Raw genomic sequence first — 144,179 nt, forward strand, 5'->3', positions numbered from 1 at the left:
AGGAGAAGATAAAGCATAATCATCAGTCTTTTTCCTAGCGGGTAGAGGATCCTCATGTTACCCTACGACATCGTTATAGAATGGATGACTAGTCCATTTGGCGGTTGAGAGCCTAAGCGTCCGCAAGCATGTCTGCACATTAGTCCTATCAATATTCCATAGTAGAGTGGCAAGCTCTACTTGGTGTTTGGGAGACCTCGTCTCCGCAAACTTGATCTAAGCATGCATACTACTTCACATTTGTGCACAATAAAGAAAAAGAGAGTCTTATAAGACAAAAACTTTGTTCATTTTTAACATTTGTACATTTGCTTACTCTTGGGAAGCATTGTAAGCATTGACAAGGTTTAGGTTATCCTTTACTTGTATGCCTTGCATCCATCTACCATCTGGGTGAAAGCATGAATAGGTGGAAAGCTATATATGTGATATAATTAAATAGCATAGCATGACATTGGGGGTGTGGTCACTGGTGCCATATTTCAGACGTCCAAATTTATATTCTAAAAAATGTTTTACTAAAAAATTCAGCCTTCACACACCCACTTTGTTTCATGAGTAGTTGGCAGTTTCAAACACCGTGCCCCCCGACCCCCTGCCTCTCTCTCTCTCTCTCTCGCGCGCGCGTGCTCAAGGTCTACTATGCTTAGAGATTCTACTGTGCAAGCTTGGCTGCTTCAAGGATGATTGCAGTAACCACCCTATTCTCTTCGAGGTATGTCTCTCCCATTGAACATGTACACTCTCTACTGCTTGAGCACGCGCGCCCCACGTGGGATCATTTAGCTACATGAAGCTGCATTTGGAGCTGCATGAATGCCACACCTTGCTCATTTACAACAAGAGGCGAGCTCCGGAGGTAATTTGCTAGTCCACAAGCTGCATGCAATCTTGGGGCAAATCCCATAGCACATCACCTTGAATGCCCTGCTTACAAGAGCAGGCCCATGAAGTTCTTGTTTCTTTTTAGCAGGGATGATAAGCGAGGGCACACCACGTCTCATGAGCTCATTGGATGATGTGCAGGTATATCACTTGAGACTGCATCATGGCACCTTCCTCAAAGCATCCGATTCAAGCAAGCAGCAGTCTAGTTAGGAACATTGAACCACCTCTACATACGAAGTTTTGTCGTCTTGCCGAGGAATTTCATATGGAGCGTGGATTGCCATTGGAGGGATTTGATCCGCGTAGCTTGACAGGAAACAATGACATCTCTGAGGAGGACTGGGAAGCTGTCTTTATATGCCCAAAGCCTGTTCCGGGTAGCCAGAAGAAAGTGAAGGCATACCATGCTCAGTCGGAGTTCTTACAAAAGCTTGTGTGGAGACATTGGGATGTCTACCAGGAGGGTCCCTTCATGTATGAAGTAGGGACTCAATTTTCAAAGGCCTTTGCATTGGAAAACTGCAGTGAATCTGGCAAACATCAAATTTCTTGGGCTATCTTTGCAGAGAGGGCAATGAGAGCCTCAAAAGAAAGACACAACTTGCAAAACAAGATCAAGAGGTGGGAAGAGCAGATGAGTGATAGAAGGAGAGGTTCCAAAACCACTGCTGCCTCTACCATATCATCATTGAAAACAGAAGGTACGTCTGTACCATTGTCAAGCGTGCCTACAAGAGGATGCCTGGTACAATTGGCAGAGGAGGATAGCAGGGCACTGGCAGAAATGAAGAATATTGCAGAGGGCAGATTGCAAGACTATAAGTCAAGACTTGAGGGTGAAAAGAAGCAGGTAGAGGATCAAGTCAGAGAATTGCATAGGGCTGAGGGTGCTCAAAGCTCAAACACTTTGTCCATAAAGTTGCAAACGGAGATTGATTGCGTGCAAGACCCTGTAGCTCGACAACGCCTGATTGATTTGATTGGACAGTTCTCGAGTACTACTAGAGAGAACGTTGCTGAATTAGAAGCCAATGTGACTAAAGCAAAGGTGCATACCCTCCTACATGTGCTTCACTTTGTTTTGGAGTATGTGGTTCACTTCCATGTGGTTATGTGGTTAGAGTGTTATGGATTGTATGGTTATGTATTGTATGAGCATATTCTATTTCTGCTATGTGCTATATAGCACAAAATATGTGCTATATGGCCACAACATAGCCATCATCTTCATGGAGTGGGTGGTTATATGCTATGTGCTATGTGATATATGGTCACAACATAGCCATCATCTTCATGGAGTGGGTGGTTATATGATATGTGTGGTTATGTGCTATGTGCTTTATAGTTCAATCTAGGTGCATCATGTTCACAATAGTACCCTCATCTATTTGGAATGTGTGTGATTCTATGCTATGTGCTTTGTGTGGTTATGTGCTATGTGATACATAGCACAATGGACATGTGTAATATGTGCTATATAGTATACCTGTATGCTATATGCTCACAGTATAGCCCTAAAGTGTGTGTTAAATATTGATATGTGCTACATAGCACAATCTTTTTATGTGCTATGTGCTAAATAGCACATTTTGTGTGTTATATGTTCACAATATAGCCCTGGAGTGTGTGGAATAGTGAATTGTGCTATATAGCACAATCTCTATTTTTGCTATGTGCTACATAGCACATCACTAATTGTGATATGTGCTACATAGAACAATATTTGTGCTATATGCTATGTGCTATGTCTCATATATCCCACTGCATATCATATACCCAACAAGCTTGTGCTATATAGCATATATAGAGAAAATGTTTGGGCTATATCTGGTATTTTAAAAAGTCTCTCTGCTATGATCTACAATGCATACTCTATGTAGCACTTATAGCACATTATACTTGGATTGTGCTATGTGCTATATAGCACAATACATATCATATACCACATCAAGCTTGTGTTTATAGCATATAGAGTAAGTGCTTGTCTTATATGTGGTATTGCAAATAAGGGATAAGATTCACGCTGCATATTCTTTTCAGCAATCTGCTGTTGTTGGGTTATTGAGACTTAAATTAGATGTGTTGTCTTCTTTGTTTCACAGGCACTACTTGCATAAGTAGAGACCAACATAGCACATGAATCAGAGCACTTTAAATTTTGTGTTACCATGGAGAGGACTTCACATAACGTGGGAGCCAGTTTGATGAAGCCTTTTCCTCCTGTGGATTTTAAGTAGAGCATTAGCGAGGTGGCACTTAATGGGTTCTACCATTGTGTAGGATGTGGATTCCCGTTCGATTCCAGAAGCTTGGATGTATTCTCCCTGCCTTGCACCCATGTGTACCATATGCTATGCTTCGAGCATGTATGTAGGGACTATGGCTATTGTGTTGCACTAGATTGCAACATGTCTGTTCCCCCTAGAGCTAAGCATATGATTGGTCTGAAGGTGAAGAGTGAGATGAAAGAATCAAGTGCAGGTAGTCACTGTGTCACTACTATTGCAGGCCCACTTTCCATTGGTAGTTTAAACTCTTGCATTTAATGAAATCATTTGCAGGTACAGACATTGCAGCAGAGACTTGTATACAAGAATCATTGAGGACAAAAACAGAGAGAGTCTCTACGCAAGCCACTGGTAGGTACCAAAATCAGTATTTATGTGTGTATTTTGGGATACTCCAAGTGAGACTTTGTAAATAGCTTGCTTTGTAGAACAATCATCGCATGCTTGCTCCAACAAGATGATGCATTCCACAAGGAAGAATGGCTTGATTACCCCAGGGATGCAGCCAGGCCTTGAAGCGGAGTCTACCCGCGGGATGCAGTCAGCCCTTGAAGCGGAGTCTGTCGTAGGGGATGCAGTACGTGGAGGAGTTGAAGACATCTTGATGGCAAAGTATTCTGCAGTCAAATCACCTAGGCAACAACTAACTCCAAGAAGGCTGTTGTGTTCCCCATTGAGTGCCAAAGCATCACCAAGTGTGGACACTAGAGATGATGCATCAGATGAGGCAGTTGCAGATGCGGTGAAAGCAACACCCCCTCCAGCGGGGAAGAAGCCAACACCAAAGCGCAAGAAATCGACTCCCAAGAACTTAGGTGGAAGTCTCACAATGGATATACCTCTTGATTCATTTAGGAAGAGAAAGAAACCAAATGCAAAGCAATGAGTGTGTTTTTTTTGTAACTTCATGCAATTAGAAGATGTCTTTAGAAGGCATGTGCAATCCATTGTGCCCCTATTGTATCCATGCTCATTGATGAATCAAGTGTTGGAATTTGTTAGTGACATGTCTCTTAATTCTTTGCATCGAGTAGTTGCAAACTATTTTATTTATTTTTTGTACATGTTTAGTAATATTTTTCTACTTTCTCTTGTCGTAGATAATCAAGAAGCTGAAAAAAGAGGAACTTGCAAGAGACGCACTCGCTCTTCAGGGTTTCTAGATGAGGGTTTTGTAGGTTCACTGACTCAATCTTATCCTGTGAAGAATCCAAGAAAGGGGTGCTATAGCTTCCAGGGGTGTTACAGGCAAAAAAAAGTGTCTTTTGATACAGTTGAGGGATCTGTAGTTTCACTGGCTCAGTCTTATCCTGTAAAGAATCCAAGAGGGGGTGCTACAGCTTCCAGGGGGTTACAAACAAAAAAAAAGAGTCTTTTGATACAGTTGATCCCTGCACACCTACTAGTACTACTGAATTTGTTCCAAATGTTCCTAATGCAGTTGATGTGCAGGTTGTGCATGATGTGCATACAGATGTTGACCGTGCTAAACTTGAAAAGGGTACATTACCCACCCCCACCACAGTTGAATCTGGCATAGATGCCATTGATGATTCTATGGTAGTTGATGCCTGCACAGATGCCATTGTTGATGCTACGTAGTTGATGCCTGCACAAATGACATTGTGGATGCTATGGAAGTTGATGCTCGCACAGATGCTATTGTTGATGGAAATGTTAATGATGGTGGAACAGAAAGTATTGTTCATGATGTCATAGATGCCCTTCTTGATGCAGTTGTGGCTATGGGTACAGATGCCACTGTTGAATCTGTCACAGATGCCATTGATGATGCTACCACAGTTGATGCCTACACATATGCCATTGCTGATGCTACGGTAGTTGATGCCTGCACAAATGACATTGTGGATGCTATGGAAGTTTATGCTAGCACAGATGCTGCTGCTAATGGCAATGTTAATGATGGTGGAACAGAAAGTATTGTTCATGCTGTCATGGATGCCCTTCTTGATGCAGTTGTGTCTACGGGTACAGATGCCACTGTTGAGGATACCAGAGGCATGGGTGAGGCTTCTACCAACACAGTTGAGGCATACGACAGAGCAGTTCAATCGGGAGAGGCAATGGCAGAACTTCTCGTGGCTGCTACGGACATGAAAGAGGCAAATACACATAATACAATTGAGGCATGTATAGAGAAAAACAATGAGGCAGGGAAAGGCGTAGAGGTGCCCACTGATAGAGAAGCTCAATCGGGAGAGGCAATGGGAGAACATTTCATGGTTGCTGTGGACACGAAAGAGGCAGTTGCACATGATACAACTGAGTCTTGTACAGATCCCACTGTTGGGAATACCAAAGGTAAAAGTCCAGAGGTCCCTATGGGTCGAGCGGCTGCTACAGATACAGATGAGGCAGGTACAAAGAATGCTGATAAAGAGGCCAAAAATGGACATGAATTTGAGAGGCAAGAGAGGCCGTGTCTTGTGGTAATGCCAGTACAGATTGTTGCACTGCCTCCTGCGTCTTTTGAGGACAAGAAGAGAAGGGACAAATTATGCATCATACTGGATGTGAATGGGCTTCTCATAAGGAGGTATAAGGTCTCCTTCTACAAAGGAATAGCGAGAAGCAGTATTCCTGATTGGGCAAGATCAAGGTATCAGGTAGTCACTGCGCCAAATGCTATAGGAAAGATGCAATTTGAATATGTGTTCAGGCCCAATGCATCAATCTTTTTGCATGCACTGCTGCAAAGAGCACAAGTTGTACTATGGAGCTGCATGACCCAGGACAATCTAGCACTTGCTTTGAGTGTATGCTTTCCTAGGCTGAAAAAACAACATTTCCTCGATATTATCGGTCAAGAGGGGTGTAGAGAGGCGAGCTTCAATCTAAATGAAGTTCCTGGGATCCCTCCATGTAGAGATAATGCAAGCCCATATTTTCAAGTGTTTGAAAGACTTTTGGAAGCACCATCCTAAGTTCAACTCTGATAATACACTGGTGGTGGATGACACACTCTACAAGTGTCTGCTCAACCCTCCCGGGACTTGTGTCTGTCCTACTTCATTTGAACCAGCAGATATTTGTCAGTCCCCAATTTACCTAGTTAGCACATTGTTCCCTTGGTTAGTCAAGTGGACAGTCTCACCCAGCCCTAATGCTTATGCAATGATGAACCAGTTTGAAAATCCTTCGGACAGTGTGTCTGCTCATGTCATCAGCCACTATAGAAGTCAACGAGAAGTATGTAAGGAAGGTTGATTGTGGTTATGGAATCATGTATACAGCATTTTGCACACTGAATGTACTTGCGATTACTATACAAAAAATTGACCTGTTCAAAGTTCTCTAAACTTAATGATTGAATGATGTAATTTTATTTTGGTGATATGATGTAATTTTATTTTGCTGATATGATGTTGTCATACTCTGATAGAGTCCTCCTACATGGCACACATAATAGCATAGACAGGACCATCGGGCTATTATTACACATAGTTATGCTATATAGCACTCATACTGCAAGAAATACTATGACATAATAGCATAGATAGGGAGATTGGCCTCTTATTACACACACTTACGCTATATGGCACACATAGTGCTCTCAATATGTAATATAGCTCTTTCACATACCACACATCATATCATAGACAGGAACATTGTGCTATGTGATACACACACTTTTACTGTATAGCACACATGTTGCTATCTTACTACAATAGAGTCCTTTTACAGCATAGACATGGACATTGGGCTATTATTACACACACTTGTACAATATAGCACACATAATAGCGTAGGTAGAGACAATGGAGTATCTTGACACATTACTTGGCTACATATCACATATAGTAGCATGTACACAACTCCATAACACCCAATGGGTAGCTATTCATAAGAGTGAGATAATTGTAAGAATGAGACATGTTTACCTGAAATTCATCAAGAAAGTGAATGGGATGCTCTTGATAATGTTTTCTTCCCAATCGTTCCCGACAAATATCTTCGCTAAATTTTTTCAAGGTGCAACATGTTCACAATAGTAACCTCATTATCTAAAATGTGTGTGATTCTATGCTATGTGCTCTGTGTCGTTGTGTGCTATGCGATACATAGAACAATGGACATGTGTAAGGAGGTACTGAATGGTGAAGGCTATATAGAATATAATATAAGCCTGTTAAATAGGTATCATGCTGCTTCATAGGGCATGGCATTGTAAATGGTTTCATGTAGTTCCGGAGATAAATAATATGTCTTTGAGGTAGCATCTACCAAAGGCATGTCAAACTTGATTGCCCGAACAAGGTGAGAGTACAGGTTAGTAACTCCCCTATCATCAAGTAGAGTGTAGTGATTTGGGTCCCCCTCTTGCTGTTGATAATAACACCCTGTGACAACATAAGTTTTTTTATCACATTTGTTTTTCCACTTATCTCTTAAGATGCAATCTGTCATCCACTTTCTCTTTGTACATCTCAAAAGAAAGAACTCTACACCTTCTGCATTGCCAGCGTCTGCATTGACTGCAAAGTTATCACCTTCAATGAGATACTCACTCAGCATATCCTGGGATCCCTCAAGCATTGCAGCTTCATCTTCTGGTACCTCAGTCTCTTCTGCTACCTCAGAGAGTGGTTTCAATGCCTTATGTGTCCACTTGCCTGCATATGATTTTCTGGAACAAGTCCTCCAATGGCCCTTCATGCAAGCATAAAAAAAACAAGAAATCCGCCTGGTCCTTAATTGAGTAGGATAATGACGACAAAAGCCTGAAATTCAATGGATTGATCGAGATCCTGGTACTCTCTCACAACCCCATAGATTAGACCTGTCCACTTCTGTCTCTTTTACTAGCCAAAATTTCCTGTTTATAGTAGGACCTGCTTTAGTGGATTGTGCATAAGAGCTACATGCAGCATTGGACATTGTTCTCGTCAAAAATGCAACCACGTCTGCATCTTGCCTAAGAAAAACTCCATTACTCTTGAGTTGTTCATGTGTAAGGGCTCTCTTTATCACAGCGCCAGCGCCATCATGCTCCCCCTTGCCATGGCCAGAGCCAAAAAAATTCCATGTCATCTTTGTACCTGTTAGTTGGTAATATCTAGCAACAAAGTAAAATGGCCTTGCAGCCTTGAATTGCGAGGCTGCACCATCTGACCACACCCAGTGCTTCTTGAAATTCAGCCTCTGGTCTTTAAGCCACTGATCACAAAGAAGAAAACAATGCTGGACAAATAGCGTATCATGTTGCCTATCATCAGAGATGTAGAAATGCATATGCTTGATAATACTGTCATCTTCGTTGCCATGCATGTACGTTATGTGAACAAGGATGGTGCATTGATTTGTATGCCAATGCATGGATTGTACTTCATTTTGCTCTTTGAACGAGTAATTTTCAGCAAAGTCTACTACATATATAATGGTATCTGAAGGAAACACCTTCAAACATTCTCTGTATTGATGTGCCTGCCATCTGTAAGTGAAATTGTTCTTGATGAAGATTCTAATGTCTTATTTTATCCTCCCTGTCAGCTCACTTGAAGCCACCTGTTTGAGTGACAACATCTTTCTCTTACTTAGACCATGCTTAGTTTGAACTTTAATGTCCTCGAAGACTTGCAATGGAACTGTCTTTGTCATCTCTGCAAGTTCTCGTGGACAAAGGCTAAGCTTTTCCACACCACAGTTTTTGCATTGGCCCATCAAGCAGGTGTGTTTATGGAACATATCCCCCTCATCCTTTGTACATACGCATGATTCCCGCAACTTCGTGAACCCTGAAAACGAGTGCTCAACGGCAAGACATTCTACATTCACCCCATCTGATTTGCAAACATTGCATTTACATGTACATGACCTCCCATGAAAACCAAAAGCAGATGAGCGCATAACATTAAATGCATCTTTGAGATACATCAGTTTGATATGATAAACACAACAGCAAGTATTTCGATCTTTCAACTTTCGCACGAACCAAGGCTTCAGCTTCTCAAAGGACCTTTGCCCAATTGTCACATGTGGGTGGCTATCTTTAAACTTCAAGAAATACTCTGTCTGCTTGAAAAAAAAATGCATTAGAATTACATTTTGCTATATATCACACATAATAGCATAGCTACAGATGCATTGGTATAAATACACATAGCTATGCTACATAGCATAGATAATAGCAAAGATAGATAACTCAACTTTCATTACATGCTCAATTTTGTTATATAACACATAATAGCATAGATAGGGATTTTTAGCTGTTATAACACACACATCACACACGTCTGCTATATAGCACACATAGTGCTCTCATATTATAACACAATTCTTCTACATAACACACAAAAGAGCATAGACAAGGATATTGTGCTATTATTACACATATCACACTCTGCATAACACACATAATAGCATAGACATGGATATCGTGCTACTATTACACTAACATCTGCTATGTAGCACACATAGTGCTCTCATAATATTATAAAATCTGATAGCACACATAATACCATAGATAGGTATATTGTGCTATTGTTATATAGCAGACATGATGTTTTCATACTCTGATAGAGTCCTGCTACATGGCACACATAATAGCATAGACAGGACCATCGAGCTATTATTACACAGAGCTATGCTATATAGCACTCATACTGTAAGAAATACTATGACATAATAGCATAGATAGGGGCATTGGCCTCTTATTACACACACTAACGCTATATGGCACACATAGTGCTCTCAATATTTAATATAGCTCTTTCACATACCACACATCATATCATAGACAAGAACATTGCACTGCTATTCTTACACACACTTTTACTGTATAGCACACATGTTGCTATCTTACTACAATAGAGTCTTTTTACATGGCACACTTATAGCATAGACAGGGACATTGGGCTACACTTGTGCAATATAGCACACATAATAGCGTAGGTAGAGACAATGGACTATCTTGACACATTACTTGGCTACATATCACATATAGTAGGATGTACACAACTCCATAACACGCAATGGGTAGCTATTCATAAGAGTGAGATGTTTCACTTGAGAGTTATTCATTGTAAGAATGAGACATGTTTACCTGAGATTCATCAAGTAAGTGTATGGGATGCTCTTGATAATGTTTTCTACCCAATCGTTTCCGACAAATATCTTTCTTATTTGGAGACACCCTAATGTGCTCTATCCAAAATGTAATAATTGTCTGCTTCAATTCCTCCGATAAGGACCCAGCATTTCCAGACTTCCTTTTGCATAAGTCAAACCTCAGTGTACTTGACATAGGATCAGTGTCAAGTCTACCCAAAGCTGAATATAAATTCCTTGGATGAACATTTAATAGCTTTGCCACTTTATGTAGAGTAACACCTCTACCTTGGATCCCATTGTCATGCAGTAATCCATTCACCAGCATGCTGAATGTGCTTCGTTTTAAAAACATCTCGTCAACTGATTTTGGAATCTTTAATTCCTGTAAGGAGGCCTTGAGTGCAGAAATAAGGCCATTTGCACGAAGATACAAATCTTCACAGAATGGCAAGATTCTATCATCATTGAAAACACCTTGAAGAATTGCATTCTTATCTTCTTTCCCATAACTATGCAACTGTCTCACAATGTGCTGAACAATATTCTGAATAGTATGTTGCTTTTTGTCTTCCTTTGTGTGTACATCGACGTCCTCCCTATGAAAATCTTCCCTATGACAATCTTCTGCTCCAATGTTGACTCTTGGCTGTACTTGCTTTCTTGCACGACATCGCTTTCTGTACTCACGTTTAGCCTATGATTCATACTTCCTCATTGCAATAATTTCATTCTCATTTAGACAAGCCTTTCTCTTGGAGTGCACCTGCGTATGAATGGTGTCTATTCCATGTGCCTCATCATAAAATCCGTCGTCCACCATCCTGGAACAGTCTGTAGTAGTTTTAAATGAATGAAGTCGTACAAAACTTTCTGATTGTAATAGTGAACTGAAATCCAGTTGTGCTTCATTGTTGAGTTCAAGAAGCTCCATTGCTGCTTGTGAGGAGGTATGAGCTGGAACCAAAGAAAGAGGAAGGGAGTCTCCATCATCCATATTCTGAACAGGAGAGTAAGAGAGAGAGAGAGAGAGAGAGAGATGGAGATGGGCATTGGAGGCCATATGAGAGAGAGAGGGAGAGTTCCACGCGTGCTAACCGCTCCATGTCTTTCAATCTGAGTAGTGGGGTCGTGAAGTCAATTATCTTACCTATATTATTTTAAAAATTATTGACTTAAAAGCCCAGCTATGGTGCCATACACAGCATCATACTTGGTGTCCATGGACACCAAGTATTTAGACACCATTCTAGGCTTTCACCCATCTTCAAAATGATAATTCTTAAACTTAATAAGATATCGTTGGATAGTCTTACCGCCTCTTAGTACCTTGTTTTCATGTCATGCGATGTGCATGAGAGAGACCCTCATTGTCCATGCTCCACACTGGTTAAACCGAACTCCTTGAGTTCCTAGACCATGTTGTATCCCATGTGACAACATGTGCCAAATCAAACCCTACAAGTGGGTCCATAACTGCATACTGTAGAAACTTATTTTGGACACTACAGCCCAAATTTCTTGGCTCTTGCATGCCCTGGTCATTTCTCTTAAGAGCAAAAATGGATGCAAACATAGTGTATGCATCTTACGTGGAAAAACAGACAAAACCAAATCATATACGTACCTGGAGGTTGAATTCAGTTGTCCGTAGTGAAAGGCACCTGCCCAAATTTCCCGCCTACGAAGGCATAGGAACACTAATTGAAAATCAATGAAATTCAAGTAGTACTACACATATAACCCTGGGTGTTTCCTTTGCAATCAAACCCCTTGGTTAATATCTCCAGTGTCAAACCCATTGGTTAGACTTTGCAGAAAAATTTCTCAACTAGTAGCCGGTCCTTGGCCTGTGTTCATGACCCACTTTGGGTTTGCCCTTATGACTTCAGAAGTTGAAAATGATCCATTACCCCTTGGCAGTTGGTTGACTTCGTTCCTTGAAAGCACAAGTGTGAAGGTTCCAAGAATTGACCATAACATTTAATAAGTGATTTAGTACTTACGAGCTGGGTCTTACCCAAAAACTGTACTCATATAGACACTCTTAGTGCTATAGGAGATTCATGAAAATTGGAACCGTATGCACAACTAGATCTTTTTTGGACCCAAAAATCCATAATCTTGGATTTTTGTGAACAGCCATGCTGTCAAAAATGCTCACTTCATCTATACACCTTGGTAGAGATAAGCCCTTACGAGTTTAAGACGTGCAAAAACTCAATTTGATTTTTACACTCAATGTGTAGTGTTAAAATAACACCCAAAAAATTAGTAATGTCAAGACTCTTGCTTGTCCATTAAAATCGATGGGTACTCAACTAGATAGAATTGTTCGTTCTTGAAAGCAAAATCACGGATGGATTACAAACAGATGGCTCTTAGCCATGCCAAATTAGGTACCAATAGATGGATCTTAGCCCTTCCTGTTACCCTATTGACATAGAAATATCTCAATAAAACCATGCCTAGTTTCACCTAGAAGTTGGAAAGAGAGAGAGAGAGAGAGAGAGAGAGAGAGAGAGAGAGAGAGAGAGAGAGAGAGGGAGGGAGGGAGGGAGGAGAGAGAGAGAGAGAGAGAGAGAGAGAGAGAGAGAGAGAGAGAGAGGAGAGGGGGAGGGGGGGAGAGAGAGAGAGAGAGAGAGAGAGAGAGAGAGAGAGAGAGAGAGAGAGAGAGAGAATGATGGGATGATGAAAACCACTTATTCAAATTTGTTGTATTCCCCTTGCATATGATCCCGTGCAGACCATGTCTGTGTCTTAGCTTATCCTATAAGAGTACAACTACATGCCCTCGTAGAGAGAGTCTTAGCTTATCCTATAAGCATACAGCTATGTACTTGTACCATGACCTCGTAGAGAGAGGTATCGTAAGTCACATCTTGACCCACTTACCTTGTATGCAATTGTGACTATATGAGGATGCAGATGTATGGCACGTTTCCTCTGAATAAACATAAAAACAAAATGTTTGAAAACATCAACAATTGAGATCGTCCTTGACAGAGTAGCTAGTGCTATAGCGGAATCATATGCAGTGATGGGTGTCATATGCCCAACATACTAGTATGCCATGCATACATTGCAAAAAATAAAATATTAAGCCATTGGCTTCAATGATAGTCTCAACCATGTGAGCCTTTGGTATATGTGCCTTGCACGATTACACTTGCATGGATACATCATAGTGTACCGTTGCGTAAAATGTGAGCTTATATCTACGTAGTGCTAAATATGTGTGCCATTATCGTTGATTTAAAGTTACATAAGAGAAGACTTGCTTCGCATGAAATCTGGCAAAGAACTTTTCTTTGTACATTGACTTTGTATGGAGTCTGCCCAAGCACTTTGCTTTGCAAAGCAGAGAGATCTTTTGCAAAGGTAAAAGTAAAAAATGGACGAAAGACAATAAGCTTAAGACACACAAAAAAGGGTGTATTACTTACTGTGCAATGGAAAGATAAGATAGCCCTATAGTGATGGGTGTTTATACAATGCACGGGGAAAATAACCTCCTAGTGAGGAAAAAAATGCCCCGGCGATTCTAAGTGTGTTTACACACATCATTACCACATATCTATGGTAACAAATCCCCCCTGAGAGTGATGCGGTGAATGAGAGCTGGCACATAGAGTACAGGAAAGTTCCATGCCCTAATGACATGATCAATCCTCAAAGGGAAGTAAGCCCAAATCTTCAAACTTCTCACAAGACAATGCCTTTGTGAAAAGATCAACAAGGTTGTCTTGTGTTGGCACATAAGCCAAGCTGATCTCTCTTGATAAGATCCTCTCCCTGACATAGTGGTAATTCACCTCAATGTGAATCATGAGAGCATGAAAAATTGGGTTCCTTGCAATTTCCAATGCACCCTGATTGTTAGTGTAGATAGTGTTTGCAGTATCTTGTCCAACACCCAAATCATCCATAAGGCGTATGAGCCATACACACTTAACCGTAGCTGTGAAGATTGTCCTCTACTTAGCCTCACAACTGAAAGTGGCCACAATAGGTTTCTTCTTGCTCAACCATGATATGCATGAAATGTTGAGCATGCAAGAAAAAACCACGTGGACACTCGCGTATCAAAACAACCAGCCCAACTTGAGTATGAAAAAGCATGTAAACCTGGCGGCAATCATCTCCCCTTGGGATAAAACAAGATAAGATGTAAAGTGCCACTCAAGTTTTAAAAAATTACTCTTGACAGCCTACCAATGCTTAGACCTTGGTCTATGCATAAATCTGTTGACATGTGGGATTGCAAACTGAATATCCGGCCTCATGTTGCATACATAATAAGGCAGCCAACAACAATTTTCAAAGAGTGACATTGGCTGGATCACAAGCATCTTGAAGACTTATTTCAAACTTGTTTCCATAGGAGTGGCAATAGGTTTGCAATCCTCAAGTCCAGACTAACATAGCAATGTCTCTATGTAACTTGTTTGACACAAGGCAATACCACCATCACACTACTTAAACTGATATCCAAGGAATGATGCAACAATCCCAAATTTTTCATCTTGAAAGTAGCATTCAAGTCAGCCTTAAATTCAATAATATGTATCTCATTTGCTCTAGTGATCAAAAAATCATCCACATAGAGAACCACAATGAGAAGTACATCACCCTCACACTTTACATACAATGTGCTTTTTATTGGATTGTTACAAAAGCCTCATTTGACCAAATGAGTGCTATCCTTCTCATACCAAGCATAAGGAGATTGCTTTAACCTATACAAAGCTTTCTTACATTTGCACACTTTATCGTCCTGTCCTTTAATGACAAAACCGTGAGGCTGTGTTACGTAAACTTCCTCAATATGTCACCATTCAAGAAAGCAGTAACAATGTCTAGCCATGTACATCCCAACCAAAATTATATGCCAATGCACATAAAAAACACACAGTAGTCATACAAAAATTGGGAGAAAAAGTTTCTTCATCATCTATGCCTTTTTGATGTGCATAACCCTTTGCAACAAGTCGAGCCTTATAGCAATCAATCTCACCATCCGGCTTGCATTTCAACTCGTAAACCCACTTTGTACCAATGGCCTTTTTGCCAAGAGGCAAATCACATAAAGTCCATGTGTCATTTACTGTAAGTGCATCATATACAGATTGCATGACAGTCATCCAATTTTTCAATAGGCAGAGGTTCCTCAACATCACATAAGCTAGGCGATGGGTAGAACTTTTACAAGAGTATGACTTTGAGTTTATATTTGGTGGATAGAGCGGACTGTCACCTAAAAGCCGGAAATCTGATGCATAAGCTGCATGGCGAGAACTTGAACAAGTACAACTAGACAAATCTGCATTCACTTTACTACACAAAGTATGCACCAGCTATTTTGGCATAGCTCCAGCCTGCTTATTCTCAGCCCTTTCCTCATTAGATACATCGTCTACATATGCATCATTAATAGGCTGATCTGTAACATTTTTAGAAAACCCATAGGCTTTACATCTCCCTCATTGGAATTTACATTTGAACTTCCACTAGTGAAAAGAGGCAACATAAATGTCTTGTGAGCTTACATTACTATCTCTTGTACATGACAACAAGGGCTGAATAGAATCTTCCACAAACCCAACATCTTGTAAGACCAAGATACGCTTTGCTCGTGGATGATACAACCTATAACCTCTTCTTTCAACACTATAACCAACAAAATTACATTTGACAATGTCCTTATCATCCAATTTTTTGCGTTGTGTTTGTGGCACCAAAGCATATGCCAAACAACCAAAAACATGCATGTGCTCAATAGAAGGCTTTCTGTCATGCCATGCTTTATATGGAGTCATTAATTGTAAATATTTTGTAGGACACCTGTTTAGTACATAAGTGGCACACATAATGGTCTCAAGAGAAAAAAAAATGCAAAAAATCTTGACTTTTGACCATACATCGTGCCATTTTCATAAGTGACCTATTTTTCCTCTCAGAAACACCATCCTTTAGAACTTCAAATGTTGTATATTACCCAAAATACAACTTCACAAACATGTTTGTTGACAACATCTCTTCAAAACACAACAAATTGGCAAAATCCAGATGCCCAAAACGTGCATGCCAAAGTTTTGCATCTGAAATAGCTTTTGAATCTACAATAGCATTTGCAAAATTTTGGCCACACTTGTCATACAAAGTGAGCTTCTATAACCCACAAGATAAAATTCAAGATGCAACTATTTCATTACCAAAATTGAGATCATGTATTGTACATGTGTCATTCACAAATTTGACTACAAGACAAAGTCTAGCAAGCGCAGATACAGACAAAATATTCTTCTTGATTGCAAGTACATACAATGCATTGACAAGTGTGACAGAACTACCATTTGCAGCAGTAATCACAATCTTTCCAACTCCCTGAACCGGATAAGAGGCATTGTTGGCACAAGTGACTGAGTTCCCATGAGGGACAGGCTCAAGAGAGGTAAACAAATCACGATGTGAGGTGACGTTCTTTGCACCAACAATGTCAAAATACCACACATGTGAATCTGCACCAACTGACATGCATGCATCATGGACAATATGATCGTAAGTATACTCTGCACTAAAAGTCCACTTTGCGTCTACATCAACATCACAATCTCATTTCATAGAAGACTCCACAATAGATGCACTTGTTTTGGACCCTGTGTTTTGATCCAGCCTCTTTCTTCTTAGTCTCTTTTGCCTTCAATTTTGGACATTGCTTGATGAAGTGGTCATTAGATTTACAATAATGGCAACACATTTTATTTTTTCCCTTTTCACTAGAATTCCCAAAGAAATTGATGCCAGCAGAAGCATTAGGAACAAGTGATTTACCACTCACAAAAGAACCATGAGAAGTGGTTACATTGTTGTTACCACCTTTTCTTTAAGAAGCAATAAAGACCTGTTCCATTGCACGTTGTCTAGTCCAGTTTTCTTTTGGAAAGTGACACTTGCAGCAGCAATGTGCATAATGTGTCAAACTTGAAAACTTCAAGATTTCCTTGGTTCATAAGTCTCCAAGTACTAGCAAAAGTCTGGTAAGAATTTGGCAAAGCATCAAGAACAGTCTGCACAAGGGAGCTGTCAGAAATCTTCACCCGTAGAAATTAGTTGCTCATTTATATCCTTGACACCAATAAGGAAAGTGTCCATTTCATCTTCCTCATGCATAATCTTCGACTCCACCTCTTTACACAACAATGGAATTTTGACCTCATTTCTGTGGCTTGCATAAAGACCAACTAGAATATCCCAAGCTTGTTTTAAAAATTTTGTTAAACGAATGTGAGGAATAATAGTGCACTTCACACACAATGCGATCAATGCATGAGACTGTGCATATTTTACATCCCAACAAGTCTACTCAGCCATAGGCAAAACATCTCTCAGAGCAGCAATCTTTCCATCAAAACGTGCAACATCCTCAACATTGTCTACATCCTCAAAATTAGGAAGTACATCAATGCCTTGCACAATATCTAGACACCCTTTGACACAAGGACATGTTGCATCATGTAAGCCCACATAGGGTAATTGTCCCAATCCAATCTATCGTCTAAAGAAAACATCTTGAACACATTTGTGTTGTTGTTAGCCATGGCAAATGCTGCACCTGATGTGAAAAATTCCTGAAAAGAGAAGAAATGTAGTGGGAACAACACGTGCTATATAGCACAAATCGTAAAAGATTGTAAGGGACTTGCTATTCCAAAAATGACATTGACAAAAATTTTGCACAAAATGATGAAACAGCCTGCACAATACTGCCTGTAGTGGAAATGGAAGCTGAAATGAGTGGATGCTTGCCAAAGCTCACAGAAATTGAAGAAAGTGATCAGGCGTGTGTTGGAGCTACTGGCAACTAAGCTCGAGTGGATGCAACCTGATCTGATACCAATTGTTGGAATTAGGGTTGTAGAAAAACACACACAGCTTGGAGAAGATGAAGGAAGCTCAAGGCATACAAGAGAGGGTGTATCACATAGTGTGAAATGGAAAGATAAGATAGCTCTAGAGTGATGGGCGTATATACAAAGCATCGCGGAAAAAACCTCATAGTGAGGGAAAAAATGCCACTCAATTCTAAGTGTGTTCACACACATCACTACCCCATGTAAATGGTGATAGATTCTCTATTGTATACCCTGAAAATATTCTTCAAAGTAGAACTTAACCTCTTCGTAATCAAACCATTCTTGAGAACTTTGTTAAATGGTCAACATATCCTGATGAAGATGCTACTTGGGAATGCGATGAAGTAATGAGACAAAATTATCCAAATTTCATGTTGAGGTGAGGACACCTCATATTTTTCAAGTGTGGGAGGATGTAAAATCGAGGTAAGATCCCTGATTTTTAGGTCTCTTTAAAATAAAAAAATAGATTCTAATATGTGCGTTCAAGAAATTTTGGTAAGAATGCTTGTTTGGCAGCATTGAAAGGTTCTAAAGTGAAAAGCAAGTGGGTTAGACGGATGTTTGATTCAACTTTGAAAAAATATGCTTTTTAAAATTTTCCATGCTTTTTGTGCTTTTCGAATCTTTTTTGCAAAAAGCAAGATTTGGATCCTTAATCTACGAGTCCCTCGAAAACTTTGATTCAATTTGATAAAAATCTGGTTTTCAGACGCTTTTTGCGCTATTTTAAGTTTTTCATGATTTTTAGTGCTTTTTAGTGAAAAACGAGCCCGTTTTCTTATTTCGATGGACAAGGGAAATTGTGGTTCAATTTTAGATTTTGTTTTAGCTTTTTACGCTATTTTTATCTTTTCATGCTTTTTGACGTTTTTGAAAAGCAACGTGCTTTTTAGGTTGACCTAAACATAAAAATATTATTTTGAGTCACCGTAAGGTTTAAAAACGATCATCAGGTGAAGAAATGGGATTAAACAAGATTTTAACGAGAATTATTTTTATAAAAGGCAGCATCGTAAATACATCGGGGAAGTACCGGAAAGTCTAATTATGTTGGGACATCACGATGCAGTATAGTCTAGTCAAATTCACATTAATTATCAGGATATTGTCCAATTAGTCAATATTATTGTAAAAATTAAATGGTAAGTGGGATAGTTGATTGCCAAAAGCTTTGCGATGTTTATAGAAAAGTTCCCAAAAGCATGCAACTATTCCAGGCAGAAGAGGGGGAACTAACTATTGATTGGGGCACACTCATGCTTCACCCTGCAGTTATAAATTGGCATAGAGTGCTTAGTTTTTAGTCCCGACAATTGTGTCAACTACCTCATGACGATACCTGCCTATTATACGAAGTGTTGCAAGCTCCCCATCACCATTTTCATAATATCTTCTCCCTCATTCGTGGGAGGAGGAAGAAGAAGAACATTCTCTCTGTACTTGCTTACTATCTTCTCTTCTCTTTTTACGGTGTGCGCGTTTTTCAACGAATTTGTGGTGAAAACCTGTACATAGATCTAATCATTTCTCTCTTGTGGCAAAGCAAGAAACCTTTTGACAACCCATAATCACTCCTAAAGTATGGTAAGAAGCTCTAAACTCCATAGCCATCATCTCTTTCTCTCCCTACGTCGTTTTCGGAGTAACTATCCTCCTTGTGGTTGCTTTTTCATATACAAGGGCATGTATAGACCTTCAGGGGATGCTCCATGATTTTTTCGTCATGTTTAGCATGCTGATTTATGCACACGGTGTGTTTAAGGTCAGATGTGTACATAAAAAGTACTTTTCGTTTCAAGTTACGTAGGCGATAGGAACAATGTTCTAGTTATATCTCTCAAATCACTATGGATCACGTCGAACCCTTTTCACCAAAATTCAACACATCATTTAGTACATTTTCTTGCTTGGGTGTCATATGAAAACTGTGAAGGAGCAAAGAGTTATGGTAATAATACAGCTTGCTGGCTAACTACATTGTCAAAATTTTGGACCCCAGGCTCCTTGGAGAACCACTATATAGACTCATTGGATGAAGAAACCTACTTAGCTAAATCAAAATCTTAATAAATTTTTTTGATAAATATATTTAAGTCTTTAAGATCACTTCGTGGGTGCGAGTTATTAGCCGTTCCATGTACAGGGTTACATACACGTGTATGGGTGCTACCAAGGGGAAGTACCATATGACGTCATGATTTGAATGAGATGTTCCTATATGTTTCATGGCTTTTTTTTGTGAGTTAATTTCAAGTGTTTGATGTCATTAGGGTATATGGTTATCCAACCCTAACAGTGAGGGAAAATATGAATTAGGGGGCCTTCTTTTTGTGCTACCGTTTGCTACACAAGTCTCATATGGGCAAAGTGATGTGATACGGTGTTAGTATATATTACGGGGTTGAGCTAGATGCATTGGTTTGAGATCAAATACTTTCATTTGCATGTTATGAATGCACTCAAAAATGGTCAGAAGTTGTTTTTCGCATATATATGATGTTATGGTTTGTGGTTGATAAAAGTGATGGGGGTTTTGCATCATGATTATGTTGATGGAATGATGTTGTGTAATGTATGGAACCTCATGGATGGCTTTGGACACCTGATGCACATCTGTATGTTTCTTTCCACCCTTCTAGGCCAAAACTAGCTCTATGTGCTAAGGGGGTGAGGTGCGGTCATAGTGCATCACTTATGTATGGTTAGACATTTTCAAGATTATATTTTGAAGTCATGTTTAGTCGCTGGTTGGGGTTCTTTTATGCACAGAAAGTTCATGTCTTAAGGGCCATGTGTGTGGGCTTAGTTTGGCTGCAGCGGATATGTCAAACTCCAAGTGTGGGAGTCGGTTCAATATGGAATATGTTTTATGGTCAAGGGTTGCGATCCGTCATGGATTATGGTTGTGATTTTAATTTTGGAAGCCAATATGACTCGGTGGATATTTTTTTGGATATGGTTGTGCTACATAAGTTTTTGCAGCCATGTTATGTGCTAAAGTGGTTTTGCAGGAATGGATGTGCATCACCCTAAGTTGGGTGCAGTGCTCACCCATGCGATGTGATTAGATTATAGTTTATAGCTTTGGATTGGATCATGAAGTGTTTTTAATGGTTTAGGGTGGACGTGTAAGTGTAAACACCCTATACAGTTTGATTGCTTGAAAAAGATTGTTTGTGCATATGGAAGATGTTATTGTGGACTCATGTATTATGTTTCTCATGGCGATGTTGCTACAATGCTAGGATCACCTACATATTTTATCCTTAGACAAAAGGGTCGATGATCAGGGGATTTGTTGGATTGGGGGTGTTGCCTAGCTCTTCTATTTTTCTAGGCTCATCTACATGGTTAGTGCGTTCGGGTTGAATGGCGTACACCACTAACACATCGAGGATCTTTCCTTGGCTTTGCCTAAACACCTAATTGTGGGCATCTAAGATGTGTGGCACCTAAATCGATAAGGTTGGTGTCTCTTTTGTGTCTATGCACTCTATTTCACCCTCCACTATTTTCTCTCTCTCTCTCTCTCTCTCTCTCTCTCTCTCTCTCTCTCTCTCTCTCTCTCTCTCTCTCTCTCTCTCTCTCTCTCTATTCCTGCAATGCAGTGTACACATATATTCACCCTCCACAATGTACTTTCATTCATATCACCCATTTAGAGGTAGCACTAGTTGCTAGGTGCCTCTGGATGAATACGTCTCATGCCCTAAACTCCATGCTCACTGAGAACTCCTCTCTTATGGAAACGCTTCCGCAACTCTGATGTATATTGAATTGTATACTTTTTGCATAGACTCCTAGGGAGGGGTATCTGTGAGTAGTAATGCCACCAACCAGGAGGGCCTACCACCCCCACCCTTGGCTGCTTGCATCACACTAGCAGAAGGCACTTGCTTCTAGATTAATCCAACTATCGCAACAAGGGCACCATTGACCACCAGAGGAACAAATTCAAGACAAGAAGAGTACCATAGTTGGCTATTATAGGCGAGCAAAGCGCCAACAAAAAAATCAAGACTCCTGACAATAAAATCCACAAAGGAAGAGCCCAACCACAACACGCTTCCTTGCCGAACGCCACACAATCATAGCAAACCACCAATATATTTGACCACCAGTTGCCCCCAAGCAAGGGGATGGGAGAGCGACCTCCATTGGATCCTGAAAGAAGGGGGAGGGCATGGAAGAGACTAGAGCCTTTTGGACAGAGATGCAAGGCCCTCATCCCTAAGGGATACTCATCCCCACAAGGGCGTGGACACCAAGAGGAGAAGTACCTTCAACAAATCTTAAGGAGCGTCCACCTTTCCGTAGGCCCACCAAAGCCTCCCTACTTGCTTGCATGCAGGCTACAAATGCTCGCTAGGGAGCACTCTCTATAGTATGTTTTAATATGCCAATTAATTAGCCTACTTAAAAACAAGCTTAGAGGAAAATTTCTTTAGGGTAGTTTTGTCCTACCCATCCAAGTGGTTAGCCAAGATCATATAAGAAACAAAGTTAATTCTATGAGCACTATGCAAAGAACACAAGCACAATACAGGGACCACAAAAGTTTTTCCAAGAGTGAATGTGGAGTTGTGCGGTCTGTGCTGTATGATGGCACACTATTTCCTTACCAATCTTTCTCTATCTCACCTAAACAAATTGATATGATACGCCCAAGATTCTAAGGGAGTGTTTACAATAGTTCCTACTTGTGGTGTGTGATTGTGTATGTTTACTACTTGTGATGTAGCCTTCCTCCATGTGCTTGTTTCTTGTGGTGCTTTGTGTTTCTCTTGACTCCTTGACATTGACTCCTTCTTCACATGATACTTTTGGGAATTAAGCAAGTGGAAACACTAGAAGCCCTGTTAGTGGTGGCTTTGAATTGCATACACAAAATCCAAGGGCCAAGAAGGGTTGTCGATGAACCCTCAAATTGCAATTGTGTAACGCTCCTAGTTGACCACACTTTAGAAAGTGACTAGAGGATTTGTGGAGTTGGTACATTATGCTTGAAAGTCCAAACATATCTATCGTCAAATTGTTGTATCTGATGGCCTTGCCTTCACAACTAAAGAAATGCTACTATTAACTATCGTTGCAACAAACTTGTATATCTTTGCTATAAGCCTACTGAGGCATTACCTAAGTTGCATGGTATGTTATACAGAGTACATATAATATGATTTAATTGGTCATATTAGTACAACCTCCCAATTAAATAGACGTATTATGCAGTGCCACATCAACCAAATCACCATTTTGTACGATTTCTTTTCAATTTGATCAAAATATAGTTCAATCAAAACAAAATGTTCTATATAGAGTCATCCTCCATGAGCCTTTTACCATTGTGGGAATCTTTAGTGAAAAGTTTTCCTTGAGTTTAGCCTTGAGTTTACCTCAAAAGTGAACTCTAAAACCCCAAAACAAAAAAATTACTTATCTTTTTGTTGATTGAGATATTAATTGGAATTAAATTTCATTTTAGCAATAGATAAAAATTCAAACTTAAATAAGTAGTTACTTCTTTGTGTAGAGCCATGCTCACACTTAGATTGTGGTTGCCTACCAAGTGTAGAGCAATGCTCACACTAGAGGTGATTTAAGTAGGTAAAATAGTAATTGCTTGCCTTGTGGAGAGTTTGCCTCACATTTGGAAGTGATTTATCTAGAAATGACATGTCACGTGTAAAGCTTTTTGGAAATGATTTATGTAGGATAAATTAAAAATTTACCTTATGCAAAATATACTTTAAACAGATAAACATGTATACTATGGATATACACATTTAATTGCCTTTTATACGTATAAAATTGGTTATATGGGCATATAAATGCAACTTAGGGCATTGCTATCCTCTCTTTTTCCTCTTGAGCGGCCAAATATTTTGAGTGCATCATCTTTGTGATTATTGAGTTTCTTGAATCATCTTTCAATTTACCTTGGACTCCAACTCATCAAAATCAAGATCTTCTAATGGTAGTAGCTCTTTGACTATGTCCACAAAGATTGGTGTAGAATAAGCCACATGAGAAAACTCTCCTTGATAGAAACAGGGTAATCCTAGATGCATTGAAACTAGTAAGACCATTGTTCTGCATTAAAAAAAAACTCTCCATTTATTTTTAAGCTTAGCAATCAAAAGTGGATACATTATGCCTACATCTCCTTTAGCTGTATAGATGTTGTTGCATACTTTGAAGAGAGAAAAGGCTCGTCCTTTAAAAAAACTTTACATATAAACCTGCATACTTTGTATTCTGAGCCTATCCTATCTTAGGGGCCAAGATAGCCCCTATCCTACCTTAAGGATAGTTGTATCTTTTCTCTCTCTTTTTTCTCAATCAATTTAAAATTTTTACTTTTAAAAAAGAGTTGAAAAGGAAGTCATGAGGATCTTCAATGAGGGGTCACATCTTGTTCTTTTAAATAAAAAAAGTTCAAAAGGAAGTCATGTACTTACAAAATTTGTACATCCACATGTTTTCACATTCCAACAAGGTGAGACTCACGCTTGCATTTCAAAACAAAAAGATCATTTACAAAGTAAATTGAATATTTAAGAAACAAAAAGTAAAAATAAGTAATGAAGCTCTTCATTGAAGGGACCCATTTACCAACAAAAAGTTGAATATTCAAGAAACAAAAAGTAAAAATAAGTAATGAATATTTAAGAAACAAAAAGTAAAAATAAGTAATGAAGCTCTTCATTGAAGGGACCCATTTACCAACAAAAAGTTGAAAGGAAGTCATCATGCTATTCAAGTTCAATGAAGAGAATCATTTACGAAGTAAAACATTGAATAAAAATTTTCAATGTCTTTCTTCTACTTTTGTAAGGCATGTTTTACTATGCCAAAAAGTTGAAAAGATATTGTTGACAATCTTAAACCGGGGCTAGTTAGGGGAGATTGTGTCTAAAAGTAGGATTTTCAAGCATCTAGGGGCCCCTTAGGAGTGGACTTCACTCACAAGAAAAGGTTCCAGTGGGTCCTTGAGAAGATTCAGGGAAAAATGATAAGGTGGGAGTATGTGTTGCTCTCCATTCCAGAGTCGGGTCAGAGTAATCAATTCATTTATGCTCCCATATGTTGCCTTCACGAGTCCGCTCCTTGAAATAGCCAAATGTAACTAGTAGGAGTATTTGAAACTAGTTAAAATATTCTTATGGAGGAATAACACTAAAGCTTTGTTGTCATGGCAATGGGCAAAGTGGAAAGGTGTTGCTATAAGATCCCCAATTTTTGGATCTCTTTTAAAAATAAGAAAAATAGGTTTCAATATTTATTTCATCAAATTCCGGTTTAGAATGCTTGCTTGACAGTATTGTAAGGTTCTAAAGTGAAAAGCAAGGTCGTTTCCATGTTCCAGTAGTTCAGACGGACGTTTGGTTAAATTTTAGGAAACTCCGCTATTTTTAGTTTTTTTATGCTTTTAGGTGTTTTTTTACAAAAAGCAAGGTCGGATCCTTAATTTGTGTGTTTCGGCGAAGCTATGGTTCAATTTTGTTAAAAACTGCTTTTCAAGTGCTTTTTACGCTATTTTTAGCTTTTCATGATTTTTAGTGCTTTTTAGTGAAAAGCAAGTTCGTTTTCTTATTCCAATGGACAAGGAGAACCCGTGGTTTAAGTTTAGAAAATTTTACTTTTTTTTCTTTTTGCGCTATTTTCAGCTTTTTGGTGTTTTTGAAAAGCAATGTGCTTTTTAGGATGACCTAACCATAAAAATATTAATTTTAGTCTCCGTCAGATTTAAAAATGACCACCCGGAGCAAATTGGGGATAAAACATGATTTTTACGAGATTATTTTTATAAAAAGCAGTACCATACATACAATGGGGCAGTATGAGAAAGTCATGATTATGTTGGGGCATCACGATGCGGCATAGTCTAGTCATGGTTTCATTGGTTGTTGTAGGGATACTAGCCGGTTAGTCAATTTTTACTGTAAAAATTGAATGGTAAGTGGGAGAGTTAACTGCTAAAAGTTGTGCCATGTTTTTAGAAAAGACTTGAGTCTTTTTCCAAAAGTTTGCAACTAATCCAGGCTGAGTAGTAGTGCTAGTAGTTGGCTTGGACATCACTCTCGCCTGCTATAGTCACTATAAATTGGCAAGGAGTACTTAGTTTTCAGTGTTGTCTGTTGCATCTACTACCGCAAGGCTATACATATGTATTATATGGAGTGGTGCAAGCTGTTCATCATCTTCTCTCTCGTATACGGGAAGAAGAAGAAGAAGAAGGATATTCTCTCTCTACTTACTTACTATCTCCTCTCTTGTTTCACCGTGTACACGCTCTCCGGAAGCTCTCATGGTGAAAACCTCTACATAACTCTCATCACTGCTCGCTTGTGGCAAAGCAAGAAGCCTTTTGACAGTCCCTTCTAAAGTATGGTGAGAAGCTCTACACTCCATAGCCATCATCATCTCTTCTCTATGTCGTTTTCTGAGTAGTCACCCTCTTATACGAGTGCATGTATGGATTTACCGGTACGTATGAAGTTGCACCATGATTATTTCATCATGTTTAACACGTTGATTTATGCACACGTTGTGTTTATGATCATACATATGCATAAAAGCGCTTTTCGTTTCATGTCATAGAAGCGGTAGGAACACTATTTTGGTCATAACTCACAAGCCGTTATGAATCAAGCCAAAACCCCTAAAACCAAAGATAAAAAACATCATTTATAACATTTTCTCCTTTAGTTTTCATATGGAAATCATGCACGAACTAAGAGATATGGTAAAAAAACAGCTTGGTGCCCATTGCACTTCATCAAACTTTTAGACCCCAGGCTCCTTGAAGAATCATGATATAGATTCACCGGATGGGCAAACCCACTTAATCAATTGAAAATCTTGATGAAACATGATGATAAATGTATTTAGGTCTCCGTTATCACCTCGGGTATGCAAATTATTAATCATTCCATAATCAGTTTTACCTACGTGTGTAGGGGTGCTACCAAGGGGGAGCACCATATGATGTCGTGAGTTAACCAAGCTGCTTATGTATGATTTATGGTTTGTTTTGGTGATTTGATTTCAATTATTAGATGCCTATAAACTTATGTGAGGGTATATGGTTAGACAACCCAAACCGCATGGGCAGATATGATTAAAGTGGCTTTCTTTTTGGGTTACCGTTTGTTGTGTAAATATCATATGGGGAAAGTGATGTCATAGAGTCCTAATATATATTATGGATGTGGTATGGCTCTTGGTTTTTTTTTCTGGATATGGTTATGCTGTCGAAATGCTGCTGAAATTTTTGCAGCCATGTTATACTCTAAAGTGGTTATGCAGGATTGGTTGTGCCTCACCCGAGTTGGGTGGAGTGCTCACCCGTGTGATGTGATTGGATCATGGTTTATGGTTTTTGGATTAGATCATGAAGTGATCTAGATATTTTATGGTTGACATGTAAGGGTAGAGACCCTGTACAGTCTAACTGCTTGGAAAAGATTGTTTGTGCATATGGAAAGTGCTATTGTGATTGGACTTACGTGTTATGTTTCTCATGACAGCATTGCAACAAGACTAGAATCACCTAAATCGCTTAGACATAGATAAAAGGGTCGTTGACCTAGGGCTTTGCTAGATCGGGGGTGTTACCTAGGTCTTCTTCTTTTTGTTAGGTTAATTTACACTATTAGTGTGTCGGGGGTTGAATGACCTACATGGCTAATGCGTCGGAGATTTTGTCTTGGATTTTTCTGAACATCCGATGCTGGGCACTGAAGAAGCGTGGCACCTAAACTGGTATGGTTGGTGTTGATACCCTACCACCTACTAGTACTTGGGATCCTTTTAGAGCTTGAGTTCATGGAGGGAGGCGACGTGGCCTCAGCTTATGTCTGGCTCAGGTAGGTTGGAGGTGTTCTGTCTTGCTCTTAGCGAAGTGAAATTCTCTCTCTTGGTAGTAGATCGGAAGTGGATGGATGGACCGATTGATCCCCACACAAGGTGTGATGATTTGCTAGTTATTTTGTCATAAACTCGTTTTTGGATGTTATGGAATACCTAGACTTTGTCATTGCATTAATATATGGTTGCATGTTTCATTAGATGGGACATTTAAAGACTCTCTGTTGTCATTCTCTCACATCTTTGTTCACTCTATTTCATCCTCCATTGTACTCTCTCTCTCTCTCTCTCTCTCTCTCTCTCTCTCTCTCTCTCTCTCTCTCTCTCTCTCTCTCTCTCTCTCTCTCTCTCTCTCTCTTCGCAATGCAGTGTACTCATACATTCACCCTCCACAATGTTATATTTTTCTTGAGTACGCTTTCATTCATGAACCCATTCATGGGTAGCAATAGTCGCTAGGTACCTCTGGATGCAGTGCAGCTCATGGCTTAAACTCCATGCTTGGTCGGTCACTAAGAGCTCCTCCCCTATGCAAATGCTTCCATAACTCTGATGTATATTGATAATTGTATAAAGGTGTAAATTGTATATTTGTGCATAGGCACCCGGGGAGGGGTATCTCTGACCTGGTATCAAAGCCTATACTTAAGGTTATGAAGATAGCTTTAAGCCTCGTGACTAGTCGGGTTAGTTATGCATCATACACGCATTCATGTATGTTGTTTGGGAAAGGATATTGTATTCATGATGCATTTATGAGTGAATTGAATGGTGGTACTTACTTGACTTGTCTTATTATATAGGGTTATGTGGTCTTGAGTTATGATGAAGTGATTGAAGTGTTCAACAAGTGTATCAAGAAATTTTTTGAATGTTTGTTTTAGTAATGACTCTTGAGGTGAATTCTAACATCTCGTAACTAGATCTTGTCTTTCAATTGGGTGTAAATGACTACCCATTCCTTATAAAATTATGGTTAAAAATTTTCACTCCCACCCACCCTTGACTTATAGTGGGATAAGATTAATGTAATATATTGTTGATAAGGTTTTGGATTTGACATGATGCAGTAATAGATCATGCCTCCTTGAGGAAATGGAGCACCTGCTAACATTAATGTCCCAATTGCACCTCAATCGACTATCATTGATCGTGACATCGATGCTATGCTTTGAAAGTCACAACCTGGGAACTTAAGCGGAGATGACAAAGATGTAGGCAAGGTTCTTGAGGATTGGATTGAGTGCATGGATGATTAATTTGAATTAGGTCATTCATCCGCAGAGAACAAGGCTATCATTGCTAAGTTTAAACTTGAAAAGATGACCAAGCATTGGTGGAGAGACCATTGTACTGAGAATAATGTAAACCCTAATGCAACAACTTAGGATTATCTCACGACTCAATTAAAGAAAAATTATTAGAACAAAGTATATCATTCATACCGTAAGAATGAGTTGCTTAATTGTACTAAGGGAATCAGAGAACTCGAATCATACTATCAACATTTATTGACCCTTGTCAAATATTCTCATGTTGGGATAACTAGGAATTCAAAGTGGCACAATTCGTGTCAAGCCTCCATAATCCTTTGAAGATTAGAATTCAGAGCTTACGCCTTACAAATTTTGCATATGTTCTTGATGCGCTTAAACCGATTGAGCTCGAAATATCGAATGGTAATAAAAGACCTTGAGCAGAGGATGAGTCTAGATCTTCATATTCTCAAACTCCAGAAGCCATATTACATTGGAGGGCAATAAGAGATCACCTTTGCTTCAATTTTTTTAAGCCTGACCATGTGTCTTGAGATTTTCCATTTGAATTGCAAGGCAAATTGATGCTCGAAGTACGGATACTAAGAGGCAATATTTACAAGAAATGGATAATCCAATAGACCAGCTCGTTCAGGAGGAAATCAACAGCCTCATGGAGAATTTTAAGCTAATAAAAATCAGAATGCTCGAGGTGGAGGAAGTCCATCAAATGCTCGTGTCCATGCAGCTATTGTAGATGAAGGAGAATATGAGGAACTTTCGCTTCCTTTTGGACTTGCTAATGCTCCAACATTATTGAATACTGTGGCAACCAAAATCTCTTCAGGACAGGATCATAATTGAGAAATAAAATAGGTAATTTAGCCTATAACTATAGAAGGTTTTAGACTTACTCATATGTTATTCATGTCGAGGTGAGGACACTGCGAATTTTTCAAGTGTGGGAGGATGTAAGATCCCCAATTTTTGGGTCTCTTTTAAAAATATGTAAATTAGCTTTTAATATCTTTTTTGTCAATTTCCGATTTAGAATGCTTGCTTGACAGTATGGTAAGGTTCTAAAGTGAAAAGCAAGGTCATTTCCATGTTCCAGTATCTCAGACAGACATTTGGTTCAGTTTTGAAAAAATCCGTTATTTTTAGCTTTTTCATGCCTTTTATGCTTTCAGGTGCTTAAAAGCAAGGTCGGATCCTTAATCTACGCGTTCCAGGGAAGCTATGATTCAATTTTGTAAAAATGTGCTTTTCGAGTGCTTTTCATGCTATTTTTAGCTTTTCAAGATTTTTAGTGCTTTTTAGTGAAAAGCGAGTTCACTTTCTCATTTCAGTGGGGACAAGAGGAATCTGTGGTTCAATTTTAGAAAATTTCACTTTTTTTTAAACTTTTTACTCTATCTATAGCTTTTCGCGCTTTCCGAAGTTTTTGAAAAGCAATGTACTTTTTAGGATGACCTAAACATAAAAATATTAATTTTAGTCTGCGTCGGATTTAAAAATGATCACCCATAGCAAAAACGGAACCAAACATGATTTTTAAGGGAATTATTTTTATAAAATAGCCATCATCATCTCTTCTCTATGTCGTTTTTCTGAGTAGTCGCCCTCTCGATGATTTTTTCCCGTATACGAGTGCATGTATGGATTTATAGAGTACGTATGAAGGTGCCCCATAATTATTTCATCATGTTTAATACGTTGATTATGTACATGATGTGTTTATGATCACTCGTGTGGATAACAAGCGCTTTTTGTTTCACGTCATAGAAGCGGTAGTAAAACTGTTTTGTTCGTAACTCACAAAACATTATGAATCAGTCCGAACCCTTTATAGAAGAGATAAAACACATCATTTATAACATTTTCTCTCTTATGTGTCATGTGAAAATCACGCATGAACTAAGAGATAAGGTAAAAAAAAAGCAGTTAGTCAATTTTTTTTGCCCCTAGCTGCTTGGAGAATCATTATATAGATTTTCCAAATGGACAAATCCACTTAACCCATTTAAAATCTTGATGAAACTTGATGATAAATGTATTTAGGTCTCTATTATCACCTCGGGTATGCAAGTTATTAATCATTGCATAACCGGTTTTACCTACGTGTGTAGGGGTGCTACCAAGGGGGACTACCATATGACGTCGTGAGTTAACTGAACCGCTTATGTATGATATATAGTTCACTTTGATGAGTTGATTTTATTTATTACATGCCCATAAACTTATGTGAGGGTATATGGTTAGACAATCCGAACCGCATGGGTAGATATGATTAAAGTGGCTTTCTTTTTGGGTTACCATTTGTTGTGTGATTATCATATGGGAAAGTGATGTGATAGAGTGCTAGTCTATATTATGGAGTTGAGCTTGATGCATTGGTTTGAGGTCAAATACTTTCATTGCATGTTATGCATGCTCCCAAAAATGCCAAAAAAGTTGTTTTTTTGCATATGTGTGAAGTTATGGTTTATTGTTGACCTAAAGTTCGGCGCTATTTTGCATCATGTTTATGGTGATGGAATGTTATCATATGATGTATGGATCATTATGGGTTGATGTGGATGCCTCATGTGCATGGGTATGATTGCTTTCCACCTTTCTAGGTGAAAACTAGCTCTATGTGCTAGAGGGGTGAAGTGCAAATATGATGCATCAACTTTGCATGGTTAGATGTTGTCAAAATTGGATTTTTATATCATGTTTAGTTGCTAGTCGGACTTCATTTATGCATGAAAAGCTCATGTTTTAGGAGTCATACGTGTGTGGACTCTGATTGACTACAGGGGATATGTCGAACTCCAATTGAGGTTCATTGTGAATATGATTTGTGGTTAAGGAGTGAGATCCCTCATGGATTATGGTTGTGACTTTATGGTTGAATCCGGTATGTCTATTTGCTCCGTAGCTCTAAAGATTTAATTCTGTGAAATAGTCTCTCCTTTTGTTCACGCACGACTTGTAGCGTATGGTTATGCTACCGAAACCAAAATTTCGACAGCCATGTTATGTTCTAAAGTGATTATGCAGGATTGGCTGTGTCTCACCCGAGTTGGGTGGAGTGCTCACCTGTGTGATGTGATTGGATCATGGTTTATGGTTTTTGGATTAGATCATGAAGTGATCTAGATGATTTATGGTTGACATGTAAGGGTAGAGACCCTATACAGTCTAACTTCTTGGAAAAGATTGTTTGTGCATATGGAAAGTGCTATTGTGATTAGACTCACGTGTTATGTTTCTCATGACAGCGTCGCTACAAGACTAGGATCACCTACATCGCTTAGCCTTAGATAAAAGGGTCATTGACCTGGGGCTTTGCTGGATCGGGGGTGTTGCCTAGGTCTTCGTCTTTTTGTTAGGCTCATCTACATGGTTAGTGCGTTGGGGGTTGAATGACCTACATGGCTAATGCGTCGGATATTTTGCCTTGGCTTTTCCTAAACACCTGGTGTTGGGCATCCAAGAGGCATGGCGCCTAAACTGGTATCTTTACTGTTGATATCCTACCACAGACTGGTAGTTGGGATCCTTTCAAAGCTCGGGTTCATGGAGGGAGGCGAAGCGGCCTCAGCTTATGTCTGGCTTAGGTAGGTTGGAGGTGTTCTGGCTCGATCTCGGCGAAGTGAAACTCTCTCTGTCCGTAGTAGAGCGCAAGTGGATGGGTGGACCGATCAATCCCTACACAGGATCCAGTACTCTGCTAGTTATTTTTTCATTAACTCTTTTTTTGATATTATGGTATACCCAAATTTTATCATTGCATTAATATATGGTTGCTTGTTTCATTTAGATGGGGCATTTAAAGACTCTTTGTTGTCATTCTCTCACGTCTTTGTGCACTCTATTTCATCATCCACTACTCTCTCTCTCTCTCTCTCTCTCTCTCTCTCTCTCTCTCTCTCTCTCTCTCTCTCTCTTGGCAATGTGGTGTGCACATATATTCACCCTCCACAATGTTATATTTTTCTTGAGTACGCTTTCATTCATAATACCCATTCAAGGGTAGCACTAGACGCTAGGTACCTCTAGCTCTAGTCCTTCATGGCCTAAACTCCATGCTCGGACGCTGAGAGCTCCTCCCCTATGCAAACGCTTCCACAACTCTGATGTATATTGAAAATTGTATAAAGGTGTAAATTGTATATTTGTGCATAGACCCCGGGGAGGGGTATCTCTGACTTGGTATCAGAGCCTATTAAAGGTTATGGGGATAGCCTAAAGCCTGATACTAGTCGGGTTAGTTATGCATCATGTACCCATTCATGCATGTTGTTTGGTAAAGGATATTGTATTCATGATTCATCTATGAGTGACATTGATTGGTGGTACCTACTTGACTTATCTTCTTATATGGGATTATGTTGTCTCGAGTTATGGTGAAGTGATTGAAGTTTTTAATGAGTGTATCAATAATTTCTTTGAATTTTTGTTTTATTAATAACTCTTGAGGTGACTTCTAACGTCTCGTAACTAGATCTTGTCTTTCAATTGGGTGTAAATGACTACCCATTCCTTAGAAAATTATGGTTAAAATTTTTTCCTCCGTCCCACCCTTGACTTATAGTGCGAAAGATTAATGTAATATATTGTTGATAAGGTTTTTTATTTGACACGATGCAGTAATAGATCTTTCCTCCTAGAGGAAATGGAGTGCCTGCTAATGCCAATGTCCCAATTGTACCTCAATCGACTACCATTGATCATGACATCGATTCTATGATTCGAAAGTCACAACCTGGGAACTTTATCGGAGAAGGAAAACATGTAGGCAAGGTTCTTGAGGATTGGATTGAGTGCATGTATGAGTACTTTGATTTAGGTCATTCATCCGTAGAGAACAAGGCTATCATTGCTAAGTTTAAACTTGAAAAGATGACCAAGCATTGGTGGAGAGACCATTGTACTGAGAATAATGTAAACCCTAATGCAGCAACTTGGGATTATTTCAAGACTCAATTAAAGAAGAATTATCAGAACAGTGTATATCATTTAGACCGTATGAATGAGTTTCTTGATTGTACTCAGAGAACCAGAGATCTAGAATTATACTATCAATATTTCTTGACCCTTGTCAAATATGCTCCAGTTGGGATGACTCTGGAAGTCAAAGTGGCACAATTTGTGTTACGCCTCTATAATCCTTTGAAGACTAGACTTTAGAGCTTACGTCTTGCAAATTTTGCAGATGTTCTTGATGTGGGTAGACCGATTGAGCTTAAAATATCAAATGGTAATAAAAGACCTCGACCAGAGGATGAGTCTATATTTTCATATTCTCAGACTTGAGAAGCCATATTACGTAGGAGTTCAATAAGAGATTAAAGCTTGCTTCATTTGTTTTTAGCCTGACCATGTTTCTTGGGATTGTCCATTTAATGATCCAAAGAATTACAGACTCGCAAGACAAAATGATGCTCAAAGTGCAGATACTAAGACAAACCTGGACCTAATACAAACCAGAGATCGCCGCAAAACCAAGGGAATTTCTGACCTAGAACTCCATTTTTTACAAGAAATGGACAATCCAATAGTTCAGCTTGTTCAAGAGGAAATCAACAGTCTCAAGGAATAACCCAAGCCAATAAGACTCATAATGCTCAAGGTGGTGGAAGTCCATGCAACTATTGTGGATGAAGGAGAAAATGAGGAACTTTTGTTGCCTTTTGGAATTGCTAATGCTCCAGCATTACTTAATACTATGGAAACCGAAATCTCTCTAGGACAGGATCATAATTGAGAAATAAAATAGTCAATTTAGTCTATATCTATAGAAGGTTTTAGACTTACTCATTTGTTATTCATGTCGAGGTGAGGACACCTCAAATTTTCAAGTGTGGAAAGATGTAAGATCCCCAATTTTTGGATCTCTTTTAAAAATAAGAAAAATAGCTTTTAATATCTATTTTGTCAAATTCTGGTTTAGAATGGTACGCCTTCCACAACGGGTGACCAAGGAAAACTCGACCGGAAACTCTACAGTACTGAGGCTCCATTGGCACCGTTGACTGTGTGAGTAGGAAGGCCATCTAAAGCCTTGTAGGAAGGAGGATTGAACCCAGTACCCCATGAGGTAAGAGTCCAACACTCTACCATCCAAGCTATTGAGCTTTGTTCTGTATAACAAGGAAATATAGCATACTTGAGTTCACAACGAAAGCTATAATAAAAGGAAAGCTACAAACTTCAAGGAAGTAGTTTCACCCTTCCTTTTCACTTCTTAGAGAAAGACAAGTTTTCCTCCAAAATTTTCTTTTTGGATTCCTAAAGAAGCCTTAGTGTTGAGTCGAGTTAGGCATCTTTCCAATGTTTTCAGTGCCAATGATGGAAACTCATCTTAAATGTTGATGGAGTTTGTCAAATGGGTCTCTTTCATTTCATAGCCTTACAGGGCTTTTTAAGACTTTGCCTTGTTTTTTTTTTCCTTGCTCATCTTATATTATTTTAAACATGAACACACAATTTATACTTGTTCTTTTTTCTTAGGATGGGACTACATTGTTTTTATTTTGTGTATCTTTCTATTTTTAAAGCTTTTAAAGAATAAAGAGCTTTTTTCACAAGAACAAGCGATTGTGACTCTCTCTCTCTCTCTCTCTCTCTCTATATATATATATATATATATATATATATATATATATATATATAGTATTTTTATTTCCCTCATATCTTGATTTCCTTTTTGGAAAGCCACCGTGAAATCTCACCTTGTTCTTCAAGGAGGAAGCTTCACAAGTGAACAAAAGCCTTCACAAAAATAACGAGTTTTTGTGAAGAATCAACGAAGATGTTCTTACGATGAATGAAACGTGAAGCGCTATAATTTTTGCAAGACAAGGTTCGCATGCAACGCAAAGGTCGCCGAGCATAAAAAACACAAAGACTTCAAGCTTTACAAGGTACAAGTTGACGTTTTTTCTGTCTCTACATTAATGTGTGTTTACCATGGCCAACAAAGATATCCCACCTACACACACTTTTGATTTTGAGCACGTACATCAAAATCTGGACACCACGGGTGCTACTAACATTAATATGCATGACGATGATGATCTAGGAGATCATGGCCTTGTAGATGTGGCTGCTTTCAAGACTTTGGAAAGTCGCCAAAATGTACTTGAGCGCAACCTCTCTGCACTAAATGAAAATGTTACCAATCTTACTGAGCTACTTGTGAAATTTATGAATTCACAGACGGCTCAAGGAGCCCCAGCTGGCACAGTTCAAGCAACCCAAGCTTGCATGACTTGAGGAGTCCAAGAGACAAGTGTTTCAAAAGATGCAGAAGGTAGCAATACATTGCTTAAGAATATCACCATTCCTGAGTTTATGGTGAAGAGCGTGATCGCAACAAGGATGCGGTCAATACGTTCTTACACAAATGGAGTGATATTCATCGATTGAGACACACCCCAGATATAAAGACAGCTGTGGAAACAAGTTTATCTCTTAAAGGAAAGGCCTATAAGTGGTGGATGACATTTCCAATAGATGCTTGTCCTCCGTCTTGGGCTGCGTTTCAAGCTTCTTTCTCCAAAGAGTTTCTGGACTCCAATGAAGAGGATAGGAATTGGTTAGCATGGGATGTATGCCGCATGTCTGGCCTCTTTCTCACACAGTGCCTTTCCAAGTATCAAGAAATCATATTAAAACTAGAAGGTCTAGATGAGTTCCAAAAGATACAGGGTTTTAATAGGGGTCTTGACAAAGACTATCGTCTTCATGTCAAGACCCAACATCCTAAAACTTTGGAAGAAGCCATCAGTCATGCGCAAAGATATGATGATGATCAAGAGAGGAAGTGAAATGTTCCGTACTGTAAGAATACTTTTGCTAAGAGCAATGTGGCTAAGAGCCAATGGGCGAGGTAGATCTCCCACATGTTCCAAGAGGAATATGCAACGATCTGCACGTCCACAAGAGGCTAAGAAGCCGAAGCAATCACAAGATACTCCACGTGGGTCTCTCAACACTGTTGATTTTGAGTGTGCAAAGAGACACAATTTGTGTTTCAGATGTCTTTTGAACCGACATAACAAGAAGGATTGTCCTCTTTTGCAAGGCAAAGAAAAGGCCATGCACACGGTGCAACGCTATTGGACGGATACACCGCGACGGACGTCAGCACAGCGAGAACTCAGCTAACATATAATGTCAACTAAGGATGAACCTCGACCCGTAGGCGCGTGGAATTCCTATAGAGGTCTCTACCAATTGTCTAAGTCACAGCCTTCAAGAGTGCATGAGAGGAAACTTCTTACAACGCTTTCTAGAGCCGAACACCCATCAAACAATCTCGAAACACCATAGAACTTGAAGGAGACCCTATTAATACCAATAGGTCGCTCTTTCTAAGGTCTATGAACCAAAACCCCAACCCAAAACACACGGTCCAAAATCACGTAGGATGTCTAGCCAAAATCTGCAGGTCTTCATTTCTGAAATCTAAAGTGTCTAATGTATAGTTCTACTCAATGTGAACGCGTGGATATGCTGCAATGCAAAATAGGACAATGTATGCTCACCCAAACACCAGATGAAGCTTGTAGAAGGAGCTCCCAAAACCGGACCGTACGCGCGCAATGTAGGTATTGGTGCATAGCTCTCGTCGAGGGCAACACACTGCACTTCTCCGCACTCGATTCTGACCACCGGTGCACACGTAGCATCAAGATGAAGCTCACACTCTCTCTCGTACACAGTACGCTCACTCACAGACTTTAAAACTTGTTTTTAAAAATGACAAAAAGGTCCTTCATTAAGGTCAAAAAGTGGTATATATACCTTAAAATTATCAAACCCTAAAGTTCCAAAATCAACCATCTACTCAATCTAACTTATCAAAACTAGGATACAATCTGGAAACTTCTGTAAGTCCCAATATTTACAAGGTGAAAATCAGGTTTTCCTCAATGAATGAATAATTACAAAAATAATAATCTTCCGAGTAGTTAGTTGTCGTGGGGTATGTCCAGCTTCTAACACTCCCCCCCTCCTTGCTCATGTCATCCCTGACATGGCCGTTGATCTGCTTCTTCATTGTATCGTTTCTCGCATCTTTAACAGTGATTCGTATCTTGCATGCAAGTTCATCATTGTCGGGCCAAAAATGTCAGTGTTTATTGTGAAGAAGCCTGTGTAGAACGCTTCTTCAAAATCCTAGAGGTGATAGGATGGTAGAAACATTATCCTCTGATACATTGCATGTATCACCTCCTTGGAAGGCTGACCAGACAAATCATAAGCGCATCTGTAAGTATCCTAGAAGAAAAAGATGTTGTCGGTCACTTGGCCTGGCTTGAAAGTCTCGAACACTGCTAAGAGGGTTTTGCAGATTTTCTTCATCATAATGCATGTAAGGTCAGGTGAGACAGTGAACAACTTGATGGCGCCCGTTAGGATTTTCACCATGTATTGGACACTTATTCTCTCACCTGCCTTCAAGCCCGGCAGCTTAGGGTAATTCAGCCAAGTGGGTTTGGCCACGTCCTGATCCTTGGTAGAGGACAAAAGCTGAGGTTGTCTCTGATATTTTTCGGTGCCTCTACCAAGTGGATTAGGTATTGTGGGTACTTTGTGAGCAGGCCTTCCTCCACTTTCACTGAGAATCAACAATTAGCATGACCCCTTCTGGTTGTGAGGTATCTGCATTGTAAAGTGGTACGTTCGGCTCTTCTCTTATCCGCTTTTTGATGGTGGTTGCCTCATATTTCAGATGGATATGGGAGAGAGGGTTGAAGCCACTCGCGCCTGAGGTTGCTGGCGTCGATCTTCTGAATGGTCATAGACTTGAAAACCCTCTGCTCCCACTCCAAGGCTTCCTTTGTTGTCTCTCTGAGCTCCATCTCTATTGCTTTACGCAACTTTTCTTCCTCTTCGTGTGTTAGATCCTGTGGCTCTTGAGAGGATCCTTCTAGGATTTCCTCTTGCATAGGCGTGTCCACCGGATCTGCCACATTTTCTAAGTCAATGCCCTCATTGACTGCTGGCCCTGTGCTCTCTAGCTCTCCTGCTTGCTGTCCTTTCAACTCCTCAATTTTCCTGAGGAGTTTTTGCTTTTTCGTTTCCGCTTCTTCGCCCATATTCACGAGGAGGTCATTTAATTCGGCGTTTATTCTCTCCGCCTCCTCGAGCTTCCTTTTCATACTTTCTACTTCCTCTTGCAAGGATTTTGCTCTCCTTCCATTCTTGATTGCATGACGATAGATCCTTCTGCCATCATCAATCTTTGCTTTTTCTCTAGAGTCAGCTCCTTCTGAAGTTCTTGCATCTGTTCTTCATAGAGTTGACTCTCTGTAGTGATGTGAGTCAAGCTAGTAGCTCTGACTCTGGCAGGTGATGCTCGCAGCCTATGGATGGTTTGATCTTTTACTTTGAGTTGGTCAGCTCAAGGACCTCACCCTGTCTTGCTTCTTGATCTATCTCCGCCTTTTCTTTGGCGTTTCTCATGGCTTCTACTTCTTTAGACTCTTCTGCCAGCTGTAGTGTCAGGTTATCTCTTTCCCTCTCGGCATCTAGCAGTGATTTGCTGAGCTACTGACATTCTTCTTCAATTGCTTGCATTCTTTTTGTTGCTGCTTGATTTGCCTCCTCCATTGCCTTGCATTTTTGCAGTGCCCTTGCTAGGCTAGCCTGTAGCTCAGCTTCCCTCTCTTTCTGCCTTTGGCTTTGTCCTTGTAGAGAATCTACTTCCATCCTAATCTTAACTTCAGTGTCCTTGAGGGCTGCCATCTTTCGTTCTGAAGCCATGGATTGCGCTCTCAACCCGGTTAGCTTCGTCATCACCACGTCCCAGTCGTTGGAGGGTGGGTGCAGGTCCACTGTATCTGTGGCAATTTCTTTTAATTCCACCAGCCTGATGCCTTGCATTGGTTCTTTAGGCCCTGTGCTCGCCAAGTCGAATGCGACTGTGGCGGCTTCTTCCTTCGTGTATCCTGCAGCTAGCAGGTCCAAAAAGTTGTGATAAGAATCTTCTAATTATTTTTGCTCACTTTGAGGCTTAGCCTCTTCTTTTGGCTCCGGCTCCTGGCTCTGCTCTTGCTTGGCCTCTTCTCGTTCTTCTAGCTTGTCTTCAGCCTCTTTCTCTTCTTGTGGAGGTCTGTTAGGAGGTGGTGAGGGTGGTGGTGAGGGATGTGGGCTGGCCGGTAGAGATGTAGGCTTTCCCCTTAAATATCTATCTACTTTAGTTTTTCTTTCTCTTTCTTGGCTCTCTTGCTCATCTAGCAGTTTCTACCGTATTTGCTCCACTTCCTCCTCTGTGAAAGGGACATGCGGTATATTTTCTGATGCGGCATCAAGAATCTCAAAGTTCTTGATATAGTCCTCGAATGTGTCCCTTTGCACTCTTCGGGATGATCCTGACATAGCTTCTGGAGATGGCTTCCAGAGTTCACTTAAATTACCCTTAAGGGCTCTCTCTGCTCGGAAGCTCTCCATCAGCCTCTCTAATCTTGCCGCTTTCTGTGACCTTGTTTCTTTTGCAGGTACTTGGGTAAATTCCTTTTTTCCTTTCTTTTGCTTCGGCTGCTCTTCTTGAACCGGCTCTAGCCGTCTCTTCAGTCTTGTAGCCACCCTTGGTGCTCTTTGAGGCTCGTCTTCTTTGTCTTCTTTTAGCCTCAGCCAGTCGTTCTGAGACGGGGGTTCAGGCCACCTTCCTTTTGCATGTAGTGCCCCATAAATCACCTTGGTAATTAGTTCTCCTGGCACTATATAGGTTGGCTTCTTGTTACCCATCTTTACTAGGTTGTCATGTATATATATCGCATAATTGATTATCTTTGGGGTGCCTTTCGTCATTGCCCAAGTGAATGTCGTGGCAATTGCACCTGGCGGCATTCTGTACTTTTGTGGCCTCTTCGTACACATGTGGATGTATTGGTTGTACAACTGGCTCATGATTGCCACTCTTGGGTTGGCAATATCTTCAAAGGTGTAATTCCCTTTCTTCTCATTGTACACCTTTACCTCATCTCTTCTTTTCATTACACTATCCCCCTTGTTGGAGAGGTCTAGTGCATCTGCTACAACCTACTCAGTGATGATTATCTCTATTTCTGGCCTGCCTTGTAGATCTGTTACTTTGGCCACTCCATCCTCTTTGATGGTTGTCACAAACTCCCATACTCTCTTTATGTCCACCCTTGCCGGTATTGCTTCAAAGTAGTTTTGGAGATCAATCTTCTCCAAGTACCCAGCCATCTTGCTTCTTACGAACTCATTGAGTTCTTGCGGCAGCATTGGTAGCTCGATAACATTGCCTTCAGTGTCTTTGAACACTCCTTGGTAGATCTTTAGGTCATTGGACTCTAACAGATCTTCTTGTATCCATGTGCTGGTGGGATTTAGTGTTCCTTCTGGAATGAGGAAGGGTTCCACTTCTTCCAGGTAATCCTTGATGGTCATTCTTTTCTTCTTTGCCGCTGACTTCGCGGCTGCCATAGATCCTGTTGCACTCAGTAGTCCGAAGTTAGCGTTTTTTCCATATTAGCTGCGAAACTGAGTTTTACTTATCCAAATGACTTGAAAATTGAAAATAAAGCTTAAAAGGAACTTCTGAAGGTGTGCATGTGCTCACACTACAAATCTGGCCAAAATTTTCCATTTAGACATCCTACGCGTAGGATGTCTTATTCATCAGAATTGGTTCATACTTGTCATGCTAGTAGTGCATGGCTCATGGAACATGGCTATATGCTTGGATTTGGATTTGGATATCAAAAAGTGGATTTTTGGGCTGATTCAGGCTTTAGGTCACAAATTGGGTAGAAAGTCCATCATAGGTAGCAATTGATGTCCAAATGGGTTGAAAATTGGTATATGGGCTCATTGCACCATGGTATTTGCTCCCATGATGTCACTCTTTGCACAGAAGGCCTAATTTATGGTGGAGACATCCTACACATAGGATGTATTTTTCATCAAAATGTCATGAAATTTTTTCTTTGGGTAGTCCTTGGCCTATGGAACATGGCCATGCTCTTGGATTTGGATTTGGATTTGGGCAGGGATTGATGCTTGTAAGGGCCTGTGTAGTGTTTTTGGGCTCCAAAAGTGTATCTTTGAAGGTGTTGGGGGTCAAAAATGATTAGAATGGCTTCAAACTTGATATATGAGCTCCTGATGATGAGGTGATTGGATCTGGACTGAACAATAATCCTTTGCAGGCCAAAAAAGTCAAATAGACATCCTACGTGTAGGATGTCTTTTTCACCATTTTTTGCTTCTGACCACACAGATTGGTTGTTGATGTGTTGGTGAGTGTGTTGTGCAAGTTTCATGTGATTTGGACAAGATTTGGAAGGTCTATGGCCCATTATTGCCTCTATGCCCTAACTTTGCATTTTTTCATGCATATGAGGTCAATTTTGGTCCAAATGTGATGAGACTTGGTGGATAGCTTGTAAATGTCATTCAAAAAATGTGTATGATGAAAAATGTTGGAGTCTGTGCCCAAAAGTGTCCTTGAGACATCCTACACGTAGGATGTCTCCTGATGATTTTTTCATGGGTGGTGCTCCTAGTGCCTGCCCTTGGTCCCCCTGACGCGTAGGATGTCTCCTGATGATTTTTTCATGGGTGGTGCTCCTAGTGCCTACCCTTGGTCCCCTTAAGTCCCTTTTGAGCCTAATTTCAATAAAAAAGTCAAATGGATAGAGAATAACTCCCTGTGTGGACTTCAGAGCCTCCGAGCCATTTTCTGACTTTTGGAGTGATTTTTGGCGATGAAATTTCTTGATGTTGGTCTCCATAGCTTCCCGATCCCTTGAGGATCCTTGCCGTATGGTTTTTGTCGACTTTGGCTTAACCGGAGCTTCATTTGGCAATTTGTTGCTATAGAAGCACCCGTGGTTGCGTTTACATACCTTCGATGATTTGTGGTGGTCTACCACCATAGGACTTGGTTGTTGATGGTCTAGGAAAGCCGCTCGTGAAGTTTGGTGGCAAACGGGCTTGCGGTTTGGCCATAAGAGCAATTGGACGCTTTGTGTGTCTGATGCCGTTTCTGAAGTTTAGTGCCGCTTCGGGTCACTTTTTGGTCATGCGGGTCACATAGAATTGTCGAGCATGTCGAGATGCTCCTACCCATGAATTTTGGTAGCATCTGGTCGCTGTTTCGCCGATTTCCCATTTGGTGGCCTCTTGCGGGTTTCTAGAAATTAGGGTTTTTCCCGATGGATTTCTACTACCTTTGGACATCCAGGACTGGTCTCTTAGGCTAGGGTAAGCTGCCGATGAAGTCTTGTTGCTTTTGGGTTAGCCATTAGGCCGTCGTCTCTACTTGTAGGTCTCTACCGCCCGCTTTGTGTGTGACCCCTACGTTAGTTTTCGCGACATAATGACAAACATGCGCGAAAAGCTCAAGGTTGTGAGCCTACCTCTCATGTCTGGAGCTTGTCGGGTAGTCATGCGCGTCGTAGAAGCTGCTGGAAGTTCGGTCCGCTCTAGGTGGCAGAAGCTCTCTCCACAAAGTCAATAGTGAGAATGAGCTAAAAATGAGGTGAAAATTTCTTATAATTGAGGTCCCCAAACCACTTTTCGTGAAATTTAACATGTTCTCCTATCTTCTTGCGAGATGCGGTTTAGGCTCAAAAATGTCTTGATTTGGACTCCATTTGCTCTGTTTACCACAAATTTGGCATTTCGGTCAACCTGGCCAAAACACGCTTTCCGCTCCAGTCCATAATTGCACCCCCACTGTACCATAGGTTGTCCCATAGTCGTCCCATAGTCACTGATCATCCCCATAATTTTTTTTTCATTAGGATCATTTTTCACCTGCTTTTTGTATTTTTTGAAGTTTTTCTGCCGAAAATTAGCAAAATTAAAAGAAAAATAGCAAATCAAACCCAAAAAATCCCCAAAAATCGTAATAAATCACAAACATCACCGCAAAACATTATATACACTCACATGCAATTTTTATGGCCGGATTTCTCCGTTTTACCAATATTTTGTCCGAAAATGGCTATTTCTACTTATATGCACACACCTAGAGGGCTTGATTTGGCGTTTGGCCCCATATACCTATAGATACATGTTGTATAAGGGCATATGTACTTGGGTTACTCCAAAAAATTTCGCAATCAAATAAAAACCCTTAAAATAGTCGAAAATCATGCCCTTTTTTGTTGTTTCTGTTATTGGTTCCGCATTTGAGAATGCCTCCCCCCCACCTAGCCGGAGTCCTGCCGGACGACAAGGTATCACCTCGGAGTATGTGCCGTGCATAGGTTGAAAAAGTTGTGCTAATGCTTGGCCGATTAATGTGGCCCGATTTTATGCATACTCGGTCAATGCATGGAAAAATTAATGTTGTGCAAGAGAAGGGAATAAGCAAGATGCTTATTGGCATTCTCCGTCGAGGTTTCCTATTTTCTTTGCAAGTAACAGGTGTAACTCTACTGCTCTCTGTTTAATTGTCTTTTTTGCAAAAGGCAATTGCTTTGCCGACACTGTTGATATAACCATAGTTGTTTCTATGGAGAGGATTGGCTTGGCCGGAATGGCTATGGGCCGTATTGCCTTTGCTTTTCATTGGTATTTTTCTTTTTTTGGTTTTTGGAAATGTTTTGCTACTTCTTTTTTTGCCACTCTTTTGTTGCCGATTGGCATCCACGCAAGCCGGCTTTCCTTTTTTAAATGCAGCTGTCTGCCTTCTGTTTTTGCTTGTAATGAAATTTGGGTAGTGGCTAAGCATTTTCTTTGGGATCCATATCTGTTTTATGCCCTTGGTTTTTGGTTGAACCATCCGCTTCATTGGAATTCGTTTGTTGCATTGTTGGTTGTCCGCCATGGCAGTTCTATCCTTCCGCATCCATACTTGTTTCCCTTGTTTTGGTAACCTAGATCTTTGCATTGCGGCCGGTGACTTCGTATGTCTGTAATTAGCATGGTTGGCTTTTACCTGATTGTTGGTCTCGGGTATCATGTTGTTCTTTGGTTGCATTTTTTCTTTTGGCTCTTTTTCCAGTGATTGCATGGCTTGCATCTAATTATTCTGGTATTGCTGAGCAAAGGCTATCACCTGTTGTTCATGTGCATGCTGAATTTTGATTGCCTTTGCATTCCAATCTATCTGCACATTGTACTCTTTTTGCCAAGGTTGCCCCAACATTATTGGGTGTTGTGTGCTTTCATCCTCCACCACATAGAATTTGTGTGGGTAAGTATATTGATGTATCTGTACATGCAATATAGTCCATCCCAATGTTTTCAACGGGTGTGATGTGCTACTTTCCAGCACTTGAGGAGTATGATGAAGTTGACCTGTGAGTTTGAATTGTTGGTATAATTCGTAAGAGATCAAAATTTCTTGAGCTCCCGAATCAAGCAATGCCCTCGATTCAACTTGATTACTACCCACTTTGACCGCAATTATTGGCTCCACTATGTCTTCATCCAACTTCGTCAGTCGAATGGCATTGATTCGCAATGGTGCTCCACTTTGTTGTTGTTGTCGCAGAAGTTTTCTTTTTGCTATGCGTTCTTGTGCTCTACTTGAGCTTCCTCTTGTACTCTTTTTTTTTTCTTCATTCTTTGTTTTCCTTGATGAATTTGTTGGAGAATCTCCTGTGTGAGTGGTAGATGATATTTCTTCAATCGACATCCGCTAATCCAGTTCAGCATTTCTTTACCTGCTAATGTAGCAAGCTTGACCAGCTTCACTTTGTGATAGATCACTAATCACAAATGGTCCCATCCCTCGCTTTTTAAGTTTCTTGGCATGTTGCTTCAAGGTATAAACAAGTACATAATCACCTGTTTTGAACTCTTTAGTGCGCACATGTTTGTCAAAAAATTCTTTTTGTCTTCTCTTTTTAGCATAGATTGAAGCTACAGCTCGTAAGCGGAGTTCATCTAGCTTTTCAAGATCATCTATTCTTGAAGAGAGCTCATGCCCTGTCCATTCTAAGTGTTTTGCTACTCATAGAGTTGGAATTAAAAACTCTATGGGTAGTATAGCATTTAGGCCAAACACCATGTTGTATGGTGTTGTTCCTATGGATGTTTTGTAAGCTACCCTGTATGCCCATAGTGTTGAGTGTAAATGCTGATCCCAATCTGTTCTTGATTCTGACACTATTTTAGTGAGAACCGTGCATAGTGTTTTATTTGTGGTCTCAGCTTGTCCATTGGCCTGTGGATGGTATGGTGCAGATTTCCTATGTATGACCATATTCCTCTAGAAGATATTCAATGACTTCATTGAGAAAATGTGTTCGCGGTCACTGCTGACAATTTCTATTGGTAACCCGTAACGTACAAAAACATTCTCATACAAAAATTGTGCAGTGGTGCGTGCATCAGGTTTTTGTGTTGCCTTGGCTTCGACCCATTTTGTGAGATAGTCCGTAGCCACAATGATATAATGGGTATGGGTGCGATATGCAGAGGGGTGAGATAGGTCCCACAAAATCAATGCCCCATTTTGCAAATGCTCTTGCTCCCATCATTGGCCGCAATGGAATTTCATGTCTTTTTATTGGCACCTTGGTGCATTGACATGCATCACAATGCTTTACAAACTCTTCAGCATCCATGTGCAATATAAGCCACCAAATTCCTGCGGTAAAGACAATTTTTACCGTCTTATCGCCCGAAAAATGGCCTCCACTTATTCCGCTATGTGCATGTTCTAGAATCAGCAGGTATTCACTTTTACTTGCACATATTATAAGTTGATTGTCCTTTCCTCGCTTATAGAGTTGGTTCCCAATTAACTGAAAGTCACGAGCTTCCAGCTCTATAGCTTTTTCCCGTGCTCTTGTGATGTTCTCAGGGAACGTCCTGGTGGTTAAGAAGTCAATGATATATTGATTCCATGCAAGTGCAATGTTTACCTGAAACAAAGTTACGTGATCCACTGGTCTTTTGACACTACATATAGTACAATTGGTAACATAAAAATGTGTGTCTGCATACATAGTTGGCCAATAAACCCCTAATTGTTTCAGTCTCTGGTGTGTTTTCACTGTTGAACAATGAAATGCACAATCCTGAACATGTGCTTCTTCAAGGTAGCACTCTAATTCTTCCGGATTTATACATAATCGTAGGATTTGGTCCAATCCAAGATGATATAGCCGTCCTACTATCAACTGGAAGTTTTTTGTTTGTCGAATTGTTTGTTGTTTGGATCTGTTTTCCATATTATTAAACTCACTTCCAAAGGAAAGAATGCTAACAATTTTCTGAGACCATTTGGGTACCATTTCAATATTGAAAAGATAAGTATCTGGTATCTCATCATCTACTCCTTCATGAGCTTCCCCGTTGTGTATCCTCGAAAGATGATCTGCTCGTAGATGGGTTTTACCCTTTTTGACCACCACTGTGAATTCAAACTCTAGCAATATAATAAACCAGTGTACAATCCTCTCTGTATTGCATGGTTTATTTACCAGATACAAAAGAGCTTGATGATCTGTGAAGAACACAAATTTGTTTGCAAGCAAATAATGCCGAAATTTCTTTACAGCATAAATCATTCCTAACCCTTCTCTCTCGGTGTTTGTGTAGTTCTTTTCTGCACTATTTAGCTGTCGGCTCGCATAACAAACCGGAAAATCCATTGTTCCGTCTCTAGGTTGAGCCAGAATACTCACGATGGCATATGCAGAAGCATCAATGTGAACATGGAATATCTTTTCCCAATCTGGTGCCTTTAGTACAGGTGCTGACATAAGGTTTTCCTTCAGCTTTTGGAATGAAGTTTCACACTCCTCGGTCTAATCAAAATTGAGTAGCAAACGATACAGAGGTTGTGCAATAACTTCATATATGTATATGAATCTTCGATAATATTCACAGTGTCCCATGAAGGATTGCACTTGTTTCGCATTAGTAGGCCTGGGTAGGTCTACTATGACTTTGACTTTGTCTAGGTCAGTGGTTATGCCATTTCTTGAGACAATGTGTCCTAAGATGCGGCCTTGCTTAACCATGAATACACACTTTTCCGGGTTAAGATAGATTCGATATGTCCTGCATTTTTCAAAGATCTTTTGCAAATGGTCAATATGTTCCTCTCGTAGAAGAGAGTGTACACAAAGATCATCCATGTAAATGTCTAAGAATATTCTTAGGTATTCCTTGAATGCGTGAGTCATTAACCTTTGGAAGGTAGTTGGGGCATTAGTTAAGCCAAATGGCATAACTCTATACGCATAAATCCCCCATTCTGTGGAAAACGCTGTTTTGTGTTGATCCTCTCTTGCTATTGCCAGTTGGTTGTATCCTAAAAGCCCATCCAGAAAGGAATAAGCCCGTTTCCCGGCCACTCGCTCAAGTACATGTTCTGTGATTGGCAAGGGATAATTATCCCTTATGGTGGTTTCATTTACCTTTTTGAGGTTTACACACACTCGTAGTTTTCCATTCTTTTTGGGAACTACCCACAATGGGTGACACCCAATCTGTATGTTCGATTTCATAGATGAATTCAGCTTCCATCAGTTTATCAATCTCCTCTTTGAGTCGTTTAGCAAATGTGTCATTATAAGTATAAGGATGTTGTTTGCTAGGTTTTGCATCCGATTTCAAAGGAATTGTATGTTGCCATACCGATGGATCAACTCCTTTGAGGTCTTTATAGGACCATGCAAATACATATTTATACTTCTTGAGGAGTTGTGTTAGCCGTTCTTCCTCTTCAGGCTCTAAATCGTTGGCTATATAGACCGGCTAAGGCTTTTCACCTGGTTCTGCGAGGTCTATCCTTTTTGCATTTTCTGGCCCATCGTAAGATTCTTAGTTGGTTCTTTCCCTGGCTGGTGGTGTCATGATGATTTTTCTGTCCTGGATAGTAAATTTTCGATAGTGTGACGGTACATTCATGTGTTCCTTTTCTGACTCGATTTTATCATCACTATCTTCTTTAGTAGTCCATATCTCACGTAAAGACCATTTCAGTTCTTGGTATTTCTGTTTACGCTCCAATTTGATCCACTCTTGGTCTTTCGTTGTTTCTTTTTTTTATTTTTGAGATTTTTGTGATTTGTTTCTGTTTTAGCTTTTCGTACCTGTTTTATTTCCTCTCGCGTTTTTTCTTTTCGATCTTTTGAGAATCTTCCTGATATGTGATCTTTTACACAATCCTCTGCTTTTACAAGCATCAAATAGTGAGTTTTACCTTTTATCCTGGGCATCAGGTTCTCTCTCGCTTTGTTTCCTGCTCGTTTCCTCCTTTAGTGTTCCTCTCGTCTAGGGTGTTGATTAGCAAAATCATAAAACTTGACATTCTCGGTTTCCCTTCCACGCTCACTTGAGGTGTCTGAGCATTCATTATCTGCATCATCTTTTTCTTCCAGATGTTCAGAGGAGTTATAAAACTCTTCTTGTTTTGGTGGTTCTACCGTCTCATCTTCTCCCGGTATAATGCTTACCATGTAATAGGGTAGCACATCATAGCCATCCTTATCACAAAAGTTTGTTGTTGGACTATCTGTAATGGTACAGACATCCAATGTTGCTAGTATGTGTTCCCATTCTAGAGGTTCCAAGGCATCTTCAAGGAAAGGTTCCGGAATATACTCTTTGTCCTCAATTTCTCTTTCTAAGACGCATTCCTCTCTTCTTAAGCTTCCACAATGTGAAGCTCCGCACTTCCATAGCTCTTTTGGTTGCCCTAACCATGCTAGGAGTTCTGATCCTGGTACTGAAGCTGAATCAAACTCTTCCATAGGTGTTTGGTTCACATCTTTGTAACTATGGTCTTTTAGGTGTATTTTAGTTGTTGTCTCGCCATGTCTGAGGTATATGTGGTCATAACCCCAATCTTGGACCATCTTCAATTGTCGCATGAATGGTCGTCCCAAGATGATCTCATAATTGTTCTTTCTGTCGAAATCGACTATTGCAAATATATGCTCATACTCGATTCCGCACAAAGTGACAATCACTTTTTCTAAGAGTCCTAGAGGCTTATCCATGAACCCATCTGCCAATTATTGTGTCATTTTGGTAGCCCTCAAAGCTGGTTTTTCCCATTTTCTCCAGATTTCCTTGGTGGTGATAGCAACTCCCACTCCACTGTCAAGAATAGCTTTGGAAACTACTCCTTGGAATTCTACTGGTAGCGTGGTGTTTCCATCTTCTCCCTCGCAGTACTCTCCAACCTTGTTCAATGGTATTGGCCTAGTGTTTAGTTGAGGCTTGTCCAACTCTCTGATCCCTTCTTGTAGCTTCAAGGTGGGGTCTTTCACTCCAAATTTTTCTAGGCATTTACCTACCGTGGTCCACATGTTTGGCCGTAACCTTAGGAGTTCTGCTAATGTGATGGTGCATGCCACCGGAGTGGACAACAACTCAATCAATCCTTGCGAATCCATCACCTTGTTAGAAGAAAGTCTTTGAGATTGGATTGCTCTCACCTACGACTTGGCTTCGTACTCTCCTAGGTAAGAGGGTAAAGTTTTCAGCGAGTCTGGTTGGTTGTGCCCCGAACTAACTGATCCTTGGTCTCCCCCTTGTGAATGTATCTCAAATTTCATTTGTGATCTCGTCTCAAATTCTTCAATAGGAGTTAAGGTTACATTCTGTTCTTTTCTCATGCTATTCATGTGGTTACTCATCCTATTAGCCTCGTTGGCCTCACGGATTTGCTTGCACAGATCGTCTAGACCGTTACAGTCCTTACCCATTTCTGCCAATGTTTTAGGGTGGAACCCATCACTTGCCTCATCTGTGGTATTTGGCACTATGATAGGCTCTCCTCTGGACTCATAGGCATTAGTGAGTCTTTCCTTTGTTTCTACATGTTTCTCTAAAGTTGGTTGGATAGGGGTTGGAGCTGGTGTCTCATGCCAATTTGCAGGTTTACCCAGCGTGTCTTCCATCAATGATTGAGCTGTTTCTATCATCTTTTTACACATTTCCAACCTCTTTTTTTCTATTTCTACATATGGATAGGTCATCCACCTTTGCTCCTGGGTTTGGTTCTTTTTGAGTCTAGCTTTATAAGCTTTTAGAAGCGCATCCAATTGCTCATTTACCTTGTCTGCCAGTACCGATCCTCCTGATCTCGCACTTTCAAGGGCTCTGCTATTTCCTTGGGTGCTATGGTTGTAGTGGTGTGCTTAGGCTAGCCAGATCCTCTAACCTCTCTAATCTATCCTTTGTATGTTCAACTCCTCGGACAGAGCTGTTTGTTCTCGTTCTTTCCTGGCTTTCCTACGCGCCTTTCTAGCTTTCCAAGTGCTTCTCTGATTTTTCATTTCTGGACTTTGGGCGTCGGTTTTTGGTTCTTCAACTATGGGTTCGTTCGTCCTTCTTTGAGCTTGGGCTCGTGCTACCGCCTGGATGGGTATGATTGTTTCATTCTGATCCTCCACTGGAAGGTACTGTTTCTAGCATGTTCCAGGTGGTTTTTGCTCATTTGCTCAGGTTTTTAGGGCAATCGAAAATCAAATGAGTAACTCCACACTCAGTGCAATATGCGTTGACTCTAATGATTTCATCATGAGGACAGTCTCTCAGCCAATGGTCTCCACCACACTTGTAGCAGGGTCCCTTGGGTTGTTGAGGTGCTCCTTGAGCTCCTCTTTGTTGGTATGCATGTCTCTGTCCGCCCATGCCTCCATTGGCTATGAACAACAATGTTCATTCATCTAAGATATATCTTCCTTCTTCTGCAGCCTGTGCAGCAGTTGGTGGTCCTGTATTTCCTATCCTAAATGTACTGTAATCGTAGGAAGAATTGTAAGAATTCAAGCGACGATGCACTGACAGTAGTTTTGTTGTTTTTCTTTGGGACCCATTTCATTGCGTTTATTGGTTGTTGTGTTGCTGGCTCTCGTTTGGGAACCCATACTTGCTCGTGCTTAGTTTGTGTTTGAAGAGACTTCTTTGGGATCTACCTTTTTGTTGTGTGAGTCGACAGTGGTCTTTGCTTCAGCCCTTGTACGCTCGGTTGTGGACGGGATTCAGGCTTTGAAAGTTGATACTGTGGTTGTTTTGGGATCCAAATGAATTCCTGACTTTTTTGTGCTTGAATCAACTTCGCTGGAGCCCAAACCTGAGTTGTGAAATCTTGCGACTTTGTGATATTCTTACCCGTTCGTGCACGCTTTCCTTGTTTTTGTTTTGTTGTTGGATCTTGTGATTTGTCATTAGAGATCTTTGTCTTCTTGATCCATATCTGTTTTTGGCCGATCTGGCTTTTTGGTATCCAGATTTGTCAAACTTTTTGGCTTTGACTTGTTGTCCTGTTCTTTTGACGTATCATGGTTGTTGCTGAAGAGGTTGGTGATAGTGATGGCTTGAGTTGATGATAGGGGATGTCGTAAGATTCATCACTATCGCTACTATCCTCAGCAAGGTTGACTTCTTGTACTTTCCCTTGATTTTTTGGCTAGTAGTGGAAAGTTACTGTCTGTTTGCTCGTGGGTGGTAGTTTCTTGGAGGACTTTTCTAGCCCATTGATTAGAGCATTGTTAGCTCGTTGCTCTGGTCGTATTCCTCCTAGCTGAGTCTTTGCATCCTTATTAGGAGCCATGTATGAGGATGCTTGTGGTGGCTGTGTCTTCACTGAGGACTTTAGAATCCACTTTTGATGCACTTTATTCATGTAGCGATGACATTGATTCCCGGGTCGTTGATCTTCTTGAAGCTCGAAGTGTTCTATAGAGTCATAGAACTCGTCGTCTTCTTCATATTCTCCACATATCTTTGTTTGCTCCTTATTTCGAGAGCTTGTTGATGTCTGGATCTCTTCGTTTTCCTGGATTACACTCACTGCAAAATAAGGAACGACATCATAGCCATTTTCATCACAAAACTTTGTTGTGGGAGCATCCTCCACGGCGCACATGTCCAGAGTAGCCAAGATGTGTTCCCATCCAAAAGGCTCTAACTCTTCTTCAGGAAATGGTTCTGGGATATAGTCCCTATCCTCTATAACCTGCTCTAGGATACATTCCTCACGTTTCAAGCTGCCACATTGTGAAGCTCTACACATCCACAGGTCTTTAGGATTACCTAACCAAGCTGGAAGTTCTGATCCTGCTACTGTGGCGGAATCAAACTCCTCAACCGGTGTTCTCGTCACATCCCTATAGCTATGGTCCCTCAAGTTTATCTTTGTTATGGTTTCCATATGTCTTAGGTATATATGGTCATAACCCCAATCTTGGACCATTTTCAATTGTCGCATGAATGGTCTTCCCAGAATGATGTCATAGTTGTTCTTCTTGCCAAAGTCAACAACAGCAAAAGTGTGTTCATATTCAATGCCACAAGAAGTAACAAGTACTTTTTCTAGCAGTCCTAGGGGCTTTTCCTTGTGTCCGTCTACAAGCTGCAGGGTCATTCGTGTGGATATCCAGGCAGGTTTTCCCCATTTTTTCCAAACCTCTTTGGTTGCAATGACCACACCAGCTCCACTGTCAAGGATTTCCATGGTTTTTACATTATTGAATTCCATAGGAAGGGTGGTGTTTCCATCTTCTCCCTCGTAATACTCGCCTACCTTGTTTAATGGCACTGGCCTAGTATTTAGTTGAGGCATTTCAACTCTTTGATTCCTTCCTCGATTTGAGTCATTAGGGTTTTTACACCAAATTTCTCTAGACATTTACCCACATTAGCCTACATGTTTGGTCTTATTACGAGCAACTCGGCTAACATAATTGTACATGTGACTGGGGTAGATAGAATATCTACTAGCCCCTTTGAATCGATGGCCTTGTTGGGAGACAGTCTCTGTGATGGGACTGCAACCACATCTGACTGGGTCTCGTACTCTCCCATGTAGGACGGTAGTGTTCTTAGTGAATGGGGTTGACTATCCATAGATTGTACAGATCCTTTGTTGCCCCAATACGATCGAACGTCTAGATTCATTTGAGATTCAGTCTCAAATTCCTCTATTGGTGGTAGAAACACTCCTCGTTCATCACTAGTCTTGTCTACTCATCTTCTTAGGTCATCGGCTTCATTGGCCTCTCTGACTTGTTTCCACAATTCGTCAAGACCATCTATCTCTTTACAATCCTCAGGTATAGCTTGGTGAAATCCCTCGAAAGAGTTATCTGTGGTATTCAGTACTATCCTTGATTCTAATGCTGGGTCTTTGAGGTTTGGTATGTGCTCATGACTAGAATTTGGCTCTTTTAGTTCCTCGTTTGGTGGGATTACTTGTGTAGGCATGACACGGATCACATCCTCAGGTTTTGCAACTGGTGGTTCTAGTAAAGCTTGGGCTATTTGAATCATTTTCTGGCACATTTCAAATTTTTGCTTTTCTAGTTCCACATAGGGATATGTCATCCACCTGTGTTCTTGGGTTTGGATGTTTTTGAGCCTCACATCATAGGCTTTCAAGAGGGCATCTAATCTCTCATTAACCTTCTCTGCCAACACAGATCCTCCTGAACTAGCACTTCTCGGTTTCTCATCCGTGGATGGTTCTTCTAGAGGTTTAACCATCTGTGTAAGAGAAGGTTCCTCCTTTTCCTCATGTTGTTTTATCTTCTCCTCAGCTTCTGTAAGCTTCTCAGAAAGGGATTTTTTCTCTCATTCCCTGCATGCTTTCATCCTAGTCTTTCTAGCTTTCCAACTATTTTGTTTGCTCTTGGTTTTCTGACTAGGTGCGTTTGTCTTTGGTCCATCATCTTTCTTTGGACTCATGTCACTTTCCGTGTTCTTTGTCTCTTGATTCTCATCAGCTTTCTTTTGAGCTTGTGCTCTTGTAACCACTTGAACCGGTACAACATTTTCATTTTCTGAGCTACTAGGGAGTGGAGCAATCCCTAATACATTTGTCATGATTTTCCTGATTTGGTTTGGTTTTTTCGGGCAATCGGGGATCAAGTGAGTGATGCCACACTCAAGAAAATAGGCATTTACTTCAATGATCTCCGTATGAGGACATTGTTTGACCAAGTGGTTGTCACGACTTTTGTGACAATTTGTCTCTGGTTGAGGAGATTCTTTTAGCATTTCCTCTTGGCTATAAGAAAGCTTTGACCTAGATAAGCCGATATTTGCAATGAATCGCAATGTCCTTTCGTCCATTTCATACCTTATTTCTTTCCACTGAAACCCAGGAGGTGGAGGTTGTACCGGCCTCACCACTCCATGTGTTTCTCTCACATTTTGTTGCTCCGAAGGGTAGTACTCACTTTGGTTGCTATACCACATTGTAGCAGGTACTGGCGTTGGTTTATTTGATGCTTCCATCATTGGCATGTATCTCATGTCTACCGGCATTCTAGCACCTGGCAACGGAGGTTGTTGTCCTAAGACAAGCTGTGGCCTTAAAACTCCTACTGGTCGTGGCGCATTCCCCGTAATGTATCTAGGTGGAGTAGGTGCTTGTGGAGCAGGTTGTACATACCTCTCCCTAGCATTTTCCATGCTATAATAGCACTCTTCCTCCGTATGGTTCGTCCATTTTCTCTCAATTTCACACCACGTCGGCTCTCCCGAATCAGACCTTACAAGAGGAATCAACCTCTTGACCAAGTCGTCGATAAGCTTTTCTTGATCAATAGGTGCCGTTGGCTTGGCAATGGAATCACTTATCTGTGAAACACTGTGCTGAGAGGATGTGTCATCTCCTTGACTCTTTAAGTCTTTTTCTTTGTATGCCTCACAGTTATCCACTAGATAAAGAGCTTCTTTGATCAACTCGTTTAGCGTCATCCTCCTTATCATATGCAGATCCTTCTGAAGGCCCACATGTCTCATTCCCTAGATAAAGATCAACATCAGTCGTGCTTGCGTTGGTAATTCCGCTCTTAGACAGAGCTTAACATATCTCTTGAGCCGTAATGATGCTTTGCGTACTGATTCATTCTCTTTCTGTTTGAATCTATGGATTTGCGAGACCGTGTTGTGAGCAATGCCTTTTGGCGAGAATTCTTCAATAAAATCCTCAAACAGCTCATCTAGGGTCTCAAAATCCCATTTTTCCACCGAGTCGAACCATGTAGCTGCATCATCTTCTAGAGTCAATCCAAATCCCACAAACTGTGTCGCAAAATTTGAAACTTCCTCTGCTCTAATCACTCTTCTAAAAGCTGTTACGTGATCTCTCGGATCTTTATCTCCGGAGTATTTTATGTTTACCCATTTCTGGACTTGGGATGGTCTAACTCGTCGATTGTCTACAAGTCTAACCAGAGACTCTCCCAATCCTTCTCTCGTTATCACTCTTGAAGGGAATCCTGGTGGCTCTCTTCTTGGAATTCCTATAGGAATTCTCGTGTTTGGTGGAGGCGTTTGTGGTCCTTCATTGACCAAATATCCACCTCTTTCTAGTACAATCTGAGGATTTGTGCTTTCTACAACTCTGTATTCTCGTCCATACTTGTCGACAACTATAGATCTCCATTGACAGTAGACTCCGTATGTGTAGACATATAAGAGCTTGTAATCTGTTATCTCTTCTAGGTATGGATCTGAGCACCTATAAAGATTGACCTCATTGTCGTCAATGTATCTATATAGTCCTTCACTCTCATGACCAATCATCCAAACTCTCTCAATAAGATGGACCTTTTTCAATTGCAAGTTTGGAAGATCCATTGTGGGAGGATATTCCTCTATCGTCGGGATCTCCAAGCTTGTGTAAGCTACGTTTGAATCTAGGGTAGACATGATTTCTGGGCTTAAAAGCTTTTGCTTGGTTCAAGTAGACTTAGTCCACTGTGTTCAAGTGCTTTGGTTAGGGAAAAGTCGAAACTATGTCCAAAACCGCAACCGTTTCGTCACAATTCTCGCAAATTGTCGCTTTTAGACACCCCTGACTTCCGGATGCATTTTGAAGCCTCAAACGATGTTTTTTTCAAAGTTGACCTAAATTGTTTCCGTAGGCATATTTAGTTCAAGTTTTGCTCTAAGATCTGTAGAACCGCTCTCAGGCTACGTTTTGATATAAAAACTTTGCCAATCCGATACCGTTTGTGAAAGTTATGGCCAAAACAGTGAAATGCAGTTTAGATTGTTCAAAATAAGTCCAAATTCAATTTTAAAAGAAGATTTGGGATCTCTGTGACACTGTGAACACTTTTGTATGGTCAAAAGTACAGTTGGACCCTAAAACTGGCCTAAAGACATCCTACGCGTAGGATGTCTATATGCTCAAAATTTAACAAAATTTGGTCTAGAGACTCCCCTTAAGTCCAACAACACAATGGTATGCTCAGAATTTCATTTGGACCTAAAAATGGCCTTGAGACATCCTACGCGTAGGATGTCTTTTTGCTCAGAATGACTTGAAATTTTCACCCCAGCTTGTCCTTGGTGTGTTGATCACAGTGGTGTGCTCATAGGTTGGTTTGGAGTCCTAAATCAAGCTGGAGACATCCTACGCGTAGGATGTCTAACTGCTCAGATTTTGTCCAAACTTGATCCCAAGACTCTCCTAGTGCTCAGTAACCCAATGGTATGCTCAAAATTGAATTTGGATGCCAATAGGTCAAGATTTAGGCTGCAAGAGCTTCTAGTGCACTCCAAGAGTAGGATGTCTGACAATTCTTGTCTTTGCTTGGTAAATAGGCCCAACAAGGTCCAAATTCACTTTTGAAAAAAGTTTTGGAATCCTTGAGACACTTAGAACCTCCCTTTATGGCTATAGTAGAATTTTGACCACTTTATGATCCTGGAGACATCCTACGCGTAAGATGTCTTTTTGCTTTGTTTCAGCTCAAACTTGCACTATAGCTTCCCCTTGATGCGCTAAGCTCACAGCTATTTTTACTTTTTGATTCTGACACCTATAGGTTGGTCAAATGATCAAGAATCTGCTCCAGAAGCCTGATGTCTATTCTGATGAATTCCCAAGTCAAATTGACTCAAAATTGGACCAAATTTTCCTAGGAGGCTTATCTAAGGCTATATGACAGCATGGTATGGTCACGGGAGAATTTTGGTCTCAGAATTATGCAATAGACATCCTACGCGTAGGATGTCTTTTTGCTCAGAATGAACCCAAACTTGGACCAAAGATTCCCCTAGTCTTCAGCAACCCACTGGTATGCTCAAAGGTTGATTTGGAGTGCTAAATCATGGTGAAGACATCCTACGCGTAGGATGTCTAAGTGCTTGAATTTCCCCAAACTTGAGCCACAGCTTCCCCTTGATGTCAGCAACCCAATGCTATACTTAGATTTTAATTTGGATGTCAAAAGACCCCAAAACTAGCTATCCTTGCCTTTTCCAGTCAAAAATGCTAAAGTCTGTTCAATCTTCACTTTCACTGACTCAAATAAGATGAAATTTATCACATGCACTCAATACAACATTTAGAACATGCCTATGGAGTCATCCTATGGTTTTGTCTCAAAAATTATGCCTTGGCACAATTTGGGTAGGATGTCTAGCAATTCTCATCTTTTGGCTTTGATCTGTCAAAATTTGGTCAAATTTCCACTTTCCAATTGAATAGGGTAAAACCTACCTTCTAAACACATTGGTAACCTCAGATTTTCAAAATTTCCACCAGATCACCCTGTAGACATTGCTGATTTTTTGAGACTGAAGTGTCCCTGATGCATCCTTATGCTCTCAACAAGTGCAAGTATGCTTCACAATTGCAAAAACATGCAAAAATCACTCAATTAAGCCTTTGCTGAAATTTTACGTTTTCTGACTCCGCCTTTTGGCTTTTGGTCAACAAAAATAGGGGAAAACACCCAAGTCAATATGTTACTAGGGTAAAACCTACCCTCTGAACCCACTGGTGCAGTCAGAATATTCAAATTTGGTCTCCATAACCCCCTTGAGACATCCTATTCAAATTTGGTCTCCATAACCCCCTTGAGACATCCTACGCATAGGATGTCTATGTTTACAAAATTGCAGGTTTTCTTCATAGAACCCTTGCAAATGCTCTTTTATATGCACAGCATCAGTCAGTCATACAAAAATATCCACAAAAGCTTGTTTAATGCATTTTTATCCTCAAAAGCAAACTTTTCCGTGATTTCAAATGCAATCATGCACTTTAGCAAATAATTCAATGTTGAATACCTCTAGATCAGAATTCGATCACTTACCTAAAGCTACTCCTACAAATCATATGGGGTTTTGCATCTATGAGTAGAAAAACGCTTCATTGCCACACACGGACTAGTAAACGCTTTTATCACCTCACAAATCACTCGACCACCAACAACTACTCTAATCCACAGATCCTAACTAAACCTATCTAGTCACAGACCCTCGACAAGACACACGCTTCCTGGCTATCCACTTGATCGCGGAATATCCTCTTCCGGATCCACTTAAGAAAAAACGCTTTCTTTAGCCGAAACTAAATCAAGCAACCATCACACGAGTGTTAGTAAGAAACCTACTTCGGTCCTTGTGTCTCCGACAGCGGCGCCAATGTTGGAGGAGCGACTCACACACCCATGAAGTGCATGTAAACACTACCTAGATCAACATAATGTCAATCGAGGACACAGATGACACGATAGGCACACGGAGGAAATCTCTTTAGCTTGTCAGGGCTGAGACCATCCTACACATACAACACTCTGGAAGGCCAACTATACCACAATCAAGAACCTCACTGCTCTCAACTACACCACCTAGCCACATACACACATATGGAAGGTAACTCACCTAATCATGCCAGATTCATACGAAACTTAAGGAACACCATCCCCTCTCTAGGATACACATGTCCCTACGCTTCTACACTCAAAACCCTCACTCTAAACCCATCTGCGGAAAATGCATAGGATGACAGAGCAGAATTTTGAAAGTTCCCGAAACAGAAATTTATGAGTACCTATGCGTAGCTTATGTCGCCAGGATTCTATAGACTACTAGCATGTAGAAAAAAGACATCGTTTGATACACTTACGGCCACAAATAGCTCGTAGATGCGTCGGCATATGCGCTTCGTCTCGCGTGGAATGCTTGGCGTTGTCGCGTAGCTCTCCTGGAGCCTACAACAATGGTGCAATCGGATCTCCAATGTGTTGAGCGAGCGGGGCGTAGCTAGAGGATAAAGCTCATGCTCACTCTCTTTCTCTCTCACACACAGTAGACGGCAGCACTAAAGTTTTGATTATGATAAAAGTCCCCCCTTACAAAATGACCTAGGTACCTATATACTAAGGCTACCTTAGGTTTAACCAAAAATGGGGTTGAAAGGGTCAAATGGCTTTGTATTTACAATCTGGAAGTTCCATTGCACCCCGGCTTTTGAAACTAGAATAACTACTCATTACAAATGATGTTTATAGCCATAATCCGCAGCATTTCATAACTCGCAAATGATAAGACTTTGGTACGAAACTTGAGTTATGTTGTGTTGTTGACCCAGCGGTCAACATCCACCAGGTAAAGAGCCTCCTTGGTCAACTCATTCAATGTCGTGCTCCTCTTCATATATAAGTCTTTCTGGAGATCCGCATTCCTTAGTCCTTGGATGAATATCAGCATAAGTCTGGACTGGGTTGGCAGTTCTTCAACAAGACAGAACTTAACATATCTTTATAGTCTTAGGGCTGCCTTTCGTACGGATTCTCCATCTTTCTGTTTGAATTTATGGATTTGTGAGATGGTATTATGAGCGATCCCCCTTTGTGAGAATTCCTCGATAAACTCGTCAAACACTTCCTTCATAGACTCAAAGTCTCTACGCTCTACAGAGTCAAACCAAGTGGTAGCATCATCCTCTAGGGTTAGTCCAAACCCTACAAATTGGGTAGGGAAGTCTAACTCTTCTTCAGCTCTAATTACACGCACAAAGGCCGCTACATGATCTCTTGGGTCTCTGCTTCCTGTGTATTTCTTGTTAACCCATTTTTGCACTTGAGAAGGTCTAATTCTCCGATGGTCTACAAACCTCATCATTGGATCTCCACGTCCTAATACCTCCTCAGGTCTTCTGTAATAGGATGGTTCCTCTCCTAGTGGTGCTCCTAAGCCATAATTTCTAACGGTTCTCGCTGGAGGTGGTTCATCTCTTCGAAATCGTTCTATGGGTGGTCCTCCAGGCTTCGTTTACCCTTGAGTCTTTGAATTACTTTCTCCTTGATACCTTGAATAGAGTGGTGGTTCTTGCAAATCCCTTAGCCCTCATGCGGCTTGATAACCATCTCGGTTTCGGTCTTGTTCCATTGTAGCACTCTGTCGAAGCCATGCCTGCAATGATGGCTGGTTTGCCGGTTGGTCTTGGTTGTTGAATGCTTGCGGTCGGGTGGAATGTGATGTAGCGTCATACTCATCTGAAAAAGGATTCGTTGACTTGCTTCGGGTGTAGGTGGCTCTTGGCACTTCTTCAGGGGCATATGCTGATGCTCCTGGACCTGTTGCCCTTTCTACCTCCTCTAGGAGAATACGTTGGTATTCTCGCCTGTATCTATCAACAAAAACTATACCCTTCCCCATAGCAATTTCATAAGAGAATAAGTAAAGAACCTTGTCTTTGCTTAATTCATTTACGTATGGTTCTTTGCTACAAAAGTAAGAGACTATACCCTCACTCTCATGCTTGTAGATTCCCACGTTCTCGTTATAAGTTGGAACCCGAGTTGTTTTCTTATCATACATAAAAATAGCTCCGAGTCGATCAATGTTTGGTGGGAGTTCTTGAGCTTCTGAAACCATTTTCCCTTTCGCCACGTTATCTCCATATCTGTTGTAATCTTCAGGGTTACTAACTATCAGATAGTGGGTCCCCTTTTCGTCTCGGAATCTATCTCCATCATCATAGACTCGGATTATCTCCAATCTCTGAGCTGGCCTCTCTTCAATACAAATACACTTGCGTCCTCGATAGTCAGAATAGACTAGGGCTCCCCTCGAGTTTGTTCCCTCCAAGAAGATCACAGTGAGCTTGGAATCATTCAAAGGATTCAAGGAGGTGCTTCCTCCTGGCATTGGTCCATCATAGGTGAAACCTCCTGGCTGTTGACGACCATCATGAAGAAAGATTTGTCTGACGAAGTGTCAGTATCACTACCTTCCTCAATAATTGGTGCTAGCGGATCTAGCCTTTCCTGAGTTACACTCTCCTCGGTGGACACTAAGCTACCTTGGTCACCTACTACCTTCTGGTCTCTAAAAATGTATCTTCCTGATCTTAAATTCATCAAACTTATCAATGCAATTTATCACAAATCCAACCACTCACCTCGCAAAGGATCAGTTTTTGCACAACTTCTTGCTTTAATGCTGGATATACCTGTACACAAGCGTTTAATTTCGGCAATCGAATCAAAGCATTTACTTGCTAGAGGTTATCTTAGTAATGATTGGTATAATTGGAGAGTTAATCTCAACCATTACTATATTTTATACACTGTTGATGTTCTGGATTAGGTCTGCTAATCTGAAACTGTACTTCCCTCGGTTGTTGGTCAATTTACGCGAAAAAGTCTGAATTCAATTTTTGCTCCGTCAAATGGGCATACAAGGTCCAAATTCACTTCTAAAAGAATTTTTGGAACCCTTAAGCCAATTGGAATCTCACTGTCTATGCCCAGTCAAATTTTCTCCTCAGTAGGCCCCAATAGACATCCTATGCGTAGGATGTCTCCTGCTTTGTTTTGCCTGGATTTTTGCACTATGGTTTCCCCTTGATGTGTTGAGTCTACAACTGTTTTTACTTTTTGATTTAGACACCTATAAGCTGGTCAATGAGTTAGAAATCTGTTCCGACAACCTGTTGTTGATCTTGATCAACCTAATCAACTCCAATTTGGACCAAAAATTGACTAGGAGGCTTGCCTTAGGCTATTCAACGCCTTGCTATGCTCTCAGTCAAAGTCTGGCTTCAATTTCTTGCTTTAGACATCCTACGCGTAGGATGTCTTTTTCATCAGAATGGCTTAAAACTCAAAGCACATGCTCCCCTTGAGTTGTTGATCACTTTGGTATACTCAAAATTTGGTTTGGAGTCCAAAATCACACAGAAGACATCCTATGTGTAGGATGTCTTTTTGGCTTGTTTGACCCCAGACTTGTCCCACAGTTTCCCCTTGATGTCAGTAACCCAGTGGTATGCTTAAATTTTGGTTTGGATTTCAAAAGTTCCCAATTTTAGCTGTTCTTGCCTTTTTCAGTCAAAAGTGCTAAAGTCCGCTTTGAACCCAATTTTCTCACCCAAATGAGGTGAAACCCCTCTCAGTCACTCAATATATCATGCAAGACATGCTCATGCAGCCATCTTATGGTTTTGGTCTCAAAATAATGTTTTGGCACAAATTGGGTAGGATGTCTGGCAATTTTTGTCTATCTGGCCTTATCCTGTCAAGATATGGTCAAATTTCCACTTTCCAGTTGAAATTAGGGTAAACTCTACCTTCTGAACACACTGGTCAACTCAAAATCCCAAATTCCCCCCAGATTAGCCTGTAGACATCCTACGCGTAGGATGTCTCCTAGCTTGAAATTAATTTTTTTCCTGACAGAAATGTTCCTAATGCTCTATAGATCTATCAGAAACACTCACAGTAACTTTTGGACTTCACTTAATCTTTCAAACACACTTTTGCGTCTTTTACAAACTTGTGATGACTTTACCAAGCAACTATACATGCATGAAATGCTCTAGATCGTGAATCATGATGTCCTACTTACTCTACTCCTACTCATCATGTGAACTGGTGATAATGGTGTTTTTGGTGGCTTTCTGGCCTCTTCGGACTCTCAAGGTCTCCTCTCACCGCTTCTACCACTCCAATTCCTACTCAAGACTCGACTACTACCTAAACTATCTTGGTCTACCTAATCTACCTACGTCGAAGGATCTAGGTCAGACACACGCTTCCTAGACTCCCTCTAAGACCTAGAGAGTCCTCCACCCTCTGATCCTATCTAAATGTAAAACAAGACTCTTGGCAAGCCAAAAATCCCAATCCTCAAGGATTAGTCTCGGTCACCTACCTAAGGTTTTCGTCCCCGGCACACAGTGCAACGCTGTTCGACGGATACGCCGCGACGGACGTCAGCACAACGAGAACTCACCTAACATATAATGTCAGCTAAGGACAAAGCTGGACCCGTAGGCGCGTGAAAGCAAGCATAAGGTTTCAACCTACACTCGACCGACTCCTAACTGATTCCTACAGAGATCTCTACCAATTGTCTAAGTCACAGCCTTCAAGAGTGCATGAGAGGAAACTTCCTACAACGCTTTCTAGAGCCGAACACCCATCAAACAATCTCGAAACACCATAGAACTTGAAGGAGACCCTATTAATACCAATAGGTCGCTCTCCCTAAGGTCTATGAACCAAAACCCCAACCCAAAACACACGGTGCAAAATCACGTAGGATGTCTGGCCAAAATCTGCAGGTCTTCGTTTCCAAAATCTAAAGTGTCTAATGTGTAGTTCTACTCAATGTGAACGCGTGGATATGCTACAATGCAAAATAGGACAATGTATGCTCACCCAAACACCAGATGAAGCTCGTAGAAGGAGCTCGCAAAACCGGACCGTACGCGCACAATGTAGGTATTGGTGTGTAGCTCTCGTCGGGGGCAACACGCTGCACTTCTTCGCACTCGATTCCGACCACCGGTGCACACGTAGCATCAAGATGAAGCTCACACTCTCTCTCGTACACACTACGCTCACTCACAGACTTCAAAACTTTTTTTAAAAAATGACAAAAAGGTCCTTCATTAAGGTCAAGAAGTGGTATATATACCTTACAATTCTCAAACCCTAAAGTTCCAAAATCCACCATCTACTCAATCTAACTTATCAAAACTGGGATACAATCTGGAAACTTCTGTAAGTCCCAATATTTACAAGGTGAAAAATCAGGTTTTCCTCAATGAATGAATAATTATAAAAATAATAATCTTCCGAGTAGTTAGTTGCCGTGGGGTATGTCCAGCTTCTAGCAAACGCCTCACATTAGATTCATCTCCTAGATATTGTGTTGTAGAGGTTCTATATGGAAGAAAAGCACAAGTGTTGTGTGACTGCTTCAATGTGACAGTCCACCTTTAGCCCCCATGAGCTAATTCGCATGCATGCACTATTAACAGACAACGTATTCATAATTTAGTGGATAATGGTGAAACTCATAACTTCCTGAACTATAAGCTAGTCAAGAAATTGAAGCTTACACAGACTCCCTACTCCCACAAGTATGGGGCGGAACAAATGTCTAGAAATGATAAAGAAGTATGGGACACCGTAGTTCAAGGGGTTGAGCTTATTGTTCAAGATCATACTATGACCTTTGACTTTCAAGTTATGAACATGGACCGTGTTGATGTAGTTTTAGGACAAGAGTGGTTGCATGTTTTAGGAAACACATTGCACACTAGTTATAAACACAAATCCTTATCCTTTACGGACAATGGTAAACATGTGATTTTGCTTGGTGAGAAAAATATAGCATCTGCACCTCTTATATGTACAATGGAGCTTTCTTTTTTACAAAAAGTAGATTTAATAGATGAAGTCTTTTTGTGTTACTGCTTGTCTCCAAGTCTTTTGAATTCTCAAGAGCAAAGTGCTGTGAATTCTAGTTATGGTATGCAAAGTGAAATGAACTTTAATGATAAGCAAAGTGTTGACAATTCTCAAAAACAAAGTTCTCTCAATTTTAATTCTATTGAGCAACATGTAACTGTTGTAACACAAACATTACAGGAATTACAAGATTCTCCATACCATCACAATTTTAATTTACTTTCTCCTTTTGCACTGCAAAAGCTGACTCACTTACTCACGGAGTATAGTGATGTATTCTCAAGTGATTTACCGCCGGATTTACACACTACACGTGATGTGCAGCATGGCATAGATGTCTTGCCCGTCACTAAATCGGTGAGTAAACCACCTTATCCTATGAGTGCTAGTGAGGCTAAGGAGGTTGAGAATTAGTTGTTTGAACACCTCGCCCGTGGTTTCATTAGACCTATCACTTCGCCTTGGGCATCACCAATTCTATCAGTACAAAAGAAAGATGTCACTATGTGCATATGCCTAGATTATCGCGGATTAAACTCCATAACCATCAGGCACAAGTATCATCTACCTTGAGTGGATGAGTTGTTTGATCGACTCCACGGGGCAAGATACTATACAAAGATAGATCTTCGTTTAGGATACCACTAGGTGCATATTCTTTTGAAAGATATCTCTAAAACTACCTTTAGAACACGGTTCGGGCATTTCAAATTTTTGGTTATGCCTTTTGATTTAACCAATGCTCCAACTACATTTATGACATTCATGGATAGTGTCTTACGTCCCTATCTTGGAAAATTTGTTGTGGTTTTCCTTGATGACATCCTCATGTACAGTAGGACTGAAGATGAACACATAGAACACTTACTATTAGTGTTCGAACAGCTACTATGGGCTCACGCTATGTATGCTAAACAAAGCAATTGAGATTTCTTTGAAGTAGAGATACATTACCTCAGTCATGTGATCTCTTATTCTGGCATCAAGATGGACACTTACAAGGTCGCAGCCATTCTTCGATGGCCACATCCCAACACGATTGAGGAGCTTCAAATCTTCTTAGGCATGGCTAGATTTTATCGACAAAAATATCTGTGATTATGCCAAAATCACTGTTCCTATGAAGGATCAATTTAAAGCAAAAGGTAAATCCTTTTCTTCTGAAGAAGGCCAACAACGCAGTTTTGAAAAACTCAAGGTACTTGTAGCCATTGCTCCCATCCTAGCAATCGTTGACCCACTTAAGTTGTTTGTGGTAGAGAATGATGCTAGTGATAAAGCAATGGTTGCAAAGTACTTCTAGGGTGGGAAGACCTATAGCCTTTGAAAGTAAAAAGTTGGATAGAGCTCAACATAACTATTCTGTCTATGAGAGAGAGCTTTATGCCATAATTCACACTTTACAAAAGTGGCGACACTATTTATGGTGCCGAGTTTGAAGTAGTTTTTGACCATGAGAGTATTAAATGGTTTAGTACTAAAGCTAGATGGGCAGAGATCCTTCAAGATTATGATTGTAAGCTATGATATTTCAAGGGGCAATACAATGTAGTAGCGGATGCACTAAGTCGGATGCCTCAGATTAATTCACTTGCTTTCACGGAAATAAAGAGTGAATTTTTGGAGTCATTACGTGGAAACTGTGCAGAAGATCAATCATATGCTAAATGTGGAGTGCAGTTTTAAGAATGGATCCCTCACACTCACATGTCTCTGCACAGCCAAATCAACATGTCTCTAGATGCGCATATAAAAACTCCAACACACAAAGCTCCACCCCTACTCATGAAGAGCTTAAGTAATGTAATAATTTTTCCATTGATGATGGCTACTTACTTCATAAGGGTAGATTATGTGTTCCAAAGGACTCAGACACTAGGTGCCGAATATTAATTGAGTGTCATGATAGTCCAAGTGTTGGTCATCCAAGTATTAGTAAGACGTATGCCTTAGTTCGACAGAAATTTCATTGGCCAGGCCTACATCATGATGTTCAAGAGTACATACTAAACTTCCAATAGTGCCAAGTTAATAAGGCAGAGTGCCTCAAGGTAGGTGGCCTTTTACATCCTTTAGAGATTCCACAAGGTAAGTGGGAGAGTATCTCTATGGATTTTGTAGTAGGACTACCTACAAATTGTGGCCATGATGCTATATGGGTAATTGTAGACCTTCTAACAAAGATGGGTTGATTCATTCTCACTAAGGCTATGGTTAAGACACCGAAATTAGCATGGCTATTTGTAGAGCATATATATAGACTCTACGGTCTTCCAGCTAGTATCATTAGTGACAGAGATCGAAAGTTCGATGCACTTCTAGAGAGCTATGTTTCAAAAGTTGGAAACTACACTTACTCTTAGTACGGTTGATCATCCACAAATAGATTGTAATATTTAATGGTCTAGTAACTTGTGTGTAGCGGAAAATAGCATGAAAATAGTGAGCATTTCATTAGAATAGATTCCTAATGAGAATAACAAGAGTGCTTGGGTAGAGAGATCAACAAAAAGCATAGCACCTAGTTAGATAGCATGAACAATACTTCGAAAGAGAGAGAAATTAAGCAATTGACAACAGTTGAGGACCGGATTTTCATGGATCCAGTCCCCCCTCCAAAAGGCTTTGTATTATGGTTTCTCCTATCAAGAGAGACATTTTACAATACAATTCTTTGTGTTCCTTCAATACTAGCTAGTGCAATGAAGATGGAAACTTCAAGCACTAAGCAATAAACTTATCTGACACAACATCAATTCCTTCATGATCTCAGACCCAAGACCTCACACACCTTTGAAGATGGTGAGAGCTAGTGGGGTATGAGAGTAGATTGAGAGGAAGGAGTAGTCTTACGAGAAAGATGTACATATCCTCACATAATCACTCATATTAGCATAGCTTATCTTAGTAATTAGCATGGTAGAGGAGATGAGCATGCATTGAAGCTTGGCTCTTGGTTGGATTTGCATCACAAAGCCAAGAGTTGTTGGTGTAGGCCTCCCTTCTCACAAGCTTGGAGTAGGTGATAAGCTTTCCATTAAAGCTTGAGAAGGAGAGAGAGAGAGAGAGAGTCTTCTTGCTCCACACATAGATTGTGTGAGTGTGTAAGTGAATAATGCCTTTGAAAAATCAGCCCCCTCTCTCTCTTGGTCGACCCCCCTTGCTATTTTCTCATGCTCACTCCCTATTGGACCTCCTCAGGCTCAGCCAATGGAAATTAAGCAGCATAAGTGATAGCCTTCTGACATGTGTCCCCCTTTTCCCTTTTGTGAGAGCTTTTGCTAATTAATTAATGCAACTAAACTCTCAATGGACCCTTTGTCTCCTGGCCAATAGGAATCAGGCAAGCCATTGGGCTTCTGAATGCTCATTGGACCCATTGCTAATTAATTAATGCAACTAAACTCTCATTGGACCCTTTGTCTCTTGGCCAATAGGAATCAGGCAAGCCATTGGGTTGCAGAATGCTCATTGGACCCCTACGGAGACTGTCCAATAGTCTTCTGGAGAGCTTAATTCTTATTGGTTCTTTTATCAAGTGTTTTTAAATCAATTAACTTACTCTAACCTAATTCTCATTGGTCCACCTCCAACGCCATCCAATAGGATTTGAGTACACCTTGCGGGCATCTGGGCTAAGGAGCTGACATGTGTCCCTCTTTCCCCTTGTGTACAAAGGAAGCTTGTGTGTGTGTGTGTGTGTGAGTTTCTCTCTCATCCCCTACTTCTTGGCTCGCCCCCTCCTTTGTAGGGCTTGAGAGAGACTTTTGGGACACACACAAAGCATCCAATTTCCCTAGGCTCTTGACCTTTGGACACAACCTTTGAATTTTGGAACCTTAGCATTTTGGGAGTCTTAATGGGCTGAACCCTAAGGTCTTTTGAGCCCACTGTTGCATATAGCTCTTTTGCAGATGGTTCCCCCTTTGGATCCCTACTGTGGCTCGTCTGCCACCTTAACCAATATTCTAGCTTTTTCTCCCCTGGCACTTTCCCATATTAAATGATCAGTTTAACATGAGAAAATCATTTAGGAGAATTAGATATTAGTTATTATGACATTACCTCTCTCTTGAAATCATAATCGTCCTCGACTATGAGATAGAGAAGATAAAGCATATTAGATATTAGATATTAGATATTAGTTATTATGACATTACCTCTCTCTTGAAATCATAGTCGTCCTCGACTATGGGATAGAGAAGATAAAGCATATTCATTAGTCCTTTTTCTAGCAGGTAGAGGATCCCTATGTTACCCTACAATATCGTTCCAAAATGGATGACTAGTCCATTTGGCGCTTGAGAGCCTAAACTACCGCAAGCATGTCTTCATATTAGTCCTATCAATCTTCCATAGTGGAGTGACAAGCTCTACTTGGTGTTTGGGAGACGTCGTCTCCGCAAATTTGATCTAAGAATGCATAGTACTTCACATTTGTGCACAATAAAGAAAAATAGTTATAAGACAAAAACTTTGTTCATTTTTAACATTTGTACATTTGCTTACTCTTGGGAAGCATTGTAAGCATTGACAAGGTTTAGGTTATCCTTTAATTGTATGCCTTGCATCCATCTAGCATCGTTAAAAGGATAATTCTTAAACTTAATAAGATGTCGTCGGATAGTCTTACCGTCTCTTAGTACCTTGTCTTCATGTCAGAGAATGGACTCGGGCTGCAGCACCTCTTCTTGGTCCTCGATCTCCGGTGGGTCTTCAATAGTTGGTTCTTGAGGTGGCTCTCCTTTGTAAGGCTTTAGTAGGCTCACATGGAAAGAGTATGAGCCAATGGCTGGGCAACTTGAGTTGATAGGCCATTTCATTGATTGGCCTAAGAATCTGGAAGGGACCATAGTACCTTTTTGCTAGCTTAGCATAGTACTTTTGGTGTCTCGTAGGATTCTTGCCCATCGTGTGCCTTAATCGAGCCTTGGGAAATTTTAGTAAGACCCAATAATTTTCTTTAAAGGCTTGGGATCTTTTGTGCTTGTCAGTAGCAGCAGCCTTTTGCCTTTACTGTGAGATAGAGATAGCATCCTTAATCTTTTGGAAAGATTCTTGTAGGTCTCGGCTATACTCATCTATAGCGAATACCTTCCCGTGTACCTTAAGTAGCAGGGGACTTTTTGATCTTCCCTCAATTAACTCAATAGGTGCTTTTTCCGTGGAAGTATGTACAGTATTATTGTAGGCATACTCCACTAAGGGTAAGTACTTCTCCCATTGGGATCTTTGCTCTACTTTCGTTACATAGGATTTTAGTAGATCGATGATTGTTAGGTTAGCTATTTCACTTTGGCCATCCGTTTGTGGTGATAGGCCAAAGAGAAATTTTGCCTTGTTCCTAAATTCTCAAACAGACCCTTCCAGAAATTACTGGTCATTCTCATGCACTTGCCGCATAATCTCCTCTTGTTGAGCTTGAGAAACTCTATAAGCAGGTTTGTTAGGCGGTGAACTTCCTGGAAGAAGTTCAATTGCATGGTCATCATTGCCTCGTTTAGGAGGTAGGTCACAAGGGATGGCGTTAATCAAGACATCTTGAAACCCCTTGAGAAAATTGGATAACTCTAATTCCTTTTGGTTGTGTATATTTTCTTTTGCTAAAACATTAGGTTCATTTTGAGAGTCTTTAACAAAAATCATGTACACGGAAATAGAGTCCTGTATTGACTTATTGAAAGCTTGGTGTTACCAATTTTCTTGGCATCTATGTACATATCTTTTTCCTTGAACTTAAAGGAGATTCTCCTTTCAGGGAATTTAACATTGGCAGTCATGCGATCAAACCATGGTGACCCTAGGATTACATCCTCATGCTTGAGAGGAGAGATAAATAAGTCCTCTTTGTCCACATAGCTTTGGACATGGAGCCTCAATTTACCAATTAAGGGAGTGATTGAAGCTTCTTGCCCCTTGAAAGCACCGTCTGCGGGTAGGACATCTCCCATCTCGTAAGCTTGTATGCCTAGCTTGGTGGCCAGCTCTGTGGATATGAAATTGTGAGTAGCCAGCGTCAAAGAGAATAAAAGCATCATGTTCTCTTACCTTTCCCCAAGCATGGCATAGAGGAGATCCTTTGTGGTGAGTTTCCTCCTCTTGGATTTCAACCAAGGTAGCTCTAGGAGGTTCATGGCGGGTGTTATTTTGGGGACAAGCACAGTACGCATGCCCTTGCTCACCGCACTTGAAAGAACAATTATCCTTGCGATAACAGTCAAGCTCTTGAGGAGAGAGTTTGTTTTTACCTTTGTAAACTCCCTCTCTTTGCTTTGTTGGAGTTTCCCTTGAGAGAATTTGTGACATTGTCCTTCCCCTTAGGCATGATTGGAGCCCTTGTTTTCTATGGGCTTAGAATTTCTATTAGCCCCCGTTTTGAAATTGATTCGAGAAGCCACCATAGTATGGGCGAAAAGAACGCTTTGGTGGTACAAAAAGGACTATCCTTGACAACACCTTTGACAAATCTTTGAGCTACAATTTCTACATGTCACATGAAAAACTACCTATCATACTATAGATCAGTGGGATAGATCTTCAAAAGAAGAATCTAAAAATACAAGGTCCGAAAAGTTTTGACCTAAACTACAAAAATTTTACCAGTCCCCATTGTTTGCATGTCGCCGCGACGGACGTCCATAGCATAGCTCTCACGCATCAACATAAAATATCAATACAAGTGAAGCGACCAGGATGAGGCATGGAAACTCACTAGGGTGTCATTCCTAATGAAGTGAACTCGACGAGTTGCCACTACTAACTCTGCAAGCAAATCATACGCACAAAATCCAAGTAATCTCCCTATGTCCTTCTACACAGCTCTACAGTCATCACGCCCGTTTGTCATGCAAATCATGTCGAAATCGCACGAAACTTGAAGGGATGCTACAGGGGACTATCACGAACATATCCTATCACTGTCACAGCATTCTGGAGAGGTACAAAGATCGTGATCGTTTGTCCCAAAGTCAGCAAAAACAGCAAACAGATGATCGTAAAGGGTCGTTTTAGGGTCCCTGAAGCCTCTCCTAGAGTCAAAACAACATAAAATACGCATATAAACACTCAAAACAGCGATTTAAGGCCACAAACTCATAGTTGAACACTTACGCCGAATCTGGAATGATTACACTTGAATGGAAGAGAAAAGTAAGAGGAACACAATGCAATAAACGAAATTGAATTTGGATTACCGTAGCCACAGTAGCGAAGATTACAAGTTGGAGCAAGAAGAAGCTCTCAAAACGTATGCTGTCTTCTCAGTTTCTCATAAAAAAGATAATGTTCAAACTTACAAAATTGACCTTTATAGTTTAGGTCTTTACAAGGGGCTTGTCCCTCTTTCTTTTCTCAAGTGGTGTGCTGGTGTCTTCCTCCTCGCTTTCTTCAAACTCAGATGGTCCTTTGTCTTTAGACCCTTGAGAGTTTCCCTCGTCTTCAGTCTCAGTATTTTCTTTATCGCTTGAGCTCTTGTTGGATGCCTTGGCCGAGCGCGATGATGTTGCGCTAGTGGTTGCCTTAACTAAATGAGCAACCAGCTTTGCTTTCTGAATCAGGGCCGTTTGAGAACTGGCCGCCGGCAGATCTTCAATTATTCCCAAAGCTTGGTATGCTATTCTTGTTAGCATTGTCCCTGCATTCATGTAGCTTTTTTCTTCGCCGAGCCTTTCAAATTTGCTTCGACTAGGTTCTCCAAGATGTAAGAACCATAATCCCAGCGGATGGTTCTATTTTCAGCTGTTGCTAGAGCCATGACCACTGCGATGTGCAGGATTGGATCGGTGTAACGAGGAGGCTTTTGTACTCTAAAATTCTGAGAGATTAACCTCATCGATAATTCCAGCTCATCGTATATCATGTAACTGTATTTGTACTTGTTTCCTTTTGCTTTGATGAATGCCTTCTCGTTATCCAGTGACTTGGTCTTTGCCAGCAAGTCGTGTTGCCCTGGAAGGAAATGTAAAGCTTTGTTGATGATTTCTTTTCTGATCTTTACCTTTACCTTCGATCCATCCTTGTCAGCGAGCATCGCTTGCCCATCATACTGTATCGAGCTCATGAGCTCGTGGGCCCTCATGTAGTCTGTTCTCCATGGCTGCAATATGAAAAATTGCTCCGAGTGCACAGCCCGCACGGCTTCTGTGACCTCTGGTCTTCGGTGGAGATTCCATATTTCTCATGGCATGATAGTCGTCTTTACCATGTCACCATCAGCATCCCTAAACTTTGCGATGAAAATGTGAGCCGGGATCTAAGCTAGTATTTCATCTAAGATGTGAGCTTTTTCATTTGTAGCGAGCTCATCCACTTCATATGGTGCAGCTGTCCACTGCCTTTCTTTCTTTTGGCGAGGCATTCTGTGTCAGTAGAATCACAAGCTGTCAGGATTTTCCTTTCGCAACCAGTAGCATTTAGACTTTTAGTAAAAGGTAGTTCAAAAGTTAAAATTGATCATAACTTGAACAAATTTCATCCATTCTTGTCCATATTTCACCAATGAGACTAGGAAGACTAGAGCTATGACTGATTGAAATCTGAGCCAAATCTGGGCCTGAGGTACATCAATCGCGATCGTAGTACAGAGGCCAAAATGAGATCTGATCACATGAGTGGTTTGTTGATAGCTAGAGGGTCATTTTGGTCCACTCTGTGTTTTATTTGAAGCACGTTTGAGTTTATAAGTCCCAATTTTGGGTTACAAGGGAGTTTTGGACTAGACTTTGATTTTTCAGGGGTTTTTGATGTCCAATTGTCTTGAAACTTGATGTGTGACTTGCACAGGATGTGTACAAGGGATCTGTTCGGTTTTGGTCAAATTCTGATGCTGAGGTACACCGATCGCAATCGTAGTACCTGGTCTTTTTTGGTTGAACACTGGATGGCCTTGGTCCCCTATGCCTGCCTAGCCCATTGATGATTTATTTTCAAGTTTGGACTTAAAATGAACAAATTAAAGCAATTTTTCACTGTTTGACCTTATTTTACTAAGTCTAACCATATTTGGTTTTCCTGATGATGTCTAGTTAGAGCCTGGAGTTAGGTGATGTTAGTTTTTGAGCTTTTACTGCTTCCATGATGTGTTGCTATCATCAGCCTACTCTGCTGTCTGATTCTTACTTGATCCAGCGCTTTTTACCCCGTCTTGGGAGATTTTCCAGACTTGTGTCTTTTCAGGCATTCTTTGGATACCAATGTGATAATTGGGCATCTCTAAGTCGCCTTTTAGTCTTTGACATTAGTTCGGCCAAATTCTTCCCTTGTGTGCTCACTCGAGACTAAAATGGTCATCTGCGTCCTTGTAGGAGATTCTAAGGTCCATTCAGGGTTTTCTACTACTGTGCTGATTCCTAGTCGGACAGGTATGCCTTTCAAACCACCCGTCATAAGTTTTAGTCGAATTTTGGTAGTTGCCGGTCAATTTTTCCCGTTTTGGTTGTGTTTGACAAATTTGACCCAATCTATGAGCAAAATTTGTGCATTTTCCATGAAAATTCAAGAGAGTGTATCTTTCACTGAGTTCTAAGCCTGGGCCAAGCCAAAATTTACAAAAACTGCATCTAGGGGCATCGATCGCGATCGTACCATAATTATCAAATTCATTTTTGACACCTGCAGTTTGTTGGCAAAGCTGAGGAGATGCCTTTTAGCAATTTCTGTGTCAAGTTTGGTCAGTGGGGTACACCGATCGTGATCGTTGTACCACCACCAAACTGAGAACTGATCATATGGCCTGGTTCCTGGCATTGTGGGGAGCACATTGATGTGTTCTGTGCTTGAAAAAAGTTTTGTTTTGATGCCTCTAAGGGCCCTTGACCTATTTGACTCAATCCGATTTTGATTTGATCCATCCGCCTGTTTGTGCAATGATTCGCGCTTGCATGCGTAATAGACTTGATCTTTACTTGATAAGGAACATACCTGTGAAATCTGGTATAAAATACTGACTCCGACCGTCCGTACGGGGTAGAAATGTGGCAGCTCGCTCTAGGTCAAGAAACTCTCTTCTTCTCTCTCAAAATGTGAAAATGAACAATGAGCTAGAATTTTGGCCTACCTGACCTATATCTCCCCGAGGTTTTTGTGACATAGTTTCCTTACCTTTGATCTTGAGATAATCTGCATACCATCTGTAAGTCGAACCGTTCGTCATTCTGGCGTCGTATGACCATTTGATGCGATTCTGGCGAAATGTGGTCATGATCATTAAGGCTGAAATTCGACATCTTCAGACTAGTTTCATATCTTCCATGCTTGATAACCTTATCATGATACTTCGGCGTTTGCTTCCAGAACTTGATTCCGACACTGTGGGCGATAATTTTTAATTTTCGGAAGATTATTAACGAAAATCAAACAAAATAAATTGAAATACTTATTAACTAGAGAAAATTAGCCAAAAATTATTATACTCACCCCTAAGCATATATTTCCACTAGAAGCATCCCAATGCTCCGGATTTTGTCATTCCAGCTCATTATTATGCTGGTTGGATGATAAAAACGCTAAAAAATGTCAAATTTTGATCAAATTTGTTCGAAATTGAACTCTAAAAAATAAAAATAAAAACAACAAACACACACATTATGTACATATATACACGTTGGATGCCTCAATTGTTCTGACTGCTGCTAGATTCAGCAGTTACTCCCCCCTTCCTAAACTGAGTCGTCCCGGACGAAGGTTGTGTGCATGTGCATGGGTTTCAAAATCTGTGTATATGCATGGCGGTGTAATGTGGCCCTATCCTCATGTTTGAGACCATGCATCAGGTAACAAAATGTTGTGCAAGATGCGGGGACTGAATGTCCTAAAAGTCAAGCTTTTACCAGTTCTTGGTTGGAAGTGTCTGTTCTCCTGAATCTGTCAGTTTGACTTGATTTTGGTGTTTGTTTTGGGATTTGAAAGCTATCTAGGGTTGTCCTATGTACAGGCTATCCCTCTATATGGTTTCTTCCCATTTTTGATGTGTTTTGGTCTACTGAAAGTCAATTTCCATGCCAGTTTAGCAGTTTTTGACTTGGATCTATATTCAGATAGTTTGACAGGTATTTTGAGGTTTCTGGCTCTAGGTTCTTTATAATTTTATGTTTGTATATACCTGAGGATCTCACACATGAAATTTGATCAAAATCTAGCACTTAGGTACACCGATTGCGATCGTAGTTCTGAGCCCAAATTAGACCAAATTTGGCATGCTTGTAGACATTGATGTTTTAAGGCTATCCCCCAAGTCTTTTTGCATTTGGATCACCAAAAGCCAAGATTTTGCACTTTCTGAGTCTGCCAGGCTAGTTTTACCCAAGTGGCCTGATTTCCTTGATTTTTGATGTTTTTGGGCGTGGTTGCTTTAGACAAACTTGTTTAGAATCCTATCAGGAAGGCACACAACAAATCTTGTCCAATTCTGGCACAGAGGTACACCGATCGTGATCGTAGCACCTAGGCCAAATCTGATGAAATTTTGTCTACTCCCTCTGACAAGTGTTTCCCAGTGTTTTGTGCTACCACTTTGTGATTTGAATCAATATTTGGTCTGGTTTTCTAAATTTCAAAGTCTTATGGCCTTTTTTGCCAAAGTTATGGTTTTCTGGCTTCTCGACTCTAACTTTAGCCCCAAATCCGACTGGAATGTGATTTACTTATCCTACTCCTAAGTACAGAAATGAAAGAACATAAAGAAATGAATCAAACAAAGCATACAAGACGGATTTCGGGTGAGATTTCAGTACTCAATCGAATTAGAGAAATTGAAGAGCAAAAATGCTTTGAACACTCTCCCTCACAGCTCCCTAAATCTCCTAAGAGAGGATCTAGCCGGTCCACTGACTCTAGACTCCACTAAGCTCTAAGCCCCTGTCTAGCAGCCTAACTGAGGTGTAAAATGGATTTGTGGATTGATCTCTTTTAAGGAAGTTAATTGCGCACTCGGTCACTCATCACCTAAGGTGCATTCCTTGGCAGGGCGACGCCAATGTTTGCGGGTCGCCGCGACGGACGTCCATAGCATAGCTCTCACGCATCAACATAAAATATCAATACAATGGAAGCGACCAGGATGAGGCATGAAAACTCACTAGGGTGTCATTCCTAATGAAGTAAACTCAACAAGTTGCCACTACTAACTTTGCAAGAAAATCATACGCACAAAATCCAAGTAATCTGCCTGTGTCCTTCTACACAGCTCTACAATCAACGCCCGTTTGTCATGAAAATCATGTCGGAATCGCATGAAACTTGAAGGGAAGCTATAGGGGACTATCACGAACATATCCTATCACTGTCGTTGCATTCTGGAGAGGTACAAAGATCGCAATCGTTTGTCCCAAAGTCAGCAAAAACAGCAAACAGATGATCCTAAAGGGTCGTTTTATGGTCCCTGAAGCCTCTCCTAGAGTCAAAACAACATAAAATAAGCATATAAACACTCAAAACAGCGATTTAAGGCCACAAACTCTAGTTTAACACTTACGCCAAATCTTGAATGATTACACTTGAATGGAAGACCAAAGTAAGAGGAACACAATGCAATAAACGAAATTGAATTCGGATTACCGTAGCCAAAGTAGCAAAGATTACAAGTTGGAGCAAGAAGAAGCTCTCAAACGTACGCTGTCTTCTCAGTTTCTCATAAAAAAGATAATGTTCAAACTTAAAAAATTGACTTTTATAGTTTAGGTCTTTACAAATGGCTTGTCCGGACAAAAGCTCCTAAACTTCTAACTGGCTCTCTTATATACATTTTCTCCCGAAAAAATAATCATAAATTCTTTTACAAGTTCTCGGCTCAGAGAAGCTCTTTTACAAAGGATGAGATTTCCGCAAAAATGTAGATTCTCTGAAAAATGTGCCTCTTTCTTTGGAAACCGCAGCTTCGTCATTTCATCCGCCAAACACCCACTTTTTCATTGGTAGAAGTAAAATAGGTCCTTTTTTTGTACCACCAAACCACGCTTTCACCCTATGGTGTATAACCGCCGATATGGTGCGTGGCCTTTGGGAGTTGACATACTCCACCATTTCTTCAGTTGAGCCCGCACAAAATTGTTGCTTTTGCTCTCCAAAATCCAACTTCTTGAAGACAATGGCTTTGAATTGTAAGTCCCAAAACTTGTCTACATATTTGTGAATAGATTCGTAGGGAGAGAGCTTCAAGCTTCGCCATTCGGTGTGTACTTTTTCTTTGGCATCGGTGGCCAAAAACTGCTTCATAATGGAATCTCTTAAAGCTTTCTATGTTCGTGGACTTTTGAAAGTGCATAGCTACATGGCATAGTTTAGAGGACTCCGTGAAGCCCTCATCTCCAAACGCCACATCGAACTGTTGGATACAGGCCAAGACTTTTTCCGTAGCACCAAAGGTGCCATTGTAGGTAAGGAAAGAGATGCTCTTCCCTCCCTCTTTGAACTTCTTGAGCTTGAATGACCTCTTCCACACGGCATAGGATTTCCTATGCCCTCTTCTTTTTTATGGTTCAAAGGTTGCACCATCACTTTCTTTAGAAGGTGAATAATTTGAGGAAGATGGAGAAGAGGGTGACCTCTTTCTCGCCTTTTTCTTGCCTTGATCTTCTTTGTCTTCACCATCACTTTCATAAGAGGAAGAGGATGAAGAAGATGGAGAAGAGGGTGTCCTCTTTCTCGCCTTTTTCTTTTCTTGATTTTTGTCATCCCTCTTTGAATTATGGTGTGGAGAAGTGTGTGATGGTCTTCCCCGTTTTGGAGGTGATGGAGAGCGTTTAGCCCGCCGTCTTTTGGATCCATCTTTGTTGAGGTGGCAGGAGACTCACTTCTTTCTCGTTCCTTCGGTGGGGGATCTTGAATTCTCCTTTGAGAAGAAGATGCGTCATCAAGGAGAAAATTTTTAAGCCCTTCATATGGATCCTCTTTTCTTCCACAGTCAGAGAGAGACCTCTTTTGGAAGTCTTGCAAGGAGGCTTCCTAGGTGCTCTTTCGTCATGGTGGGGAGCTTGGAGAATCCCATGAGCAGGAAGTTGTCGTTGCACTTCACTTTGGAGGGATGGATTGCCCATGGCTTGTTGAAGCCTAGAAACAAGATAGTTAGCAAGCATCGGGGCATCATTAGCAGCCTGCTCATTAGCAAAATCAAAGTTATCAACATTAATTTTACTCTCTTTACTATTGTTAGCCATTCTAACAACTTTTAGGTGTAAACTTGGGCACTTCAATCCCTAGTTGCTACTCCTCTTTACCCCTTTAGAAAAAGAACTCAAGCTACTGTACCCATGGCTCGAATACCATTAATTGCAAGGAATAGAAGAGAGGGTCGTTCAACACCAAAACAACAGGGTCTCTTGTCAAGCTTCTAATAGCTCAATAGTGGTTAAGTCGTAGGCAAGCCCCGTAGGACTTCACTATTAAGACCATAGCTCTCGACGATGATGCCCCGTTAACTGCACAAAGTCAGGCACACTGCAAGGCTGAAAAATACCTATTCTACTTACTCACATGCAATTAATAATACCAACCATTTATAGCTAGCTTGAGGACCTCCCTTTCTTGAGCAAGAAAAGAGAAACCTTGTGCTCTGATACCAATGTAACATTTAATGGTCTAGTAACTTGTGTGGAGTGGAAAATAGCATGAACATAGTCATCATTTCATTAGAATAGATTCCTAATGAGAATAACAAGAGTGCTTGGGTGGAGAGAGCAACAAAAAGCATAACACCTAGTTAGATAGCATGAAAATTACTTCAAAAGAGAGAGAAATTAAGAAATTGACAACAATTGAGGACCGGATTTGCATGGAGCCGGTCCCCCCTCCAAAAGGCTTTGTATTATGGTTTCTCCCATCAAGAGAGACATTTTACAATACAATTCTTTGTGTTCCTTCAATACTAGCTGGTGCAATGAAGATGGAAACTTCAAGCACTAAGCAATACACTTATCGAACACAATATCAATTCCTCACAATCTCAGACCCAAGATCTCACACACCTTCAAAGATGGTAGCTTGTAAAGCACAAGGGACTCCATATGGCTTTCCACCTTGTAAATGAAACCATCTCTGAATAGATGATTAGCTTTACCTTTCTTATTAGTTATCATTGAAAGCAATTAATTTGGGTGACATCTATAACATGTGGGATACCCAAACATCACCTGCATACAGTGCCAATGCTAACTTAAAGTTGTGTTGTTTCCATGGGTGCAGGTGAGGGTTACCTTCTTAACTATGTTTTTCAAAGTTCCTTGGAGTGAAGATGGTGGATTATATATCTTCAGGCTTATTGCCAAGAATAGTGTTTGGGGGTATGCAAGGCATGATGCCAAACCCCATGTATGATAATGGCGGCATGCAGCAGGGCTTTCGGTGCATTCAAGGCCAATTTGGGGTGCCACAGGGCATTTTTCCATAGCTTGTTTTTCTGGACAGTAGCCAGATATGGCACTTTCGATGCAAAATGTCAATGTCCAAGGAATGTCGATGACCCCTATTATAGTGCCCATGTAACGTTCTTTTAATTGATGGATTCACAATGGGAGGTGCTATTCCTTCCTTATGTTTTTGTACAACTCTGGTGGTAGGTGGAAGTTGTCATGAAGCTTGTGTTTTTGTAGAAGAACTACATGAAGAGCAAGAAGCTTCATTTGTTTTTTCTATGTTTGAGCCGAGAAAAACAAGTCTTTCTCGCTTGGGTACCCAAACTAGCTTTGGATCATGTGTATAGTGTTCTGTGATCTTTCCCTTCCCACGGTCTTCAATCGGCTTTATCATTAGAGGATTTGACTCACATGGGTCTAGGTGATAGGTAAGAACACAAGTTACATTAAGGCACCCAAATTTGATCATTCCCTTCATAGTAGCCTTGGGCTTCTAATAGTCGTTTAAGAATCCAACGCAACGTTTTCATACATTTCTTGGAGCGAGTGGGGTGTCTCTTACAAGGCTTTTGTTTTTTAGCATAAAAAATGATCGCTAAAGAATCTTTAGGGATCCACTTGTATGTTTTCTTTGTTATAATATGATGAGTCTTGTGTATCTCATGCTTTGCTTTAGCTACAGAAGTTGAAGCTCTAGAGGGTTGGGCTATAGGGACAGATGGTTCAACCTCTTGGTGGACATGCAATGTTTTCGGCTTTATTTCCTCATGAGGTGATATTTCAAGGACTATCACTTGAGTGGCAGGGCTAAGAGTTGGTTTCTGTGTTGTGACACTCCCAGCCCCCCAATCAATAGTGCATTTTGTTGCTATCATCCACGTGCATCCTAGGTTTATATTGCCTTCCATAGTTCCAACAGGCATGGCAAAAAAAACTGACAGAAGTGTGTCAGGTTTATATTGCCTCATTGTCATAACTGACAGAAGTGTGTCAGGTTCCAACAACCGTAGTTTTTTTCTGGTTGATACCCTTGACTTGGATGGTACTCTCAAATATAGATAGCTTTCCTAACCGATACCACACTCCATATGATAGCATATTATTTTTAGCACCCGTGTCCAATAAGGCGTTATATAGCACTTTCCCATAGGTGCTATTTAACTCAATAGGGTATCGTAGAGACGTGTCAGAGTCCAACCGATCATCCTCTTTTTTGACTTGAAATGCATGTGTAACTCCAAGGTTGGCCTCTCATTGGTGTCTAATACATTGCTGTCGCTCATTAGCCTCAGCTTGAGCTTGTACCTTTTTCAATTCTGCTTGTGCCTTGGCTGCCTTTTTTTATGGATGGCACATAGCTCCTCTTGGCTTAAAGGATCATAGTATCTTTTAAATTTAGTCCCAATGAGGAATCTAATGACTTCAACTCTATCAAGAGTTTCCACACGAATGGTATCTTTTGGGGTGATTTCACATACTCTGTATGGTCCTTTTCCCACATATTTTAACTTTTTCTTCTTGTTACGCACTCCACACATAAGGACTTTATCCCCAACCTTGATATCTTTGTTCTTTAGATGACGGTCAAACCATTTCTTTCTCCTATCTTTCTCCACAAGTGCATTCTTCAAAGCCAGTTGTCTTTCTTCATCTAACCTCCCAAGGATATATAAACACTCAACTAAAGGGTTACCATCCCAACCTTCTTGTGAAGCTACCCACAGATTAGGAATTACAAACTCCCATGGCATAAATGATTCTTGGCCATATACCATTTTGAATGGTGTACAATTAATAGCCACTTTGTAAGAAGTACGATAATCCCATAGAGCTAAAGTCAGCTTCAAATCCCAATCTTTGCGGCCACTATTTTGGTCAAGATAAAAATTAAGGTCGTGTTAATGCTCTTAGCCTAGACATTTTCTTGTGGATAATAAGGTGTAGACTTATGGTGGGCTATCATGAAGTTTCTCGTCAGTTCCTTTATCACTCCATTTATAAAATGAGTACCATTGCCACTCACAATCTCAAGGGGACAACCAAATCGTGTAGTAATGTTCTCAAAGAGAAACTTAGCAGTTGACCTTGTATCAGCCTTGCGTGTCGCCCTGGCTTCCGCCCACTTTGTCACATAGTCAATGGAAACAATAATATATCAAGATTGAGTGTTACGAGCTACCGGACTAGTTGGATCTACAAAGTCTAAACCCCTTATTTTAAATGGTTAAGTCCCTTTAATAGGATATAAGGGCATCTTAGCCTTTCGTTGTGTAATCTTGTAACATTGGCATTCATCACACCCCTTTGCAAAAAGTGATGCATCTTTAACTAAGGTAGGCCACCAATAGCCTAATTGCAACACCTTTCTAGCAGATAATATCCTCCAGTTATACCTATGTGGGCTTCTTGCAGTATGTATAGATACTCATCCTCACAAGCACAATGTCTAAGATTATCGTCCTTCCCTAACTTGTAGAGAGTTCCTGCAATTAGACAATAAGGTTCACACATTCCTTTAATAGTTTTTGAGCTATAATTTGTACTTCTCAAACACTTTTTGTAAACATGATAGATGTTCTTTCCAAGAAGAATTAACACAAAGGTCATCTAAGAAAGCTTTGCAAAACTCCCTCAAATATTTACTAAAAGGAGTGTTTATTAATCTTTGGAAAGTAGCAATGGCATTGGTTAAGCCAAAAGCCATAACACAAAATGTAAACACTCCAAATTTGGTTATAAAAGCAGTTTTAGCTTGGTCCTCTAGTGCAATTGTGATTCAATTGTAGCCAGAGCACCCATCTAAAAAGATATAAGCTTCCTTCCTTACAACTCTTTCAAGCACATGTTCTGGATCTGGCAAGGGATAATGGTCTCTCCTAGTGGTGGCATTGACCTTCTTGAGATCCACGCACACTCTGAGTTCCCCATTCTTTTTTGGCACAGTAGCTATTGGAGACACCCATTTTGAGCTCTCACTAGGGTATATGAATACACATTTGACAAGATTTTCAATCTCTTCTTGAACAATCTTTGCATACTTAAGATTCACTGGGTAGGGTCGTTGCTGGACTGGTTTAGCCATGTCATGGGAATTGTGTGTTGCACCACAGAAGGTGGAACACCTTTCATATCATGATATGTCCAAGAAAATACATCCTTGAATTCCTTGAGAAAATCCTTGAGTAAATATTCCTCAGTCTCTGTCAGATCTTGAGCAATGAAAAGAGGTTTGGAGTCCTCACCTGGGTCTGCAAACTCTATTTCCTTAACTATCATTGGACCATCATAGACTCCATTACTTTCATCGATAGATGTTCTCTGGGACTTTGTATACATAACCTTACGCTCATTCATGGTGTAGGATTTGAAATGCTCAAGTGCAGGATGTAAATCTGTGGGGTGTTGTTGCTCTGTGGACTATGATTTCTCTTTTGCTTCCTTTTGTTGTTGAGCTAGCTCTCAATTTTTTCATCTTTTTACAGTATGGCTCAACTTTGGATTCTCTATATCTTGTAGTTGTGCAATGTCAATGGGTTGTGGACTACACCACATGATGCTTTGAAGGTATTCACCCCAGTTCTCTACCAACTTCCGATGAGCATCACATGCCTCCACATAATTATGCTATTCTACAATACATTTCTTTTCATTTATCCTAGAACGTACATTGGCTTGATATTTTCACCTCTTATATCTCTTATTCCTCTTGTGTAATTTTTGATTCTGACCTTCCTCTAGTGAAGAGTCATTAGATGAATTGCTACTTATGTCCTCTCCTCTCCACGATAGATTTTCGTCTAGGGTACCATTGGGCCCTAAATGGTTTGTCCCCACAGTTGCACCAAGATTTAATTTAGATTCTTTGTCCTCAGAGTCAATTTCAATTGGTGATTCTGACTCCGAATCGTGTGGGTTATAGTCTTTTGAGACACTACTGGTTCCAATGTCAGTCAAGCCTTCATCTGGTAGGTCATCAAAAGCTATATGCATTGCTCTTATCATATTTAAAGGTACGAGTTGTGGTATTTCATCCCCCTTAGGTGTTACCCAGGTCATCCCCTATTTCCCCAAGAGTCTATGTTTGGTGCTAGGTGGACCCAATCCACATTGTCAGACTCAGTCATCCCAGGTAGAACATCCAAAGAGGAAAAGCTTACCCAACATCAGTGTCCTTTTTACACGTGTAACAATACTACAATGGAGCTGAGTGAATTGTGATGTTAGATCTATGATCAATTATAAATCTATTTCCTAGAGGATGTGCTCGACGAGTTACAAGATCAACTTGAATGATGATAAAGTCTTGGAGCTACAAGTAGACATGGTTTTTAGACCAGTCATGCACCATTTTTGCTTCCCTCATGAAAGGATGTCCTAAGATCATCGTAGATGACATATTCTGCTTGGAAAAAGGCATAACAATGAAGGTATGCCTTATTTTGTGTCCAAAGACCTTGATCTTGAGATCTTCTAGCATCCCAATAGGTTTAATAATAGTCCCATTGCCCATCTTTACCACTATGTTTTTAGTCCCAGGTGAGGTCCTTCCATAGTTTTCGAGCAATTTTTAGTTACAATTCTAACCCCAATGCCACCATCAAGGATTCCCTTCATAGTTAGTCCCTTGGTAGTGATTAGTATGGTCCCATTGGATTCATCGCCTTCAAATTATTGTTCCAACTTGTTAACAGGTATTTCAATAATAGAGTTCTTATCTAGGTTGGTAGTGGGTCGAAGTGTTCGTCATCTATTGGCACCTCCCTAGCTCCATCCATCTATGCAAATTGTGGTAGCCTGACTTTCAGTTCTCCATTGAGGAAATCTCGAAGAGCTAAGAATAGCTCAAGGTGTCATCAAATATCTAATATCTAACCAACCCAAATGATTTTCTCATATTAAACTGATCATTTAATATGGAATAATAAACGGGAACAAGGGTTAGAATATAGACATGTGCTTACGGATCTATCTCAACACGGGGCCAATGGTAAAGGGGCCCAAATGAGAGATGGTCTGCCAAAGAGAAAGGTTAACTAATGAAGCTTAAAACACCTTAGGGTTAGCTTCATTAAAGACCTCCAATGGTTAGTGTTAAAAGTCCTTTTGACCTTAAGCAAGCTACGGTTGTGCTTGAGGTGAGAACCTTAGGCAAGCTAGGGTTGTGCTTGAGGTGAAAACCCGATCTAAACTTAGGCAAGCTAGGGTTGTGCTTGAGGTGGGAACCCAGGACCTAAACTTAAGCAAGCTAGGGATGTGATTGAGGTGGGAACTCCACCTAAGGTGCATGTCATGCTTGATGACTAAGGTACTTGAGGTACTTGTCACATTTAATGAGGAAGTTTCTTGAGAAGCTTCCTATGCATGGGGGGTAAGATGCTTGAGTCAAAAAGAGAACCTACTCACTTAATTAGGAAGTTGCTCGAGAAACTTCCTATGCATAAAAATCTCAAAGTTAGGGGAATTCTAAAAGAGCACATGGGACACATGTCAGACTCTCACTAAGATTAACCACATGGGTGCTTGAATGCTATTGGTTGGGCTAAAGAGGGGTCCAATGAGCTTTTACTTCCACCTAACAAATATCTAGATATTTTCAAGCTCTCTCTCTCTCTAAGGGGTAAGGAGGACACTTGTCAAAAGACTACCCATATGCTTGACTGCATGCTGGATGTGATTGGCTAAGGGGAGAGGGGTCCAATGAGCTTGTAGCAAGTAGAATTTTAATCCAAAGAGCAAGAAAGGGGGATGCTAAGGGGATATACACCATCACACAAACTCATTGGAGACACCATTCGCACTTGGTGAAAGTTGAGGAACACCACCTCCTTCTCCAAGCTTGTGAGAGTGAAAGCCTACACCAACACTCTTGGCTATGGAATGCAAATCCAACCAAGATTCATGCTTCAATGCTTAAGCTTTCCATCTTCTCCATCTCCATTACTATGCTATTATGTATGCTAGCAAAAAGAGTAATGATAAGTGAGGAACTGCTTCTTCACCCTATGGAATGTTTCTTCTTCCTCTTCCCTATCCTCATTCCCCGCTAGCTCTCTCCACCTTTGAAGGTGTTTGAGGCCTTGGGACTGAGGCTTGGGATAGTTAATGCTTTCTTCAAGTTTATGTTATGTTATTTTTGTGATGCATGAAGCTTTCCATCTTCATTGCATCACCAAGGTCACAAGGAACACAAAGATTGTATTGTACCAAGTCTCTCTTGATGGGAGAAACTATAATACAAATGCCTATTGGAGGGGGGACCGGCTCCATATGAATCCGGTCCTCAACTAATTTCATGTTCTCTAAACTCTCTCTCTTGCAAAATTATTATTCATGCCAAGTTCACTAAGTACCATGTTTATGTTGCTACCATCAATTAAGTTCACCGCTATGTTCACAATTTAATCTCTTAAAAAGGTTTCACCTACTTTCCTAATTCCACTACTCTCAAAGTTCATAGGCAATGCATTTTCATTACATTGGTATCAGAGCATTTGGTTTCTCTTTTCTTGCTTAAGAAGAGAGGTCCTTAAGTAGCCTATTAATGGTTTATTTTGTTAATTATATTAGGGTAAGTGGGAGTGGGATCTATTATCGGTTTTGTTGAGCCCACTATGTGGGATATGGTGCACACCGCGGGAGCTTTGGACTTAATAATGGAGTCTATTTAGACTTGCCTATGGCTTTACCATTATTGAGCCATAAGAAGTCCGAAAGGAGCTATCCCTTGACAACTTCGCTATGTTAGACTCACTCCACTACTCTCTATAATTAACCAATTCGAGTCATGGGTGTAGATACTTAAGTGCCTATTTTCAAAGGCTAAGAGGAGTAGCAACTAAGGTTTTGAATTGCCAAAGCATACACTAAGTAAACACGTAAGTTTAATTAGCATGGCTGACAATAATCAAGAGAGAAGAATGAACATTGATAACTTTGATTTTTCACATGAAGGTGCCAATGATGATGCTCCCATGTTTGTTAATTATCTTGTCACTAGGTGGCAACAAGCTATGGGCAACCCTACTTTGCAAGACGAAGTTACTCAACAACTTCGTGCTTATGGGATTTCCTTTCTTCTCCTTCTTCTTCACCTTCCTCCTCTACCGATGAAAGCTATGGCTATTCTCCTAGAGAATATAAGAGGGGAGGACATCGCAACAAATGTTTTAAGTGTGGGGAGCAAGGACATGGCTATCATTCTTGCCCCAAAATAAATGCTTGCAATGAGACTCCTAGAGCTTCCACTATCGAAGCTTCAAAAGAAGATACTCATTGCAAAGAATCACCTCTCTCCTATGCTTTGGGAAAGGTAAGGGAACATGATGCTTTCATCCTGTTTGACCTTGGTTCTGGTCTCAACTTCATATCAATGGAGTTGGCCACCAAGTTGGGCATTCAAGCTTTTGAGATGGGAGATGTTGTAACGATCGATGCCGCTTTCAAGGGACAACAAGCCTCCGTTACTCCCTTGATTGGGAAGTTGAGGCTTCATGTCCAAAGCTATGTCAAAGAAGACTTCTTTATCTCTCCTCTCCAACATGAGGATGTTATCGTAGGGATACCATGGTTCAATCGCATGGCTACCAACATGAAGTTCCCTGAAAGGAGAATCTACTTCACCTACAGGGGAAAGACTATGTATATAGATGCTAATGAGTCTGGCCGTACTATAACACTTGTAAATCCTCTCGCCCTTGATAAATCAATGAAAATCTCAGTTTCTGTGTACATGATTTTTGTCAAAGAATCCTAAAAAGATCCAATGTTTCATCAAAGGTGAATGGTAGGGATCAAGAAGAGTTAGACTTGTCTAACTTTCTAAAAGGATTCCAAGATGTGTTCATTCGTATGATATCCCTATGGACTTACCTCCAAAACGAGGGGATGATGACCATCGAATTGAGCTCCTATCAGGAAGCTCACCGCCTAACAAACCTCCCTATCGAGTTTCATAAGCTCAACAAGAAGAGATCATGAGGCAAGTACAAGAATTGGTAGACAAAAGAATGGTGAGGCCTAGCTCCTCTCCCTTTTACTCTCCAGTCCTTTTAGTGCAAAAGAAAGATGGTACATACCGCATGTGTGTGGACTATCGCGCACTAAATCATATCACTATCAAAAACAGATTTCCCGTACCCCGGGTAGAAGATTTGTTTGATAAGCTACAAGGCTCTACCTACTTTAGTAGGATTGACCTTAAAAGTGGCTACCATCAAATAAGGAAAGTGAATGAAGATATCCTAAAAACTGCGTTTTGTACAACGTTTGGCCTTTATGAATATCTAGTCATGCCTTTTGGCTTGACTAATGCACCAGCTACATTCAATCGATTAATGGAGAAAAATTTTAAACCCTAACGCAAATTCACTAGAGTGTTCTTTGATGATATCATCATCTACTCCAATTCCTTGGAGGAACACAAGAAACATCTCCAAGTGATTTTTCAAACATTAAGGGAGAATAAGCTTTTTCTCAATCAAAAGAAAAGTGAATTTTTCCTTCAAGAGATTCAATACTTAGGTCATATTATCTCTCAAGATGGTATCCGTATGGATCCATCAAAGTTAGAGGTAATAAAATCATGGCCTAATCCAAGGAGATAAGAAGCTTTATTGGTATGTGTGCATACTATAGACGCTTCATAGCAAAATTCTCTCAAATAGCAAGACCATTGCATGACTTAACAAAGAAAAACGTTAAGTATTCATGGACTACTAAGGAGCAAAGTGCTTTTGACAAGCTCAAAGAGAAGCTTATCTCCCAACCAGTCCTTATGCTTCCGGATCTCTCAAAGCCATTTGAGGTCCAATGTGATGCTTGTGGTGATTTCCTTGGAGCAGTCTTGCTTCAAGAAGGGCATGCCATAGCCTATGAGAGCCGAAGGCTAAACACGGATGAACAGTTCTTAGGCATTTACGAGAAAGAGCTGTTAGCTGTTCTACATGCCCTAGACATATGGAAGCACTATCTATTGGGGACTCCATTCATCTTACGAATAGACCATCAAAGTCTCAAGTACTTCATGGCGCAAACAAAGCCTTCTAACAAACAAATGAGGTGGGAAAATTTTCTTTCACAATTTAATTTTCACATTGCTCACATTGCTGGTAAGCACAATCAAGTGGTTGATGCACTTTTGCGACGACGAAGTTAATGATGTGTCAATATCAACTCACAATGATCTATCTTCTATGATAGATGAGTATGCTACTGACCCTGATTTTAAAGACATAATGTCAGCCCTTGCTTTGGGGAAGAAAGAGGAACCATTCACCTTGCAGGATGGTTATCTTCTCCATGGAAATAGGCTTTGTGTTACCCACTCCCTTCGTGAGAAAGTCATGTATGAATCCCACGCTCCTCCCTATGCGGGGCATAGAGGCATTCAACCTACTCTTCGAGGAGTAGAGACGTACTTTTATTGGCCTACCATGAAAGTGGACATACAAGAGTATGTTTCAAAATGTGTAGTATGCCAAAAGACCAAGTATGATAGAGGGAAGCAACCCGGATTAGTCCAGCCATTGCCAATTCCTAATTCACCATGGGAGAGTATATCCATGGATTTTATCTTAAGATTACCAAAATCTATCCATGGGAATACGGGAATATGGACAATAGTCGACAGGTTTAGCAAGCAAGCACACTTTATGCCTGTCAAGAAGACTATTAAGGCACACCAAATGGCAACTCTCTTCATATCACACATTTTCAAACACCATGGATTGCCAACGTCCATTGTGTCAGATAGAGATCCTAGAATGACCAATAATTCCTAGAAAGGTCTCTTTGAAAATCTAGGTACAAGATTGAATTTCTCTTCGGCCTATCACCCACAAACGGATGGCCAAAGTGAGATAGCCAATCTTACGATTCTTTATCTACTAAATACCTATGTCACAGAAGTAGATCAATGCTCACAATGGGAAAAGTACTTACCTCTTGTAGAGTATGCGTATAATAATAGTATCCATACTTATATGGAAAAAACACCTTTTGAAATCATAGAAGGAAGACCTAAAAGTCCCTCGCTACTCAAAGTACATGGGAAGATCTTCGTTGCCGATGAGTATAGCCGTGACTTGCAAACATCTTTTCAAAAGATTAAGGAGGCTATATCCATCTCCCAACTAAGGCAAAAAGTTGCTACTGACAAGCACATAAGGGCCTTAACGTTCAAAGAAAATGATTGGGTCTTACTTAAATTTCCTAAGGCTCGATTGAGGCAAACGACGGGCAAAAACCCTACGGGCCATCAAAAGTATTATGCTAAACTAGAAAAAAGATATTATGGTCCTTTTCAAATTTTGAAGCCAATCAATGAGGTAGCTTATCAACCCAAGTTACCTAACCATACAAAATGATTTTCATGTGAGCCTACTCAAGCCCTACAAAGGAGAACCTCCAAATGAACCAATTATTGAAGACCCTCCCAAAATCGAAGATCAAGAAGAGGTACTACAACCTGAAGCTATTCTTCAGCATGAAGACAAGGTACTATGACATGGTAAGATTATCCGATGGTATCTTATTAAGTTCAAAAATTATCCTTTTGAAGATGCAAGATGGATGCAAGGAATCCAGCTTAAGGATAGTATGAACCTTGTCAACGCTTACAATGCTACATTGAGTAACCAAATGTACATGTTTCTTTCAAATGATTAATGTTTTGTCTTATAAGACTAATTATCTCTTTATTGTGCACAAATTTAAGTAGTATGCATACTAAGAATCATGTTTGGGATGACAACGTCTCTCAAACACCATGTAGAATTTGCCACTCTACTTGGGAGGATGAAATGGATTAGTCATCCATCTTGGAATGATGTCGTAGGGTAAAAAGGGATCCTCTACCCGCTAAGAAAAATTGACTAATGGCTATGACTTTATCTCTTTTACCTCATAGTCGAGGAGGACTATGATTTCAAGAGAGAGGTAATGTCATCAAATATCTAATATATAGCCAACCCAAATGATTTTCTCATATTAAACTGATCATTTAATATGGGATACTAAACGGGAACAAGGGTTAGAATATAGACATGTGCTTACGAATCTATCTCAACACGAGGCCAATGGTAAAGGGGCCCAAATGAGAGATGGTCTGCCAAAGAGCAAGGTTAACTAATGAAGCTTAAAAGACATTAGGGTTAGCTTCATTAAAGACCTCCAATGGTTAGTGTTAAAAGTCCTTTTGAACTTAAGCAAGCTAGGGTTTTGCTTGAGGTGAGAACCTTAGGCAAGCTAGGACTGTGCTTGAGGTGGGCCGATCTAAACTTAGGCAAGCTAGGGTTGTGCTTGAGGTGGGAACCCAGGACCTAAACTTAAGCAAGCTAGGGCTATGCTTGAGATGGGAACTCCACCTAAGGTGCTTTTCATGCTTGATGAATAAGTTACTTGAGGTACTTGTCACATTTAATGAAGAAGTTGCTTGAGAAGCTTCCTATGCATGGGGGGTAAGATGCTTGAGTCAAAAAGAGAACCTACTCACTTAATTAGGAAGTTGCTTGAGAAACTTCCTATGCATAAAAACCTCAAAGTTAGGGGAATTCTAAAAGAGCACATGGGATACATGTCAAACTCTCACTAAGATTAAACACATGGGTGCTTGAATGCTATTGGTTGGGCTAAAGAGGGGTACAATGAGCTTTTACTTCCACCTAACAAATATCTAGATATTTTCAAGCTCTCTCTCTCTCTAAGGGGTAAGGAGGACACTTGTCAAAAGACTACTCATATGCTTGACTGCATGCTGGATGTGATTGGCTAAGGGGAGAGGGGTCCAATGAGCTTGTAGCAAGTAGAATTTTTGCCCAAAGCAAGAAAGAGGGGTGCTAGGGGTATATACACCATCACACACACACATTGGAGACACCATTCTCACTTGGTGAAAGTTGAGGAACACCACCTCCTTCTCCAAGCTTGTGAGAGTGAAAGCCTACACCAACACTCTTGGCTATGGAATGCAAATCCAACCAAGAGTCATGTATCAATGCTTAAGCTTGCCATCTTCTCCATCTCCATCACCATGCTATTATGTATGCTGGCAAGAAGAGTAATGATAAGTGAGGAACTACTTCTTTCTCCTATGTAATGTTTCTTCTTTCTCTTCCCTATCCTCATTCCCCGCTAGCTCTCTCCACCTTCGAAGGTGTTTGAGGCCTTGGGGCTGAGGCTTGGGATATTTAATGCTTTCTTCAAGTTTATGTTATGTTATGTTTGTGATGCATGAAGCTTTCCATCTTCATTGCATCACCAAGGTCACAAGGAACACAAAGATTGTATTGTACCAAGTCTCTCTTGATTGAGAAACTATAATACAAATGCCTATTGGAGGTGGGACCGGCTCCATATGAATCCGGTCCTCAACTATTGTCATGTTCTCTAAACTCTCTCTCTTGCAAAAGTATTGTTCATGCCAAGTTAACTAAGTACCATGTTTATGTTGCTACCATCAATTAAGATCACCCGCTATGCTCACAAAGTAATCTCTTAGAAGTGCTTCACCCAATTTCCTAATTCCGCTACTCTCAAAGTTCATAGGCCATTTCCATTACACAAGGTCTCCATATAGTGTAGACATGATGGTGGTTCTAACTTTCGAAGCTATGAAATCCATCAATTTGGAAATATTTAAGGAAACTTTTTGGGCTTCAGTCCCTTGACATGGGGAACATGGGATCTCCATTTCTTTTACATGGTGAAGTACTCCCTCTGTAAACATTCTCTCCAACAAGAAGGGAGTACGCCCACTTTCCAATGACTTAAAGTCGCTTTCTTCTTGGATGACACTAGGTATGACTAGTGGTCTACGGTGCTTGTGAGGTTTATTTCACGTAGGGAACATTGTGTCTGTAATTTGGATGTGCCTAGGTGATGGCTCTAGATCTTTTTGGGTCTTTTCTACCAAATTCATTGATTGCTTGACTCACTCGATCTCCTCTATAGGGTTTGATTCCTATCTTCTTCTTCGGTCCTGGCCATTGTGGCTTATGACAATCTTCCTTGTTTGTTTCTTTCCTAGTGGTCATTTTAGTCTCCATGGTCTCATTTGAATTAGAATCCACTTCAGTGTCGTTCATATACACGGGGTCGTCACCAGTCCCTATGTTGGTCTTTGAACTGGGGTCTGACTTCACTGCTTTTTGCGATCTCTTCCTTCGTGTTTTCTTCTTTTTTTGAGATTTTTGATTGATGCTATGTCTGTTTCTTCAAGAACATAATTTTGGTTTTGGCGCATCGATTGTGTGAGTATATTTACTCGTACCACAGGTGTACTTTGTGATGGCTTGTTAACCCTCACGGACACCCTATCACCTTCAACGGACGCATATTATTTATTTGAGTGAGTCATGGACTGGGCTTGTCGGTCCAAGAGGTGTGTAGGTGATCGTCGATGAGAGGTGCACCACTTATCTTATTTTTACAGTAGTTTTGCAACGACCGACCACTATGGCACCCATGTGTGAATGGATCAAAGTCTTATAAAAGGTCCATTTGACCTAAAAATCCTCATTCTTGGAGGTGTAACCTAAGAAGCGCTCTTGCTTCATCTCTGTCTCCTTCTCCATTGTGTGCTCACGTGTGTATGTGTATGTGTGTATATGAGAGAGAGAGAGAGAGAGAGAGAGTAATCGAGCATTGCGGCGGCATCGTCGGCGCGGTGAGGCGGTTGAGCGTGGCATTGACAATGGCTCCTTCTTCTTTCCAGCAGACGATCCTTCACAACGAAAGCATTGAGCGGTTAGTGACACACCATTGTTTCTTTGAGCTTGCTAGGACTCTTTAGTTGTGTGCTTGCAGCCTTTCGAGGTTCGCACACAGTGCATATGCAAGTTCCCAGCCTTCGACACGTGTGGAAAGCTCACACTTTTTGCATCGTTTTCAAGGACTACCTTGTATTAGGCTTGAGAAGCACTCAGTGCTACCGCTGGAAGCCTTTCATCCATCTGTTCTCATGCTTTTGTCTGAGTTTGTGTGAGAACTATTAAGTGACTGTAATGCGCAGCTTTAGCAGATTCTTGTAACCTCTGTAAGTGTTGCATTGTACTTGTTTTTGTTAGATTTGTTAGATCTATAATGTGTAGGGTTAGCAGATCTACTAGTTAGTGTTTAGACCAGTAATGTGTAGTATACAAAGAGCAGTAGGGTAGACAGTGAGAAGGTTGATTGTCTGTGAGTCTCTAGTTTTGTGTTAGACAGTTTTATTTGAGGTAATTAGTGTTAATTAATCGTGTTAGCTATGTGTTAGCTACAAGGAGGTTAGACAGAGTTAGATAGAGCTACTGTGTGTGCCAGAGCTCGGCGTCTACGTGCATCATTATCCATTAAAAAAAAGATTTTTAAAAAAAATTAATAATTAAAAAATCTCAACATATATGGGAGAAATAAATAAATTAAAAAAAACTAAAACTCAAAACAAAAAAGAAAATTAGAAAAAAAATTATCTTAAAAGGAAGGATTGCGATCATTCTCCAAAACCCAAAACCCGAAATCGAACTCGAGCCCAAGCCCATGCCCAAGCCTCAGTCCTCAGTCTTATGATATACTATACACACTACTTTATATATAAATGTTGGCTTCTACCGCACGTATCGAAGCAAGGGCCTTGCCTAGCACTGTGTGCGAGCCATAGATGGCTCCAAGCATGCAACTAGCCTAAACTAGTAAGCTCAAAGATGGCGATGGTGTGTCACTCACGGCTCTACGCTTGCTGCCGTGGATAATTTCTCGAAGGAGCCACCGTTGTGCCGCGTTCAACCGCTTTGTCGCCGCCGTGCCGTCGTAGAAATGCTCAATCTCTCTCTCTCTCTCTCTCTCTCTCTCTCTCTCTCTCTCTCTCTCTCTCTCTCTCATACACACACACACACACAAGGAGATGAAGAAGAAGAAGATGGAGATGGAGCAAGAGCACTCTTCAATTGCACAAATGAAAGAATGAATGATTTTTAGGTTTAGGTGACTTTTATATAAGCTCATCCCATTCACACTTGGACGTCCATACTTAGCCAACTAACCCTTGAATGTTCCTGTTAGAGTGAACCTCTCATCGGTGATCACTCTTACCCTTTTCCTATTGGACCAACAAGCCCGGTCCATGACTACTAGCAGTGGATGCCAGTGGTTAACATGCCCCCCTTCCTGATGTAGATTCCATCCTTGGAATATAACAATGCAGCATCGGGATCCACGATAGAAGTACCTATGTCAGAAGAAAAACAACATTGTGAAAGCTCAAAGGCAGCATGTACAGGTGTGCAATAAGTGAGATGCATACATGATATTCTAGGAAATGCAAAAACAACTTCATGAGTTGTAACATTGCCAACTAGAAGAAGCGTAGTACCTGAAGAAAATGCAATTGAGTTAGGGTCTATTAGGTCGACTCTAAGAGAAGTACACAAGAGATAGAGCTAAATTAAGTACTAAATTGACCAACGTGAATTAGAAAAATATCGAATAAAGAGTAGTTAACCCTAGGAATGCTCGTCGGGGTCTAAGCACTAGTGGTCTTGCCACTTATACCACTTAAGTGTGATCCACATAAAATACAAGGAAGTTTGTGCTATTGCTTTCTCTTTTCTTTTCTCTTTTTTTTGTTCCTTTTTGGTTGTTGTCATAGTTGCTACAAGTAGCTGGGGGACTTGAGGTCTCGAATACCACCTGGGAGACTTAAGGTCTCAAATACCAGCTTGAGCATAAACTAGCCGGGAGACTCGAGGTCTCAAATACCAGCTTAACACATGGGCTTCCATAATACAAGTCACACTTAGGTGGAATAAACTAGAGAGAACTATATCCTCATAGCCTAAAACATTACTAAAGTTACTACAATTAGTAGACTTTTTAGGAAATAAAGTCAATTAAGTGGCCTGGTTTAGCCTAAGGTCCTGATACCTACTTAAAGCCAACTAATAGACCAAAATCAAAGAGAAGCACAAGGTACTAGAAGTTTGAAAAACTTATAGCATCTAATTGGCGATGTCACAACTTCATAAATTTTATGCATTGTTAGAATTCAAATGACAATATGCAAACATGTAAATATGGAAGCATAGATAAAAGGAAGTAGTACACCTGATATAATGGAGAACATCCATTGTAGCATGTAAACATCCATTGTCGTTGTCCTTCAAAGGCATCCTTATGTAGTCACAAACTGCACAATAGTCACCACCAAACATCCACCTTCCAGAGGCACATCATTGGGAAAAGGTACCAACACTTATTGAACACAATTAAAAAATATAAGGAACCCTAACTTAATTATTTTCACTCCCCCTAGAGAGTCAAGGGAATAGGATATTGTAGAGATTGGGGAGAACCCTAAGGCTAAACCCCTATCCTTGTCGTCAACAAAAACAAAGTCATCATCCGTGAGACCATATGTGCCATCCGTGTAATCATGTAAATCTTCTTCTTCTTTTTCATCAGAGGCACCAATGTTTACTAAGAAGGTCACTAGACGTCTATAGTCATCATGGTCAAAAGGGTAGGCTTGTGCAATGGGAGAAATTCTCTCTACTAAGTATGGATTAGTCGTGGTCAAGAGACGTATCAGCCATTCTAACTCCTCAAAATTCCCCTCACATGCTAGCGTACCTACCAAATCCCATTCACAGGCAAGCACCGGAAAGACCATGTGAAACACTTGTGAAAAGTAGCGAGGGTACCTCTCACCCAAGGCAGGAGTGGATGACTCTAGCGTACTAGCCATATATGTACACACAGATAGATGATGGTTAGAGTGCATATATTACAAGGGTCATGTTCTTGTGCATAATTTGTTTTTATGATTTTGTGTTATTTATAGAACTTGTAAGTTTCCACATTATTAGTTGGTGGCTCTTGCTTATCTTGTTTTTGTGAGTATAAGGCTTTATATATACATTCCCTATGATTGGAGATTGAGAGGTCAGGGAGGAAGGTTGAGAGGGAAGCAAGTGAATGATGGATGTCAGCAAACACTACCCTTTCCTTGGGTAGATCGTACCTTTTGGAATCAGTTATTCCAATTGGTAATAGGTGAGGATTTTTGCCAATTGTTATCTATTACCTTGGGTGCCTCATTGAGTTGCAAGGGTGGTAAGTTACTCTCCCATGAATGAACTTGAAGTAGTGAATCAGGTAATAATTGAACAATGGGAGGTGTCAAATCTTTTGTAACTTCATGGAGGCTACCTATGGTAGGTGGAGGTTGTCTAGGAGCTTTTACCTCTATGGATGCATTGCATGAGGAGCTAGAAGCTTTATTCCTTTTTATTATGGTTGAGTTGAGCATAACAAGCCTTTCTCGCTTGGGAACCTATACTAGCTCCGCATCCGGTGTATAGTATTCTGTGATTTTTCCTTTCCCACGATCTTTCATCTGTTTTGGAGCTACGCAACTAAGCTCACATGGGTTATAGGTAAGAACACAATCTACAATTTGGCACCCATATTTGATCATTTCCTTGGTAGTAGCCTTGGGCTTCCAATAGGTTTTTAGGAATCCAATGCAACAGTTCTTTACATTTCTTGGGGCGAGTGGGACGTTTCTTACAAGGCTTCTGTTTTTCACTAGCTATGGTTGCTAAAGAAGCTTTAGGGACCCACTTGTATTTTTTCTTCGGTATATTAGGAGGAGTCTTGTCAAAGCTATATGCATTGCTTCTAGTATATTTAAGGGTACGAGTGGTGGCATTTCATCCCCCGCAGGTGTTACCCAGGCCGTCCCCCTATTTCCCTAAGTGTCTATGGTTGCTGCTAGGTGGACCCAATCCACATTGTCTGACTCAGTCATCCCAGGTAGTACGTTCATATAAGGAGAATCTTTCTCAACATCAGTGTCCGCTTTACATGTGTAGCAATACTGCAATGGGGCCGAGTGAACTGTGGTGTAAGATCTTTGCTCAGTTATAAACATGTTTCCTAGGGGATGTGCTCGACCATTTACAAGATCCACTCGAATGAAAAAATCTTGGAACTATAGGTAGACATGGTTTTTAGACTAGTCATGCACCATTTTTGTTTCCTTCATGAAAGGACGTCCTAAAATCATCTTCGATGCCATAGTGTGCTTGGAGAAATCCATAACAATGAAGGTAATTCTTATTTCATGTCCAAAGACCTTGATCTTGAGATCTTCTAACATCCCAATAGGTTTAACAATAGACCCATTGGCCATCTTCACTACTATGGTTGTGGTCGCAAAGTGAGGTCTTCCCATAGTTTCCCAGCAATTTTTGGTCACAATGCTAACCCTACCACCACCATCAAGGATTCCCTTTACACTTAATCCCTTAGTAGTGATTGGTATCGTCACATTGGTTTAATCACCCTCAAAGTATTGTCCCAACTTCTTAACATGTATTTCTACCACAAGGTTCTCATCTAGGCTGGGTTGTGGATCTAAGTGTTCCTCCTCTATTGGCATCTCCCCAGCTCCACCCATCTGTGAAAATTGTGGTAGCCCAAACTTTAGCTCTCCATTGAGGAAGGCTCGAAGAGCTGAGACTAGCTCAGGGTCTTTATATAGTTTGGATATGATGTTGGTTCTAACTTTTGAAGACATGAAATCCATCAATTTGGCAATGTTTAACGGTACCTTTTGGGCTTCAGTCCCTTGACGTGGGGAAGATGGGATCTCCATTTCTTTGATAGGATCAGGTAGTCCCTCTGTAAACATTATTTCCATCAAGAAGTGACTACGCCCACTTTCCCATGACTTTAAGTCACTTTCTTCTTGGATGACACTAGGTATGGCTAAGGGTCTATGGACTTGTGAGGTTGTTGTTGCGCAAGGAACACAGTGTCTATAATCTGAATTTGCCTAGGTGCTGGTTCTAGATCCCTTTGGGTATCTTCTACCAAACTCCTTAATTGCTTGACTCGCTCGATCTCCTCTATAGGGTTTGGATACGTTCCTATCTTCTTCTTCGATCCCGGCCATTGTGGCTCATGAAGATCTTCCTTGTTGGTTTCTATCTTAGTGGTCGTTTTGGTCTCCATGGTTTCACCTCAATCATAATCCTCTTCAGCGACGTTCATATATATAGGGTCATCAGCAGTCCCTATGTTGGTCTTTGAATTGGGGTCTGACTTCGCTGCTTTTTGCAATCTCTTCCTTCGTGTTTTCTTCTTTTTTTGAGATTGGGCAATTGATGCCATGTCTCTTTCCTCAAGTATATAATTTTGTTTTTGGAGAATCGATCGTGTGAGTACGTTTATTGGTACCACATGTGTAGTTTGTGATGGCTCCTCGATAACCTCAATCAAGTTTAAGGGCGTGATCTCAGGTGCATTTGGATTATTTGGACAATGGGCAATCAAATGATCTTTGTCAAATTGATTACACATGAGTATCGGCATTGTAGACGTGATCACTTGATTGGTTTGCATTAATGTGGTGTTCTTTTGTAGCCTAAAAGGACACTCGGCCACACGATGTGGACCTCCGCACTCATAGCATTGAAGAGGTGGTCTCTTAGCAGTGTAATTGATATTTTGGCCTCTTGCAGCAAGAGCAGCTACATGATAGACAGGTTTGACTTGTCCCCAATAGTCCTCCATGTAGTATTGTGAACTTTCTTCAAGCACATCCATCCCATAGGCAATATTAGGGTATATATCTTCCTCATAGCCTTCCAAACGAGCAATAGATGACTCACAATCCACTTGATTCACTAAAGTGATTCTCGGATGTGGTGGTTGTGGTCCTAGCATTGGAGGTGGTAAGGGTGTTGTTTGAACAACATTTTGGTCCCTAGGGACCATGTGTTGTGACGTTTGTTCAAGAGGTGGGGCTGGCATCAATGCAGGTACTCGAGGTGTGTCTGTCCATGCTAAGGTTGGTCTATTGGCCATCGCGCGCTTAAATCATGTGCAATCCTTAGCTTGATGACCAGACCTCCCACAGTCATTGCAGTTTGAATGTTCTCATGAAACCCGTTGAAGGCATGTGGATCCCCTTGTTCTGTCTCTCTAGCTCAAAAACCCTATGGATGACCTCAGAAACTCTTTGTTGTTGATCCTCCACACTAGTAGCACCAGTTGTGGATTGTAGGACATCTAACCAACCCAGGTGATAGGTGTGACTTGTGTATAGGTTGGTTAGAGTTTTCGTTTGTAGTTCGTACTCCCAGTTCTCATTTAATAACGCTCCATCTAGGCTTGAGGTGCTAGGAGTGTCCTTTGAACTAAATGCAATGTGTCTCTCTATGGGTTGACCCTTAGTGGTCGCTAATTCAAGAGCACTCGATTGCTCTCCTAGCAAAGATATTGACATAGGGGCTTTCACTTTTAACTCTCTTCGTTGCTTCGCCTTGCGTAAGCTCTTGATTTCCTTTTCCCTAGCCGCGATGATACACCGCTCCATTTCTTGTCCCTTGGCAAGGCTTCTACCATCAGGTAATATAACCTCGAAGAGAAATAGCTCTGAAGAGTTAGGTTACATTGAATGGAGTATTAACGTGCACATTCTCTACGGGCACAGAGTCTACGTTGGTCACGAATGGACAATTTACTTCCCCACCCTGCTCATTTACATCGTTAGCTCCATGTTCAAAGCGAGTGGCTCTATTAAAGGTTTCCTTCAAGGGGCTAAGCACACCCGGCCCGGACCGTGGGACCATGGCATGCATGTCTTGGCTTGAGCTATCAGGATTAGGCATTGGGTAACCCTCCATGATGTCGTAGTGAGAGGAGGAGTCACTAGACACTATGTTTGGGTCTTGGTTTGTACTACCTTGGGTCCCTGCCAAGGGCCCGGAACCTACGGTAGGTGAATATTGAGAACTCGTGTAAGTCAAAATGCTCTCTAGTTGCTCGGCCTCTAGTTCACGACCACTGCGTATATGCATATGCCTTTGGCACCCTAACCTCGAAGGTTAACCGCTTACTTTGTTAGGCGTCCGTTTTCACTCATTTTTTAATGTTTTTTAATGATCGGTTTTTGCATTAGAGTGTGTGATACCTCGAAACAAGCGTATTTCTCAAGGGGTCATGGTGTGCTTTACAACACAGCGTTCGGTTACCCTAAGCTCCGTTGTTCCTCAAAAAGGTCGATTTTTACCTACGCATGAGACTAAAATACATAATTTTAAAGGGGGGTTGAGGCCTGAGCCTGAGCGTGGACTTGGACTTGGGCCTGGGAAATATTTCCGAGCTTGTTCCTACCTTTAATTTTTTAAAATTTTAAATTCTTAAATTTTGAAGTTTTTTTCGGGATATGGTCGCCGCGGCCGCGCTGTGTGCGCGAGCACACATACACCTAACCTACCTACTTACAACTAATAGAGCTATTGTTACACACTAACACACTACTACAGCAACTCATTAGCTAACATAACTACTTATTGTACTTTACACGGAACTAACATTATGGATCTACTACCTTCATTCTAACACCTTATCACAGAGAAAAAACCTTATGAACAGAAAAAACACAAAACCTTTCAATACCTTATTAACACTAGGTTGGTAACCTAACAAGACATAAAAGTGTCCTTTAAGGGTTTTGAAAAAAACCTCCAAAACCATAGTAGATCCACTCATTTTGTAAAATCCTTTCATGAGGTTATAGTTCAAGGCCTACTATACATGGAAAAAATAAGAAACATGTAAAATTTCTCATCTTTTGGTCACGCCAAGCCTCCAAAGTTGATGGACCAATACATTTTCATCAAAACAGTCCTTTCTTACTTTTGTTGCATAAAAATAAGATTAGGGATTTTTTTAGGACTTGAGATAAATTCCCTAGTTAACTTCAATGGGTTGGTGATCAGAAGATATGATTGCTTCTCACTCACTATTTTTTGTTTTGCCAAAAGAAATAGGTACAAAAAAGTTGAATTTTTACCATTCTGCAAACCTATCATCAAAGTTTCTATAGCCACGCTCAATACAAATAATATATGCATGTTTTCTTAGTTCCCTATTGTCCTTTAGGTTCATAAGGAGCCATGGAGCATGTCCAAAGAATAATACATCTCGTACCAAGGGGAATCTTGGGGACAAAGATGAAGTGCTAAATACAGCAAACATGAAAAAACTGGGTTCAACATTATGAGTTGTAGAATCCCATAGAAACTATTCAATACCTAGCCAAATTTGATCCTTATGACTAGATATGGTTACTACCTACAAAATGCATGTAGTTGTCACAAGAAACTAACAATATTGAAAAAGCTATACCTGATATACTAGAATGTTTCGTTTTCTTCTATAATTGAAAAAAACAACCATCGTTGTCTACTATGAAAATAAGGGTATTAGGTGCCCCAAAACACAAGGAATATTAGCTTTATGTTACAATATGCGACATAGAAAATCAAAACTGCATTTGGATATCATGAAAGCCACCAAAAAAATCATAAAAGAGCTAAAATTGGCTAAAAAACAGGACTTGATAATTTTTGTAATTTGGTCATAACTTACAACTTTGACATTTATTTCTCCCTAGAAGCATCAGGACATGTTGAGGACTACTAAAGATAGTTCTCTAGCATTATAGACCTCACAAACATGAATTCTAGAGTGGTATAGTTGCAAAAAGTTGAAAAAAGCCAAAAACAGGACCCGTTTTTTCACACAGTTTAGGTTGTGAAATGTTGTGCAAGGACAAGGTTAAAGATGGAATTGATATTCGAAAAAAATGTCGAGTTTTTTTCAGCTCATGAGACAACTTTCTAGATAGATAGCACCTCAAAATCCATTTTGAAACTCTTGACATAATTCAAGGAAAATGGTCACTTAACAGGACATAAAAGTGTCCCAGGACATAAAAGTTTCCCATTACCAACCTAGTGTTAACAAAACAATACACAACAGCAAAACAAACTCCTTCTGAACACACACACCTTCCTTCTCTACCTTTCCTACATCTGAAATTGCACCACAGCGCAGCACAGAGTGCCTCTTGAGCTTAATGCAGGGTGATTCCCAGGCAACGGCGCCAAAAATGTGGGTTTCTGCCGCACGTATCAAAGCAAAGGCCTTGCCTAGCACTATGTGCTAGCCACAGATGGCTCCAACCATGCAACTAGCATAAACTAGTAAGCTCAAAGATGGAGATGGTGTGTCACTTACCGCTCTACACTTGCTGTCAACGAGGATTCCTCGCGAGAAGAAGAAGGATCCGTTGCTCCACCGCGCTCAATCGCTTCGCCATCCTCGTGCCGTCGTCGCAATGCTCTCTCTCTCTCTCTCTCTCTCTCTCTCTCTCTCTCTATTGGCATCTCCCCAGCTCCATCCATCTGTGAAAATTGTGGTAGCCCAAACTTTAGCTCTCCATTGAGGAAGGCTTGAAGAGTTGAGACTAGCTCAGGGTCTTTATATAGTTTGGATATGAAGGTGGTTCTAACTTTTAAAGACATGAAATCCATCAATTTGGCAATGTTTAACGGCACCTTTTGGGCTTCAGTCCCTTGACGTGGGGAAGATGGGATCTCCATTTCTTTGATAGGATCAGGTAGTCCCTCTGTAAACATTATTTCCATCAAGAAGTGAGTACGCCCACTTTCCCATGACTTTAAGTCACTTTCTTCTTGGATGACACTAGGTATGGTTAAGGGTCTATGGACTTGTGAGGTTGTTGTTGCACAAGGAATACAGTGTCTATAATCTGGATTTGCCTAGGTGCTGGTTCTAGATCCCTTTGGGTATCTTCTACCAAACTCCTTAATTGCTTGACTCGCTCGATCTCCTCTATAGGGTTTGGATACGTTCCTATCTTCTTCTTCGATCCCGGCCATTGTGGCTCATGAAGATCTTCCTTGTTGGTTTCTATCTTAGTGGTCGTTTTGGTCTCCATGGTTTCACCTCAATCATAATCCTCTTCACCGTCGTTCATATATATAGGGTCATCAGCAGTCCCTATGTTGGTCTTTGAATTGGGGTCTGACTTCGCTGCTTTTTGCAATCTCTTCCTTCGTGTTTTCTTCTTTTTTTGAGATTGGGCAATTGATGCCATGTCTCTTTCCTCAAGTATATAATTTTGTTTTTGGAGAATCGATCGTGTGAGTACGTTTATTGGTACCACATGTGTAGTTTGTGATGGCTCCTCGATAACCTCAATCAAGTTTAAGGGCGTGATCTCAGGTGCATTTGGATTATTTGGACAATGGGCAATCAAATGATCTTTGTCAAATTGATTACACATGAGTATCGGCATTGTAGACGTGATCACTTGATTGGTTTGCATTAATGTGGTGTTCTTTTGTAGCCTAAAAGGACACTCGGCCACACGATGTGGACCTCCGCACTCATAGCATTGAAGAGGTGGTCTCTTAGCAGTGTAATTGATATTTTGGCCTCTTGCAGCAAGAGCAGCTACATGATAGACAGGTTTGACTTGTCCCCAATAGTCCTCCATGTAGTATTGTGAACTTTCTTCAAGCACATCCATCCCATAGGCAATATTAGGGTATATATCTTCCTCATAGCCTTCCAAACGAGCAATAGATGACTCACAATCCACTTGATTCACTAAAGTGATTCTCGGATGTGGTGGTTGTGGTCCTAGCATTGGAGGTGGTAAGGGTGTTGTTTGAACAACATTTTGGTCCCTAGGGACCATGTGTTGTGACGTTTGTTCAAGAGGTGGGGCTGGCATCAATGCAGGTACTCGAGGTGTGTCTGTCCATGCTAAGGTTGGTCTATTGGCCATCGCGCGCTTAAATCATGTGCAATCCTTAGCTTGATGACCAGACCTCCCACAGTCATTGCAGTTTGAATGTTCTCATGAAACCCGTTGAAGGCATGTGGATCCCCTTGTTCTGTCTCTCTAGCTCAAAAACCCTATGGATGACCTCAGAAACTCTTTGTTGTTGATCCTCCACACTAGTAGCACCAGTTGTGGATTGTAGGACATCTAACCAACCCAGGTGATAGGTGTGACTTGTGTATAGGTTGGTTAGAGTTTTCGTTTGTAGTTCGTACTCCCAGTTCTCATTTAATAACGCTCCATCTAGGCTTGAGGTGCTAGGAGTGTCCTTTGAACTAAATGCAATGTGTCTCTCTATGGGTTGACCCTTAGTGGTCGCTAATTCAAGAGCACTCGATTGCTCTCCTAGCAAAGATATTGACATAGGGGCTTTCACTTTTAACTCTCTTCGTTGCTTTGCTTTGCGTAAGCTCTCGATTTCCTTTTCCCTAGCCGCGATGATATACCGCTCCACTTCTTGTACCTTGACAAGGCTTCTACCATCAGGTAATATAACCTCGAAGAGAAAAAGCTCTGAAAAGTTAGGGTACATTGAATGGAGTATTAACGTGCACATTCTCTAAGGGCACAGGGTCTACGTTGGTCACGAATGGAGAATTTACTTCCCCACCCTGCTCATTTACATCGTTAGCTCCATGTTCAGAGTGAGTGGCTCTATTAAAGGTTTCCTTCAAGCGGCTAAGCACGCTCGACCCGGACTGTGGGCCCATGGCATGCATGTCTTGGCTTGAGCTATCAGGATTAGGCATTGGGTAACCCTCCATGATGTCGTAGTGAGAGGAGGAGTCACTAGACACTATGTTTGGGTCTTGGTTTGTACTACCTTGGGTCCCCGCCGAGGGCCCGGAACCTAAGGTAGGTGAATATTGAGTACTCGTGTAAGTCAAAATTCTCTCTAGTTGCTCGGCCTCTAGCACACGACCACAGCGCACATGCATGTGCCTTTGGCACCCTAACCTCGAAGGTTCACCGCTTACCTTTTTAGGCGTCCGTTTTCACTCGTTTTTTAATGTTTTTTAATGATCGGTTTTTGCATTAGAGCGTGTGATAGCTCTAAACAAGCGTATTTCTCAGGGGGTCATGGTGTGCTTTACAACACAGCGTTTGGTTACCCGAAGCTCTGTTGGTCCTCAAAAAGGTCGATTTTTACCTACGCATGAGACTCAAATACATAATTTTAAAGGGGGGTTGAGGCCTGAGCCTGAGCGTGGACTTGGACTTGGGCCTGGGAAATATTTCCGAGCCCGTTCCTACCTTTAATTTTTTAAATTTTTAAATTTTTTTCGGGATAAGGTCGCCTCGGCCGTGCTGTGTGCGCGAGCACACATACACCTAACCTACCTACTTACAACTAATAGAGATATTGTTACACACTACTACAGCAACTCATTAGCTAACATAACTACTTATTGTACTTTACACAGAACTAACATTATGGATCTACTACCTTGATTCTAACACCTTATCACAGAGAAAACACCTTATGAACAGAAAAAACAGAGTACCTTTCAATACCTTATTAACAAAACAATACACAGCAGCAAAACAAACTCCTTCTCAACACACACACCTTCCTTCTCTACCTTTCCTACATCTGAAATTGCACCACAGCGCAGCACAGAGTGCCTCTTGAGCTTAGTGCAGGGTGATTCCCCGGCAACGGCGCCAAAAATGTGGGCTTCTGCCGCATGTATCAAAGCAAGGGCCTTGCTTAGCACTGTTTGCCAGCCACAGATGGCTCCAAGCATGCAACTAGCATAAACTAGTAAGCTCAAAGATGGCAATGGTGTGTCACTTACCGCTCTACACTTGCTATCATGGAGGATTCCTCGCGAGAAGAAGAAGGATCCGTTGCTCCGCCGCGCTCAATCGCTTCGCCGCCGTGGTGCTGTTGTCGCAATGCTCTCTCTCTCGCTCTCTCTCTCTCTCTCTCTCTCTCTCTCTCTCTCTCTCGCATACACATACACATACACACACACAAGGAGATGAAGAAGAAGAAGATGGAGATGGAGAAAGAGCACTCTCTCTCTTTCTCTCTCTCTCTCTCTCTCTCTCTCTCTCTCTCTCTCTCTCTCTCTCTCTCTCGCATACACACACACACACACAAGGAGATGAAAAAGAAGAAGATGGAGATGGAGAAAGAGCACTCTTCAATTGCACAAATGAAATAATGAATGATTTTTAGGTTTAGGTGACTTTTATATGAGCTCGTCCCATTCACACTTGGATGCCCATACTTAGCCAACTAACCCTTTAATATTTCTGTTAGAGTGCACCTCTCATCCGCGATCACTCTTACCCTTTTCCTATTGGACCGACAAGCCCGGCCCATGACTACTAGAAGTGGATGACAGTGGTTAACAATAAAGACTAGGACCTCAAGTGAAGGGAGGACATGTGGGACAAATTCCTCCAATCCACCATTCCCTTCACACTCACCCTTTGGACGTACTAATTCTAGCCCTCCCCACCTAGGAAAAGACTAGTTTTAGGATTTCGAGGGCTGTATGTAACGGAATCGGGTGTTGTAAAGCATGGCATGTCCCTCTAGCCAAGACGGTGGTTTTGAGATATCAGATGCCATATTCCGTGTCTTGGTTAAAAAAAGGGACCAAAAATAACAAAAAAATTTGGTTGTAAACACCTAAAAAACTAGGTGAGCGACCTTCACGGGCACTCACTAGCACTTCTAGAGTGTTGAGGTCACATGCACCTATGCTCTAGTTGTGTGCTAGAGAAGGAGCACATAGAGAGTTTCTCTGTTTATGCAAGCACTTATTATTCCTCCACTTTAGGCTCTAGGCCCTCAGCAAGAACCCAAGGTAGTACCCCTCAGGAACCACATATTGCGTCTAGTGACTCTTCTTCTAACTACGACATCATGGAGTCTTACCCGATGCCTAATCCCGATAGCTCAAGCCAAGACATGCATGCCATGGGCCCACGGTTTGAGCCGAGCGTGCTTAGCTGCTTGAAGTAAACTTTTAGTAGAGCCACTCGCTTCAAACATGGAGCTAACGATAAAAATGAGGGGGGTGGGGGAGTAAATTTGCCATTCATGACCAATGTAGATCCCATGCTCCTGGAGAGTGTGCATGTGAATACTCCATTCACTGCACCCCCTGAGTCTTCAGAGCTATTCCCCTCCAAGTTTATATTACCTGATGGTAGAATCCTTGCCAAAGTGCAAGAGATTGAGTGGTATATCATTGTTGCTTAGGGAAAAGGAAATTAAGAGCTTACATAGGGAAGAGCAACGAAATGAGTTAAAAGAAAAAGCCCTTATGTCAACATCCATGCTAGGCGAGAAACCGAGTGCTTTTGAATTAGCAACCACTAAGGGTCAACCCATAAAGAGAGCCACATTGCATCTAACTCGAAGGACACACCTAGCAGCTCAATCCTAGATGGACTTTCCTAAATGAGAACTTGGAGTACAAACTATAAATGGAAACTCTAACCGACCTATACAGAGATCACACCTATCATGTGGCTCAGTTAGATGTCCTACAATCAACATCGGGTGCTACTAGCGTAGAGGAGAAACAACAAAGAGTTTGTGATGTCATGCATAGGGTTATTGAGCTAGAGAGACAAAATATAGGGAGCCACATGCCTTCAACGAGTCTCATGAGATTCTTGGATACAAGGAAGACTAAGCAGCCAACTTTATCACAAATGGAGACTCCCTCGGTAAGCCCAATGGATCCTCCATATGTTTTTTTGCCAGGGGTCTTAATACAATCTAAATTCACAAGTGATAGCTTTACCTTCCGAATTCTAGCTCATCTTTCTCTTGATGACACCACGTCTACCATGCCTACCCCAGTGATGGGCATGCCAAGGAGCACGCCATAGACCTCATTTGTTAGTAAAGCACCGCTACATGGTAGCTCAATGCTTACAACAGTACCTACAAGTGTGTATCAATCATATGCACCTATGGGTCCTTGTGCTCATATAGCTCCTACCCCTCCCATTGTTTCAACAAATTATGCTCCATGACGGAAACATCCAAGCCCTTATGAGGCCATACCAACTACCATGTCTACTATGCCCAGGGCCACACATATGAACTTTGGGCCACCACATGGCACAACACCGTACCAAACTTGTAACCCAAGGGCTTCCTATGTGCCAAGCCCAATGGCAATACCCACTCCACATGTAGTCTCTGGAACGCCTTCACCTACGGTGCCTACTCACTTAGGTGACTTAGTAACATTTGATCAAGCTATCGGTCGATCTATTGCTGAGAATGTACCTAGCACGCCTGATAAAGAGCCTAGAAGTAAGGTAGTACAAATAGCCAAGCTCACATAAAAATTTAGTAGAGATGGCGATGTGAGAAAGCATATCGAAGTGTCTGAAAAAATATGCTATTGCCTAGGAGAACGCAATGACCTGCATAAGAGTAATGTTGTAAGCTTGACCTTAAGTGGAAGGGCTTGGGATTGGTATAGAACCCTAAGGGTGGAAGAAAACACGATTTACTCAATTGTTAGGAGACTGTTCTTGAAAGAATACATACGAGAGGGAGTGCTTTGGGATGTAGCATCTCAGCTCCAAAAAGCCCAACGAGAGGAAGGAGAGTCTTATTAGTCGCTTGAAGCATTTGAATTCTTGTTGTAATCAAAATGAGCACCTCAATAATAACCACTTTCTTGATAGATTCATTAGGGGATTACAACATGAGGATATCTACAATGGCCTAGTGATTAGAGGTATCACCACTTGGGAAGCAGTCACCACCCAATACAATCCAGTTGGAGGATAATTTAATGATTCAAGGAGAAAGAGTGTCTGTTGAGCCTAAATCTACTAGCTCACAAGCATCATGGCATCAACCAATGACCCTAAAGCCTATTGCTAAGGAGCCAAATATATATGAGATGACTTTAGCAAATCTCACCAAGGCCATTCAAGAGAGTCTTAAAGAAAATCGTGTTCCACAAAACAATCATACGTATCCAAAAAGGGAGAAACAATGGTGCTCACTTTGCTATGGTCCATATAGTACCAGTGAATGCCCTACGTTTAGAGTAAAATTCAATGGGAATTGCAATGCATGTGGGAGGTATGGTCATTGCATAATATTAAGCACGCAATGTCTAATAGACCAACCTTAGCATGGACAAACACACCTCGAGTGCCTGCATTGATGTCGTCCCCACCTCTTGAACAAACATCACAGCACATGATCCCTAGGGACCAAAATGTTGTTCAAACAACACCCTTACCACCTCCAGTTCTAGGACCGCAACCACCACATCCGAGAATCACTTATGTGAGTCAAGTGGATTGTGAGTCATGTATTGCTTGTTTGGAAGGATGTGAGGAAGGTATAGACACTAATATTGCCTATGGGATTGAGCACTTGAAGAAAGTCCACAATATTACATGGAGGACTATTGGGGGCAAGTCAAAGTTATCTATCAAGTAGCTGTTGTTGCAGCAAGAGGCCAAAATATCAATTACACTGCCAAGAGACCACCTCTTCAATTCTATGAGTGTGGGGGTCCACATCGTGTAGCCGAGTGTCCTATTAGGCTACAAAAGAATGCTACACTAATCCAAACCATCAAGCAAGCACGTCTACAATGCTGATACTCATGTGTAATCAATGTGGCATAGATCATTTGATTTCCCAATGTCCAAATAATCCAAATTCACCAAAGATCATGCCATTAAACTTGATTGCGGTTACCAAGGACCCATCACAAAGTACACTTGTGGTACTAGTAAATGTACTCACACGATCGATGCTCCAAAAAAAATATATATATTCTTGAAGAAAGAGACACGGCATCAATTGCCCAATCTCAGAAGAAGAAGAAAACACAAAGTAAGTGATCGCAAAAAGCAGCGAAGTCACACCCCAGTTCAAAGACCAACATAGGGACTGGTGAGACGACCCCGTTTATATGAACGACACTAAAGAGGATTTTAATTCAAGTGAAACCATGGAGACCAAAATGACCACTAAGAAAGAAACCAACAAGGAAGAGTGGGAAACTACGGGAAGGCCTCACCTTGGGACCACAAACATAGTGGTAAATATGGCCAATGGGACTATTATTAATCCTATTGGGATGCTAGAAGATCTCAAGATCAAGGTCCTTCGACACAAAATAAGGAATACCTTCATTATTATGGATTTATCCAAGCACACTATGTCATCTGAGATGATCTTAGGTCATCCTTTCATGAAGGAAGAAAAAATGGTGCATGATTGGTCTAAAAACCATGTCTACTTGCAGTTCCAAGACTCTATCATTCAAGTGGATCTTGTAACTAGTCAAGCATTAGGAAAATTGTGAACTCATTTTTGGACCTTTTAAGAGTGCCACATCATCAAAGTTGTACAAAAGAAAGCAACTCGGTAGACCCCTCTAAATATTGCTTAGAACCCCATGATATGATCTATCATTGGAAAGTTCTTCAAAAATGGATTCTAAAGAGCCAAGGTCCGAAAATTTTGGATGACTTCTATGAAAGTTATGCCATTTTTTTTCAATCAGCCAGGTTTTGTTACCGTTACGGTAATCTAAAATCATCTTTTTCTAGATCTACCTGAAGGTAATGTCCGATACATGCATGCTATATATCAATAGATAGCATTTGAAGAGTAAATTCTAAATATCCAACCTCCAACAAGTTTGGATCTTATTTGCAAAAAATTTACCGATCACCACTTTTTGAAAGCTATGCCACATCAACAATTCTTACAAGGCCCTTTTTTGAGTCCAAAATTTTCCTAATGCACATCCTCTAGGAAACAAAATTTATAATTGATGTAAAATGGACACTGATGTTGGGGAAGATTCTCCTTATATGGATGTTCTACCTGGGATGACTGAGTCTGATAATGTGGATTGGGCCCACCTAGCAGCAACCATAAACACTTGGGGTAATAGGGGGACGACCTGGGTAACACCTGAGGGGGATGAAATGCCACAACTTGTCTCCTTACATGATAGGAGCAATGCATATAGCTTCTGATGACCTACATGAAGATGAAGTCTTAACTGACATCGAAACCAGTAGTGTCTCACATGACTATAGCCTACACAATTCGAAGTCAGAATCATCAATTGAAATCGACTATGAGGATGAAGAATCTGAGTTAAATCTTAGTACAAATGTGGGGACAAACCATTCAAGGCCCAGTGGTACCCTAGATGACAACCTATCCGGGAGAGAAAAAAACACGAGTAGAAATTCATCTAGTGACTCTTCATTGGAGAAAGGTTGCAATCAAAAATTAGACAAGAAGAGTAAGAGATATAAGATGCGACGATATTGAGAAAATGTGTGTGCTAGAATAAATGAGAAGAAATCTACCACAAAATGGCTTAATTAAATAGGGGCATGTGATGCTCATCATGAGTTGGTAGATAACTGAGGTGAATACCTTCAAAGCGTTATGTGGTATAGTCCACAACCCATTGACATTGCATAGCTAGAGGCTACAGAGAATCCAAATTTGAGCCATACCATAAGGGGACGACAAAATAGAGAGTTAGCTCAACAAAAGGAAGTGGAAGCAAAATCACAATCTATAGAAAAATAAGACCCCACAGAATTACACCCCGCACTTGATCATTTCAAATCCTACACGATGAAGGAGTGTAAGGTTGTGTATACAAAGACTCAGAGAAAACCTATAGATGGAAGAAATGGAGTCTATGATGGTCTAGAAATAGTTAAGGAAATAGAGTTAGCAGACTTAGCAGAAGAGTCCAAACATGTTTTCATTGCCCAAGATCGAACAAAGACTGAGGAGTATGTACTTAAAGAACTTCTCATGGAATTCAAGGATATATTTGCTTGGACATATCATGATATGAAAGGTTTTCTAACTTCCATGGTGCAACACACAATTCCCATGAATAGCATGACTAAAGCAGTCCAACAACAACCCTACCCAATGAATCCTAAGTATGCAAAGATTGTTCAAGAAGAGATTGAAAAGCTTGTCAAATGCGGATTCATATGCCCTATTGAGCACTCAGAATGGGTGTCTCCAATAGTGATTGTGCCAAAAAAAAAAGGGAAACACAGAGTGTGCGTGGATCTCAAGAAGGTCAATGCTGCCACTAGGAGGGACCATTACCAACCCCTTGCCATATTCAGAACATGTTCTTGAAAGAGTTGCCGAAAAGGAAGCTTATAGCTTTTTAGATGGGTACTCTGAATACAATCAAATCACAGTTACACTAGAGAACCAAGCTAAAATGTCTTTTATAACCAAATTCGAAGTGTTCGCCTTTTGTGTTATGACGTTTGCCTTAACCAATGCTCCTGCTACCTTCCAAAGTTTAATAAACACTGCTTTTAGAGAATATTTGAGGGAGTTTTGCAAAGCTTTCTTAGATGACCTTGTGTTTATTTTTCTTGGAAAGAACATCTATCATGTTTACAAAAAGTGTTTGACAAGTGCAGATTGTATCACATCTCCTTAAACCCTTTTAAATGCCAATTTTGGGTTAAACATGGAGTCATTTTAGGACATATAGTGTCTAAAAATGGGATTTCCACATATGAGAGCAAAATCAAAGCCATTGCTAATTTGCCACCACCTACAAACTATAAAGGAGTTTTTTACCGACGATTTATTTTAAAATTTCCCAAGATAGCTCGTCCTTTATACAAGCTTCTTGTTGAGTTCCACTGGACTGCGGAGTGTGACCATGCCTATGAGTCATTGAGAAAGACCTTGACAAGTGCTCCCATTCTACAAGTGCCCGATTGGAATGTAATTTTCCATGTGCATATTAATGCATCAACATTGGCTATTGGGTGTGTTCTAGCTCAATCATGAGGACATAAATTGGACTACCCCATTAGCTTTGCTGCAAGTCCTCAATTGAATGATGCTGAGAGAAACTATACCACTATAGAGTGGGAAGGTTTAGCTATGATTTATGCAGTAAAGAAATTTCACTACTACCTTCTTGCCACCAATTTTGTTTTCTATGTGGATCATCAAGCTTTGTTGTATCTAGTAACTAAACCTTGTTCCACGGGAAGAATTACACGATGGTTGTTAATTCTTCTTGAGTTTGATTTTACCGTTGTGGTGAGACCTGGTAAAAGACATGTCATGGTGGATCATTTGTCTCGCATACCCAATGGTGAAGCTCCTACTAGAGTCAATGATGAATTGCTTGATATTTCCCTATTCCTAGTCGAGACCATGCCTAAATGGAGTGAGAAGATTGTGAACTTTCTAGTTAATGGTTTTCCACCCAAGGAGCTTCATAAGGATATAGCTCAAAAAGTGTTCAAAGAATGTGAACCTTATTCTCTCGTTGCAAGAACTCTCTACAAGCTAGGGAAGGACGATATTCTTACACGTTGTGCTTGTGAGGATGAGTATTTATACATACTGCAAGAAGTCCACATGGGTATAGCCGAAGGACATTTCTCAGGGGAGCTAATTGCTAGAAAGGTGTTGCAGAGTCAAGCTATTGGTGGCCTACCTTATTCAAAGATGCATCACTTTTTGCAAAAGATTGTTATGAATGCAAACGTTACAAGATCACAAAACAAAAGGATAAGATGCCCTTACATCCTCTTAAAGTGACTCAGCCATTTGAAAAATGGGGTTTGGACTTTGTAGGCCCAATTAGTCTGGAAGCTCATAACACTCACTCTCGATATATTATTGTTGCCATTGACTATGTGACAAAGTGGGCGGAAGCCATGGCAACACACAAGGCTGATGCAAGGTCAACTACCAAGTTTCTGTTTGATAACATTATTACTCGATTTGGTTGTCCCTTTGAGTTTGTGAGTGACAATGGTACTCATTCTATAAATGGAGTGACAAAGGAAGTCACGACAAACTTCATGATAGCCCATCATAAGTCTACATTGTATTACCCACAAGCAAATGGACAAGCTGAGAGCACTAACAAGACCTTAATTTCTATCTTGACTAAAACAGTGGAATCTCATCGCACATATTGGGATTTGAAGCTGACATTAGCTCTATGGGCTTATCATACTTCTTACAAAGTGTCTATTAATTGTACACCATTCAAAATGGTATATGGCCAAGAAGCGGTTATGCCATGGGAATTTGTAATTCCTAGTCTACGAGTAGCTTCACAAGAAGGTTGGGATAGTAACCCTTTAGTTGAGCGCTTATATATCCTTGAGAGGCTAGATGAAGAAAGACAATTGGCTGTGCAAAATGCACTTGTGGAGAAAGATAGGAGAAAGAAATGGTTTGACCGTCATCTAAAGAACAAAGATATCAATGTTGGTGATAAATTCGTTATGTATTGTAAGGCCAGTGGGTAGACCGACATGCGAATAACCTCCCAACCATCCTATATATAGGCCCCGGGCCTATTCCATATATAGACCCCTTCACTGCATGTTCATGCCAAGAGTAGGACTAGACGGGCATGGCTCGGGCAATGTGCCCGTCTAGTCCTACCCTTGGCATGACATGTATGGAGTGTAAAACGAGAAGAAAATGTTGAATATGCAAGAAAAGGACCATATAGAGTATGCAAAATCACTCCACAAGGTACCATTTGTGTGGAAACTCTTAATGGAGTTGAAACCATTGGATTCCTCAATGGGAGCAAGTTCAAAAGATAGTATGATCCTTTAAGCCAAGAGGAGCTACGTGCCATCCATAAAAAAAAGGCATCCAAGGCACAAATAGAATTGAAGAAGAAAGAAGCTCAAGCTGAGGCTAAGAAGAGACATCAACGCATAAGACGCCAATGAGAGGCCAACCTTGGAGTTATACATGCATTCCACATTGAAACAGAGGATGATTGATTGGACTCTGCACACCTCTACAATATCATATTGAACTAAATAGCACCTATGGGAAAGTGCTATATAACGCCTTATCTGTTGTCATATGGAGTGTGGTGTTAGTTAGGAAAGCCATCTCTATCTGAGAGTCCTATCCAAGTCAAGGGTGTCAACAAGAAAAAAAATGCTGTTTTTGGAATCTGGCACACTTTTGTCATTTATGACAACGAAGTTGTAGCTCAAGACTTTTTGGTCATGCCTACTGGAACTATGGAAGGTAACGTAAACCTAGGATGCACGTGGATGATAGCAACAAAATGCACTATTGTTTAGGGGACAGGGAGTGTCACAATGCAAAAACCAACTCTTAGCCCTGTCACTCAAGCCATAGTCTTTGAGATATTACCTCCTGAGGAAATAATAACCAAAACAGTGCATGTCTAGGAGGTTGAAGCATATGTCCCTATAGCCCAACTCTCTAAAGCTTCAACTTTTGTAGTTGAACAAAGCTTGAAACACACAAGACCCATCCTAATATAACCAAGAAAACATACAAATGGGTCCCTAAAGCTTCTTTAGCAACCATTGTTGATGCTAAAAAGCAAGAGCCTTGTAAGAGACGCCCCACTCGCTCCAAAAATGCAAGAAAATGTTGTGTTGGATTCATAAACAACTATTGGAATCCCAAGGCTACTATCAAGGAAATGATCGAATTTGGGTGCCAAAACGTAAATTGTGTTCTTACCTGTCACCTCACCCATGTGAGTCAAATCTTGTAACAATAAAGCCGAGTGCAGATCCTGGGAAGGAAAAGATCACAAAACACTATACACCTGATCCGGAGCTAGTTTGGGTACCAAAGAAGAACGTTTTATTCCACCAAGCTCAAATACAGGGAGTCAAATTCTTTTTTTGCAACCATGTTTGTCTGCTTTAAATGGATTGGTAGCACAATATTCAGCACATTTTCTTAGATTAAACATTAGATTCTATATAATTTTCCATCATAATCCCTTGTCTAGGTTTCAGAATCAAGCAGTTTGACCAAGTAAGGAGTTAGAGATCTTCTCTTAATACCATGGGGAATGCCTTGCTAATAATCAATGGTTACTTTAGGTTCTTATTCCGATCTAGGCAGCATTGTGTGCGATGTACTAGGGCCTTCTAGTGGGATTAGTTCCTATTGAACTTTAGCTTAAGTATTATACAGAGAGTTTACTAGTGTGATGAGCTTGGGGAGGGAAACAATGTCATTTGACCCCCCAAAGTTACAAAATTGAAATGCTCGAAAACAAACAAACAAAAAAATTAAAAGTGCCACAATGTAAAATCTTAAGATGGAAGAGAAATACCAAATTGATTTGGTACTTCACTCACATGTATTGCCTATGGTACTAGAGCCCTAGAGGTTTCCACTGTGGGTGCTTTTCCTTGAAAATCAAAAAGCCCAAGGCATACAAAATAAGCACACACATCAAAATTGAACCAGTGTGAAAAACTTTGGGGGGTCAGACAAAGGGAGTTATTTAAGTGATGATTTAAAAAGAAATTCTTTTTATCGTAGCTTAACTAGAAGGTCTTCTAGGTATAGCCTCCAGTCACCCTCGAACATGAAATACTTTGTTAAGCTTGTCCATGGCATTAATAGTTAACCTCTAGGACCTCTCGACCATTAAATTAGTGACCCCAAACTTGTTTATTCTTTTACCTTTACAATGGATTATGTGTTTGATTATATTACAGTTTAATGTTTTACTGCTAACAAATTGTTTAATATTCTGTTACCAATCAATTTGTATGCCTACAACTGCATATGCTTTTTAATTGTATATGAGAATGCAATTACTGTAATTTTGGTTGATTTTTCATTGATAAGGAAGGCTAACACATTCAATCTTGAATACTCTTCCACCTCGATGAACGGGCTTCATCTCAATAGCTTTTGAGGGCGGAATCTACATCAAGAAGAGGGCATGTTAACCCTCACGGACGCCCTATCACCTTCAACAGACGCATATTATTTATTGGATTGAGTCATGGACTAGGCTTGTCCGTCCAATAGGTGTGTAGGTCATTGTCGATGAGAGACGCACCACTTATCTTATTTTTATAGTATTTTTGCAATGACCGACCATTGTGGGCACCCATGTGTGAATGGGCCAAACTCTTATAAAAGGTCCATTTGACCTTGGAGGTGTACGCTAAGAAATTATCTTGCTCCATCTCTATCTCCTTATCCTTTGTGTACTGATGTGTGTATGTGTGTGTGTATGCTAGAGAGAGAGAGAGAGAGAGAGAGAGAGAGTTTAAATGAGCATTGTGGTAGCATCGACGGTAGTGAGGTGGTTGAGCGCGGCATTGATGTTGGCTCCTTCTTCTTTGCATCACAGGATCCTTCATGACGGAAGCATTGAGCGATGAGTGAGACACCATTCTTTCCTTGATATTGCTAGGACTCTCTAGTTGTGCGCTTGCAATCTTTCGAGGCTCGCACATAGTGCACTGGCAAGTTCCCAGCCTTTGACATGTGCAGCAAAGCGCACATGGCTATTCAGTATCCTCAATTAAGTTCAATGGCATGATATTTGGTGCATTTGGATTATTAGGACATTGGGCAATCAAATGATCTATGACACATTGATTACACATGAGTATCAGCATTGTAGATGTGCTTGCTTGATTGTTTTGCATTAGTGTGGAATTCTTTTGTAATCTAATAGAACACTCGGCTACACAATGTGGACCTCCACACTCGTAGCATTGAAGCGGTGATCTCTTGGTAGTGAAATTGATATTTTGGCCTCTTGCCGCGCAAGAGCGGCTACTTGATAGACATGTTTGACGTGTTTCCAATAGTCCTCTATTTAGTATTGTGCACTTTCTTCAAGTGCATCAATCCAATAGGAAATATTAGGGTCTATATCTTCCTCATAGCCTTTCAAACAAGCAAGAGATGACTCACAACCCACTTGATTCACATGATTCTTGGATGTGATGGTGTGGTCCTAGCATTGGAGGTGGTAAGGGTGTTATTTGAACAGCATTTTGGGCCCTAGGGACCATGTGTTGTGATGGTTGTTCAAGAGGTGGAACCGACATCAATGTAGGCACTCACGGTGTGTCCGTCCATGGTAAGGTTGGTCAATTGGCCATCGCACATTTAAATACTATGCAATCCTTAGCTTGATGAACATACCTCCCACAAGCATTGAAATTCCCTTTAAATTTTACTCTAAATGTAGGGCATTCACTGGTACTATGTGGACCATAGCAAACTGAGCACCATTATTGCTCCCTTCCTGGGTACATATGATTGTTTTGTGGAGCATGATTGTCTCTAAGACTTTCCTGAACATCCTTGGTGAGATTTGTTAAAGTCATCTCAGATATCTTTGGCTCTTTAGCAATAGGCTTTATAGTCATTGGCTCATGCCCCGATGCTTGTGAGCTAGTAGATGTAGGCTCAATAGACACTCTTTCTCCTTGAATCATTTAATTGTCCTCCAATTGGATTTCATTAGTGGTGAGTGCTTCCCAAGTGGTGATACCTCTAATGACTAGGCCATTGTAGATATCATCATGTCACAGTTCCCTATTGAACCTATCAAGCAATTGGTTATTATTGAAGTGCTCATTTGGATTACAACGATGAGAATTCAAATGCTTCAAGCGACTAATAAAGTCTCTCACGGACTCTCCTTCCTCTCGTTGGGCTTTTTGGAGATGAGATGCTACACGCCAAAGTACTCCCTCTCATATGTACTCTTTCAAGAATAGTCTCCTAAGAGTAGGGTGAATCATTTTTTCTTCCACCCTTAGGGTCCTATACCAATCCCGAGCCTTCCCACTCAAGGTCAGTCTTAAAGCATTACTCTTATGCAGGTCATTGTGTTCTCCTAGGTAATCATATATTTGTTCAAATAACTCAATAGGCTTCCTCACATCCCCGTCTCCACTAAATTTTTGTCTAAGCTTGCCTATTTGTACTATCTTACCTCTAGGCTCTCTATTAGTCATGCTACACATATTTTCAACAATAGATCGACCGATAGCTTGAGAGAATGTTACCAAGTCACCCAAGTGAGCAGGCATAGTGGGACCAGGCACTCTCGGAATAGCATGTGGAATGAGGGGTTGGCATTGGGTTTGGCATATAGGAAGCCCTTGGGTTCAAAGTTGGGTATGATGTTGTGCCATGTGGTGGCCCAAAGTTCATATGTGTGGCCCTGGGCATAGTAGACGTGGGATGTGACATGCTAATGCTAGCTGGTATGGTCTCATTTAAATAAGGGCTTGGATGTTGTGGTTGTGGAGCATAAGTTGTTGAAACAATGGGAGGGGTAGGAGCTACATGAGCACGAGGGTCCATAGGTGCATATGATTGATACACACTTGTAGGTATCGTTGTAGGCATTGGGTCACCATGTAGTGGTGCTTTACTAATAAATGAGGTCCATGTCATGTTTTTTGTCATGCGTATCACTAGGGTAGGCATGGAAGCTGTGGTGTCATCAAGAGAAAGATGAGCTAAACATGGAAAGGTAAAGTTATCGCTTGTGGGCTCAGATTGTACTAAGACCCCTAGCGAAACAACATATGAAGGATCCATCGACTTAACGAGGGACTCTCCATTGGTTGCTTAGACTTACATGTATCCAAGAATCTCATGAGACCCATTGAAGGAAAGTGGATCCCTTTGTTCCGACTCTCCAGTTCAATAACCCTATGGATGACATCACAAACTCTTTGCTCTTGATCCTCTACGCTAGTAGCACCCGATGTGGATTGTAGGACATCTAACCAACCCACGTGATATGTGTGACCTATTTATATGTCAGTTAAAGTCTCCGTTTGTAGTTCATATCCCAGTTTTCATTTAGAAATGCTCCATCTAGGATTGAGGTGCTAGGGGCGTCCTCTGAACTAGATGCAATGTGGCTCTCTATGGGTTGACCCTTAGTGGTTGGTAACTCAGGAGCACTCGATTGCTCGACTATCATGGATGTTGACATAGGGGCCTTTGCCTTCAACTTTGTTCATTGCTCTGCCTTGTGTAGGCTCTCGATTTCCTTTTCCCTAGCTGCAATGATATATCACTCAACCTCTTGCACTTTCGCAAGGTTTCTACCATCAGGTAATATAACATCGAAGGGGATTAGCTCTGAAGAGTCAGGGAGTGTAGTTATGGAGAATTCACATGCACACTCTCCAGGAGCATGGGGTCTACATTGGTCATGAACAGTGAATTTACTTCCCACCCCCTTCATTTACATTGTTAACTCCATGTTCATAGCGAGAGGCTCTACTAAAAGTCTCTTTCAAGCGGCTAAGCATTCTCGGCCCGGACCGTGGGTCTATGGAATGCATGTCTTGGCTTGAACTATTGGGATTGGGCGTTGGGTAACCTTCCATGACATCGTAGTCAGAGGAAGAGTCACTAGATGCAATATGTGGGTCCTAAGTGGTACGAGAGTGGTACTACATTTGGATTCCCACTGAGGGCCTAGAGCCTAAGGTGGAGGATTAATGGGTGCCCGTGTAAACGGATACACTCTTTATATGATCTTCCTTTAGCACATGACCAAAGCGTAAGTGCATGTGACTTCAACACTCTAGAAGTGTTGGTTAGTGCCCATGAAGGCCGCTCACCTAGTTTTTTGGGTGTTTTGCAACCCAAATTTACTCTCAGTTTTTACTTTTATTTTAATGATCCTTTTTTCTAACCAAGCCATGAAATATGGCGTGTGATAGCTCAAAACAAGCGTCCTAGTTAGAAGGACGTGTCGTGCTTTACAATCCTTGATTCGGTTACTTAACGCCCTTAAAATCCTAAAAACAATCTTTTTTTAATCGAGAAGAAGGCTAAAAATAGTAAGTTCAAGGGGTAAGTGTGATGGGAAGGGTAGAGGACTTGAAGGACTTGTCTCACATGCACTCCCCTCACTTGAGGGGCTAGTCTTTATATATATAGTTGTATCTATACTATATCATAAGACTGAGGACTGAGGCCTGGGCTCGGGCTCGGGCTCGGGCTCGGGCTCAAGGAATGATCCCGATCCTTCCTTTTAAATTTATTTTCTTTTTTTTTAAAAATTCCAAAAAAAAATTATGTGGATAATGTTCAACTGCGTGGGCGTCGAGCTCACGCAGAGAGCTTGCCTCACAAGTGCACACTGCTGCACTTGGTAGCTCTATCTAAGCTACCTACAGTTAACAGTACTAATTAACACTAACTAGCACTACACCCACACTGCCTAACACGGCAAACTCCACACTCACAGACTACTCAACCTGCTCACTGTCTAATGCACATCATAGATCTACACTAACTAATAGATTTGCTAAAACCTGCACATTGCAACCACTAACAGATCTAACAAACCTGCTAAAACTTGCACATTACAACCACTAACAGATCCTAATCCAAACTCAAAAAACACCAAAATTAGATGAAAGCATGGCTTCAAGAGGTAGCATTGAGTGCTCCTTAAGCTTAGTGCAACGCAGTCCCCAACAGTGGTGCCAAAAATGTGCGCTTTACCACACGTGCTGGAGACTGGGAACTTGTCAAACACTGGTACGAGCCACGAATATCTGCAAGCACATAGCTAGACTATCCTAGCAAGCTCAATTGGGATATGGTGTGTAACTCACCGCTCAATGCTTTTCGTCGTGAAGGATCTTGTGATGTGAAGAAGAGGGAGCCACCGTCGGCACGCTCAACCGCCGATGCCGCCACAATGCTCTCTCTCTCTCTCTCTCTCTCTCTCTCTCTCTCTCTCTCTCTCTCTCTCTCTCTCTCTCTCAAGCATACACACACACATACACACACACACACACACGTGAGCACACGATGGAGAAGAAGATAGAGGTAGGACAAGAGCACTTCTTTAGCATGCACCTCAAAGAATGAGGATTTTAGGTCAAAATGGACCTTTTATAAGAATTTGATCCATTCACACATGGGCGCCCACAGTGGCCAGTCATTGCAAAAATATTGTAAAAATACGATAAGTGGTGCGCCTCTCATCAGTGTTCACCTACGCACCTATAGGACCGACAAGCCCGGTCCATGATTCAAATAAGTGTGATAAGGCATTTGTTAAAGGTGATAGGGTGTCCGTAAATGGTTAACAAGCTAGAATATCCCAAGTTTGTTTTGCAGATTTTGCTATACGAATGTGAGGAGTAATAGTGCACTTCACATACAATGCGATCAATGCATGATCCTGCACATCTTTTGATAAGTATGGAACCTCATTTATCCCTTGTAATTTTCTGTGGTAAAAGCGCACATTGTAAGGCCCCCATTATGAGGAGAAGCCATCGTGCCTGAAGGAAAATCACTCACCGGAAACAAAAATGCTCACGGCCAAGAATTACGGGCAACTTAAGGGGCCTCGGGGGCGGAAGCCCACGAGATTTTTTTTTCGCTTCGTCGAAATATTATGGCCGGATAGCGGCCGGAAAGCGGTCGGTTGGCCGGTAGTCAATGGCCGGTGGCCGGTGGTCGGAAGAAGTCAATGGCCGGTGGCCGAATTCAAAAGCAGATTTGTCTACACAAGGGCGGCCACGCATGGGCGGATTGGAGGGTCCGATTTGGACTTATTCACACAAGGGCGGATACACATGGCTGCCTCTTATAAGAGAGGGCAACCCTTTTGGCCTATAAAAGGAGGCCATTTCCACACACATTTCAGAGTGTAAAGTTGATGCAACAAGGTGAGTGTGAGGTGGTGAGACTGAAGCAAGGCAGGAGCTCCATTAAGGGTATAATCCCTTTGTAAACTACTTCTTGTTTTGAAGTACTAAAGCCATTGAGTGGCTGCTTTTTCGTGGACATAGCCCACATTGGGTGAACCACGTATATCGTGTGTACTCTCTCTCTCTCTCTCTCTCTCTCTCTCTCTCTCTCTCTCTCTCTCTCTCTACTCTATAATCTCGTGTATGTAAATTGGTCTCTCTCCATTAAGTAATCTACTCAATTATCTATTTAGCTACGTCTTATTTCCTAACAACTGGTATCAGAGCAAGGTTTGCTCGTAGCTAAATTATCTCAAGGAAAGGATTCCTTGAATTGAGTGGGAGTTATGGCGGAGGAAGGGAAGCTCAAGATTGAGAAGTTCAACGGCAAAAACTACCAACATTGGAAGATGCAGATTGAAGACTACCTCTACCAGAAGGACCTCTATTTGCCACTAGGCGGTCTTGCAAAGAAGCCCGCAACGATGGAAGATGAAGCATGGATTGTCCTTGATCGAAAGGCCCTGGGAACAATCCGGTTAAGCTTGGCATCAATGGGGGCCTTCAATGTTTCAGAGATGAAGACCACGAAGGACTTGATGAAGTCACTTGACGATTTCTACGAGAAACCATCAGCATCCAATAAGGTATTTCTTATGAAGTGCTTGTTCAATCTAAAGATGGGAGAGAATGGTTCAGTTGCAGAACACCTAAATGACTTTAACACAAACATAAGTCAACTTTGATCGGTGAAAATCAATTTTGATGATGAAGTGCAAGCTCTCCTTATACTATCATCTCTACCGGATAGTTGGGATAGCCTTGTGATGGCTGTAAGTAGTTCTATCTCTAGTACAAATACTCTTAAGTTTGATGATGTTGTGGGTGTTCTCCTAAGCGAGGAAATACGAAGAAGAAGCACAGGAGAATCATCAAGTGCTGCACTGTCAGTGGAAACAAGAGGAAGGCCTAAGGAGAGGTTCAAAAACCAAAAGGGTCGTGATCGCTCAGGGCGGAGCAAGTCACGCACAAAGTCAATTCTTGAATGTTGGAACTGTGGCAAGAAGGGCCACGTCAAGAAGGATTGTTGGTCTAAGAAGAAGAGGGAGACTGAGTCTCAAGACAACAAGCCAACATCGGAGGCCAATGTGGTAGGTAAAGTGGAGCAAGATGCTCTAATTATCTCATTAGACAATGTGTCTAATTCCTGGATAGTAGATTCCGGGGCTTCATTCCATGCGACACCACACAAGCAACATTTCCAAGACTACACCAAAGGTAAATTTGGGTATGTATACTCGGGAGATGATGAAGCTTGTGAGATTGTCGGAAAAGGTAGAGTTTCTGTCAAAATTGCTAACGGAAATGAATGGAAGCTTAAAGATGTTAGGCATGTTCCTTCTCTTCGCAAAAATTTGATCTCTACAGGACAATTGGACGATGACGGTCACAACAATGCATTTGGAAACAAACAGTGGAACATCTCAAAGGGACCTTTGGTGCTTGCCAAGGGAGAAAAGTTCGGTACACTTTACTTGTGTACTGTTAGCACGCAACCTTCAACTTGTGCAGCAACTACAGAAGTTAACAGTGCGGTGTGGCACTACCGGCTTGGGCATATGAGTGCCAAAGGAATGCAAATCCTTCAAACAAAGAAGCTTCTACCAGGTTTGAAAGAAGTGGACTTACAGTTCTGTGAAGATTGTGTTTATGGTAAACAAAAGAGGGTGAAATTTCAAAAATCAGGAAATGAAAGAAAAAATAAAAAACTTGAATTGGTTCATTCTGATGTTTGGGGTTCTACAAGTACACCATCACTTGGTGGCTCAGTGTACTATGTAACATTCATAGATGATGCAACTAGAAAAACATGGGTTTATGTCATGAAGAATAAGTCTGATTTGTTTTCCATATTTCAAAGGTGGAAAGCCTTTGTGGAGAATGAAACAGGTACCAAGGTTAAATGCCTCAGATCCGACAATGGAGGTGAATATTGCAGCCAAGCTTCTGAAAGCTTTTGTGCTAGCAATGGCATTCGCAGGCAAAGGACAACCCCAAGGACACCTCAACAAAATGGGATTTCGGAAAGGATGAACAGGACAATCATGGAGCGAGCACGAAGCATGCGGCTACATGCAGGCCTACCGCTTGAGCTTTGGGCGGAAGCTGTAAGTACGTATGTGTACTTAATCAATCGGTCACCCTCAACGGCATTGGATGGGGGAGTTCCATAAGAGGCATGGACAGGTAAACCGGTGAATTATGCATTTCTCAAAGTATTTGGGTGTGAGGCTTTCATGCACATAGATACAAGCCTAAGATCAAAGCTAGATGCAAAGTCCAAAAAGTGTTTCTTCATTGGCTATGGAGAAGGTGACTTTGGGTATCGCCTATGGAATCTTGAAGATGGTAAAATCTTAAGGAGTAGGGATGTAATTTTTAACGAACAAAATATGTACAAAAATTACTTGGAAAGAAATCAAACAAAAGAAACAGGTGATGAGTACATGGAGCTTGAGGACTGTGAAGACTCAAGGACTGCAAACGGTGACAATGTGCAACAACGTCAACCAAATGAGGAGCCTCAACCTATTCCCCGAAGATCTACAAGATCAAGTAGACCTTCAGAAAGATTTGTTCCTTCCTTCAACCATCTCTTGATCTCAGATTTTGGAGAGCCGGAATCATACGAAGAAGCTATGCAACATGAATCCAAAGAAGAATGGACGAAGAGCATGCAAGTGGAGATGGACTCACTACATCGCAACCAAACATGGGAGTTGGTTGAGTTGCCTAAAGGTAAGCAGGCACTTCAAAACAAATGGGTGTACAAGGTGAACGAAGAAGAAGGTGGGAAGAAAAGGTACAAGTTTAGGCTTGTGGTAAAAGGTTTTTCTCAAAAGAAAGATATTGACTTCAATGAAATATTTTCTCCTGTTGTAAAAATGAACTCAATTAGGCTTGTCTTAAGCCTTGTGTCTACTCATGATCTAAATCTCGAGCAAAGGGATGTAAATACGGCATTCCCTCACGGTGACTTAGAGGAGGAAATCTACATGCTTCAACCAAAGGGGTATGAAGTAAAAGGTAAGAAGAAAATGGTTTGCAGATTAAAGAAGAGCTTGTATGGTTTAAAGCAAGCATCAAGACAATGGTACTTGAAGTTTGATCGATGGATGTTGGATCATGGATTCACAAGATGCAACTCAGATCACTACGTCTACACGAAGAATTTGGGAGATGGGAATATGTTGATGACATGTTAATTGCAAGTGCTAACATGCAGGACATCAAAGACCTAAAAGAGGAGCTGTCCAAATCTTTTTCAATGAAAGATTTAGGTGCTGCAAAGAGGATACTTGGTATGAAAATATCAAGGGACAGGATGAAGAAGACAATAAAGCTATCTTAGGAGGATTACATCAAGAAGGTTTGCAATGCAAAATGCAAAACCAGTTTCTACACCTTTGGCTGGTCACTTTAACTAATGAAGGATATGTGTCCAAAGACACAAGAGGAGATAGCCTATATGTCTAAAGTTCCATATGCTGCAGCAGTAGGTTCTCCTAATGTATGCTATGGTCTGGACAAGGCCAGATATTGCACATGCAGTGGGAGTTGTGAGTAGGTTCATGGACAAACCAGGTAAAGAGCATTGGCAAGCTGTGCAGTGAATACTTAGGTATCTAAAAGGGACAAATACAAATGCTTTGTATTTTGGAGGAACTAATATTTTTTTAGAAGGGTATGTTGATGCAGATATGGCAGGTGACAAATATACTCGAAGGAGAACTACTGGCTATGTGTTCACGGTTGGAGGCACAGCAGTAAGCTGGGCTTCAAAGCTACAGAAAGTGGTCTCATTTTCTACCAGGGAAGCAGAGTATGTAGCAATGACGGAGGCAAGCAAAGAAATTATGTGGCTTCATAGATTCTTAGAAGAGCTTGGATTCAAACAAGACAATTGTTTCTTGTACAGTGATAGCCAGAGCGCTATCCATCTTGCAAAGAACTCAGCCTTTCATTCAAGGACAAAGCACATTGAGGTGAAATATCACTTCATACGCACTCTTTTGGAAGAGGGACAGCTAAAGCTAGGAAAGGTGCATACAAGTGAAAATCCTGCAGACATGTTTACAAAGGTGGTCAACAAGGAGAAGTTGAGCTTTTGCTCATCTTCAATCGGCATTCAAGGATAAGAAGCCAGGATGGAAAGCAGTCATAGGTTTGGTTTGGAGATCAGTCTCAAAGTGGGAGATTGATAAGTATGGAGCCTGGTTTACCCCTTGTAATTTTCTGTGGTAAAAGTGCACATTTGAAAGGCCCCCATTATGAGGAGAAGCCATCGTGCGTGAAGGAAAATCACTCACCGGAAACCAAATTTTTCACGGCCAAGAATCAGGGGCAACTTAAGGGGCCTCGGGGGTGGAAGCCCCTGAGATTATTTTTTTGCTTCGCCGGAATATTATGGCCGACCGACGGCCACAAAGTGGTCGGTTGGCCGGTAGTCAATGGCCGGTGGCCGGTGGCCGAATTCAAAAGCGGATTTGTCTACACAATGACGGCCACACATAGGCGGATTGGAGGGTCCGATTTGGACTTATTCACACAAGGGCGGCTACACATGGCTGCCTCTCATAAGAGAGGGCAACCCTTTTGGCCTATAAAAGGAGGCCATTTCCACACACATTTCAGAGTGTAAAGTTGATGCAACAAGGTGAGTGTGAGGTGGTGAGAGTGAAGCAAGGCGGGAGCTCCATTAAGGGTATAATCCCTTTGTAAACTACTTCTTGTTTTGAAGTACTAAAGCCATTGAGTGGCTGCTTTCTCGTGGACGTAGCCAACATTGGGTGAACCGCGTATATCGTGTGTCCACTCTCTCTCTCTCTCTCTCTCTCTCTCTCTCTCTCTCTCTCTCTCTCTCTCTCTCTCTCTCTCTCTCTCTCTCTCTCTCTCTCTCTCCCTCCTCTATAATCTGGTGTATGTAAATTTGTCTCTCTCCATTAAGTAATCTACTCAATTATCTATTTAGCTACGTCTTATTTCCTAACATCTTTTACATTCGAACGAGCTTGCTCAGCCATAGGAAAAATAACTTTGGCAACATCAATCCTTCCATCAAAACCTGCAACATCCTCAACATCACCTACATCCTCAGAACTAGGACGTACATCAATTCCTTGCACAATAAGCCAAACACCCTTTGACACAAGTACATGTTGCATCATGTAAGCCCACATAGGGTCATTGTCCCCTTCCAATCTATCCTCAATAGAAACACCTTGACACATCTATGTTGTTGTCAGCCATGGTAAATGCTACACCTGATGTGAAAACTGCATGAAAAAAGGAGAAATGGAGGGGGACAACATGTGCTATATAGTACAAACTGTAGAAGATTGTAAGGGACTTGTTATGCAGAAAATGACATTGACAAAAAAATTATACAAAATGACAAAATAGCTTGCACAGTGCCGCTTGTAGTGGAAACAAAGGCCGAAATGAGCAGACGCTCGCCAAAGCTCACAAAAACTGGAGAAATTGAGACGCGTGCTGGAGCTACTGGCGACAAAGCCCGGGAACGCAACCTACTCTGATACCAATTGTTGGAATTAGGGTTGTAGAAAAACACACACAGCTTGGAGAAGACGAAGGAAGCTCAAGGCACACAACAGACAAGGGTGTATTACTTAGTGTGCAATGGAAAGATAAGATAGCCCTAGAGTGATGGACGTATATACAAAGCACGGTGGAAAAAACCTCCTACTAAGGGAATAATTGCCACGACAGTCCTAAGTGTGTTCACACACATCACTACCACATGTATATGGTAACAGATTCTCTATTGTCTACTTCCATTGATGGAACTTTTGAAGTATACCTTGAAACTATTCTTCAAAGTAGAACTTAATCTCTTCATAATCAAACCATTCTTGAGCATTGTGTTAACTTGTCCTCATATCCTGAGGAAGATGCTACTTGGAAATGTAATGAAGTAATAAGACTAAATTATTCAAATTTCATGTCGAGGTGAGGACATCTCAAATTTTCAAGTGTGGGAAGATGTAAGATCGAGGTAAGATCCCTGATTTGTAGGTCTCTTTAAAATTAAAAAATAGATTCTAACATCTGTATTCGTGAAATTTGGTGAAGAGTGCTTGTTTGGCAGCATTGAAAGGTTCTCAAGTGAAAAGCAAGATTGTTTTCATGATCCGATGGGTTAGACGGATGTTTGATTCAATTTTGAAAAAATCTGCTTATTTATTTTTCCATGCTTTTTGTGCTTTTCAAATCTTTTTTGCAAAAAGTAGGGCCGGATCCTTAATCTACGAGTATCGTGGAAGCTATGGTTCAATTTTATAACAATCTTATTTTCAAACGCTTTTCGCGCTATTTTAAGCTTTTCATGATTTTTAGTGATTTTTAGTGAAAAACGAGCCCACTTTTTTATTTCGGTGGACAAGGAAAATCCGTGGTTCAATTTTAGATTTTTTTTCTTTTTCAATGCTATTTTTAGCTTTTTGGATTTTTTGGCATTTATGAAAATCAACATGCTTTTTAGGTTGACCTAAATACAAAAATATTATTTCTAGTCACTGTTAGGTTTAAAAATGACCATCAAGTGAAGAAATGATTCTAAACAAGATTTTCCAATAATTATTTTTATAAAAAGCGGCATGGTAAATACATCGGGGCAATACGAGAAAGTCATAATTATATCGGGACATCACGGTGCATCATAGTCTAGTCACAGTCACATTAATTGTCGGGATACTGTCCAATTGGTCAGTTTTTATTGTAAAAATTTGAATGATAAGTGGGAGAGTTGACTGCCAAAAGCTGTGCGATGTTTTTAGCAAAGTTCTTGAAAGCATGCAGCTATTCCAGGCAGAAGAGGGGGCACTACCTGTTGATTAGGGAACACTTATGCTTCACCGTGCAGCTAAAGGGGAAATGGGTGGATGCCATGTGGACTGAAATGGTGGGTATGGTAGGTCCTAAAAGTAAGTGGTCAAACTTGTGCTCTTTTACAAAATACAAAGAGAAAATCTCTTATAATTTCAAAAAAATGAACTTTTCTCTAAATAGTTGAGTAAAAACCAATACTTTCTCTCTCTAGTGGCTGTCAGTTTCTCCCCCCTCTCTCTTAAAAAAGGGTCCCTCCAAAAACGTGTTGATCATTCCCTCCCTCTCTCTCTAGTGTACCATCTTTCACTTCACTTTCAGTTTTCCCTCTCAAAAGCTCTGCTTCTCTTTCCCTCCTTTCAGTTTTTCCTCCCAAAATCTCTGCAGCAGAAGTTTGAACCTTCTTTCCCTCCTCAAGCTTACTACATTCTCCTCAAGCTGAAGTTCTCCATTTCTCCATGAGCCTCACTAAACACCTCTACCTAAAGCTAAAGATCTGCTGTATATTCTTCTGCTAGATCATCCCTCTTTCTTTCCTCAACAGGTTTCCTGCTCCTTCTCCATTGTGCTCTCTAGAGAGGATCTACTTTCCTCTCAAGCTTTGCAAACATTATCTTTCGAATTAAGCCAACAAGCAGGTGGAGCAGTATAGCAGTAAGTGGCATCCTTTGTCTGATGTACCATCAAGAATCTTGCTCTATACAACTAATAACATGGATGTGTAATCTCTAATCATAAGTGTTTGTCTGCAGGTTGTGCCACTATTCTCCATGGCATCATCGGGTACTCGACGTTCATTGACTCCATTTCATGCAGCAATGTACAAGACGACAGTGGATGTTGGGTGACGATGGAGTTCAAACGATTGATGTGGATGACAATGCAGCCCAGCTCAAGAGGTGCACACAAGGTCTCAAGGAGACACATGGCTTCTTGAGAACACCATTGGAAGGGAAGGATCATGGAGTCCAAGCAAACCCATGATGGAAAGCGTCTTGCAAAGGTGCAACATGTGTATGTTGCTTCACAACTAAAGCTAGAGACAACAATGGCTCCATCGAGGTTTCCTGCAAACTGTAATTTCACTCCTTTGTCAATTTTTCAGATTTTTTTAAATTTTCATTGCTTTGATTTCTATAAGGCTTTCATTGCTTGTTCATGTTTGCAGATGTATTCCCATTTGATTTTGTAGAGTGGGAGCCAATAGAGTCCTTCACAGGAACTTTTGAGGCCATCCACGTTGACCTTGGCAAGCTGCTCTATGCTGGTTGTCCATCTGTGGAGCTTGTCTCATGGGACATTTTTTTTTATAACCATACTTATGTAACACCTAGGCAAACTCGGTATGGTAATCTTTCTCCAGTTCATCCACCAACCTTGCAGCGTATGGAATGGCCTAAGCCTGATAGTGCCTTGATCACATCAACCAAAAGGAGAATCGAGGCGGATGTGTATTCAACAATGAAGTGCACCTATGGTTCCCATAAAGCTTCCTTAACTTGGCTTATGTCCCTTCATGTGTTTGTGTTTATCTTTCGGTTGCAGAGTGTTCACAGGACACCAACAATGTGGACTTGCAAAGGGGAAAGTGCGATCAACAATTTCCTTGAAGTTGGATGGCAGACTAAGGTGGTCAACCACCAGGGAGATACAATCAAGTGCTATGTAGTTGCTGAGAATGTGGTGTGCAAATACCATATTGCGAAGCAGAGCTTGTCAATTTTCTTCCCCTACAGAAGATGGAAGCTGACGAAGGGAGAATGGGAGGCACTAGACTCTGATGTTGCTCCTAGAGAATCAATTGATCTACAAATATGCCTCCATAATAATGTAGTGCATGACATCTCGGTGAATAACAATTGGAATCTCAGCCACCTTCGCTAGTATCTTAATCTTAGATATACCTTGCCCAATCAATATGTTTTTGTAATCAATGAAAAGGTTGTTCGTTCCAGAAAAGAGAAGAGCTTTCTGTGTGAAAACATTGGTTTTCCGCGATGTATTAATGTAAAATCTTGTAACTAAAAGGATTTATCTCCCATTAATACATATGCGTTTTGAAACTCTGTCTCATCTTTTAATTTGTTCAAGATTAAGTTTGAAATATGCAAGTTTTTTAGTTTTGAGCGTGAAGACTTTCAATGTTGGTGTCTTTCAATGCTTGTCGCGTGATTTTGTTTATAATTATAGTTTTAAGTTAATTTGATGTTAATTTTAAGTGCTTTAAAAAAGTGACATTGAGTATAAAAGTCACTTTGTAGGTTTTAAACTTCATTTCTCACGCTCACAAAACACAAGCTTTCGGCTCTCTTCCCATCTTCTTCGCAAACAGACCCATGGCAACATCTTCTGATGCACTTCTCACACAATTACAGAAGATAGGACTTGTAGATCGCGCACATGAACTAGTCAGTGTGTTTGAGGGGACGATCGACATGCATGCCACTGCTAACCTTCATGTAGAGGGATTCCAGAGTTTTCTTGACTACATGATGGAGCACATGGAAGAATATGCAATAGTCTTTAAGGGATCTAACATGGCGTGGTTGCCATTGGATTTTCTCAAACACCTCTATGCGGCTGACAAAAACTTTCACTATCGCTTGTTGAGGTTTATAAAAGGGCTTACTGAGGGAGACTACAGGACAGAGGATGAGGATGACCTCATAGACTTGGGCATGGGGTGCATAGGCAACCAATTCATCTCTTGGGACATGTTTCTGGTATTGCTTGTGCTTGAGGGCATGGAGAAGGGAAAATCAAAGGAAAAGGCCGACAAGAAACCTCCTATAACCATTGTGGAGGAATCGAATGAATTTGTTGAAGAGGTTGATGAGCAGGCTGAAGCATCTATGGCACTTGTCCTCTTGCAAGATCCCAGATCCACTAGGGAGGAAGATGGGATGATAGAGGGAGACGAGGTGCTGGAAGAAGCTCCTGACCTCCAAATTCTCACTTTGCATACAGTGGTGGTGGATGGTCGTCACTTTTTGTTCCTTGATGACATTGCAAAGATGCTAGGACTTAGAGAAGATGAGTCGCTCTCAGTGCTCGCTATCTATGCGGGCATGAAAGATCCCAGTGGAAGGCAAGAGAAGGTCAACTTTCAGATTGACTTTGAAGACCAAGGTCTCCCACCAAGCCTGTCATTCCTCCCTAGTGAAAACAAACAGAATTTGGTACAAACCGTGGCAAATACACTTATGGAAATCAAATCATGTGCCTCATTTTATGAAAGTATCCCGGAAAGCGCTTTTCTTCCACACAAACCGCTGACCATTATGGGTGGAGAAGATCGCTCTGGCATCGATCTTACAAGGAAAACTCTTGAAGAGATGGATGAGGAAACTGAGGTATCCACTTTTTTACTTTATTGATAGTAAATTGTTTCCTATAGCAAGTGTTGAAGTTGTTCAAAATGTTTTGCAGACCGCATACCATGTTGATAAATTTGCAATGCGTACTAGAGGTTCACGCAACAATCCTATGGGTAGAGATAGCTCCTTGTGGCACTACCTTGGCCATCTGGGGCCATCCGTTCTTCGATTTGCACACACAGAGTTCTCCAAGCATGGTTCTGCGGAGCTGCTCAAGTGCAAGGCATTAAGTGTCATCCTTGTTGAAGATTCCCTTACCCTTAATGCTCACAAGTGAATCTTGGTGGATCGAGAGGCCGCATTGTGCTTTTACAGGAAAGCACCCTGGGTCAGTCCTCTCCCGTTGTGCCTTAAGCCTAGGTCAAGGGGTGACAAACCCAGAGGAGATTGTCAAAACTTTTGGTGTCAAGTCGGCCATTCGTCTTATACCAAAAGATGTAATTTACAAGAAAACCAACCAACCATGATGTAATCTCCAGAGCAATATACAATAATTTTGTCTTCTATATTTTGTTTGTCACTTCATGTCCTTTTTTTTTCTATTGCACATATTGGCCAATAAATCTTTTTCTTCAACGCGTTCACATGGCAAAATTGCCCCATGCGCACCGTGGTGCACAGGGCTTTTTTACGGCCCGCTCCGCATCGTTGGTCATCACCGTGGCTTTTGGTCATCCCACAGCCTCTGTACACACCCGAAACGGCTCCGTTTCACAAATTATTCAACGGTGGGCGTCCCACGTCAGGAGGGTGCTTGGATGGTCGAGGAGGTGAAATCTAACTACTTGAATAATTCAAATACTTCAACAATAGAAAGTACACAATTAACTATTAGAGTTACACCGAATGAGAGAAAATTGAATCTTTTATATTATATCAAAAGATTACAAATCTAATAAACAGAGGTTACAAGGGAAAACTAATTCTTATGGAGGCACCCTTCATTCCTCAGATTGAGCACTAGAGCTAGGTCTGTATTTTTAAATGTAACTCGCTTTGCATGAACCATACAAGATACACCATCTTGGAACAACTTCACCAGAATGTCCTCGGCGGCATCTTGTAAACGCAAAAGAGCCACACGTTGGATACGTGTAAGTGAATCTGAATATTCGTCCATTATTTCTCTTACCACCTGAGAAAAAGCTGCCTTTGGTACTATTGGCTCCGTGCTCTTTTGATATTTGTGGATCTCACGTAGAGCAATTGTTCCAGGCTTCCATTGCCTTTTCTTCTGCTTTGTTGGTGGTGGTGGAGGAGCCGCTTGTTTGGCCCATTGAGGAGGGTCATTTTTATACTTCTTTCTCCTTTCTCTTGGGCTTGCTGCTCTTCAAGTGTGAGCTTGTCCTTTTCTTTTTGGCACTTGTTTTGCTCTCTAAGGAATCTTTGCTGGTCTGGAGCTCCCATCCTTTGCCTATTGGGTGGCCTGAGCCCTGTCCTCTTCCGCTCTCTTCTCGGCTTCTGCTCGTGCTTGTAAATTAGCCAAGTGGGCTCTCTCAGCCTCGGCTCTCTGCCATTCTTCCTGCTCTCTCTGCCTTCTTTGTTCTTCCTGCAATTTCTGTGCTTTTCTATCTGCTGCCTCTTTCTATTCTAACTCTCTCATTCTCTTCGTCCTCTTGGCATCTCGTGCTATTGAAACAGGATCACCGGGTATTACCTTGATCACCCTTTGTTTGATTCGCAGAGGGAATTTCCGCGGTGTAGTTGCGGTTGCTTGAGCTTCAGGTTGTGTCACTGCTTGTTCTCCAGTTGCTGTCGTTGCTTGATCTGCAAATGGTCCGAGGTCTGGTAGAGGTGTGCGACTCGCATGCTGTAGTGACTGGAGATCACCAAATATCTGTCGCATGATGTTTTGATCCTCTGTAGTTGAGGTTGGGGGAGTGGTTGGGTTTTAGGAGCTAGTTCTTGTGGTTGAGGCTGTGGATTTGAAGCGACGGATTCTGGACGAGGTGTTGGTTGCGGATTTGCAGTGTTGTCAGTGGCAGTGGTGTCATCGTTGTGCATGGTGGTGTGCTCTTGTGTATCGTCCATGTTGTGCAAGATGTGAGTGCGTGTACGTTTGGGCTTGAGAGGATCTTCTAAAATGTGCAAACAAGAAATGAATTTTGAGTTGTGAGTTTTGACTTATATAGTACTTAAACTTTTAAAATTTTTAAAAAACTCAATGTGCAAAAAGAATGTGCTGGATAAAAAACAAATTTTAGTTTCGCATACAAATGTATTTTGATTGAAAATATCAAATGTGCAACACACCATGTAATGTGTTATGTGTGTCTCCCCCCAAGCATCCACCATTTGCGCTGTAAAACTATTGATTACAAACTTTAGGGTGGATATCCCACCATTGGTTAGCTTTGCCTTTTCGAGAAGACAAAAAATATCATCAGTAGACTGCTACACACGAGCACTCTCAATTCGTAGGTCTGCTTCATTAGCTTTGTAGGTGGTAATGTCACACACCTTTTTTCACAATTGAGACTCATTTGGACTTTGGGAGTCTGAATAGTTTGAAAGCAAATGTCTAGCTTTACTACCACCCATACAGAACTTATTAGGGCGATCTTGTGTACTTCCAGATGCCTTCTTGTCTTTTGATAGCTCAACTGCACCCCCATGTAGACCAACACTCGATAGAATAGATTCTAGTTCTCGTATGCACTCTTCTCTTCTTTCTGCAGGCTCCATATTCCAAGCGTAACTCATATGGAGCATAAGCAACTTGTCAAGAATTCGTAGACGGGCATGAAGGGTGCACACATACACATTTATCAATGGTATTGAAAGAATAGGATCCCAATTTGGATCATCCATGTTTTGATTAGGAGGTACTTGCTGGTCACAACTGAGGATACCTTGAAACCATTGTTGTTGTGCTTTACCCACTGCTTGTGTAGTGGGTACACCTTTTGCAGAGTTGACTGTGACTTTGCCTCCCTTACCATTACCACCTTTCAACTTGCTGGCCTTTGCACCCTTGCCATCAGTTCCCATTGAGACTTTACTGTGGCAGCAATAAATGCATGGAAAGAGGGTCATTGCACCTTGCTTGCACCCTAACATACACTTGAGTGTTTTCAAGTCTCCTGCCAAATGCCACTCAACTTGGAACGTTCCAAGACCTGAAACATGCAATCTCAGTCCTTCTTGCTATTGTCGAATGACATCAACGATTGATGTGTGATTGAAATACCATTTGAGAGTCTCATGTGTCTCATGTGGGAGATGAAAAGCTGTCAGCCAGCAAATGTTTTTCTCTGACTGAACACCTAAACAAGTGTTTCCCTTCTCATTGGCATTTAGCTCCACATCAACACCCACCAAGGCTCTGCTCATCAACGTAACACTTACCCTTTCGAGTCGTTGACCTTTAACAACTTGGCACTCATCAAGCTTCATAACAAATATCACTTCCCAATCACACTCTTCTTGTGTCAACCCATAAAATCTTATCATTGACTCTTGGAGCTTCAACAAGTCAACATACACATTGTTGAACTCGTTGTAGCGGAATACTTTGTTGTCATCTAATGGCATGTCATCCTTCACATACTGAAATCCACCCACCAAGCTTGCAACATCATTATTGGCACACTTTTTTGCAACACTGACACTGTAAGGCATTGGTAGAAATCGAAACAAACCTTTTGTCCGATGACTGAGTGTGACACTTTTATACAAAGTTTCATAGGCCTTGAAACTTATTCCTGCGCTGTCACACACCTCCATCATCTCTTGAGGCGACACAATGTCCTTTAGCTCACTGAAATACTTCTGCCGCAAAACATTAGCAATGGCAGCATTGGATGGATCATCTAGTAGCTCAACCAACTCCTTTGGCTTGATGATATGCTGCTGCAGAGCACGTCCAATTGTTTGAGCATCGGGATCAATTCCCATCATCATTCGAGCCAAGTTTCTGCATATTGAATTACCGTTACACAAACTTGTAGAACATATAGGAAATCATAATCTTGCATCAGTATTCTTACCGAGAGTGATGGACACGTTTCTTACGAGCTCCACCACTTGAGGATAGCAAGGACATTGCTTGTCTCTTGCGCTTACAAATGTGGTAGCCGAGAGGAATGTGTGTGAGGTGATCGATTCGCCGACACATATTGCGTGAAGTGTGTTGTAGTTGAACATAATTGTCTAGTCGACCTTCCTGCTCTTTTTTTTGTTGTTGTACTTTTTTATTGAGATTCACCATCTCATCGTTCAGTTGCTTCATCTTCTTGTTGGCTTCCTCTCTAACTTGATGTAGATATTTTGCAGACTTCTCTTGTAGTGATAAATAGGCATCCAAGATATGTTTACTGGCTTCCCTTTCATTGACAAAAGCTGAATACAATCTCCAACAGTAGCCAAACAGTCCGCCTCTTCCATCTCCAATAAACCGCAGAAGCTCAGTGACATTACGAAAGGGTAGTGGTGCATTAGTCGTTTTAATCACCTAGATAAATGTGGCCATCAACCCATAAGTTGATTGTCTTGCACCCAATGCTTCGTAGCTGATCTGCAGCATTGGTATTCGATGTGCCAAGTCGCACAGTAGCATATTCCTTCTCCAAATCAGCATTTAATCAATATCGTTTTGGCCTGTTAGTAATGTCTTGCAGTGGAGGGAGATTGAATGACATGTTTGTTAGCTAATCAAAAAAATAGTGAGAGAATGTGTAATGGTGACTGCTACAAGCAGAAAATTTTGGCTATGGAGAGAAAAAGTGGAAGGTACTCAGAGATAGTAGAGAAGGATTATTTTGTGGAGGGAAGAAAGAGAGGGAGTGTAGCTCAATCTCTTTTAAATTCAACATATTGATCATGAGGGATTTAGAGAGAGAAATGCAGATTCACACAGAGGTAATGGAGTTCTCCATTGCTCTCACTTGAATCTAGAATGGGAGGAGAGAGAGCCTGAGAGAGAGAGAGAGAGAGAGAGAGAGAGAGAGAGAGAGAGAAAGACATAAAGGAAGAGAGTGAGAGAGAGTAGATCTGCAGCCTTGGAGGATCTGCACTTTCTGTCAGATGTAGGCAGCATAGAATGTCCTCTTGATGATTGGGAGGTGGAAGTGACAAGAGAGAAAAGGGGGGGAAAGAGAAAGAGTTGGCTCACATTTTAGAGAGAGAATGCAGAGAGAGAATATGCAAAATCTACTTTTTGGACAGGGGGGGCTGAAAAGTGTTTCTTTTAATGAGAACTAAGTGAGAGAGAGTGTTTTATATTTTAGAGAGAGAGAAGAGAGATGGGGAAAGACATTTTAAAATTCAATTACCCACCTCTCTTTTGTGTTAAAGTAGCCTATTTTCAAAATACAAAATATACAAATGGTATTTTTAAAAATCTCAGCATAGGCTTTTTTGCCCTCTCTTTTAGGCTTGGTCAAACTTGACTTAAGCTTTAAGCATTTCCTTGAACTGCCAAATAAAGAGGCCCTCCTATACCCCACTCCCTTCCTAATGAGTTTTCAGTGCCAAAAATTGTCTCTACAATCACACGACGATACATGCCTATTATACGGAGTGGTGCAAGATCTCCATCACCATCTCCATAAGATCTTCTTTCTTGTTCGTTGGAGGAAGAAAACAAAGAACATTCTCTCTCTACTTGCTTAGTATCTTCTCTTCTCTTTTTAAAGTGTTCGCGTTCTCCAACGAGACTGTGGTGAAAACATGTACATAGATCTAATCATCGCTCTGTTGCAGCAAAGCAAGAAGCCTTTCGACAGCTCGTAATCACTTCTAAAGCATGGTAAGAATCTCTAAACTCCACAACCATCATCTCTTTCTCTCCCTACGTTGTTTTTGAGTAACTATCTCTCGTGGTTGCTTTTTCACATACGAGGGCATGTATGGACTTTAAGGGATGCTGCATGTTTGTTTCATCATGTTTAACACACTGATTTATGCACACCGTGTGTGTATGGTCACATGTGTACATAAAAAGTGTTTTTCGTTTCAAGTCACGTAGGTGATAGAAACAATGTTCTAGTCATATCTCTCAAGAAACTATGGATCATGTCAAACCCTTTTAAGCAAAGAATCAACACATCATTTAGTACATTTTCTCTCTTGGGTGTCATGTGAAAACTTTGCACGAGCAAAGAGTTATGGTAGAAATGCAGCTTGTTGCCCACTACATTGTCAGAGTTTTGGACCCTAGACTCCTTGGAGAACCACTATAAAGACTCATTGGATGAAGAAATCCACTTAGCTAAATCAAAATCTTGATTAAAATTATTGATAAATGTATTTAAGTCTCTCAAATCACTTCATGGGTGCGAATTATTAACCGTTCCATGTATAGGGTACCTACACGTGTAGGGGTACTACCAAGGGGAAGTACCATATGACTAAATGAGATGTTCATATATGTTTAATAATTTGTTTTGGTGAGTTAATTTCAAGTGTTTGATGTCATCGGGGTATATGGTTGGCCAACCCTAACATTGCGGGCAACTATGAATCAGGTGGCCTTTTTTGTTTGCTACACAAGTCTCATATGGGCAAAATGATGTGGTAAGGTGTTATTCTATATTATGAGACTGAGCTAGATGCATTGGTTTGAGATCAGATACTTTCATTTGCATGTTATGCATGCACCCAAAAATGGTAACATGTTGTTTTTTGCATATCTGTGATGTTATGGCTTATGGTTGATCAAAGTGATGGGGCTATTTGGCCTCATGATTATGTTGATGGAATGATGTCGTGTGATGTATGGAGGCTCAGGGAATGATGCGGATGGAATGATGTTGTATGGAACCTCAGGGAGGGATGTGGACACCTCATGAGCTAGGGGGGTGAGGTGCGGTCATAGTGCATCGCTTATGCATGGTTAGACATTTTCAAAATTAGATTTTGAAGTCATCTTTAGTCTCACTGGTTGGGGCTTCTTTTATGTACATGTCTTAAGGGCCATGTGTGTGGACTTAGTTTGTCTACAGCAGATATGGCGAACTCCAAGTGTGGGAGTCAGTTCAATATGGAATATGGTTTATGGTCAAGGGTTGAGATCTGTCATGGATTATGGTTGTGATTTGGATTGTGGAAGTCAGTATGGCTCGTGGATCTTTTTTTGGATATGGTTGTGCTGCATAAATTTTTACAGCCATGTTATGTGCTAAAGTGGTTTTGCAGGAATGGATGTGCATCACCCTGAGTTGGGTGGATTGCTCACCCATGCAATGTGATTAGATTATGGTTTATGGCTTTGGATTGGATCATGAAGTGGTTTGATGTTTTATGGTGGACGTGTAAGGGTAAACACCTTGTACAGTCTGATTGCTTCGAAAAGATTGTTTGTGCATATGGGAGATGCTATTGTGGACTCATGTATTATGTTTCCCATTCAAAGGTAGCACTAGTCGCTAGGTGCCTCTGGATGCAGTCCACCGGCTCATAGCCTAAACTCCGTGCTAGGTCGGACGTTGAAAACTCCTCTTCTATGAAAACGCTTCTGCAACTTTGATGTATAAATATTGAAATTGTTTAAAAGTATAAATTGTATATTTTTTGCATAGACCCCTGGGGAGGGGTATCTCTCAGTAGTAGTGCCACCAACCAGGAAGGCCTGCCACCCCACCCTTGGTTTCTTGCATCACAATAGCAGAAGGCACTAGCTTCCAAATTGATCCAACTATCATAGCAAGGGCACCATTGATCACCAGAGAAACAAATCTGAGATGAGAATAAGAGCACCATAGTAGGTTATTATAGGCGAGCCAAGCGCCAACAAAAAAAACAAGACCCTTGACAATCAAATCCACTAAGGAAGAGCCCAGCCAAGACACCGTTCCTTGCCAAATGGCACACAATCATAGCAAACCATCAGTATCTATGACCATCAATTATCCCCAGGAAAGGGGATATGAGAGCGACCTCCCTCGGATCCTAAAAGAAGGGGGAGGTTATGTAAGAGACTATAGCCTTTTGGCCAGAGATTCAAGGCCCTCATCCATGAGGGATACTCATCTCCACAAGGGCGTGGACACCAAGAGGACAAGTACCTTCAGCAACTCCTGAGGAGCGTCCACCTTGCCGTAGGCCAACCAGAGTCTCCCTACTTGCTTGCACCTTGAAGGCTAAGAATGCCTGCCAAGGAGTACTCTCTATAGTATGTTTTAGTATACCAATTAATTAGCCTACTAAAAAAAAAATCCTTAGAGGCAAATTTCATTAGGGTTGGTTTTGTCCTACCCATCCAAGTGAATAGCCCAGATCAAATAAGAAATAAATTTAATTCTATGAGCACTATGCAAAGAACACAAGCACAATGCGGGGACCACAAAAGTTTTTCCAAGAGTGAATGTGGATTTGTGGAGTTGATACACTATGCTTCAAAGTTCAAAAATATCATCAAATTGTTGTATCTGATGCCCTTGCCTTCACAAATAAGGAAATGTTACTATTTACTATCTTTGCAATAAACTGGTGTGCCTTTTCTATAAGCCTACTAAGGCATTACCTAAGTTGCATTGTACGTTATACAGAGCACATCTAATATGCTTTAATTGACCATATTATACAACCTCTTAATCAAATATACGTTTGATACAGTGCCACATCGACCAAATCACCATTTTGTATAATTTCTTAGCAATTTGATCAAAATATAGTTCAATCAAAATAAAATGTTCTATATAGAGTGATCCTCCATGAGCCTTTTACCATTGTGGGAATCTTTAGTGAAAAGTTTTCCTTGAGTTCACCTCAAAAGTGAACTCTAAAATCCCAAAAAGAAAAAATTACTTATCTTTTTGTTGATTGAGATATTAAGAAATAAATTTTATTTTAGCAATACATAAAAATTTTAAACCTAAATTAATAGTTACTTCTTTGTGTAGAATCATGCTCACACTTAAAAGTACCTTAGGTAGACTTAGGTATTCTTACCCTATCCTATCTTAGGGGCCAAGATAGCCCCTATCCTACCTTAAGGATAGCTGTACCTTTTTTTTTTCTACATCAATTCAATTGTTTATTTATTTATTTTTCTAAATCAATTCAATTGTTTATTTATTTTTTTTAAAGTTGAAAAGGAAGTCATGAGGATCTTCAATGAGGGGGCACATCTTGTTCTTTTAAATCAAATAAGCTCAAAAGGAAGTCCGGAGGCTCTTACAAAATTTGTATATCCACATGTTTTCACATTCCAACAAGGTGAAATTCACGTTTGCATTTTAAAACAAAAAGTTGAAAAGGAAGTCCTCCTAACTAAATGAAAAGATCATTTACAAAGTAAAATAAATCTTTTAAAAACAAATAGTTAAAAAAAGTAATAAAGCTCTTCATTGAAGGGAACCATTTACCAACAAAAAGTTGAAGAACTAGTATGTGACCCCCGTTTTGCTATGGCCAAGAAAAGCATGGCAATTGGATCTCTCTCTCTCTCTCTCTCTCTCTCTCTCTCTCATACATACACACACATACACACACAATGGAAACGTAGTCCTTTGAATCACTATAGAAAGATAACAATGCATATGTACTCCTTCTCTCTATCTTTCTATCTCTCTATAAAAGCATGGTAATTGGATCTCTCTCTCTCTCTCTCTCTCTCTCTCTCTCTCTCTCTCATACACACACACACAATAGAATAGTAGTCCTAGGAATCACAAGTAGGTCT

Source organism: Adiantum capillus-veneris, chromosome 22 (genome assembly GCF_014529385.1).
Source record: "Adiantum capillus-veneris isolate H3 chromosome 22, ASM1452938v2, whole genome shotgun sequence".
Classification (NCBI taxonomy): domain Eukaryota; kingdom Viridiplantae; phylum Streptophyta; class Polypodiopsida; order Polypodiales; family Pteridaceae; genus Adiantum; species Adiantum capillus-veneris.